Source organism: Dipteris shenzhenensis, chromosome 27 (assembly GCF_047967505.1).
Source record: "Dipteris shenzhenensis isolate YYH24624 ecotype China chromosome 27, Dip_SZ_1.0, whole genome shotgun sequence".
Taxonomy (NCBI): domain Eukaryota; kingdom Viridiplantae; phylum Streptophyta; class Polypodiopsida; order Gleicheniales; family Dipteridaceae; genus Dipteris; species Dipteris shenzhenensis.
Window position 1 is genome coordinate 14,958,167 of NC_141622.1, and position 144,179 is coordinate 15,102,345.

A 144,179-nucleotide genomic window follows, 5' to 3' on the forward strand; every position below is an offset into this window, starting at 1 on the left:
TTTTGTGTCAAAACTCTTGCTGTCGCTGGAGTGCAAGAGACCTCTCCTCCCTTTCCTCTCCTCTCTCTTCCCCTTGGCCTCCCCCCCCCTCTCTCTCTCTCTCTCTCTCTCCCTTCCTTTTGCAAGAGCTACCCTACACTCCCTTCATTGTCCTCTGCCTCTCCCCTTCCCCCCCTCCTCTCTCTCTCTCTCTCTCTCTCTCTCTCTCTCTCTCTCTCCTCCCCTCCCCTCGATCTTCCCCTTTTGTCATTTCCTTCCCCATGGCAATGCAAGGGGCTCGCCAAAAAAAAAAAACAAGAGGGCCGCCGCAGTAGTGAGAGAGCCACCCTACCCTCCCTTCCCTCTCCCTCTCCCCTACCCTCCCCTCTCCTCTTTGCCCCCCCCCCCCTTTCTCTCTCTCTCTCTCTCTCTCTCTCTCTCTCTCTCTCTTCCCTTACCTTCTTTCCTTCTCTGATGTTTCCCCCTCTCTTTTTCTCTCTTTCCCTCTCCATTCCATGCCTCTCCCCCTTCCTTTCCCTTTTCCTTCTTTCCCTCTGTTTCACCCTCCATCAAGATGGGTCATTTGAAGATGTGTGCTGCACTTATTGCAAACATATCTTAAAACCCTTTGTAACTATTGCAAGGTGCTTATAAAGTTCTTAGAGATTATAGACTAATAATGCAAATACTAGGAAACATAACTCATACCTTACTCTGTATCGCAAAAATCCTAGTATAAATATTTATTTTAAAGAAAATTCAATCCTCTTTTAAGAACTAAAATTTTCTTAACTTATTAATAATTTAAATATACAAAAAACCATGAAAATATTATATATATATTTATATTTATCTAGTTAAGGTCCATGCATGAGATTAATTTACCATTAGAATTAAAATCTCCAAGACTTAATAACGGTGTTAATAAACACCTTTTAGAGTTCTGGAACTCTAAAATCACCATGACTTAATAATGGTGCCAATAAACACTTTTCAAAGTTTCAAGAAGCAACATAGAAAATAATAGTGTGAGTACATATAATTTCTATTGAGAAAGGATAGAGTAAGTGTCAAAAAGTAAACTTTTGATTTGGGAGGGGTAATCAAAACTCGCCCAAGATGGCCCACCTCCTCTTGAATACCATTTGAGGCTAATGTGGGGTTAAGCATGGGTTAGGGGAGGGAGGGGGTTGTATGGTTTGGGTGGTCCCTATTGTAAGGGGAAAAACCAAAAAGAGCTCTTTCTAGGCCTTCCCACCCTCTACCTCAACATACCATCCTCTGAAACCTTGGAGCAGTCTCATTGGTACACCTCAAATCCCTCCCTACTATCGTTGGAATTAGGAAACACTAATTGAAGGCCCTTTTGGGACCCCATTTCTCCCCTAATGATTATAGAGAGATATTGGGGAAGTAGCAAGCTAAGGGTGTCCACTTTTTGTTCACTCCCCAATCCTTAGAAGGTGGAAAAGCAAGCTTTTTAGCACACAAAAATGCAAATCTCACCTACTTCCCTATGGATCTAGTCTTTGAAGTCTTTTGACACAACATCACACTTGCTATTGTGCACACAATCGTATAGTCTGATAGAAAATTCGATGCACACACAAAAATTTCTTTGTGTCACACGGCATGGTTTCAGGGTGGTCACACATTTGTCACAAATAGAGAGTGTCATATTAAATTCTAAATTTCTCATTCATTTTAGATTAAATGTTATTGAAACTTTGTAAGTGGTCTCTTTACATTATGTAGAGCTTAACTTGATTTATTGGTAATTTTTTGAATGATTTATCTAATTATAAATAATTATTTATAATAAATAGTCATAAAATACATGCATTTTAGTAGCACACTACATTTTTTTAGTATTTTGAATAATTAAGCAAATCCAATCCGGTGGAAGGTTAGTAGGGATGTGCATGCTACCCATGCGGAAGGCTGAGTCATCTATTTTTGCCTTGTAACCATGCCACGTTGTTAGACCGAGTGGTGCCATGTCATCAAGGAGATGTGACATCACTCCTTGCCATGTCACCTTACATTGCCACACGTGCTGCCACATCAGCCACATGTGACATCACTCCTTGCCATGTCACCTTACATTGCCACACATGCTGCCACATCAACCACATGTGCCACCTCATCATTCCATATCATAGGAACTCCTGGAGCCATGTCATCACACCTTGCCACCTTGGCATACCTCGTCAACCTTGCCACATCACCAATCCCTCCACCTCAATTTGCCATGTCAATCTACCACCTCATGAATGCCAACTCATCATGCCACATCACATTTCCACGTCATGGAAGAGACTCATATATTCCACACCATATTGCCACATCATGACCATGCATGGTGCCACATCAGCCACATGTATACACATCACGATGTGCGCAAGGCATAGAATACCTCGATCGAGGTTTATGACAACGATGTGCGAGGCATAGAATACCTCGATCGAGGTATATGACCTGCGTGAGGCATAGAGTGACCTCGATCAAGGTATATGACCGAGGGGTATGTACTATGACCATGGTACCTCGATTGAGGGTTATACCTACGTGAGGCATTGAATATCTCGATCGAGGTATATGACTTGGGCATAGCATACCTCGATCGAGGTATTTGTAGGTACAAAACTAGAATAAAATCAAAGATGAAAATATTCGAAATTAACGTTGGATTCCAGCCAATTAGTTTCAATCTTAGCACCTTCTTCACCAATAATAATGAAGAGCAATCTAAGAGCAATCTAGTGGATGAGTTGAGGCTCTCTATAAGACACCACGTTTTGGTTCATTTCACCCATTCTTAGCCATTCTTGCCTCCTCATCACTTTGTCACACCTTCCATCCTACTTTCATTGAGAATGGGTTCTCAAAGCTGTAGAGCTAGTAGATGTGAAAGATGTAGGAACCCCCCCCCAAATCTCATTGACGAGGAGCGCAAGCGGAAGGCTTGTGAGTGCAAGAGAGCCTCTAGATCTGGAGCTCGCGCTACCACCACCGATCCACCTCTACCTCTACATCCCACCTCCACCTCTATCTCCACCCCCACCCCCACCCCCACCTCCATTGTCCCCCCATCCTCATCTGCTCCCCTACCTCTAGCCTCCGCCCTTCCCCTAGCCACCTACATTTTGGCCTCCACCTCTACCTCTTCCCCCTCCACCCTCCCCCCTCCCCTTCCCCCTCCCCCCATTCCCCTTGGTGCCTCCCTTCCCCCCTCCACCCTACCATCTCCCATCGATCCCCTTGCCCCACCTTGCAGCAGTAGTGTTGCTTCATGACGTGACTTGCCAAAGTCCACTATCCGTCGTCGTATTAGCAAGATTGTGCAGTCTTTTTTTTGTGACCTCACGCCAGCTTCGCAGTCTTCTCTTCTCACATCCCTGATTGATCACCCTGACTTGGTAGAGTGTAGGAGGCTTGCTGGTCTTGGTGCACGTAGAGATAGGGTTGTATGTAGCGAGGTCCTTAGCAGTGTTCGTAGTCAGCAAGTCCCTTGCCCTCTCCTACTCTACCACTACCATGAGCCCTCCTTACCCAGTCCAAGACCTACTGTCCTATCAAGTCATGGCTGCTCGAGACATAATAGAAGATAAAAAGGGCAAAGCAGTGATGGCCACCATGAGGCGGTTGATTAGCTATCACTTCAAGAGCAACATTGCTACTAATTGGTGGTATCAAGATGACCAAAAGAAGCAAGCGGTCATCGATGAATTAAAAGAAAAATACCCTAACCCCCAAATTGGGAGTTCAATGAGAATTACATGCGAGAGTGCATGGGTTTGGTCTTGAAGCATCATAGATCAACCTTGCGTACTTCCATCGCAAAGGGGAGGGCTAAACCCAGCTGGGCAGACAAAGGTGATTGGAAAATTTTCAAGAAGCACCATCCCGAAATGTTTGAGGGTCAGAGGAGGGTTGCGAGGAGACGGCTGGACGCCAAAGGTACTTTGCACTTTGGTGTAGGTGGACGGTTGGCATTTGAGGCAACCATGGTAAGTTTACTTCTTCTCATTTAATATATTGTTCTATTTGTTTTACTACATATTACATGCACTTTAATCGAACCATCTATGGTTGCCTGTGCAGATGGTACAAAGTTCTTTTGTGATGGAGTTGTTCTTCTTCATAATGATGACCACAGTTGTGGGTGGAGAGTTGGATATAACTGCTTCTTGCTCCTTGCTCAAATTTTTAATTTGAGAGGCGGTGAAACCTCATTGTCCACATATACAGACTTGCATCTATATGCATTTATGTCATCTATCATTAAGGCATTTATTGATAACGTGGTGGAGCATCCAGAGGAAATATTGGTTGCTACGCCCATAAGTTGTCCTGATGTAACCGCTGTATTGGACGAAATGGGGAGCTTTTCTGAGGTTAAGGTCATCATTAGCAAGCAACCTCGTGTTTTGACGTTTGGTAGCGAGGAAGTTACAATCCTCTCCGACCCTTTGAAAGAGGCTAATGACAAAGTCATGATGGCCATCCTGAGGTTTGATATGAACATCTCTTGACTTGATACTTCAATCATTTGATTCAATCTGGTTCTAACATTTGTTTATTTATTGCTGCAGTATCTCATTTTCCTAGATCAGTACAGAATCGCGTCTGTATGCTCGATTCTCTTCTTTCAGCTGTACTTAGTGATACCAAGAAGACAATAGATGATGTTTGTTCAATTCTACAACCTTTAGACTTGGATGGCATACTACTTGTCTTTATGCCATACTATGAGAAGTACGTATGGTCTCAATCTTTCTTTTACTCTCTTATTTATAATATTGTGTCAATTAATACTTAATATTGTGATAAATCTTATCGCTCTTTATTGGTGATGTAGTTCACATTGGAGCCTGATAGTATGGGACCTTGATGACAACCATTGTTGGTTTGTCAACTCAATTACAGGCTTTCACGGGGTGTTCAAGTAAGTGTTCTTTTATCATATCATTATGAACATGCATCTTACTATTTACTACACAAATTCACTTTGTCATATGTCATGATGGACAGGTCTGCAAACAAGTTAGTTTCTGCGATTATGAAAATCAGGGAGCATCAAGACCAACCAAATTTCCAGACACGCCTCGCAGTGGACCAAAAAGACATGTTTAGTAGTGGGTGGAGAATTGCCTACAACTTCATGTTGTATCTCAATGAAATTTTTGAACATGTCTCCATAGAAGCATATACCAAGCTCGAGCTACAAGATTTTGTGGCTAAGACTATTCACTATCTAACTGCTATCATTGGGAAACAACATGATGGATTCAATGAACAACCTGAGGGAGCCAAAGAAAAAGAAGAGACAATTCAGTCTCCTTCTGTATCACAGCCTCAAGTAGAAGCATTACAGTCTACACTTGAATTAGAGACTCAATGCATTCTTCCTACACAAGAAGTGGAGACTCAATGTGCATCTACAACATCACATCTTGTAAAGGAGGAAGAGATTAAGTCTATCCCGATTGCACCAGAAGTAGAATCTCAATGTACACCATCCACACAAGTAGAGACTCAATGTACTCTTAGAGAATCACAGCCTCAAGAGGACTCATCAGACTCTATTCAGTTGTAAAACATGTAGAAAGAAACATGAGTCCTTGAAGATTTTTATCTTGTTTGTATTGATTAATGATAGTGTTTTTAAAACTTATGTTAAATGTTGCAATACATTAGGATATTTTATGATATTTATTCATTACAATACATTAGGTTTTACTTTTTTGAAAGTCTAATTTATTATGTACAATAAATATCTTATGATGAGAATCTAATAATTATATCATTCTTATGTTTCATCACTTTATTTTATAGATTTCAATGTACTCAAAATCTATCATTTATTATGTACAGCAAGTCTAACTTATATTATATTAAAAGAATATCTCATGATGAGATTCTAATAATTACTAACTTATTATATTAAAAGAATATCTCATGATGAGATTCTATTAATTATATCATTCTTGTGTTCCATCATTTTACTTTATAGATTTCAATGTACTATCACTATCTTATATGTCTCAAATGTCTCCCATTACGGTCTTGCATCCCATCATTTTATTTTATAATGTCTCGCATTACGATCTTGCATCTAGTCATCTCGCATTACAGTCTTGCAGCTGTAGTTCTATAAATTCCCTAGTAGTCGTTCATCTTCTATATCTCACCTGCAGTAGACACTTCTTCCACTTTGCTCTTCTTACCTTACTCCTCTCCTCAAGCTTGCTCCTTCCTCTCCTCAAGCTTGCTCCTTCCATCTTGCCCGCAGCCTTGCCTCCTCTTCTCAAGCATACTCCTTTCATCTTGCCTTATCTCCTCTAGTTACCTTCCTCACTCTCGTTACCTTCCTCACGTCGTTCGTCTTCTATATCTTTCCTCACTCTCGTTACCTTCCTCACCTCGTTCGTCTTCTATATCTCACCCGCAGCAAAAACTTCTTCCACTTTACTCTTCTTACCTTACTCCTCTCCACACTTCTTCCACTTTACTCTTCTTACCTTACTCCTCTCCTCAAGCTTGCTCCTTCCATCTTGCCCGCAACCTTACCTCCTCTTCTCAAGCATACTCCTTTCATCTTGCAGCCATTATGGATCTTTTTAAGGTAATCGATTCTGTCGAGCAAGCCATTAGCAGCCTCAAAGAATGGATTGCCGAGAACCAAGGAAAGAGAGAGGAGAGAAAGCAAAATCCAGCTCCATTAACCCAGTACGAGAAGGATGACTTTGCTTGTCAGAAGGGCTTAGAGAAGGAAGAGGAAAGAAAAATAAGTATGGCTACTACTGAAATAGATAAATTGCAGTCATATAGGAGAGAGTTGATAGACTTTCAAAGTGAGATATCTTCGCGTGTGGCTCGTTATGGAAGATTTTCCCCCGAGGAAGCGCAAGCCATTCGGAACAAACAAAGTGTTATGCAGGAGAAAATTCATCAATCCTTACTTCTCTTCTATAATTTTAACTACATCGATGAGGAAGAGATGAGCTCAGCTCTTGAATGGGTTGAATTTAGGCTAAGGACTTGAAAATAGAAAATTCATCAAATTGAATGGCTGTAGTCTTGAAAATCTCAGGCTTAACTTTTGAAGGTGTTTATTAACACCATTAAATATTAAGAGAGTTTACAACAACCGAACCTTATTTTTTCATGTAACTTATGTAGTCTTGAAAATCTCAGGCTTAACTTTTGAAGGTGTTTATTAACACCATTAAATATTAAGAGAGTTTACAACAACTGAATCTTATTTTTTCATGTAACTTATGTAGGCTGCGTTAAATTTTATAATTTTAGTTTCATGTCCTTAAAAAATATATAAAAAAATGCTTGTTTTTATGTTTTTATATGTGCTTTGAAGATTGGGTTTTTCTTAAATTTTATCTGAAAACTAGTCCAAAAGTATATGTAAAAATGAATTTGTACATTGACAAGTCCAAAATTAATGAAATAAGTGTTGATAGTAAATTTCTTTTTGTAACTTGGTTTTGTAAATACTTGAATGGACTATGCATTATATATTTTGTGTGATATGCGTGCATATGGAAATCATAACTTTATTGTTGGTGCTTCATTTAGATTGTGTAGAGAGGTAGTAAATTGCTTTTTATAACCTGATTTTGTATAGCTTATTGAAATTGAAGGGGTTTCGGGAAAATCGCCACTTATGTCGATTAAAAGGAGGTTGCTGGGACAATCTTACCCTCTTCGGGGAGAGGGAAGTTCAAGCAAGAAAGAGAGAAATGATAAAATCGAGCTATCAAGTGTTCTAGGCATGTCATTTGTAAAAACAACAGTCCCGTTGAAGGGAAAGACATTGAAAGAAACCCAAAGTACAGATTTGTTACTGTTTTATTTCCTTGAGAAGTGTGATGCTCAGTAGGATTACCACCATTTGTTTTATGACATGTGGAATAAAGAGCTTGATTATGCTACAATCTTGGAGAGTCACACAAATTTTTTAGCAGACGAGCTAGCAGAGTTTCAAAAAATTTCAGAGAAGCAAAAAGTCACCATATCTGGGAGGTTGTATGACCATGCCAAGGATTTGATTACAAACAAAAAGCTTCGGATTTCCATGAATAGGAGGTTTCATAGATTTCTAGAAAAGTACAAAGTCATTGTACTATTCATGATGAAGGATGTAGGCTATTGGAGGTAAGCCTTGCTTTTGCTGTGTTTTTAAATCTTTATCATGAAGGTACGGAAGACATGCCAGAAGAGGCCATGGAAGATACTGGGGAAGAACCTAATATTGAAGAAAAAGGCAAATATATGTCCCCGACTTCTTTACATGTGAGGAATCAATTGATGTGTGGAAGGACTCAATGTAGTCATAACATTAAAAATAAAGTCCCATTTTGGACCATGTGACTTATGTTTTTCCCCCTGTGCACATGAAATACCTCTTTGAGAGGATTGTGACACCCGCATAAATCCTCTCCCCGTATCTTGAATAACAACCTCACAAGGTGGATCAAGCATTGATGTAGTGCCCATTTTGGCATTGAGATCCTCTTCTACAACTCCTTCTTCAACCCTGAGAACATTATCGAGCATATGAATACAGGCATGGGCATGACTCGATGCATCCATAGTTTGCCTAGTCACAACTGGTCTTGAAGATTGTGGATGAGCAATTCTAGTTTTGGGCATTTTTGATTGTGCATTCATAGTCACAACATGTGCCCTTTTTTTGCTCAAATCATTGACATCTCGTCTCCCCCTTCTCTCCATGCGTTAGCTTAAGACTCCTCACTAACAACAATCTCATTCATTGGCATTCATTATCGTGGTCCACAATTTCCCAAAATGCAAGGAGTTGGAGTATAGACCACCCTCAAGAATACACAACCAACACTCCCATCCACTAGACCTCATGTTCGTGGTCTGCAATTTCCCCAAAATGCAAGGAAGTAGAGTAGTCAACCACACCCACAAGTATAGTGAATGCTGATTTACCCTCCCCCACAGTAGTCATAAGAGTATAGTTGGTCGTTTCAACTTGAATTGCTTTGCCTTTCTAAGCATATGTTAATCTGGCTGGAGGTCTGCTTTCCCTAGTAGACCTTCTGGGTTGCTGTGGTTCTTCCCAGGGTGCTTCTAGTAATTCTTGCCCTTCTTCATCAACCTTTTCTGTAGATGACTGTGAAATTGGTGTGTCTATCTCCTGTGTATTTGAGGTATTCCATTATGATTTCTCATCAAATATTACATCTCTAGAGATAATGCTTGCGTTGATGGGATCATACAACTTGTATGCTTTGCTTTCTTCACTGTAGCCAACCATGATGCATTTGGGTGACTTCGCATCCAATTTCCTGAATGATCCTCGTGTATGTGGGCATATGCTATGCAACCAAATATGCGGAGATGCCCAATGTGTGGCTTGTGTCCAGTGAATGCTTCATAAGGTGTCATACCCTGTATCGGTTCTATAGGAAGTCAATTAAGCAAGTAGTTTGCAGTGGCTATTGCTTTTGCCCAATACTAATTCGGAAGATACTTCTCACTAAGCATTCCAATAGTAATGTCTTCCCCTTGAACTTTGTAGTAGAGAGTATGATCTGCATTGGACTTCATGTATCCCAGATTAGCAAAATACTTGTCGATTTAACTATACCAACTTTTGGGTGCTTGCTTTAAGCCATAGAGTCTTTTCTTGAGATGGCAAACTTGAGTTCTCTTTTCCTGGTTCAACATAACCTGCTGGTTGTTGCATGTAGACTCCCTCGTCTAGGTAGCCATTGAGAAAAGCATTCTTGCCATCTAGCTGGTACACATTCCATCTACTGAGTGTTGCTAGGGATATCAAGATTCATATGGAATCCATCTTTGCTACTAGAGCATAAGTCTCATCATAGTCTTGACCATATTGTTGTGCAAATCCTTTGGCAACTAGTCTAGCTTTGTATCTTTCGATGCTTCCATCCGAATTGTACTTCATTTTGTATACCCATTTGTTTGCTATGGCCTTACTTCCTGGTGGAAGGTCACATAATTCCCAAGTATTATACTTGTTCAAAGCATCCATTTCTTCATTCATAGCAGTTTGCCATTTTGGCTTGTCAACTACGTCTTCAAAGTACATTGGCTCTTCTGTAGCCATGATGGTAGTCATAATAGCACAATTGGTGATTTCAACCTGAATTGCTTTGCCTTTCTGAGCATATGTCAATCTGGCTAGAGGTGTACTTTCCCTAGTAGACTGTTAGAGTTGCTGTGACTCTTTTTGGGGTGCTTTTGGCAATTCTTTCTCTTATTCTCATCAACCTTTTCTATAGATGATTGTGTAATCGTTGTGTCTATCTCTTGTGCATTTGAGGTTTTGCATTCTGATTCTTCATCAAAGATTACATCTTTGGACTTTTTGGTTGATAGGATCATACAACTTGTATGCTTTGTTTTCTTCACTACTGTAGGCAACCATGATGCATTTACGTGACTTTGCATCCAATTTCTTACGATGATCGTCATGTATGTGGGCATATGCTATGCAACCAAATATGCAAAGATGACCAATGCGTTGCTTGTGTCCAGTGAATGCTTCATAAGGTGTCAGCAAGTGGTTTGCAGTGGCTATTGCATCTTCCCAATACTGATTCAGAAGATGCTTCTCACTGAGCATTGCTCTAGCACTATCTGCTAAAGTACCATTGTTCCTTTTAGCTCTGGTATTTTGACGAGGAGTATTTGCACAAGTGAATCAACTTCGAATGCCATAACTTATGCAAAAGTTCATGAATGCTGAAGAAATGTATTCACCTCCTCTATCTGATCTGATGACTTTGATCTTTCGTATGAATCAAATCAATAATACCTCTAGCTCAAGATGTGCTTTTGCCAAAATTGGTTCACTTTTGTTTACTGAAGCAGCATGCTTTGTAAACTTTTCCAAGAAAATGAAGCTTAGGAATTCCAATTGCCATATTCTGATTTTGAGTTCTATCAAGCTTGTGACATGTCCATATCTCTTATGCCATTTTGCAAAAACTAGCATCTGTTCCCATTGAGCTGACATGGCATGCAAATCTGGTACTGAAGCTAGCATTCTGAACAAGCGTCCTTTCTTGACTGATTTTCCTACTAGCTGATATCCTCTAGATTTGTCTCTGATAGTGCATTCATCTCCATCAAAGATGACTCGATAGTTGTGTTCCGTCATTTGACCAACTGATAAGAGGTACTTGCTGAGTGGAACATAGAGTACATCTTTCACCAATCCTTTTATACCAGTGAAATTGTTCATAGGGACCTTGCCTTTTCCTTGTCGATGTATTATCTACCGACGTTTAGATGACCATTTTCTATCCTTCTAATGGTTTCATCTCTATGAGCCATTCCTGATGGTTTGTCATATGAGATGATGTGTCGCTGTTGTTGATGTACCAAGGATCTTGATCTGGTTGATCGACTTGACAACTGAATTCCTCTATTGAATTGCAATCAATGTCAAGACTTATTGTTTTAGTCTTCTACATATCCTCGCTTGCAAGGAACATATTCTCAGGCTCATTGGCATAATGATTGTGACTGGAATGTCCACCATGATGATTTCCTCTTCCGTGGAAATTCCCTCAATTGTTGTTGGATTGATCACCTTGGTCGTATTGCTTCTTGCGCCAATCTCTTTCATAGTGTCCAAACTTATGATAGTAGTTGCACTGAATGTTTGACACATTGGTGGATGCACTCCCTCACCCTTGGAATCTTCCTCACTTTGTTGATGATGATGTTGCTGAGGATGATGCTAATGGTAATTCTAACTTTCATGCTAATTTTGTTGTTGATGATGACCACTACGTTGGAATGATCTACCTCTACCTCTACCTTTGCCTCTTCCTCTACTTCTATCTGAAGCTGTGAATGCTTGATCATTGGAATGGCCTTTGTATGCATGAATGGCTTACATCCTGAGTTCTTCACCAAGTAAAACTGACTGAAGATCTTCTAATGCCGGAATCTGCCGTTGAATAGCAATACTCTCGACTAGATTCTCGTATCCCTCTCCTAGTCCATTCAGGATGACTTGAACCATTTTCGCTGGATTCATGGTCTCTTCTACTGCTGCTGCGTGTTGATTGTTGTAATCCTTGATACTGAGTACGTAAGCATGACCATTTTCACTGCTATTGTAAAAACTTTGGTTGATTTGGTTTCTCAATGTGAGAATCTTGGATGTGTTCTTGGACTCATAGAGAGCTGCAAACATATCCCATGCTTCTTTTGATGTCTGGACTATGTTGAGTTGTCCTAGAATGACATCTTGCACATTCTCCTTGATCAAATGATATGCATACTTGTCTTTCTTGTCCCATTCTACCTGTGCTCGAGCAATGGCAAGATTTGCTATAGGTGCGGACACTGTTGGTGTAGTTGTGGTGGCCGGGGTTTCCATTTTTCGAGCAAAAACCCCCGAGCGACGAGCGAACAAAAGGCAGGAGGGGTCAAAATATATAGGCTCAAGTCATTTTTGGGGAGCAAAAAAATCGAAATTATTTCAAGGAATATGTAAGTAAATATGAAATACTGATAAATAGATATAGATATAAATATACCTTTATATAATATACATATATAATGTCCAAGTGGTGACTTATTTTATCACTTTTAAAAAAATTCTTTCTTTTCCTTTCACCATTGGTTGGATCATGAAATTTTGAGCAAATATCCTCTTTATAGTTCCGTAGGATGACCTAAGAAGATAATATAATACTTTTTTAATAGACCCTCTAAGTGTATTTTTCCAGAGGAATATGGTTTGAAGAGCTTGCCTCAACCCTATTCCGCCGGCGGAATACCCTTGGAGAGCCTACGCAGAAGGGGTCATAACTTTTGCTCCTTACCTCAGATTGAGGAGCTATAAAAAGGAAAAATGTTCAAAATTTCATGATCTATGCAATGGTAGGCTTAAAATTATACTTTTTATAGTTATAAAAGAGAAAAAGTGAAAATTTCAAGATGTATATGAGAGTTACAACTTCTCCCTAATTCATATTATGGTAGGAAGGAGTTTAGTAGAGACCACATTTCCTTAAAAGTACTTAGGTTTGGAGAATTGGGAATATTTTGAAAATCCGTTCCTTGCCTTTCCATATTTGATAATGTATTAGAGATTAATTTATGATCGATTATAATGGCCTCAAGTATGAGGTTTCCAATATCTTTTTCCTACTCATCCAAGGAATATGGTATACATTGTTATATGAGAGCTTCAAATATGGGATTGCTAAAGATTAGGGAAACTCTTTTAAATTGATTTAATTACTATAATCCTCAAAAGAGAGTATGGTAGGGAGGTATTTATAGGAGTTTCCAAAGTATTCACTATTTGTTCATATATAGATGATGTCCTCTAAAATGAGGGTTATAATGAAAAATAAGTAAGTATATGGTTCCATAAATGAGAAATTAAGAAAGAATTGTATATTCCTTCGAGAAATATACAAGCATGGTTGGTGTAAAAAATTATAGCTCGGACTTTTCTACTCGTGGTTTTTGCTCGCACATCCCTATGGTGGCAACAGGTGGAGTAGAGCTATCATCCAATGGTTTAGGTGTAGACCCATCAACATACTCCCATTTGTCCTGAAGTACAAGAATGGTCTCCATTCGGTATTCCCATGTGCCGTAATTGGAGTTGTCTAACTTAATAGATGCCTCCAAATTGAGGTTGCTAGTCGTAGACATGGTGCAAGAAATGTACTCAAAGTGTCGTGAAAATTAATGTCTGAATCAACTACAAAACACTAACTATGTCAAGTGAAATCTAAACTATCAATGAAGATAGAACTATAATATATAATCAAATCTATTATAAGGCTTGTGGCAAATGATGTCGGGAATAGCCAAGAGGCTTTACAAGGCTTGAATAAAGTGCACAATGCAAAAAAATAGCCATATAGGCTTTACAATGATGGTACGTGTGTGTGAAATCAAATCATGTGCAATCTCCCCACTGAACAGTTGGTCAATGTCTCTGAACTCTCTAAAGTCTACTCACTGAACTATGGAACGTCAAGTTTCAGGTAATGTGATGATGTGAAACCGCATCTTTTGGAGCACCCTCAAATTCTTCCTGGATCAAGAGATACGGCTTGATCTAGGTGGAGGGGCAAAAGGAGTGCAAGTGATGATGTGGCACTGATAGTCACATGCAAGGATTGTGCCTAGTAAGGGGTGTGCCTGTGAAGCACAGTGATGAGATGGCAGCTATGTGCATATGCAAGGACTGTGTGTGCCTGGCAAGAGGTATTAGTGCTTAGCTGGGGGCTGTGCCACATGTCACTAATGATGACATTGCATCTGACTGTTGACTGCACTGTTGGGGTGTCATTGGTGACATGGTAGTCCACGTGGACATGATTTTACTGGGCACTGCTTACTAGGCAAGTGACATGGCAGTGCTGATCAGTCACCGATGATGAGGCACATGTGTCTGTTGACCTGGCATGCAAGGTGATGGCTTGGCAAAGGACAATCAATGATGACATGGACCTATGGGTGTTGACATGGCACTTGCTGACGTGGAGTGCTTCTCGAGCTTGATGATGTGGTAGTTGTAGATAGCTGATGACAAGGCAACATGGACCTTGATGGTAATGTGTCAAGATAAGCTGACGTGGCAAAGGCTGCCACATGTCGAGTCTTGGTGGTCGCTCGTGTCACAAGCATGTCCACCCGTGGACATAAGGTGAACCAGAATCTCATGAGATTCCATCGAAATCTCAAGATTCTATCATCGACTGTGTGGAGGGTTGCCACGGTCATCTGATTCAGTCGTTTGCTTGAGTATGGCGGTGTCTGGAGGCGTTGTGAAGGCATTGAGGCACAGCTGGAATCGTTGGAGGCCCGTATGGCGCTAGAGGTTGCTGTGTGAGTCAGACTATCGCCAGTCGAGAAGAGCCCCGTGAGCGTGATGTTGAGGACGTTCTTCAAGGTACTGCAGGCGTGATGGCGGTGAAGGCGTCTGCGTTGTGGAGTGGGTTGATCGCTGGAGTTGATTGCTTCTTGTCCGTCGTTGTTGGGTCCATACAGGAGTCGGCGGAGGCTTGCCATGTAGAGGTTGTCTATGGCAGAAGTCTTTGGGAGTCGCCGTGGGCTCGTAGGAGAAGACGCAATTGAAGGGGCGGCTGGCTATGGAGAGGAGCAGTAGCTTTCGAACAGAGTTGCATGCGGTGCAGAGTGGAGGTTGCTAGAGCATGGGTGTCACTCCAATCGAGGTCGCTGGCGAGTCGTGGGATGTGCGGCTGCAGTTCGTTGATAACGTCTCTGCTAAAGCGTGGATCGTTGCCGTCGTTGTGCATGCACCCATGTATGGAGAGGCAGCTCATTGGTCGATGGAAGAGAATCTAGTCCGCGGAAGGAGGAGCGTGGCGCCGAGTGCCTTAGGCAATTTAGGTAGAAGCAAGGTCATTGTAGAACGCTTGAAAGTCTGAAAGTCTCAGACTAGTTGAGGCTGGATGGCTGGAGGTCTGTTTGTTGGATATGCTTGCTGTAGATCCAAGGTCGTAGATAGCCTTTGAAATTCTGCCTTTGCTGTAGGAAGCAAGTAGTCTCCCTAGTGTCTCTCTCTCTCTCTCTCTCTCTCTCTGCCTCTCCTATGGTAGAGAAAGAGATTTTCTCTCAATGAAGACGTCACTCCCTCATGAATTCTCTCTCACACACATAATCTTTCAAAGAACTCTTGAAGGAGATGAACATAACTCTCACTCAATAGACGGAAATTTTCTTTCAAGAAAGTGGAAGTTCTCTCAACGGAAGAGAACACTCAATCTCTCAATGTCTCAATCACTCTTGATCTATCACACTCTCTCTCACATGGATCGCAATGCCTTACCAGAAGGCAAGGGAGCTGTGATACCATGACAAAATATGAAGAGGGGAGAGGAGAAGAGTGGAGATGAGGAGAGAGGGCACAGCTAGAGAGCACATCACAAATGGCTAACTGTACACTAGATTTAGTTGAAATTGTAGAATATATACAAACCCTTTTAGGGTTAGGGTTAGGGCTTCAACCCTTTCCTTTATAGCGCTCTATATGTGTTAGTGCTCTGCACATATGATCACATGATATTGAGCATGGTTTCTCAACAAGGAGAATAGAAATAAGGAGAAGAAAGAAAGAAGTAGGAGTTGGTCTATAAACTTGTCTCTTAGTATATTAATGCTCACTCAAGTCTCAAAATATTTCACAGGTTTCAAAATAAATAAACAAGTCTTACTCTCAACCTTTGTACCACACTATCATCACATGAGCATAAGCATTATGACCAAATGGACATTGATCTCTAATGTTCCCTTTTAATGGATTAAGTCTACAAGACGCCAGTCATCCAATACATGGCAAAAGACACCTAATACTCCATAGCTCTAGAAACAATATACTTCCCCTTAAGGAACATTTCAAAAGATGAATACATGACACTTCACAAGAGCTGCATTAAATTAGCATATTAAATAATGCAATATGTTTGTGAAATTTGTCAACATTTTGTAGCAATGCCTTAGCTTTAAAATAATCATTTTTTGCAGCATGAGTCATATATCCAATGGTATTCCTGATCTTGAAAAAGACATTAGGAAGAAAAAATTACAAAATAAAAGGGAAAAATAATACCACACTAAATTCTATGTACTAATTAGATCTAATGGCACATGTGACATGTTATATAAACTTCTAAAATAAATTTATAAAACTAAAGTATTTTGATAAAAGTGCGCAACAGCATTTAAAAAAATAGCAATGTAAATATGGTGCATGTTAACACGTAGTAGTTTAATGCTATACTAAAGCAAGTATTTCCTTTGACATCCTTGTAATTTGTTATGGCCCCGAGTTTTGAGCTAACTTGAGACCCTTTAATTACACACATTGGTTGCCAATGTAGATATTCACATGAAATCTATTGCATGTTAACATGCTATAATTTAGAGCTATCATTGAATACCTATGCCCTTCACTACCTTGAATTAGGATCTAGAAATAATATGTTTTGAAATTCATTCCTACGAGCTTTTAATGGCAATGTCTTATCTTTATAATAATGAATTTTAGTAAGAGGAGTCACAAGTACAATGGCATACCTATCCCTTCTGAAATTCATTTGGAAACAAAAAGCCTTGCAAAATAAAAAAGGCAAAATAATGCCTTAGTAAAAAAGCTAAGCAATTTTAAAATTTAATGGCATAAGCACTCATAGAAACTTCCAAAATGCAAGTATTAAAATTAAGGTCTCTCAAATACCTTCACATCCTTGTAAATGTTTTTATGGGCCCATCTATTGAATAGACATAAGACCTTTTAAAGTATACACATTAAATGCCAAGATATGTACATATTTACTTGAATTCTCATGCATGTTAACATGATATAGTTTCATTCTCTCCTTGTATGCGTATTCCCCTTCACGAGTTTGAACTAGGATGTGAAAAATGATACCGCCATATAATTTATGGACTTGTTAAATTTAATGGCATGATTCATAGAAACTATATAAGAACAATAGCCAAAACTGATGTCTCTAAAATCAAGTATGCAACGACATGGCCAAAAAATGGCTATGTACCTGAAAATGTAGTGCATTTTAACAGACACTAGTTTGATGTTGTACTAGAGCAAGTATAGTCCCTCACATCCTTGTAATTTTTGTTATCATCCCATGTTTTGAGCTGACTAGAGAGCCTTTAATTTACTCATTGCCTTGCTAAAATATGGAGATATTCACATGAAATCTAATGCATGTTAACATGATATACTTTCATGTTGTCTTGAATACCTAATTCCCATCATGCCTCAAATTAGGAGGTGAAAATGCATTCCTATGTTTGAACTTTTAATTGCAATGCCTTGCGCTAATTTAAATAATGAAATTGAGCAAGATGACTCACATGTCCAATGGCATGCTTGTCCTTGGTAAAATTCATGTAGGCAAAAAGGGCCTTGCAAAAGTAAAAAAAGAAAACAATTCCTTAATAAAAGCTAAGGACTTTTAAACTTACTGGCATGAGGAGTCGTAGACACTTCTAAATTGAAAGTATTTAAATTAAGGTCTCTAGACTACCTTCACGTCCTTGTAATTTTTGTTATGGGCCTCTATTTTGAATAAACTTGAGATCCTTGGAGTCATACGCACTGGATGCAAGATATGCACATATTTACATGAAATCTAATGTGTGTTAACATGTGATTTCATGCTTCCTTATTAATAAGGGAGAATAATGCCACAATAACAAACTATGGAGTTACTAAAATTAGTGGCATGATGAGTCATAGAAACTTATTAAAAAGGGAGGATAATGTTACAATAATAAATTATGGACTTATTAATATTAATGGTATGATGAGTCATAGAAACTCATAAATGCAATAATCAGGATTCAAGGTTTCTAGATTCGATAGTGCAATGGCATGGCAAAAATGGCTATCTACCTAAAAATGTAGTGTTGTTAACACAAACTAGTTTAATGCTATACTAGAGCCAGTATTATCAATCACATCCTTGTAATTTGTTATGGGCCCATGTTTTGACCAAATTGGAACATGAAGATGTTCACATGAAGTCTATGATGTGTCAACATGCTATGATTTCATGTATCCATGAATACCTACTACTCTTCTTTTTGCCTTGAAACTGCACATGAAAATAATGCAATTTGTTTGTAGAATGTATTCCTATGTTCGAACTCTATTCCTATGTACAAGATGTTTGTGAAATTTATTCCTACATTTTAGCTTGTTATGGATGGCATGCATGCGTTGGAAAATTGATTTTGTAAAAGACGACTTGCTAAATACTAAAGAATTTCATGCCACAATAAAATCTATGTAGTGAGATTAGTTTTAATGCCACAATTAAGCTATGCATCAATTAACTTTAAATTGTAAAAAGAAATCATTGCGTTCATTATTAATCTAGTTGCTATTTGGCCAAGAATAGGCATGATAATGAAATAGCGAAAAAACATAAAATGCAAGTATCTTGATTCAAGGGTGCAATGGCATAGAAAAAATGTGTATGTACCTAAAAATGTAGTGCATGTTAATGTGCACTAGTTTGCTTCTGCTATGGAGCAAGTATTCTATGGTGGCTGCATTTTTTGAGACCCTTTAAAGTATACACATTGGCATGCCTACTACCATTCATTGTCATTGAAATTCATGACATCAAAATTCGAATATCCTACTAAAATTTAGGACTTTCATTTTTTTGGAATTTTCAAATTAAGATTCTTTAGAGAAGGTGCTACGATCGTCGGGGGGAAGTACCAACACACTCATGCATTAAGCATAGTTTTTGCATGAACACATAGTTTTTGCATTAACGCATAGTATTTTACTTTTGAAGGGTGCTTTAGAGCGTGCTCACACAATTTGTCGAATGATATCCTCTGTGAATGCATCTTGAAGAGGAAGTACATTCCAATCATCTAAGAAGTGTACAGTATGATCACATCTAGGAGGAAGACACTACTTGCATTTGGAAGATGACCGCTAATGGCACTAATGGCATGTGAATACATCTTTAAGAATATCACTATAATGTCAATATGGCATCAGTATTCTTCAATGTAAGCTTTCCGAATCCTACATGGAAAAAAGAAGATGATTTGTGGGGGGAATACCACATTGCACTACATGTTAATAGTCAGTGCTATTTGTAGTGGTAAGACCATAGGTGCACAATTTGAAATTTGCTCTAATATCGCTAATATCTATAATATAACCTTTCCAAATTCTATGTAGAAACAAGAGGACCTATTAGAGGAATACTAGATTTCACATTGTGTTAACGTGCAGTGCTTTTTAGGGTGATATGGCCACTGGTGCATTGATTTGAGGGAGGGTGTACATACAAGCCATTCGTGGTAATATGGTTTTCAATGACTAAAATTGCTACTTGTAGAGATTAATGTCAAGTTGAGGTAACAAACAAGGGTGGCATGTGATCATATTGTGGCACCAATTCCTGGCAAATGTAGTGTCCAAGCAAGTCTAAAAGGGCAACATCTAAATGAGTTTTCAAGAATGGTGTCTAAGCAAGAAACATCTAAAAGGGCGACATCCAAATGAGTTTCCAAGGGTGGTGTCTAAGCAAGTCTAAAAGGGGGACATCTAAATGAGTTTCCAAGGGCGACATATAAATGAGTGTCCAAGGGTATCATTTCCAAGGGTGACATATAAATGAATTTCCAAGGGTGGTACTTGCAAAGATTGATGTTGAGTTGAGGTAAGAAACAAGGGTGACAGGTGATCATATTGTGGAACCAATACCTGGAAAACGTAGTGTCCAAAAGGGCGACATCTAAATGAGTTTCCAAGGGTGGTGTCTAAGCAAGTTTCCAACAATGTGTCTGATTAAATTTCCACGGGTAGCATTTTAGTGTTTTGTGTGAGAGATATGCGAGAGGTGGTTGGACTTGATTAGGGTAAATGGTACAGTAAATGGGTGAGTGCCTTGCAACTATCAACAACCCCCCTTCTTTGTCCATGGAAAGACCTAGTTAAAGAGGCATGAAAAAAGGGGGGATGCTTACATGTCATGCTCCTATAAAAATTTAAGATAGTCAACATGTGGCATAATATTGGACCACCAATGCCTTTCTTAAAAGTTAAGATAGTCAACACGTGGCATATTACTCACCCACCAATGTCTTTGGTATTGGATATTTACGTTTTCACTAAGGCTTTTTTTAATCTTTTTTGGAAAAATTATATCCCCCCTCTACAGTTATCCATGCAATGCATTTTCTTTTGGAAAAACTTCATAAAAACAATATGTGCAACCCCTTGCACTAGCAAAAAGTTAGGGGTTCATAGTACTAGCCCCTTCGCCCTATGTGTACGGGATGAAACAAGGAGAATGGAATGGAGTGGAGAGAAGTAGCAATGAATAGAAATTTAGTGGAGTAGGAGAGGTAGATGAGGAGTGAAGCAAGGAACTATGGGTCATTGGATGCACATAGTTCATAGGATAGTTGTTCAGTGTCACATGCACATCCAAGTTGTGTGGCAACTCATATATGCAAAGATCATAGAGATCCAAAGTTCCCTAGGTACTTCTAGCTAGAAGTGTTTAAACGTTAAGAGCCACTTTGAGTATAAGTTTCCTTGATTATTTTGAATCTCCAAGAGCTAGTCAACAAGAATAAGGTCAACAAAGTGGATATGTCTCAATTTTACGTATATTTCACTCATATTCAATCACGTCAACTAGTTGAAAGTTGAAAAAAAGTGTACATAATGGTATCTCTACTGCCCTTATTTTAAGTGAAACACAAATTAAGAGCTTGAAGAATAGGTGCTTTAAGGATTATTTTCCCTTTAGTGTTGCCAAATAAATAATCTTATCAAACGTTGTTCTATTATTTTCAAGTTGCATATAACACGAAATAATTACATGTTGGATTCTTTCCAAACTCTGTATAAGATGAAATTGGACGTGGTCACTTATTGTGTGTCACATGTCAAGAGCCACGTATTGAGGGCACTTTTTGCGTGCCATGTGTCACGTGTCAAGAGCCCCATCTTGAGGGAGCCCCATCCCTCAATTTAATGTTCTGATAATTTTTTTGAAATTTCGAATGCATATTGTTTGGCAACTCAAATCAATTGTGCTCTAAAGCACCACGAAGAGCAAGCTCTATAATGCTCTAAGTCAACAAAGCATGCACAAAACACCAGTATTAGAATAAATATTTGTGAAAATGTATTAATGACAGGGAATCAAAGTACCACACTTTATGAGAGATCCAAAACATGTGGAGGAGCATTTGTGCAAATGCATCATGCGAGATGCCTTGCATATCATTGAAAGTTCAATCAAAAGTATTTTTCAATTATCCAAATAACAACAAAACGAGATCACAAAATTCATTGGATTATGACATCAATCTTTTGTTTGGCCAACTACTTCTCTTCTTTAGGACAACCAATTCAACGTTTTACAAGCTTTGATCAATAAATTTACAACACAGACATAACTAGATACACACAGTGGAACTCACTCAGAGGCAGGCTCCTACAAAGTTTCAAGGTGATAGGTAGAATTGTGACGCTCACAATCCATTTTGCTCTGCAAACCTATTGAAATCTATGACCTAAACGAAGGGCAAGTCATGTCCATTATTGTTCAATGGTATAGAACTATCGATGCATGCATTGAAAGAAACATGATTCTATTAAATAATAGTCATTCACTTGTGCATTGATATGGTACTGCCCCTCAATGTCACGCTGATGGAATGATGATCAAGTTAGCTTCCTATCACATCCATCACATTGGGATTCCTCTATGCTATAATGTCCACAGTGCCAAGTTGAACAAAGGCTTCCGAGGCTTTGTTATCCAGTTTTGTTAAGTATCTCACCTCGCTCAATGTCCATGATTTGATCGACGGTCTTCCCCTTTTGCCTTCCTCCTACAAGTCATGGAGCTTGTCACAAACCTTCACCACAACATCAATGAGGTTCCCTTCACCCACCACCTCCATAATCAATAGTCACTTTAGCCTAGTTATCAACCGACTCCAGAGCAAGAGCCTTCACAATGGTATAGGTAATTTTAGCCATGACTTTTTTTTAAACTCTCCCACACAAAGCCTACAAACTCACCCCATCAATTAGTAATTTGCTTCCAAAGACAAAGGAAGTGTAGAGACAAACCTAAAATGTCAATATGCACTAGCCTTGCAATTGCCATTACCATTGCCCTACACAATCATACAAGTCCAAAGCTTTATACCCTAGCAATTGGGAACTTGACTAAAGGCAACCTCCTCTCAATTGCACCAAGATAGTCCTCCAAATGTACCAAATTGTAGCTTCCCTTCAAATTTGGAGGAATAACCCCCTAACCACACCATACAAGGATTCCTCATTCCCAACATGGCAACCGAGCAATTTTTGGAGCTAGTCTAAACCCCAATAGCAAGGCCACCCTTCCACAAGCTCTGCGCTGGCATATCCTCATGAGGATCATGTGTTTGACAAATGACTCAACGCAATCGGAACATATTCGCGCGCAACTTGTTTGCAATTGTGTCCTTGACAAGAACCAAAGGAAATTATTTTTCGTTTCGCCCCCCGAGGGGCACGCCCTGGACCGATGGGCACAAGGTCGACATCCATGGTCAACTCACACAAACACACCCGTCCACAAACTAGGACTCCACGCCCGGCCTCCAAGATTTGATCCTGTCACGTGAGGATTGGAAGCCCAATGCTCAAACCACTAAGCAAAAGGAAACAATTAATCTTTGATATATAAATTACTCAAAGACAACTCTTGGCCATCACACTCCAGTTGATCCCTAGAGAGCCAAAAATAGTTTTCAAATCCGCCAACCCACCATGCCTATGCTTGATAAAGAAAGGATCATGAATCCAAAGCAATCCTCCCAAGTACAACCTTTAGAGTGGGTCGGCATGACATTCCCAAGTACAACCTATAGAGTGGGTTGGCATGACATTCCCCAACTAAGACTCCAGCCACAAAATAGGATACGACTAAAGAGATGAAGTCTCTCTTATCATGGGCACACTTATCGTCAAAATGAGCATTGGCAATTGTCACTCACTAGTGTCACTCATTTTGCATGGTGAATAATGTGATGGTGCCAATGTTTACCAAGCACAAGTTTGCTTAGGGGGTTCCTGTCCTAGAGCATGCTTGAATATCACTACATTAAGTCCTCTCCCTCTTACCCATCTTGAAGTGGAAGGAAGAAAGGCTTCCCATGCATTGAACACACCTAGCCAAATCAAATTGGTATCTCCACATTGACTATGAAGGAGCCACCACTAGAGATTGTTCCCCAATCACGTTCCACACCAGCTTCGCATCACCCAATCTATGATGAGCCACAAACCTTCAAGCCTAGTCACCTTCCAACGAGGCTTTGAAAAAGAGAGAGCTTGAGTGCATGTAGAGAAGACCCCCTTCTACTAATTGGTATCTCCACATTGACTATGAAGGAGCCACCACTAGAGATTGTTCCCATATCACGTTCCACACCGGCTTCGCATCACCCAATCTATGATGAGCCACAACCTTCCAAGCTTAGTCACCTTCCAACGAGGCTTTGAAAAAGAGAGAGCTTGAGTGCATGTAGAGAAGACCCCCTTCTACTTGAGTTCAACTTAAACCAAAAACCTTCGCTTGGTGCTTACTAAGCTTCTTACCGTCCCACACAAAGCTGAAAATGTGCCTTCAGATGTAAGCCTCGTTACCCCACAAGCTGCTAATGAGAGGGAGGGTAACTAGCTAAAACCTACACAACGAAACTATTTGACCAATGATCAATCTCCTTGAGCCTCTCATCTCTAATTATGGCCACCCCATTCACATCAGCCCCTAAGGAAATATCCATAAAATCTTCATTGAGGCATGAGGAAAGCGTCATCTGGCAATTGCCACAAAGAGCACCCAATGCTTTGGGAAGCCCAAGTGTCCTTTCGCTAAAGGAGCTCCAAGCCTCCGATTCCTCCCGTCAATTTCTGCACACCCCTACCGGACTGAAATTAGGCAAAAGGAGCTGTAATTCCATCAATCCAACAAAATAATCTTTAAAAAGATCATGGAAATTTGCATTGCACACATCTGCAACATCTCATAAGTTGGCTAAAATCATTTGTAGAGAGTCTTAAGTACTTTGTTCATATAGAATCATAAATTTCTCATCAATAGCATTTAGATCCCGTGGAGGATAAGTGCCTCTCAAGAAATATTGTCTTGCCCTGGATTACAGATATGAAAAAGTATGCAGAGATTATAAAAACCCTGGTCACTGCATCTTTGATGTGACGTAAGATGGACACCTACCTAGCACCCAACCATACAGTAAGACAATACTTATTATCATACCACCTCAAAATTCATCCCCACCTGCAGGTGCTACTAAGAAAGGCACTCACACAAAAATAAATGCTCAAACAACAAAAAGAAAGGAGCTCTCATCAAACTTGCAGACAATAAATAAGCACCTGAGACATCAGCCTACCGAACAAAACTTATGTAACATGTGGGGGTCCTGTGGGACACTTGGATTGCATGTTCAAACAACCTGCGCCCCTTGCCCTACATGTCCTGAGTCGTCTAGATACTTTCACTTTGACTCCAAAGCTTGCCCTCTCACTCCAACACCAGGTTCTCTCAGCTCTAAGTAGAGTGGAATCCTCTACTATAGAAGGAGAGGCCTAGAGAGCTCTTTCCCTCCCTTCCTACTCTAAGCTGCTCCAGCCTCCCCTCTGTTTCTGCAAGCTGTTCCAGATTTCCCTTCGCTGCTGCAAGCTACTCCAGCCTTCACTTTCGCTGCTACTAGCTGTCTCGCCCTTCCCTTGCTGATCCCAGCATGTAAATGCTGCTCTAGACTACTCTGGAGCTGCACCACAGGTACCCTCCATTGTCTTGCTCACTCGCCAATCATTCCACCACTCAATCAGCCTCTCCTTCCTCTTCATCACAGACTACACTTCAGCCTTTTCCCTGCTGCCTACTATTGGAGTCCTTGTTGGGGTAAAGGCACATTGCCACCCTTTTATTAAAGATATGACACCTATGACTGTCTTAAGACAGTCATAGGGTGAAAAACCTAATCCTAATAAAACCTATGAGTTTGTGGTGTGGCTTCAACACTTCACACCCACATCTTTTGTGCCACCCCTCTCTCTCACTCTCTCCCCGTTGTTCTTCTCACTCTCTCTTTCCCTCTCAACTGGTATCAGAGCCTTCACCTCTCCCTCTCCCTCTCCACTCCTGTCTACCTCTCCCTTTACCCCTCCCTATCCCCTCGGGCCTCGTGCCCTCAGCAGCGAGCTCAGCAGCGGGGCAGCGCGCAGGCAGCGCGCGGGTGGAGCTGGGCATTGCGCAGGCAGCGCGGGCAGAGAGGCAGCGCGCAGGCGCGCGCGCAGGCAGAGCATGGCAGCGCGGGGCAGCCTTAGCCGCAGCAGCAGCTAGCTGCTGCTAGCTGCGTGTGCGCAACAACTTCGCACACCGTACAGCCTCTGTACGGTCGGGTACGGACGTCCGTACCGCCGTACGGACACCGTACAGGCGGCCGTACTGTACGGACGCCGCCGTACGGACTGCGTCAGGGAGGTGCATTCGAATTTCTTTTTTGGGATTTGTACCCTGCACAGGTACAGCAAGTACAGCAAGTATAGCCGGTACAGCAGGTACAGCAAGTACAGCAGGTACAGCAGTTTTTTTTTTGGGGGAAGAAGAAAAATAGAGAGCACTCTGCTCTACATTCCCGCTTGTTCAGTTCTCACAACTGTGTTTTGAAGGTACAGCAAGTACCCTCGTGTCCCTCGTGCTTGAGGTGACTAGTACCACAGTGTGTGGTGGTTGCACAGTTATCTTGTTTCGGGAAGGTCAAATGCCTTGATTTTGCAGAGGGCTTTTATGCTTTTGCTGAGTGCAAATCTCAGCTTTTGGGTGACATTTTCAAAGGGCTTTTGCCTGGAAGTTTATGCAGTGTAAGCCTTGAGGCAGTGTGGAGCCAGGGAGCCCACATTGGTCTTGTTTCCGCAGTGTATTCAGTGACATTTCTGCAGGTCACATTTTGTGTACGACACCTTGAAAAATCTCAGTTGAGCCACGCTTGGCCAGGGCGCAACGAGTTTACTCAGTCCCTAACTGTCCATCGTTGACAGTGCTCAAAAGATTTTCTCTTCAGTGTTTGTATGTTGGGATCTGTGTTGTTATTGTGTACACAGGGCCGTTTATGCATTGCATTGTCAGGTGAAAGTGCCAGGAGAGCGCTGTATTTTGTATGCTACCTCAGTGTTGAGGTGTTTTTCACTTGGTACAGGTGTCAAATCAAGGGGCTTTTGCCCAGATTTTGCTTGAGAGCACTTGAGTTACTGTTTGAGACCTTCAGATGCCTTTTATCCCCTTGGCAGAAGGGTGATTGCTTGGGATTTGTCCCATTTTCTGTTGCAGGTTTGTGACAGGCTGAAGTGTCTGGAGCCTCTTTTCAGTGAACAAAACAGTGTATGACAAGTGGTTTATGCATATAAAATCAGTGCAATACCTCATCTGAGGTGGGAGAAGTGTCCAGGACAGCAGTGTTTTGTGCTTCGTCAGTTGATGATGCACTGATAAAGCACTTGTGGAACAGCTGCAGCATTCTGAAATCACTGTTTTATGCCTATTTGAGCACGGTACAGTGTGTCAGAAGGTATAGTAACTGGAGGGAAATTTTCTGTTTCGCTGTAGATTTTTTGACAGTAAAAACAGCACTATTGTGAGTGCTCCTGGCTTCTGAGAAATCAGAATTTTATTCAGTCATTTTTTGACTTACAGGGAGTCAGGTACTTTCCTTATCTGATATGGCATCAGGGGGAAGTGAATCATCAATTCTGAACATAAAGAAATTGGAAGGGGCACACAATTATGCATTATGGGCAGAACAGTGTTTGAATGTACTTCTGCTAAAGAAGATTTCTAAGCCCATAAGGGTGAAGGGTGTCAAGCCATCTGGGATGTCAGATGATGAGTGGGAGGAGCTAGATTTGTCCGCGAGGGCTGCTATCATGCTTACTCTCAGTGATTCTCTTGTGTTCAATGTTCAAGCTGAAAAGACCTCTTATGGCCTATGGCAGAGGCTAGCAAAGTTGTATGCCCAAAAGAGTTCAGGCAGTAAGGTTTATTGGTTGAAGAGATTATACGCAGCAATGATGTCATCTTTAAAGAGGATAGTGTACACAAAGAACCCGTGCAACCTATGGAATACAGGAGGGTTGTTTATGATGATGTCGGACAGCAAAGAATGCCCATCAATATGCAGCAGCAGGCTGCTGTAGATAACCCTGTTCAAGAGGGTATACAGGCTGAAAATCAGCCAGATAATTTTGCCAATAATGCACCACTGGATATGCCAGCAAATGGGGCTGTAGAACAGGCAAATATGGTGGTACAGCCACCCGTCATGCATGACGAACAGGCTAGACAGCAGCCTAATCCGGAACATTTTGTTAGGAGGAGCACCCGTGTACAACGGCCTCCTGACAGGTTTGTTCCAGGAGCCAATAATGTGGCTGATTTTATCATGCTGACAGATTGTGGTGAGCCTTCCAGCTTCAAGGAAGCTATGGGAAGAACAGAGAAAAGGAAGTGGGAGAAAGCCATGCAGTCCGAAATGGACTCCCTACTTCAAAATGATACATGGGACTTGGTGCAGCTACCTGCAGGCAGAAAGGTTTTGCCATGCAAGTGGGTTTACAAAGTCAAAGTGGATTCAAATGCTTTATCGAGGTATAAGGCCAGATTGGTTGCCAAGGGATTTAAGCAGGAGAAGGGCATTGACTTTGATGAGATCTTTTCCCCTGTAGTCAAGATGACTACTTTGAGAGCAGTGTTAGCTCTTGTTGCTCATGAGGACATGGATTTATGTCAGATGGATGTGAAGACTGCTTTTCTTCACGGAGATCTCCATGATGAGATCTATATGAGTCAGCCAGAGGGATATGCTGTTAAAGGGAAAGAGCAGCTTGTGTGTAAGCTCAAGAGGAGCTTGTATGGACTCAAGCAGGCGCCAAGAGAATGGTACAAGAAGTTTGATGCCTTCATGCAGTCCCAAGGGTATCATAGGTGTGAGACCGATCATTGCTTGTACACCAAACGGGCAAAGGATGGCAGTTTGATGCTACTCATTCTATATGTGGATGACATGCTGATTGCCAGTAAATCTCAGCAGGAGATTAGTGCTTTGAAGACACAACTGCATAAGTCTTTTGACATGAAAGACTTGGGTGATGCAAACCATATTCTTGGCATGCGGATTACTCGTGACAGGTCCAAGGGACTTTTGTTTCTGTCACAGAAGGAGTACATTGACAAAGTACTGCAGAGGTTTAAAATGGAGGGGGGGAAGTCTATTAGTACCCTGTTACCTCCACATTTAAAACTCAGCAGTAAGGACAGCCCCAGATCAGATGATGATAAGGCTGAAATGGCCAAGGTTCCGTATGCATCTGCAGTTGGTTCTTTGATGTATGCCATGGTTGCCACTCGTCCGGATATTGCTTTTGCGGTGGGAGTCATCAGCAGGTATATGGCAAATCCAGGCAAGCGGCACTGGGAAGCAGTGAAAGGTGTCTTGAGGTATCTCAAGGGTACCAAAGACTTGTGCATATGCTATGGTAGGCAGGATGCATTGGTGCATGGTTTTACAGATTCAGACTATGCAGGGAATGCAGATAACCGGAAGTCCACTACCGGTTATATTTTCACATTTGCAGGAGGTGCTATATCATGGGTGTCTCGGTTGCAGAAATGAGTTGCACTGTCAACCACTGAAGCTGTATATGTTGCAGCCACTGAGGCTTGCAAGGAAGCAATATGGCTTACTCGACTGGTGGGAGATTTGGGCATTACAGGAGATATGCCAGTTTTGCATTGTGATAGTCAGAGTGCTATCATGTTGGCAAAGAACCCCATCAAAAGACCAAGCACATAGATGTGAAATACCATTTCATCAGGGAGGTACTGGAAGACAAGCGACTTGAGCTTGTGAAGGTGCATACTGATGATAATCCTGCAGATTTGCTCACTAAGAGCTTGCCTACAGAGCGGTTTGCACATTGCCGCCACATCATGGGATTAGGATGAGACCATTCTTATTTTATGGTCTTGTATACATTAACTAATTTTTATTCTTTTCTCCCCTTTAGGCACATTGGCCTTTAGGTGGGAGGTTGTCGGGGTAAAGGCACATTGCCACCCTTTTATTAAAGATATGACACCTATGACTGTCTTAAGACAGTCATAGGGTGAAAAACCTAATCCTAATAAAACCTATGAGTTTGTGGTGTGGCTTCAACACTTCACACCCACATCTTTTGTGTCACCCCTCTCTCTCACTCTCTCCCCGTTGTTCTTCTCACTCTCTCTTTCCCTCTCAGTCCTGACCTGTCATGTGCACAGATTGATATCCGACGTGTACTCAATACACAAGACTAGCTCAGGTAGCCTGGGAAGGCTTAGAGCTAGGCAGGCTTGATTCTCGATTTGAGTGGCAAGGGTACGAACCAGTTAGAGGTCTTCACTATTTTTGGCGCTTGGGGCCCGAGTCTATATAAGGGGCCCAGAGGTTCAGTTCTCGGAGTGCTGATGGGAGCAAGTTTCATTCCCAGGTGCTAGCTCTCATCTTGGATTGAGTCGCGGACGTGCGCCTGCCTCATAGTGTAACCCAAGGCCCAGCAGCAGATCCCAGGCTTCACAGCGCCACCTGGTGATATGGGACACCACGCTGGTTAGGATTTGGTTGGGAGTTCGTGCCAGTAGCTCAAGTCATGGCTCAGAGGGGACATCTCCTGATTCGGGATCACATCCTATGGATGTCATGGTTGGGTGGTGAGCAGCCTGCTCAGTTTCCTCACGTTGGTGTGTTCTTGTCTTTGCCTGCAGATCAGAGGTTTCAGGAGTGCTAGGGACGTGTTAGTTGGTATCAGAGCCAACTCCTGAGGTAGGATTTCTGTTGCGAAAATTTTGGACGATTCTTTCTCCAGGTATGCCCTAATTTTGAAATTCGTGCTCAAACCTTGCAAGTGTCTGCTGGTTCATCGCTTAAGGGAAGTGGTATTAGATTGGGATAGAAGGAAGGGGAGAGAGAGAGTGCAGGGTGATTTCGTTGCAAGAAGTGACAGGTTGAGAGAGAGGGAGAGAGGTGCAGTTAGGAGGAAGTAGTGGGGTCCAGGTAGAGGCGTCAGAAGGGAGTCAAGAGAGAGCGTAGAGTCGGGGCGAACCAAAGGGGATCCCGCATGTCAGCTGGCTGCTCAGGGGTTGTGATGGTAGGTAGAAGGGGAGCGTAGGAAGGTGCGCAACAGGATTGGGCTAGATCGCAATCTAGGCCAGTTGCTTTTCGGGGGGGCCTGGGGGCTTAAAAAAGCGCCACCCCTCCATTTTTGGAGGGTAAGCTTTTGGAAAAGCAGGGCTTTACTAAAAGCCTGCTCTCCCGCTATTAGTACGGCCAAATTGTCTTCTCACATAGCCTGTAGATTGCGCAGAATTCCAGCCCCTCTACACCTTCACGCCCGGGAGCCAGAACACTTGTACGGCCTACTACAGCACTTCATACGGACAGCCAAGAGCGGAGTCCCAGGTTCAAGAATCTGAGCTGAATCGTCAGCTCAGCTCAGCCAGCTTACCTTCTTCATCCACCAGCTTTCCCTTCTTCCATCGCCTCCTTCTTGGCCAGCTTCCAGTTCGTTTCTACATCCTAGCTCCGAGGCCACCTGCTTGTTTCTCTTCTCTAGCCTATCTTCTTTCCAAATCAGATTTCAGTCATGGCTGATTCTGTAGACCCTGAGCTTGCAATGGGAGACCAGGATTTGAACTACCATGCGGAGGATGACCAAGGTCTCTACGATGATCTGATTACCAAAAAAGCCTTAAGTGAATTCACCACTGCTCTTGATGGAAAGTTTGAGCAAGTTAACACGAATCAAACGGGGTTGACACAGCAACTCCAAGGGATTCAGACTACACTCACACTTTTGACTAGCACTGTTCAGGCGCTCACCAATGTGGATGCCATGGCTTCAGTGTTAGGTCCGAACATCACTCCAGATCCTTTTCCCAAAGACCAGAAGTCTTGTACCAAGGAGGTTGTTGACACTTGGTTGCACAAGTGGCAAGTACATTTCCAGTTTCACCCTTATCCAGATGACAAGAAAATACAGCTTACAGCCGGGTTTATGTCAGGAAAGGCTTTATTGTGGTGAAAGGAACTGTAGAATCCCGTAGGATAGAATAGATGCATCTTGAAAGAAGTGTGAGAGCACAATGAAACCAAAATGTAGTTCTCTATTATGGATTGTGAGAGAGAGGACTCTCTCTTATAGAAAGGGGGAGAAGGTAATACCTTCCCTACATAAGTGGCAATCAGCCCCTACATCACTGGGAATCAGCCCCTACATCAGTGTGACTGGCCTAAATCAAAGGAACCTCCCATGTGGGGGCCTTTGGCTTACATCATCACTTAGGTCACACACTAGACACATCATAGCACTTGATGTGCCTTTACAACACACACAAACACACATGTGACTCCCCTAGATGCACACATGCACCATAGAGCAAGCCCTTGATCATACTTATCTCAACATACCCTCCCTCAAGGGTTTGCCTCTTGCAGTGTCAAGGATACATCTAGTCTCATAGTTTCTCATGCCATCTCATGGTGGTCAAGGATAAATCTATGGCTAGGATCTCATGCTAGCAAGGGTTCACAAGGGTGTGAGGTTCACAGAAATGGGATAGACAAAACACATATCACATGGTCTACATCATATGGTGACCAGAGGAGGTGATTTACAAAAGACATAACATATGATATTCTTTTTGGAGTACTACTCCAGGCAGAGAACCTCAAAATTTGACCAAGTGATGATAAACAAAAATTCAAAAGACAAAGTGCTTAAAAAGCATAGTCTTTATTTTCTTCATTTGCTGATGGAGTTCTTCCTTCAGCCAGATTTGCTTTGTTGTTGAAGTAGTCCTTCTTCACAAGAAATGCTTGATTCTCTTTGTTCTTCATGGAATAACACATTTCCTTTTCCAATTGTAGGCAAAGGAACTTAATAAGCAAGATATTTTTAAAGCATTTCCCTTGTGCACCAAATACTGTGTGAAGATGATCCCAAACTTCATGTGAAGTTTTAAAGCCGTCAATGTGGTGAATGTATGAGTCACTTAATCCCAAAGCAATGATAGCAAGAGCCTTCTTGTCTTTGATCAATCAATTAGCTTTTTCTCTTGTAGACTTCTTTCCATTCACAACATTCCATATCTTCTTTTTCATAAGCATAAACTCAGCTTTTGTTTGCCAAGTATGGAAACTAGTTCCATCCAACTTCTCTACTTGCTTGGGCTTAGTCATCTTTATAATTCAAGTACTCATCAAGAGAGAATCACATAGTCATCATTCTAAATGCAGAGTATAAGGCCACTTATGAGCTCCATGACTGAGTTCTACTACTCAAGTAGAATCAAAGCAATGAAAGTCTGCAGTAACTAATGAAAGCCCCAAACTTATAGTGATTGCTCAACACCCTTTGACCAAAATATGCAGAATTCTGTCAACAGAGACCAGAGTAGATTGGAGGGTGCAATTCTCATAGCTCATAGCTCTATTCAAGGGGATTTTTATGCAGAAAGAACACTAGTATACCAGACCAAGGCTACCAGCAAGAAGAGGCACAACGTTGCGCCAGGTCGCCATGTAGATGCTTGAGAAAATCGACTGGTTTTTTCGCTGTTGCGCCTCCAATTCTTGACCAAACGGGCTCAGATTTCATCAGCAGCTTGCCTGTAGTGTCGTCCATATCGGGCTCAAAGGGATTTGCAGATAGGTAAACACAGAGGCGGCATTACACGAAAGATCAGCGAGCAGTCTTCGTGTTGGCGTTGCACGTACAGAGGAAATCTCCCTAATTGCTTGCAGCTGGAAGGTCGCCCGTACACAAGGAGTCTACAGCTCAAAAGGTTTCAACAATGGTTGCTTGTAGGTAGAGAACAGGCTCTCACAAAATTTGGGGAAGAAAGAGGAAAATGGAGATGATGAAGAAGCTTTGAGAAAACTAGTAGTTTATGCTAGAGAAAGCATCTAATGCTAGGCTAGGCTAGATCTAGAACCTAAAGCTCTGATACCAAGTGTAGAATCCCGTAGGATAGAATAGATGCATCTTGAAAGAAGTGTGAGAGCACAATGAAACCAAAATGTAGTTCTCTATTATGGATTGTGAGAGAGAGGACTCTCTCTTATAGAAAGGGGGAGAAGCTAATACCTTCCCTACATAAGTGGCAATCAGCCCCTACATCAATGGGAATCAGCCCCTACATCAGTGGGACTCGCCTAAATCAAAGGAACCTCCCATGTGGGGGCCTTTGGCTTACATCATCACTTCGGTCACACACTAGACACATCATAGCACTTGATGTGCCTTTACAACACGCAAAAACACACATGTGACTTCCCTAGATGCACACATGCACCATAGAGCAAGCCCTTGATCATACTTATCCCAACAAGAACTCCAACCCAAGCCTGCAACATGGATCCAATTCGAAGGGGTCTTCAGGAAAGAGTTTCTGAAGGAGGAGGAAGATTATGATATCGTAGGCAAGCTCAAAGCCCTCGAATGTCCAAGCTGAATTTGACTTATGAGGTTTATCTTCAGAGGTTTCGGGATTTGCAGACCAGAGCTACAAAGATGGATCCAGTGACCTTGTTAGGTTTCTTTGTGGATGGTTTGCCGGACTCCTACAAGTTACAGATTAAGAACAACAAGTGTACCACGTTGCAAGAGGCCATGAATTACGCACGTATTTATGATGATACCATGGCCAGTGCAAAGGGAACCACAGTTGCCAACACAGGTGGAAAGAACAAGAGGAAGTTCTTCCAGTCTACCATTGGTACCGGGGAGACGAAGTCTATAGACAACGCCTCCAAGAAACATTTGACTCAGGCGAAGAATGGTCGTGCTCGTTTTCTTCGTACCTTGAAGCTAAAGAAAGAGGGACGTTGCTTCATCTGCAAGGAGCGGGGCCACACTAAGAATGATTGTCCTAAGCGCAAGAACCAAAAGCAAGCGTCCGGACCGAAGCTCCAGGCGGGTCTGGGTACCAAAGCTAAGGGAGCTAATCAAGTTTCCATGTCAAGTATTTCTGTAAATGTCATTACCTGCCCACTTTCTTGAAATTAATACTTCGTTATTTGGTTCCCATGATCTTTTCCGAGTTTATGGAGAAGTTAGGGACCAAAGAGTTCACATTCTCTTTGACCCGGGCAGCTCTCATAACTATGTTAATAACAAACTTGTGCAGAAGATGGAGCTGTCCACGATACCTAGCGATCACACCTATGAGGTGCAACTTCCAGCTAGGAAGCAATTTTGGGATCGCAAGATTGAAGCCCTTTCTATCCGGATTCAAGAATACAAAGCGGCCCTTACGTGCTATGTCATGCACTTGGAGCATGTGGACTTGTTAATCGGAATAGAGTGGTTTAAAACCCATGATAATCGGATTCGATGGAAGAAACATACTCTTTCTTTTTTGGATAAGGACACCCAATTTTGTATTCAGTGTGATAATATTCCCTCTTTTCAGGGACCTATTGTATCTGCGATGCAACGATGCAGCTTCGGAATATATTAAACACTTCTCATTATGATGTCTATCAGTGTGTTTTGATTCCGCTTTCTTCATTTGTTGTCTCTGTTAATAACAAGAATCATTTAAGTGTGTTTGAATACCGTGAATTGAGAACGTTGTTCGATGATTTCATGCATGTATTCCCTACTCAACCGCTGGAAGGTTTACCTCCAGAACGAGCAGTAGACCATCGCATAGATTTAGTCCCTAGGGTTCAACCTATTAGTGTTTCACCTTATAGAATGAGCCAGCTTAAGGAGAATGAGTTAGCTTCACAGCTACATGATTATCTAAATATGGGCTATATTCGCCCAAGTAAATCACCTTGGGGAGCATCAGTCCTCTTAAGAAAGAAAAAAGATACTTCGTGGAGAATGTGTATAGATTATAAACGATTGAATAAAGTGACAATTAAGAATCAATACCCTCTTACTCATTCCGATGATTTGATAGACCGTTTGGCCGGAGCAAAGTATTTCACTAAGATTGATTTGCGTATGGGGTATCACCAAATCCGTATCTATGCTAAACACATAGATAGAACCACATTCCGAACTAGGTATGGCCACTACGAGTTTCTCATATTACCTTTTGGTTTGACCAATGCTCCTGCTACCTTCCAGCAAATGATGAACGATTTGTTCATAGATTTTCCGGGCAAATTCGTTGTCGTGTTCTTAGATGACATCTTGGTATATAGCCGAACACTAGACGATCACATAGGACACCTCCGGATTGTCTTAGTTATTCTAAGACAGCATAAGCTCTATGCCAAGATGAGTAAATTTAGAATGGCCTATCCCTCAGACCGTGAAACAACTTTGTTCTTTCCTCAGATTTACGGTATTTCTACGGAAGTCTATGCGTGATTATTCACACATCACGACACCCCTGACAAACATATTAAAAGGTCGTGGACGCAGGTCTACCCAACCGATCTCTTGAAATGACGCATTAAACAAGGCTTTTGAAACCTTGAAGTTAACTATTAAGGAAGCACCCGTTCTTGCATTACCCGATCCTACCCGGCCTTATGTTTTAGAGGCCGATGCGAGTGATTTTGCGATTGGGGCAGCTTTATTCCAAGAGGGCAGACCTGTAGCTTTTGAGAGTAAGAAGCTAGACAACACCCAATATCGTTGGCCCACACTAGAAAAAAAACTCTATGCAATCGTGTATGCACTAAAGGTTTGGAGACACTACTTGTATGGTTCAAAGTTTCTTGTATTGACCGATCATCAGTCAATCAAATATGTGTGTGATGGGTCCGAATTAAGGGGACAGAAAGCTAAATGGGCAGAATTAATGCAAGATTTTGATTTTGAAATACGTTATCGCAAGGGTTCGTTGAATAGTGTGACGGATGCCTTAAGTGGAGTCAAGTTTGTATATGCTATGTCATTTACGGAAATATCCTCAGACCTATTTCAATCCTTGAAAGGGCTTTGCGCAACTGATAGTCCTTTCAGTTCTTATTGGCAAAAAGTCCAGGATGGGAGTTGCATGATTGACCAGGACTCAGGGATTGTGCCACCTATGGTATAGTCGGCGGGAGGTCAGTGGATGATTAGGAACGGCTTGTTGTTCCAAAATGGAAAGATTTGTGTGCCAGATGTTCTGGAAGTTCGATCCAAGATTCTTTGGGAGTGTCATGATGCTCCTAGTGTTGGACATCCAGGTATACATCGGACTCTGTCTCTTGTGAAGCATACCTTTTATTGGCCTAAAATGCGTGCATTTATTGAAAACTATATGGTAGGTTGCCGGGTTTGTCAAGTTACTAAGGCAGAACGCCTTAGAAGCGCGGGTTTATTACAGCCATTGCAGATTCCACGTAATAAATGAAAAATTTTTCCATGGATTTTATTACTGCTTTGCCACGAACGCGCAAGGGTCATGACTCCATTTGAGTCATAGTCAACCGTCTGACAAAAATGGCTAGATTCTTACCTACTAGAACAACTATTGCAGCTCAGCTGGCTCACGAGTTTGTGGACCACTTGTTTAAGCTATATGGATTGCCCTCTGACATAGTCAGTGACAAGGACTCAAAGTTTACAAGTAACTTTTGGACACTTGTTTTTGAGAAGTTAGAAACTACTCTAAGTATGAGTTCCTCAGATCATGCACAATCCAATGGCAATACAGAGAAGGTCAACCAATTGGTTGAAGATATGCTTCGGGCATATGTTTCTAAGAGACAGTCTTCATGGGAAGATTATCTACCTATGATAGAATTTTCTTATAACAGTGCAAAGCATTCGAGTACTGGTTACAGTCCCTTTACGCTTATGTACGGGTTTCAACCTAAGTCACCAATTATGGTTGGGTTAAAAGGAATCCAAAATGATGCTGCAAAGACCTTCTTGCTAGACATGCAGGAAATGTTGCAGTTTGCCAAGGAGTCTATTAGAAGTGCCCAAGATCGGGACAGATTTTATGCTAAAAGACATCGTTCACCTAGAGAGTTCTCTGAAGGAACGATGGTATATTTGCAAATTCCCAAGGAATCCAAGAGCCTAAGTACTGGTTTGGTTCCGAAGTTATCCCCCAGATACTGTGGTCCGTTCAAGGTTATTAAAAGAATTAGACCAGTTGCATATAGACTAGAATTGCCTCCTGATGTTAAAGTACATCCAGTATTTCATGTCAGTAGACTGAAATAATTACTGGGTGCGGATGATCAAATTGTTTCTCCTCCAGAAATAATGGAAGTTACAGATTTGACTTTTATTCCACACGAACCTGAGAGTATTCTTGAATTTCGGGATAGACAGAGTCGTAATAGAACTATCACGGAATACAAGATCAAGTGGAAGGATTGTGTTGAGGAGGATGCAACATGGGAGACATTATAGAACCTCCAAAGGATGTTCCCGAGTTTTTTAGCGAACTCAGGAGTGAGTTCTTAGAGGAGGGGAAGTATGTCATGTGCACGGATTGATATTTGACGTGTACTGGGTACACAAGACTAGCTCAGGTAGCCTGGGGAGGCTTAGAGCTAGGCAGGCTTGATTCTCGGGTTGAGTGGCAAGGGTATGAACCAGTTAGAGGTCTTCGTTGTTTTTGGTGCTTGGGGCCCCAGTCTATATAAGGGGCCTAGAGGTTCAGTTCTCGAAGAGCCGATGGGAGCAAGTTTCGTTCCCAGGTGCTAGGTCTAATCTTGGATTGAGTCACGGACGCGCGCCTGCCTCATAGCGTAGCCCAAGGCCCAGCAGCAGATCCGAGGCTTCACAGCGCCACCTGGTGGTATGGGACACCAGGCTGGTTAGGATCTAGTTGGGAGTTCGTGCCAGTAGCTCAGCTCGTTGCTCGGAGGGGAAATCTCCTGATTCGGGATCACATCCCGTACATGTCATGGTTGGGTGGTGAGCAGCCTGCTCAGTTTCCTCACGTTGGTGTGTTCTTGTGTTTGCCTGCAGATGAGAGGTTTCAGGAGTGCAGGGGACGTGTCATGACCTTTACCCAAAAGCCCTCGAATTTAGCTCCAGCTTGAGCCCAGAAGACAAACCACTCGGTTCCCACCATCTCTGTTTATTAGAATGTCCTTGAGGATCCTACATGAGTTCATTCTAACTTCTTAAATACTCCTAAGTTTTCCTGCCACCGTAGATCGTTTGATGCACAAGATCGGAGACATCCAGGAGGCCACAATTACTAAAGAGTAAACTTGTTGTGGACTCCGTATATATCAGCTTTGGAGCTCAGTCAAGTTTCAACTTTGCACATATAACCACTAGTTTGGCCCTAGAGTCTGGAACAATTATTTGGTGGGAAGTCCACCCCATCTCATTTAGCTTCTATTTTTCAAGGGGGGTTCCTGTCTCGGCCCCTCGCCTTGTGCACTTTGTTCTGGCTACTGTTTGTGACTTGCTACTATTCTGATTTATTTAATTCAGTAGATCATTTGGCACCCCAACATTTCTCCAATCCCTAACAATTTTAAAGCCCATGTTTCACTTCTGCTTCGTTGAGCGAGCATTGAGAGGATCGCCAGCTCTCTCTCTCTCTCCCAAGACCCACCTTGTGCATCATATGCTCCAAGAATCCACCTCGACATGATCTTATGCCTTCTCCGAGTCCAGTAAAAACATTGTTACAGGTTTCTCTCTTGCTGCTGTGCCAAATCAATTGCCTCCCAAAACGTAAAGATATTATCAACAACATTGTGATCTGAAACAAGCACATCAAGTGCTATGAGTGGGTCTACGAGTGACCCAAGAAATAAAGATTTTCGCTAAGATGTTGTAACCTCTGTTGAGGAAGGCAATGCGATGGCATGAAGGGTATCAAGATGATGTCCAAGAAGTAAGCTCATCTTCTCTCCACTTGTTTGGCCTAGAAGGACCCACTAGGCTGCAAATCTCTCCTCGCTGATAAGGTACAAGATGTGCATCACAGCTAGAGTGGGACTATTGATGGCACATGTGCCCACACCGCTGCACCTCCTTCCACAGTAAGAGGGGAGGCTGGACACTAAGCTCACCACATAAAGCTATCGTCATCTCCGAGACCACGGGTGTGTACAAATCCGTGGCCAGTATGGTCCCTTAGCACTGATGCTGGCCCCCTACAGGGATGGAAAGAAACAGTGGGTCATCTAGTCCCCTTGTTGTGTCCAGATGCCTTTCCTCTAATGTAACGAGCACTCTGCGTGATCAGCCTCAAATGGAGTGGGGCTCTACGCATGTACACACATGCTCCGTGCTCATCTGCCAGTCAAACAGAAACAGACTGCTACTCTCACAAAAAAGGAGACCAAGTCATGTCTGAGTGCTCACTCGGGAAACGGATGTTGGAAAATTAAAGTCAACATTGCTTGGATGACACAAGCACCCTTTCAGTTCAACTGAAGCAGTTTAATAAGTCAGGACAATATGAAATACAAGCATAGCACTAAAATGAGCCAGAAACAGAGATAGAAGTGTAGATCTCAGTAATACAGAAATGGTGCTTCTCGCAACAACAATGAAACATACAAACAAAGCTTCTCCACAGAAATAGAACTCCACTTATGGGCCAATGACAGATGGCCATGGACAAGTTCTTCCCCCAAACACCCACATAGCGCGTTATTACCGTTCTCCTTGGATTGAATTATTAGATTGCAAAACCTAGGATATGGAAGCTTGTGTTACAAATAAAATGCATGGCAGAACAAATGATCTGAGCCTGTCGTATACAGATCAACTGTATGGATCATCTAAAGGAAACCCAATAGCTAGCCTGTTCCTGAAATACGAAAGGCCAATTTCTCTATTTAGTCACGAAATACAAGAAGACTGCCTTCGTCTTTATATTCAGAAATTGTCAACTGCACTGGACAGATAGCTGGCAATAAATGGAGATGACCTCACATCAGTGGTCTCAAGATGATGTGACATTAAATGTAAGAATGAACTCCCTGATTCAATTTTATCAAATATCAGAAGTAACCAACAAAATTCCAGGCTTCTGCTAAAAAGAAAGAACACTTGGAGTGCCTGGCGTTTTGAGAAACCCACCACCACTCTTGCTTGCCATACTCCAACTCACAGCTTTTAATTCAGACCTGCAGACGACACCATCATCATCATCATCATCATCATCATCATCATCTCTCTCTCTCTCTCTCTCCCCCCCCTTTTCAGTTTGAGCTCTTAAGCTCTTTAGCTTAGCTTAGCACTCAGCAAGGGCTTCCCCCAGGCCTCTTCACAGGTGGCCAACCACTCTCGGACCTGCAAACAATAGCCTTGGACCACCTCCAGCACACTCCGGACCTGCACACAAGAACACGGGCCAAAACATCGACCCACATTGTAGCAAGCAGATCCAAAAAAACCCAGTCAAGTCCACTCTGGACATCAAGGAGTTAGAGGCCCAAATTGCTAGTCTCAAAGTGGAGAATGAGGCATTGAGAACATGCACACAGCAGGAAGAGGGGGAATTTCGGCCACCCCTAAATGAAGAATTGAGGACAACAGGTCAAATCCCTTCAAGCACAAGAGGAAAAGTAGACAAGCAAGGCACTAGAAGACTCAAATCAGAAAATGAGACATTTAGGAAGGAGATAGCTGCCATTCAAGCCAATATGCAGGGAAAACATGCACAGTTACTCAACAAATAACCGAAGGTAAGGAGAAGATTCTAGAGTGGAAAGGAGTGGTAAAGAAGGGTGCATCATCCCCGAAGAAGGCATTCATATCCAATACCCTAGAGGAGGAGAAAAGGCGTAGTAGCAAGGCCCTAGATTTCTCAGTAATAGGCCTAGCGATGGGTGACACGCCCAATGGCGGACGCGGAAGCACTCATTCCCAAGATTGGTGTCAACCTCACCTTTGAGGCTGCATGGAGAGTGGAAAAAGACGACGCACATACGAGGCCGATGGTAATAAAATTCAGGACTGATGTGGATAGATCCACCTTTATGAGGATGAGGGCCACACTAAAGGGAACCTAGACATATCTAGATAATGACTTCATGCTCTTGCAACAACAAGAGCATCAAAGAGAGGGAAGGGTGCGATTAATGGCAGCCAAAGAAGAAGGGAAATGGAAAGTCGTTATCCGAGAGAGGGCAGAGAGAGGAGGATGGACAGCACATGATGTTGTTGAGGCCATGGGGTAGGGGGATAGCACGGATTGAGATGGCAGTACGGAACTGCAATGGCACCCTATGGTCTGGGGGATAGCACGAATCGAAGATGGCGGTATGGAACTGCAATGGCACCCTGTTCTAATACAAGGGGTTTTTCGAAGACCACCATCGGCAGAGAGATGATATTCCCCGAGACATGATAGCCCAAAGAGAGGACTACCCATAGTCAGCCTACAGACAGGAGATGAGGAGAGAGTGCAATGTGTGAGGTTCTAGAGAGGTGGTAGTTCTTTTCAAATCACACCTGAGACCGTTCATCTCTGTGATGCGGAAGGAGGAGAACACACAACATGTGGGTGCGGTTTCAACCACCTGATACACCACCGCTCTTTATTGCAGTATGTTACTTCCCTCGGATACATCAGCATACACGCATGAGGTCTCCATAGAGGGTCATAGCCCGTATGAGATGACATACATTCTCCACGCTGAGAGAGGTACTTTTCTTGGGTGACTTCAATACACACATAGGGAACAAACAAGTGGACTTGCTTGACTTTGAGTCAGAGCCACTCAGAGTGCCGAAATCGACCCAGTAGAGCTCGGTATAGTGAGACACTCTAAGGATGCACCGCATGTGACATGATGACACCTGCTGAAGATGGGAGTAGTACATATCTGATCATATATATCGGTCTTCAATGATGGCCGCTGTCTAGAGGGCTTATGTACTTCCCACATGGAGGCGCCACTAACATTGTGGACTACTTATTAGGCTCCCCGGCTTTTGTGACACATTTGCAAGATTTTATAGTCCCCCCCCCCCCTCCCTCTCCTCTTGGCGCCGACCACTCATACCTGTCATTTAGCATCTCGATTGCCCTACCAAGCACAGGGCTTGAGCCCCTTGCCCCCACACAAGTCCAGATACACTTCGATCATGCTATTGATGCTATATACATGAGCCACTTGTCCCGTGGGCTAGCGACCCCCCTTGGAGATGATGGAAACCTCACCCATACCTCAGATACACTTGTAACAATGATCCATGATGCTGCCACTGGATCATTCCCTACAACATGATCTATAGTGTACACTTCAGGTGGAAAGATGCCTCAAAATCCATGGTTTAATGATGTGAACCAAGAGATGAGATCACACCTCATACGGGAGAGGCATTGGGACATTTGACGAGGTCTGAGGCACAACAGATCTCACAACGTCTAACACGACGTAAGAGTCAGGCACTCCTCTCACATGGATAGATGAGTGATTCGATCTTTTCAAGGAGGTGACCCCACCTTTATTGGGACTTCTATATGAAAGGAAGCCAGATGCGTGACATACCTATGCGGCATCCCTCTATGACGTCCTAGTTCAAACACCACCTTATGTCCGCCCTCCCCAAACCCACCACATGCAAGTTGTTCACCGCTGCATTATGCCGGCTCCACAACTGGAGAGCCCAAGGCCATAAGGAACTACAGTCTACAGACTGAGCAATTCACACATGGACAAGAGGTCTTGGCCTCGATCCTAGCACAGATGTTCAGCCATGAGCCCCCAATGGCCCTAAGTGGAGTCCCATTAACTAGCTTTACGAGGTAAAGCAGAAGGAGACAAAGTCCTTAAGATACTTTCTCGCGAGAGCCACAGCTTCCCCCCAACTTGGAGTACCACCACCATTGTGCTGATACACAAAGCACGGGATCCCATGGAAAATGGGAGCTACCGCACTCTCATGATTGGTCCTACACTGGCCAAGATTTATGGGTCAGTACTAGAGAGAGAAATCAGCTCCTACACAAACACACGGACAGTAGGTTGGGTTCCAAAGACAACATTCCACTTTTGATCATATCTTCACTCTATGGACAGTCATCAAGGAGGTGAGATCGAGATCCAAGGAATTCTATGCTTACTTTGTAGACTTTCGAGAGTCCTTTGACACAATCTTATGATCTCGCAAAATTAGACAACTTTAGGAGATGCAAATCCTTGGAGATGTGATTTAAGGGGTGATGAGTCTATATAAGTTAGTCAGAGGGATAGTACAATCCCCTAGAGACCTGACAGATTGGGTTGACACACGATAGGAGTAAAGCAGAGATGCCCCCTCTCATTGGCCCTATTTGGGTGCTATCGATGAGATTACAACTTTCATTGATCGCATAGAAGGAGAGGAATCGTTGCTAGCCGATTTGATAATACACATACTGATGTATGCAGATGATATAGTCCTACTATCCTCTTCGGTAGCCGGCTTACATAGACACCTAGAGGACCTAAAGGTGTTTTGCAAAGGGAGAGACCTACACGGCAAAACCAAGGTTATCATCTTCAACACCTCACGGGCAGTACTTTATCGTCACAGCTTCACTTACCGAGGGCAGCCAGTGGAGATTGTACAGTCATACCCCTAACTAAGGGAAGTCTTTGCGGGACCAGCCTTCACAATTATCCATGTAGCCAAGGCACTACCTAACGATGACAGGAAGACCTAGCTCAGCTAGAGCGGCAGTGCTTTCAAATACACTTCCACGACTCCCCGACAAAGGGATCGCTATTTGACACACTTGAGACCGCGACAATGATATACGCCGCACCCTTCTAGAAAGTGACCTATCAACGCCTGAGTGGCATCGTTTGGAGAGGCTACAGGTAATTATGGGATCAAGGATGATTCAGAGTAAGCCCTCAATCCCCCACCAGATCGTACAGGTAGAGTTCGCCATGACACCACTGTAGATTGATGCCATCTTCTAGATGGTCACTTATCTTCACAAGGTCTGGGACTTACCTAGGTGGAGACTACCGAGATTGGCACTGAAGTCATCTATACGACTAGCAGAGTGCGGGGTTCGCACGACCTGGTACACACACATATTAAGATGGTTTGACAATGAGGATATTCAAATGGACCATTGCTGAGTATAGAGCAGCTTTTACAACTATGGAGTGTGTTTGGCTCTGGAAGTTACTTGAACGTCTTCATGCATGTCAGATTGCTCCTACCGTCATCTTCATTGATAATCAAAGTGCTTTGGTTGTTGCACGGAATCCAGTTTTCCATTCCCGCACAAAGCATATTGAGGTTCACTACCACTATGTCAGAAAGATTATCAGCAGGTGATATTCACTTGTCTTACGTTCCCACAGAAGACAACTCGGCAAATCTTTTTACAAAGGCTCTTCCTTGACCTAAGTTTGAAGCTTTCCGGCAAGCTTTAAACTTAGTACCTTTTGTGACATTCTGTTGTACTCTATACAATTATAGGTTGCTATATCCCCACAAGATGAACATGTGCAACCATGGCACTAGATATTCAGGTATTCTGAGATGTGTCCAAGATACTTCAGCCCATCCATGGAGAGGGGTTTGTAGGCCATTCTATGGGCTATCCATAGGTGCCACTCATTCCTTGGTATGTGCCTTGTGGGCCTAGTTATAGTCACTTAGGTCAGTTGGTACAGTTAGTACATGTACCACTTAGGACAATTAGGACACTTAGTCCAATTAGAACACTTTGCCCTAGGGATTTGTTATATTGGCTCTCTCTTCAGCCTACACTCAGTTTTGCAGCAATTCATTACAGAACTCGTTTTTTGTCTTCTCTCCTTCATTTTTGAGCTTCCATTACTTGCCCTAGCCTACTCTTTAAGTGCAAAACATAAGATTCCCTTTTTTAGCAGCCACGTTTTCTTGATAAAGTGAAGCTGCACTTTAATGTATTTTGTCCTCGCATGAAACACAAAGTTATTTGCAAGGCATATGCAACTTTTGTTATCACAAAACATGTATGTGCTGGTATTCTATGGAAACAAAATTTCCCTGAGTAGAAGCTTCAACCATTTGGTCTCACATTCTGCCATGCTAGCTGCCTTGTACTTTGCTTCAATGGATGGCATGCAACTCTTTGTTTCTTTTTGGTATTCATGGTAATGTATCTAACCGAATGAAAACATATAACCTTTGTGGATCTCTCAAATACTGATCCTCCCAAATATGCATCAATAAAGCCACGAAGCTCAATGTATGCACATCTCTTATATACTACAACTTTAAATTCATGGTACCCTAGAGAGACTCCAAACCCTTTTGGCATACTCTCCCTTCTCCTTCCTGCTACCTTCTCTCTCTCTCTCTCTCTCTCTCTCTCTCTCTCTCTCTCTCTCTCTCCTACCCCTTCACTACATTGGTATCAAAGCTCCGCTCTCTGGCACCTCTCCTTTCACCCTTCATTCCACATTGAAGGAACACGCAGCACTAATGCCAGACACGACACATTTTTTAGCTAACTTGTTGAGGCAGGCGCAAGTCATTGTATGGTCTCCACAAGAAGAAATCACCAACTTGCTATTTGACTGGAACAACTTGAAAGGCTGTAAGCTTCCACGACCACCACTGACGAATCAAGCTATCAAACAACAAAGCCTTCATTAAAGAATCGGTTTAGCGAGCCTGACAACCAACCAACGCCGCCGTCAATAACAACCCAAGCCACACAGCCCAAAAATTGGCTAACGTCTACCTTCAGAGAGGCCGCTTAGCCTCTGTCGAGCCATTCACACCAACTTGCTGTCCATCGTAGAGCAACTGACGACCATTTCGAATCTTCATTGCAACGGCATCAGCTCCAGGAATCAACGTCAACCCCTAGTCGTGAATTTTTGAATTAAAATAACAAGAAGTAGCCTCTGCTAGTCATTGCCTACTCCATGTACACGACCAGCTCCCTTCCATCCACCGAACCGGTACCCGCACCAGCTCTATTGAGTCGACGGCTAGCTCTATTTCAAGCTGTGAGACAATATTTACTGACAGCAATCCAACACACCTGTATGCATTTGACAGAGTGCGACAACAGCTGTATGCATTTGACAGAGTGCGACAACAGCAAAGGTTTATTACACACCATGGGATAGTCAAGTGCCTACAAAGGGAGCATGGGGCAACATGCCTCTAGCTTTGCACAGCTTATGCAGGGCTTTGAGAAGCTTGCAAAAGGCTAAGGACACCTTCAATGTGAGGATGATTCACAACCGAATGGAATCCTTTTGATTACCATCCACAATATGTTGTACCCCATTACATTGTATGTGTTGCATCACGTATTTTCGCCTTTTGGGCTTATGATTGTTATGCATCAAGTTTCCGGTGGACTCCAAGTTGAAATGCATTTTGCCTCACAGGCTAGTGCACTGCAAGCACGAAACACCTTGCATGGTCGAGATTATATGATGGTGGTTGTAACTTACATATTCAGCTATTAGATTTGACAGTGATGCCGTAAGCTAAATGTTGAGATACAAATGCCATAGAGCAACCAATTGTTGGAGCTATGATGCCGAGGGGAGTGATGCCAAAGGCTATGCAAGCCTACAACAGTAGACACCCAACATCTGGGGAGAATGTAGTCATGCCAATGCTTGTAATGCAGTCCAGCCATGTTATTCCATGCTTTTCGAGCCATGGGTTATGCCTTTGGATGCAGGACTAAATTATGGTCGTTGTGAAGTGATTCCAGCTGCAAATACTAAAGGATGTTGTGAAGAGAAGTGTTCTAATGAAAATAGCAGCTTCAATGGCTATGAACAGCAAGAACCAAAAGCTGCCATTTCGGGAGCACCCAAGGGTATACCTCTTAGCTTTGCAATGCACACGCTTGATGGCACAAGGGCTAAATTCATGGATGCTTCACAGGTGATACTTCAAAGAACGAACCAAGATGAGGTAGAGAAGCAAATAGGCCAGCAAATCAGCAAACAAATTGTGAGAAGGTCGGAGAGGTTGTGCACATTGCAATCCAGTCGATGGGAAAGCAGCCCATGCTTCCTCCTATGCACCAACTTCTTCTGTTTATACACCTCACCCCTTGGTGAAGTGAGCTTCACACCCACACCAGCAGCCTTGGTCGAAGGTTTGTATGCGCCGTCAACAGATGGCAAATGATGTACCTCAAACTCACACAGTTTCCAAACATGTGTGTGAGGGTTGTCTTTTGATTTCCTTTTCAAAAGAATGATTTCACAAGATATTGCTGGGTATATCCTTTAAAAGCCAAATCTGAAGTTTTCTTATGCTTTCAGAGATGGCTGAATATTGTTGAAAATGAGTCAGGATGCAAGCTTGTCACCCTCAACACAGATAGGGGGGGAGAGTATATGTCAAAGGAGTTTGATGCATTTCTGTCTTCACGAGGCATTATTCACTCATGCACTACTCCTTACACTCCTCAGCAGAATCCTGTTTCTGAAAGGAAAAACAGGGACAATGAAGATGGCCAGATGCATGCTTAAGGCTAAGTCTTTGCCCAATAAATTTTGGCTTGATGCATTGATGTGTGACAACTATGTGCTGAATAGATCACCTACACGAGCATTGAAGACTGTTACACCTTATGAAGCATGGAAAGGCAGGAAGCCTTCACTTTCACACATGAGAGTTTTTGGGTCTCTTGCATATGTTCATGTACCATCTCAGCTGAGACATAAGCTTGATGACCAAGCAATCAAATGCATATTTATTGGTTACAGCCAGGAGGGCAGAGCGTATCGGTTATATCAACCAAATACTGGGAAGATTATTGTCAGTAGAGATGTAATCTTTGCTGAACATTCAGCTTCTCCTCTAGTGGACTGCAATGCAAAGCCAGATGTTGACATGTTTGATGCCTTTGAATCTTGGTTACCTCTGCCATCATCAGAAGAGGATTTTGACCAGCAACATAAGCCTCCTGCAGGCCCTCCACTAAGCAATAATCAGCCACAACCTCATGCTGATTTGCAGGTTTCTCTTCCAGCACAAAATGATCCCACTATTCATGATGCAGTCATTGAAGAAAGAGCTGTCAATAGACAACAAAGGCAAGTTCCCGGATGGCTTCTTGATACATTGAGGGACAGAAAACAAAATCAGCCTTTTGCTGCCCGGACAAGATCAAGGAACAGACAGCATGGTCACTTTCTTGATTTTGCACTCCTTGCTACAGCTTGCAATGAAGAGCCTTTGTGCCATAAAGATGCTTTTGACAGCAAAGAGTGGATGGATGCAATGAGAGCTGAGTTACATTCCATTGCTAAAAAATGACACCTGGGAATTAGTAGATCTGCCTCCCGGCAAGCATGCCATTGGAAAGCGGGTCTACAAATTAAAAAGGAAATCTGATGGCAGCATAGATCGATACAAAGCCCGTCTTGTTGCAAAAGGATATGCCCAACAATAAGGCATTGACTTTGAGGAGACATTTGCTCCCACATCCAAGATTACTACCATTAGATGTGTCATTGCCATTGCTGCTTGCAGCCCATCATCATTGGCAAGTGCACCACCTTGACATCAAAACTGCTTTTCTTCATGGGGATCTGCAGAAAGAAGTCTATGTCACACAACCTCCTAGCTTTGAGGTTGTTAATTCTGAAAATAAGGTATGCCCGCTTAGAAAAGCCCTTTATGGTTTGAAGCAGGCACCCAGGGCATGGTATGCCGAAATTCATGCACACTTACTATCCCTTGGTTTTCAGAATAGTCCCACAGAACCCACTCTTTATGTCCGTGGGAGTGGATCTGATTTTTTAGTGCTGATTTTATATGTGGATGATATGCTCATCACGGGCCCAGATACTCAGCAAATTGCAGCTTTCAAGGCTAATTTGTAGCAGATTTTTGACATATCAGACATGGGACGGCTCCATTATTATTTGGGCATTCAGTTTGCTCATGTTGAGGGGGGTATCATGATGTCTCAGTCCAAGTATATTGGACAGCTCCTTGATCGTTTTCAGTTTGAGGATTGCAAGCCAATCTCTACTCGAGTGGACCCTGGCTTCAAATTCTGAACTCATGATGGGAGCCCACCATGCGATATCACTCTTTATCAGCAGGCTGTTGGATGCCTTATTTATTTATGTCACACCAGACCTAACTTGCAGTATGCAGTATCTCAGCTCAGCAGATTCATGCACATGCCCAGTTCACAACATTGGCAGGCAGTGAAGAGAGTCTTCAGATATCTCAGAGGCACTCAAGATTTAGCCCTCTTCTATGGTGATCAGGGTTCACTTACCATGCATGCTTACACGGATAGTGACTGGGCAGGATGTTTCGACACCAGAGTGTAACATACTCGCAATTGTTTTTTGCTTGGCAATTCGTGTATCTCTTGGCTCAGCAAGAAGCAACCAACGGTTGCCACATCTAGCTGTGATGCTGAGTACAAGGCAGCTTTCACCGCTACAGTAGAGTGTGTTTGGCTTCGACAATTACTTAAAGATCTTAGTATTCGCCAGACATCCTCCACTATTGTCTACACTGACAGCCAGAGTGCTTTGGCCATTGCGTGTAACCCAATGTTTCATGCGCATACCAAGCATATTGAAGTTCACTACCATTATGTTCGGGAGCGGTTGTCAGCAGGAGACATAGAGTTGTCCTATCTTCCCACAGAGGACAACATAGCAAATATGTTTACAAAAGCATTTCCTCGTCCCAAGTTCAAAGTCTTTCGACAGGCTTTACACTTGGTTCCCTTTGTTACATGATCTGACATCCCTTGTACATTCATAGGTGGCTATATCCTTTTGGATGAACATGTGCCACCATGACTAGAAAATACCAGGTATTCTGAGACGTTTCCAGAGTACTTCAGCCCATCCCATGGAGGGGGGTTTGTAGGCCATCCTCTGGTGGTTCTAGTGATGCTCTATAGGCCATGGTATGTGCCTTGTAGACATAAATAAAGACACTTATCGTGTTAGTGTCTTTTAGGCCACATAGGACACTTAGTCCTATGTGACACCTAGGACACTTAGTCCTAGGTCTAGGTACTTGTACCTTGTACTCATTTGTTTTTGGTTTTATCCAAGATTTGACGTGACGGCTTGTGAGAGTTTGGGGAGAGAGAGAGAGAGCAAGAGAGAGTGAGCTTGAGAGCTGAAAGCTTGAGAGCTGAGTTGCAATAGAAAAGTGTAAAGAGTACAACTGAAAGAGTGAGAGATAAGGTTTTGTCCTAGTGACAAAACCTTAGTAGTCACTAACCATAGTGAACTAACTGCGGTTAGGGGGAAAAACCTCTTAAAGAGGGAAAAGTTCCCCTAACTAGCTTATTAAATTACATTGGTCACTGCTGAATTATATCTATAATTCTAACACCCCCCTGCAGTGCCAATGTCATGTACAAGGCTGATCAATCACCAAACGGATATAAGTTCAAGGCACTGCGAAATGCCTCAAACTTTTCACGTGGTAGTGCTTTGGTGAAAATATCTGCAACGTTGTCATGTGTGGACACAAAGATCATACTGATCTCTCCTGCATGCAACTTCTCTCTGACGTAGTGATAGTGAACCTCAATGTGCTTCGTGCGAGCATGAAACACTGGATTCTTTGCCACTGCAATGGCACTCTGACTATCAGTGAGAATTGGAGAAGGACCCTCCAAAGACAGATGAAGATCAGCAAATAAGTGTCGCAGCCAGACACATTCAACTGTTGCTGTGAAAGCTGCCTTGTACTCAGCTTCACATGATGAGGTAGCCACTGTAGATTGTTTCTTGCTCAACCATGAAATGCAAGATTTACCCAAAAAGAAACAATTGCCACTAGTGGACTGCCTAGTGTCATAATCACCAGCCCAATCTGAATCACTGTAGGCATACATCTGCAAGTCACCCCCCCTGGTGAAATAACAAGCCAAAAGACTTCGTGCCCTGCAAATAACAGAAGATGCGCTTAACTGCCCGCCAATGCATAGTTTTTGGGCTATGCATCTACCTGCTCACCTGAGATACTACAAACTGAATATCAGGTCTAGTGTTGCAGAGATATATGAGGCATCCAACAGCCTGACTGTAAGATGTGGCATCAACTGATTCTCATGCATCATGCATTGTGAGTTTCAGCCCCGGCTCCATGGGAGTGGCTATGGGCTTACAATCATGCATGTTAAATCTGTCCAAGAGTTTCTGCACATACTTGGACTGAGACATAACAGTGCCACGTCTCTCTTGAGAGAACTGGATCCCCAAATAAAAGTGAAGCAGCCCCAAATCTGACATGTCAAAGGTGGTCTGCAAATCAGCTTTGAAATCTGCAATTTTATCTTTATTGGACCCTGTGAGCAGTAAGTCATCAACATAAAGGAGGATGACTAAAATTTCCCCCCCATCCATCTTGATGTAGAGGGTGCTCTCAGTAGGACTATTGTGCAACCCCTTGCTGGTCAAAAAGGCATGAATCTTGGCATACCATGCACGAGGGGCCTGTTTCAGCCCATACAAAGCTTTGATTAGCTTGCATACTTGAAGTGCATTTGCTGTAACTGGAGGTTGTTTGACATACACCTCTTCCAGCAAGTCTCCATTTAAGAAGGCTATTTTTATGTCCAACTGATGAACATTCCACTCAAAATGTGCAGCCATTGCAATAACAGATCGGATGGTGGTCATCCGGGATGTAGGAGCAAATGTCTCCTCATAATCTATGCCCTTTTTCTGAGCATAGCCTTTAGCAACCAGCCTTGCCTTGTATCTGTCAATGGAGCCATCTGGCTTCCGTTTGACCTTGAAAACCCATCGTGTGCCAATGGCATGTTTACCTAGTGGCAAGTCTACAACATCCCAAGTCTAATTTTTTTCAATGGACTGCAACTCATCGTGCATGGCATTCATCCAATGCACATTGTCCTTTGCTTCTTCAAATGTGGTAGGCTCCTCCTCATCAAGAAGAGTACCTGCATATGCTGATTCCACTGAATTAGCACCTTCCATGTGCCTTGCTGCACTGCGAGTCCTGCCAGGTAATGGAGCATCAATTTTACTCTCCCTGAGAGTCTGTAACAGCCAGCTTGGGACTGTTTTTGCTGCATGTATGTCTGCAATTTCTTGCTGCACTACCTGTTCCACTGCCTGTGGAGGTGGCAAGACATCCTGTGGCTGAACTGAAGCATCGGGAGGTGGCTGTAAACTCTGATTTGCATCAGAAATATCAGCAAGGGAACCCAGGGCAATGGGTAGCAACCCCTCAAAGACATCCTCTGAAGAAGAAGGCATATTAAATTCAGCCTGAGTGTGAGCTGAATTTTCTGCAAATATCACATCTCTACTGACAATGATCTTGCGTATAGCAGGATTGTAGAGACGGTACCCCTTGCTTTCTGCACTGTACCCAACAAATATGCACTTAATTGCCTTATCTGACAACTTGTGCCTAAATTCAACTGGCACATGAGCATAAGCAAGGCATCCAAAGACTCAGAAATGATCCACTGAGGGCTTTCTCCCATTCCAAACCTCATAGGGAGTTTTTGCTTTTAAAGTCTTAGTGGGAGCCCGATTTAAAATGTAATTGGCACACATCAGACCTTCAAGCCAGAATTTGTGAGGCATGTGTTTGCTTTTCAACATACATCTGTCCATCTCCATAAGAGTTCTATTTTTCCTCTCAGCTTTGCCATTTTGCTGAGGGGTCAGCCTCACTGTGAGCTGATGCACAATACCCTTGCCTTTCAGAAAAGCATCAAAATCTACACACAAGTATTCCCCACCTCTATCTGTGCGCAATGTCCGTATCTTGAGTCCGGTTTCATTTTCAACCATGGCTGAAAAGTGTTTAAACACCATGAACACTTCTGATTTGCGCTTCAGCCCAAAGACCCAAGTGAAATTGGAGTAATCATCAATAAAGGTAACAAAGTAGAGATGACCACCCAATGATGGAGTCCTCATGGGACCACAGACATCACTGTGTATAAGCTGTAATTTGCATACAGCTTTAACTGAACCATCCTTTTTGAAGGGGAATCTATGCATCTTGCCTAAAATGCACCCTTCACAGGCATGTGGAGGAGGTATCTCAAGAGGTGGCAATGCATCAACCATAGAGTGCTTCTGAAGTGTCATCAAGCTGTTGTAATGCATGTGGCCATATCGGACATGCCATAATTATGCATTCTGCATGGCAGCAGTAGGGGTAGAAACTGCAAGAGCATGGGCTGCTCTTTTCTCAAAAAGATAAAGCTGAAAAAGCCCATGCACCCTTCACAGGCATGTGGAGGAGGTATCTCAAGAGGTGGCAATGCATCAACCATAGAGTGCTTCTGAAGTGTCATCAAGCTGTTGTAATGCATGTGGCCATATCGGGCATGCCATAATTATGCATTCTGCATGGCTGCTCTTTTCTCAAAAAGATCAAGCTGAAAAAGCCCACGCAGCAGAGTACCAGATAATCTTAAGGCATAATCATTTTCCCTGTCTCGGACAGCACATTTGTCATCCTCAAAGATGACCTGAAATCCAGCTCTGTTAAGAGTGGACACTGAAAGAAGATTCTTGGTGATACCAGGCACATATAAGACATCTGAAAGTCTGAAAACTGAGCCATCAATGGCAGTAAGCTCAACTTCTCCTGTGCCACGTACTGAATATGACGAGTTATTGGCACAAGTGACTTTCTTACCAACGGGAGGTGGATGCAAGGAAGTAAAAAGACACTTCCTAGAAGTGATATGCTTGGATGCACCGCTGTCAAAATACCAAGTGTTCAGTGTTTCATTGACACTGAAAGCAGATGCATCCGTAGAAGAGTCATAACTGCAAGTCAAAAATGCATATGTATCATCATTACAAGTGGCTGTACTATCCCGAGCATTTGGAGCAGTCAGCCTAAAATCTGAAATGCAAGATAAAAAGGCAGAATCCTGTCCAACAAAGTTGGCTGCAGCATCCCCACTGTCAGATGCATGACGAGCTGAATCTGAAACAGCCATACCAGAGCTGTTTTTCTTCTCTTTTGCAAGCCTTTTCCTGCATTCTGCAATGTGATGACCTGGCTTTTTGCAGTAATGACAAAAACCCTTCTTCTTGGGCTTACTTGCATCATTTTTAGCCTTTTGTGAAGGCTGTCCTGACCCACTGGAAGGCTGATTTACTGATGTCTTTGCCTGTCCCTTTGTTTTTGACTTAAACTTTGAGAGCATAGCTTGTACTGCACGTGAAGCCAAGTTTTTCCTGGTCTGCTCTTCTTGAAGCAGAAGTCCTATCAACTCATGAAAAGTGAGAGGATTTGCACCCCCCCTCAATGATAAGTTCAGCGAGGTATGAAAGCTGAGATAAGACTCAGGAAGAGAATTCAGAATGGTAGTAATCATCTCTCAATCAGGAATAATCTCATCTACGTTCAATAATTGCTCTCTGAGATCCTGTAGCTTTGTGAGGTGGACTGGCATGGAGTCACCCACTTCCATATGTGTATTACTTAACTCTCTTTTCAAGAAAGATACCCTTGCAAAATTCTGGGCTGCATACATGCTTTCTAAGATATCCCACGCTACCTTTGAGGTCTTACACGACCGGATATGCGGAATGATAAATCTTTTCACTGAAAGAGAGATGCATGACAAAGCTAAGGCATCCCGTGAATCCCATCTCTTCTGCTCTGGAGTAGTGGCTATAGCTGCACCAACAACTTGTTCTGCAGCTGCACCCTATGCACGACCTCTTCCACCTCCTTGCTGAGGAGGGGTATTAGGTGCCATACCTACTGGTCGGATCTCACCCCCATTCACATAATCCCATAAATTGCGAGAAATCAGAATATTGCGTACCATAAAACTCCAGAGGGAGTAGTTGGTACCATCCAACTTGTCTTCCTGTGAAAGACCACCGAACTGGAAGCCATTCTGATTTTGCTGGGCCATATCTGAGAAAGAGATTTAAGCAGATACAAAACTGAATTCCCTTATTGGGAATGAAATGCACAACTCCCAAAAAACACAGCCAAGCATTGGCTGTAAATGCAACTCAGATTTCTGCACTTGCACTGTCAGAAATCTGTCCAAGCATCAAAAACTCTCCAGAATCTGCCAAAAGTGCTACAAAACACTTCAAGAAAGGCAGTATGAACTGAAATCTCCAAAAATTGCTCTCCCGACACAAAAGCCCCAAAATAGGCCTGAAATTGCAACCGAAAAGGGGCAAATTGATCAAAAGCCCCAAATGTTGCAAGAATTGCGCTCTGTCTGCAAAAGCCCCAAATTTCACTGCAAAATTGCAGTGTAATTACAAAATCCCCAAATTTCTTCAAGAAATTGTACTGCAGAATCAAAAGCCCCAAATTTCGAGCTTGAAATTGCAATGTTTGCTCCAAGTGCAGCCCCAAATTTCTTCAACAGCTGCAAATTGATTGCAATGTCTGCAACAAACAGGATGCCCCAAATTCTTCCAAAAAACTGAGCCAAACAATGGCTGTCTGCAAGATGGGCCTGCCTAAGATCACCTGCAAGGTACAGCTTGTGCGCAGGTACAACCTGTACGGCCAGGTACAATCAATGTACGGATTGCACGTACAAAACCTGTACGGATGGGCTGCACGCAGGTTGTACGGAACAATACGGCAGGTTGTACGGAACAGTGCGGACGCCTGATGGACTGACGACACAGGTGTACATCCGGATGGCGACAACGAACCGTACGGAACTGTACGACGAACCATACAGTCAAGCGATGGGCTGTACGGCTGAAGATCGACTGTACGGAATGGAGCTGCAGACTGTTGTCGCTAGTACGAATGTACGACGTAGTTGTACGGCGCTGTACTATCGCTGATGCAGGACGGTACGACAGGTACGAATTCCATACGGTCGTACGGACTGTACGGACAGTTGTTTGATTGCTTTGAGTAGGTACGGACAGGATGTAGCAGCAGGAGTGGCAGCAGGAGCGTGGGCTGTAGGCTGGAGCTGAACGAGGAAGGAGCAGGGAGCAGGATCAAACTGCTTTGATACCAAATGTGAGAGTTTGGGGAGAGAGAGAGAGCAAGAGAGAGTGAGCTTGAGAGCTGAAAGCTTGAGAGCTGAGTTGCAATAGAAGAGTGTAAAGAGTACAACTGAAAGAGTGAAAGATAAGGTTTTGTCCTAGTGACAAAACCTTAGTAGTCACTAACCATAGTTAGTGAACTAACTGCAGTTAGGGGGGGAAAACCTCTTAAAGAGGGAAAAGTGCCCCTAACTAGCTTATTAAATTACATTGATCACTGCTGAATTATATCTATAATTCTAACACGGCTAACTCATCGCTTCTTTAGCTACCTGCACTCTCTCTCTCCTATCCGATCCTACAGTATAATTGATAGGGCAAGGCAAAACACACAACTTAAGACAGAAGGAATACATCGCAATATCAACAAGTTGCAACATGGACAAAAAGTAGTCCACATTTTCTTCATCGAGCTCCAACGGCTTATGAGGACGACTAAAGTATTTCATCTTATGCTCCCAAACGAGCATTCCTAAGCAAAAAATGCTTAGAAAAGATATTCGATAGGGCAACACACCACTTAACTTCACAAGGTGAAATTTTGCAAATCCGTAATACAGGGAGAACATATATCTAGACAAATACAAAAGCATGCCCAAAGTCAACTCTAAAAACAATACGAATAGTGCTGTTCCAATATCATGACAATCTAGTATAAACATACATACATATCCACGCACTTACATATACTTTGACCATCTATTTGTACAAAGGTTTTCATGTTGATTTTCTGACAACACTCCAAAGCCAAAAGAGGGTTCTTAAGGCAATGAAATCCAATAAGTAAAGCAAAATGAGCATAAAATATACCTTTGTAAGACTAGAATATATCCAATCATACAAATTTAGAATTTTTGTTGTTCTAAAGCCCAAAGATCTACACAAAGAAAACGAAAGAGAAGAAAAAAGAGGTAACAAAAACTTTTTTGAAACACAAAAGGAAGACATACTTAGCAAGCAAAGCAACATGTATGCTGTCATCAATGCCCAAGCATAAGCACCTATGCTAGGTTTCTATAGACCTGCAAAGTCTCTTGGGAAAACCCATTGCTTACTAAAATAAGTCAAATAAACAAAAGAGAAAGAAAACAAGAAATAAAGAAGCAAGGAAGAAGGTGACTAAGCAAATCAAGAAACAAAATCTTCCAAAAAACAGAAAGAAAATCTCTCTCTCTCTCTCTCTCTCTCTCTCTCTCTCTCTCTCTCTCTCTCTCTCTCTCAACAGAGTCCTGGCCGAGCTCCATGGCTTAGCCTTGGGCGTTAGCTTGGCTATGGAGCACCCTAATCTAGTCTTCCACCCTCGAAAGCTATATCGCCACGACTGTAACCCTAGCCGCCACCAACAGAGGTCACACAACGAACGCCACTCGCTACTCACACATGACGAACATTACTCACTGCTCACAAAGGGCTGCTCCAACGGAAGAATACCATGGTTCTCTCTACGCTTCTGGTTTTCTTGTTGCCATTCTAGCTCAACGAATGTCTGCCGTCAGTTCGCAGACAACATAACAGCACTAGCTACCTCCGCTCAACAAGACATTGTCCACGAAGAGCATTTGCTGCGAGTTCTACAGGCGTGCCATTTGGGTAGGGCTGCTACTCACCTCAACAAAGTGACTTACAAGCTAGACAAAGTCAATGCCGTAACGGGCTGCTTTGACAAAAGAACACTGACGGAACACAACGGAAATGTGACAGAAGCTGACGTTGATCTTTTGATGAAAACATAGAGTTGATAGATTTGTTCAATATGACCAAACCAAAGGTGAAGTCATTCACACAAGCACTCAGTTCCTCCATAGGGGCCTTCTAGTGCAACTCGAACAAGGATGGGTGAGCTCAAGCACACTGAAACCCGCCTTAACAACGTAAAGGGTGGTAGGATCCACTTAATTACAGCATACACAATAAATTGACAAGTAAATATGCACCACAAAACAAATCACAGGGAAGCTAGAGCACTCTTGCTCAGAAACAAGGACACTGATTGGCCCCAAACGGTGGCACCCCTTGCGGTATTTATTGAACATTCATTTGAAGCCAAGTGGCTGATTACAAAGGTCTCTGGGAAGCTGCACCACAGGCAAACCAATGCCCGCAGACTCCTCGTGCAGCCCACCACGTAATTCCCGACTCAACTTCAAATGGTGAATGGCATACAGTCACTAGACAATCCTATATCCTCAACCAACCAAAGCATGCAACAGAGACCCCAATGGCATCCACTGTCTGAGCCACACTCACAATCGCACAACCAAGTGCCCAACCAGCCAAACTCGGCTGAACAACTGCAAGACAAAGCGCTCAACAGCTAAACTCTGGTGTAATCAAACAACCAAACTCTTCTCAACGGGTTGCCTCACTCTCTAGCCTCCCTGGCCACTGCCGAACAGCATAAATCAACCCTTCTTCGCAAGGAAAGAAACCCAAACGCTATAACTAGCCGGCAACCAATCAAGGAACGGCAAAAGCACGCAAAGACAAGCCTTCTTCTACCTGGAATCCACAGAAGAAAGGTCACCTCGCCTGGAAAACCCTAGATCCTGCGGAGATCAGCTGATTTTGCCCTGGCACAGTACCAAGAGCAACTTAGAAGTGAACACCCACACCTGGAAAGTTAACCAAAACCAGCCACAACACCCAGAAATCAAGTCGAAATCTCTTGCAAAGCCTGAAAACCTGAAAAAGCAAGTCGTAGTTCACCCCGAGCAGCTTGGTCAAGTCCAGAACTCCTAGAACAGCCCTAGAATCAATCACAAGCACCTGGAACAGCCTGGAAGAGCCCAAAAGCAAATCACAAACTGGTATGGACACCCTGGCAGAAATCGCCACCTGCAACAGACCCCTGGATCAATTGCGATTTGCTCTGGCAGGCTCTAGATCACCTGGAATTGGCCCCTGGGTAAAAAAGAATTTCCCTGGCAAGCCCTGGATCACCTAAAACTGGCCCCTAGGTAAAAACGAATTTCCCTGGCAGGTTCTGGATCACCTAAAACTGGCCCCTGGGTAAAAATGAATTTCCCTGGCAGGCTCTGGCAGCTCTAAACTAATGATCTAGCTCCTTTTGGAACTAATTTGGCCAACTGAACCCAAAATAAGAGCTCTAGGCCCTTTTTGTAGTCAACCCAAAATAAGAGCTCTAGGCCCTTTTTGTAGTCTTGTGCTAAAAATAGCAGTTTTTAATTGCACCACTCTTTGGGCCCCCCTATTGCACACTTTGGCCCTAGGAATTAATTGCCTAGTAACTAAGCGCACATTCACTATTTCCAAGGACCCACTAGGAATTTTAATTCCCCAAGTCCCGCCCCATGGCCGGACCCTGGTGCCCCAGAGGCTCAAGGCAGTCACGCGCCGATTACGGGAGTCGCAAATCAAAAGTCCCATAATTTCACGTCCTCGTGACACACACCTTCACTCCACAAGAGCATATCGAGAAGCTCTAAAGGGAGAATCATGAGTTGAAAATGCAGATGGATAGTGTACTCAAGCGCCTAGCTACACTAGAGACTCAGTTAGAAAAGCAATCTAGCCAAGAACGCATTCAAGAAGCTGTATACCAATGTGTGAGTGATCCTCCTTCAGATGTTATTTCCAAGCTTGATAATTTGATTTCCCATGAGGTCAAATCAAAACTCAATAAACATGCGTATTTAGCATTTAAGGAAGAGAAAGCTAGGGAGAAGCTTGCACTTAATGCGCAGATTGGGGATTTGCCAGAGAATTGTCGAGGCGAGGATTTAAAAGTTCTTTTACCATTTGAGCAATGCCTTGATAACATAGTGAAAGCCATGCCCATGATCACTTGGGACAATCAAGTAGTCGAGGAATTCCAACGCACACCACAAAATCATGCCATCATCACATTTAAGACTCGAGAGGATAGGTTGGCAATCCTTCGGCAAACCAAAGCCTTAAAAGGCACCAGATCTAGATAGCAGAAGATCTTACCTCTCAACAACTCAAGATGAAGGCTAGTGAACTCCAAAAGGTACGAGAAGCTCGAAAGAATGGCAAGTGGACAATATATAGTGAAGGCATTGCTCTAATTAAAGATTTTAAATCGGCTAAGATACCAATGTAGATGTGGAGACGCTCAGTCCATGACTGATGTAATAAATAAGTCTCAAGACATTAGGATGGACTCTCAGACCCTAACAGGTATCTTGGTTTGGATGGACTCTCAGTCCTTAACTGATTCTAGTTTTGTTTAGTCTCATAGACCTTTCGGCCTTTCATAGACTATAATATTCTCTCTCTCTCTCTCTCTCTCTCTCTCTCTCTCTCTCTCTCTCTCTCTCTCTCTCTCCTCAGAGAGTACTTACTCAAGCGATGGGGCTTGGCCACATCATCAAACACCTCTCAGAGCAAGATCAAAGAGTTCTTCCCATCGAGTGACATTGCTCGCCCAATCTCTAGCCACAGACGTGGCATAGACCCCGACCCGACGACCGCAGCATCACACACGAGACATCAAGGGGACACATCGATCACTCACGCGACCTCCCGTCATTGTTTAGACCCGGGATACGTCCCATGAGAGTCACGGTGGCTCTGGTCTTGCCTTGACGGGCGCCAGCGTCCCATCACCGGCTATGCACCAGCCAGGGCCACATGACATACGGAGGATCCCGCTCCGCTCCAGTCCTTTTCTTTTCATTGTTACATCCAGATGTATTTGATTATGTATTATCAGACTTAGGATTCAGCACGGGTGATGATGCTCGTTTCAGTAGCTCCACCCTTACTCTGATTTGTATTAGGTTTTCTTTCAGTCTCATAGACCCATCGGTCTTCCGAAGACTCTACTAAAGTTTCTCTCTCTCTCTCTCTCTCTCTCTCTCTCTCTCTCTCTCTCTCTCCTAGACCCATCGGTCTTCCGAAGACTCTAATAAAGTTCTCTCTCTCTCTCTCTCTCTCTCTCTCTCTCTCTCTCTCTCTCTCTCTCTCTCTCTCTCTCTCTCTCTCTCAGCCTCTCCCTCCCGCTAGCCTCTCCCCGCTCAGCCTCTCCTCTCCCGTTAGCCTCTCCTCTCCCGTTAGCCTCTCTCTCTCTCTCTCTCTCTCTCTCTCTCTCTCTCTCTCTCTCTCTCTCTCTCTCTCTCTCCACCCCGTCCGTACCTCCGTACCTTCGTCGTCCGTACCCAAGTCCGTAAAACCCGTGAGCATTCAACCAGTACCGTACAGTCATGTCGTCAATACCTCTCCCCCCGTCCGTACAGCAAGTCAACATGCAGTCAATACTGTACCACCCATCAACAGAAGCCGTACATCTCCATTCGTACCTCTCCCTCCGTACCCGTTAGAAGCAACTCACTATTCCTAACCCCGAGTTGGGCTAAACCCCCAACTCAACCCGGGGGTTAGGTTAAGCTAGGGGGTTCAAACAGACAGCCAACTATGGACTATTGGCCTACCCTTTCCTCCAAGTCCCCCTCAACTCCTTCAACATCCATCAAGACTCGATACTCTACAGTTGCAGCCATGACACCCTCTCCATATGCACAGAATTACCAACAAGAAGGCTCAAACCGACCCATCCTTGGGCAGCAGGATCAGATCTTTTATCTGCAGCAGGCAGTGAGAGAGCTACGGTTGGAACTGGCAGAAGTAAAGGCTCGACTTCACATTCTGGAAGGGCCTGGTAAGCAGGCAGTAATTGATGAGGCTGTAAAATCTTGTAAGGATTCCCCACCTACCCCGCAGCTAGTCTCTACAGTCAAAGATCTTGTTCACACTGAAGTACAAACTACTAAGAAGGAAGTGATTGTGGAAGTAAACACCAAAGCATGTAAGTCAGATATTCAAGCAGAGATTAAAGAACACGAAGCTAGATGTGATAATGTGTTGAAGATTAGAATAGGGGGACTCCCAGAAGATTGGTAGAAAGAGGAGGACACATATAGTGAAATATTGACAAAGATCAAAGCAAGCTTGCCCAACATTGAATGGGTAGATGATGATGAGCAACATGACGACGACTCCAGGCCAATCAAGCTCTGGGACTCCTTAAACAATTTCAAACTTGGACGGAATTGGCCCTAAAGGTTGATTGAAGTCTTTCCCAATGGGACAATACAACTTGAGCATTTGCAAGGGAATGTGTTCCCCGAGTTGTATAATGTGAGAAAAGGGAATGTGTTCCTGGGTCACATAGGCTCAAATCCATGTCACACAGTTGACAAGGCCTTGGTTGTGCCATGTGTGTCAGCCAGTTTGTTGTCTAGTGACAATAGAAGGGAATGCGCTGCATGTAGCCACCTGGCAGTCTAAAGGTTAGGAAGGCATTGATTTTAGTTTGCTAATATCCAAGAAGGGGGTGCTCTACTGAATCAACGAAGCTCTGGCAAAGGAGATCCTAGATTCTTATGATGATGAGGATCATAGTGTTGTCATCCAAGATGTGCGCATTTGTTTGACCTTTGGATTGTTAGAAGAGGGATTCCGGATGAAGACTCCAACAAACGATGTGATCCTTATTTCGACCATGGCACTCATCTTCTCAAGGGTATCTGATTCGCAAGGCATTCGACAAAGGTCTCCGAGTAGTCTACAAGTTTCTATCAGAATTCATCGGGTTGAAAAAGAGTGCAGGGTATGTGCCAAGGCAGTATGTGGCTCCGATGATCACGGCTGTGGATGACTCTAGGGAGGTAGAATGATTCTCTACCTTCGACAAGACTTTTGGGTCGCAATTCAAAGATGTCAGCAAAGGCCAGGCATATTGCAAGATCGGGCCACGTTTTGTGTATGTTGCACCCATATCAGGTGAGGTACATTGGCCTGAAACATTTCACTAAAAAGGTCATGCTATCCTTACATTGAACTCAAAAGATAATCTTACAAGTTGAAGGGCACCAAAGTATGGATAGCAGAGGAGCTTACACAAGCTCCACTTAAGATTAAGGCAACTGAATTAGCTAAAGTCAAGGCTGCCAAAAAGGATGGAAAATGGGCAGTTTACCGTGAAGGGGTAGCACTAATCAGAGAGTTCAAATCAAAACCAAAAGACTCTCAGTCTTAAACTGATGTATGGCTATTTACTCTTCCAGACTATCATGTAGCGTTAATAGACTCTCTCTCTCTCTCTCTCTCTCTCTCTCTCTCTCTCGTGTAGGAATGAATAGATTAATTAAAAAATTAAAAACTAAATGGACCCCTTACATTTATGTACCGCTTCCTACAAAGATGCAAAATTACATTTGTAACTTAGAAAGCACATGCATACTCAATCAAACTCTCTTTCGAAACTAAAAGAAAAATGGGCTATTCAACTCCCCGCTTGCCTAAGGCCGATACACCATAGATAAAAGACTTCATATCTAAGATTGTGTGTAATTTTTTCATTATTTTTCTTGGATTGTACCTCTTGTGTATTAGTAAAGTGATCAAATTACTACATCGAGTGATAAAAGACTCCTTAGTTGTACGAAGGCAGAAAAATCTATGGAATCGGGAAGAAATGACTCCATATTTTGCAGAATCAGAAATATTTGAGTCAATGTGTGGCATTTTTATAATGTGTAAACCACTATATTCAGGTGGTTCACGTTTATCACATGTATCAACCTCTAATCCTACAGTAGATTGAAAAATTCTAAGATCTAAGAAAACACAAGAATCCCTCTTGAACTGCGGTTCAGTTCACAAGAGTCACGAGGATAGATTCCTTCTCCAAAAGCACAAGCGTCTTTCTACACCAAGTCTTGGAAGTCACGAACATCCGGTACAAATAAATCATCTATAAAACACCTAACTTGGCTAAGCTTATGTAAAATAATAGGGCAGGTATTGTAGAAATAAGACGTTGCATAAACTCAAATTAATAAGTGAAAAGATAAAAGTTCGCTAAAAAGGAAGCACAATTAGTGCCCATAGGGATTCCTATAATTTGTTGAAACAAAGAATCAACTGTTGTGATGTAAAGATTATCTAAAAGCAAATCTATCCAAGAGCAAACATCTTCAACACTTAAAAACTTCAGCCACTAGCTTTTTGATTCTGAAATTCAGAATTTCCAAGTCGATCTTTGTGTAAAGCGTAGTAAAATGAGCATAAAATATTGAAAAGAAGCATGCCTGTTGTGTGTCTTTATTAACTGTGCATGTGCATGCGTGTGTGTGTGTGTGTGTGTCTGTGTGTGTGTGTGTGTGTTTGAGAGAGTTTTGTATGTGTGTGCGTGCGCGCACACGCTAAGCATGTGCTGGTGTGTGTGTGGAGCGTGAGAGAGAGGAGGTCGAGAGAGAGAGGGTCTCTGCTGTCAGCCTCGCCAAGATCCCGTACAGACTCCCCTCCTGTCCATACACCTGTACGGTAGCCGTACGTCTACCGTACGGCCGTACGAACAGGCCTGCCTCTTCCCTGCATTTTCGTTCCTGTTTGCATCGCCATCGCCGTACCTTTTCTGAAGCCCCTTCTGTACATCCGTACACCCCTGTCCTTTTCCGTACAGCCTAGTCACCCCGTGTCCCGTCAGCATCTCTGTCCAGTTTTCTTCTTCCGTACAGTTTCTGCGTGCCCTATCAGCATCCCCGTACGGTTCAGTCTCTTCCGTACAACCTCCTCCGTACAGCCCGTACTTTTTCCGTACTCTTTGCCCTGTACAAACCCTGCCATACCGTTGTGGTTTTTTCTGCAACTTCTTCAATTCTGCCCTGCTTACCTCCATGGAGGACCAGCTTAAAAGTTATTCCCGGAAGGACTTATCCCGGCACTCCAAAGACAGCAGGTCGATTTCTCTACCGCAGCCTCTGTAGATGCTCACTATGTTTTCGACATGCTCAAGGATGAATTTCACCACAGCCGAAAGAAGTGGGCCAAACCTCCCCCGGCCCTTAAGTATAAGCTGAAGCTGCCCTCATTGGTCGCTCCTCTCCGAAAGTTCTCTCTGCAAGCACTTATCATTTTCTCCCCAGGGAAGTTACCTTCAGCAAATGATGTGGCTCAGTGGATTCAGGCTTTGTTGGGAGGTTGCTTTATTGAAGGAGTATACTTTGCTTCTCGAGGTTTTTATGAAGTGCACTTTGTGGATGCCTCATATCGTCAGCAGATATTGGAGATGTCACCTCTATTCTATGGCAGACAAATGGTGCATGTGATCAGATAGCAAGAGGGAATGATCAACCCATAGTGCACATGTGAAACTAGCATACTGTTGAGCATGCAACAAATACCATCTGTCAAGTCGAGCCCAGTAATGAGTAAAGGCATTGTGACGGTATGTATAACCCATATCTCTATCCCTTGTTGAGAGCCATAAATCTTCTGCATGCAAGAAAGAAAGCATATCCTCCCAATGTCGAAGCTCAGTGGGGATCATGTGAGAACGATGAGTGGTGTTGTCTTGGATGGCAGGCAAGTTATTAAAGTCTCCACACAAAAAGGCATTGGACAGCCATGGATATTATTTGAGGGAGGCCCACATTCGAGCTCTTGTCGCAGAAGTTTGAGAGGCATAAACAGATGCTATTTCATAAAGATCAGCATGACAGATGCATCTGATCACCATCCATCGACCCTGGGGGTCATTGTAAGCAACCGTGGGCCGCATATCATGTTTCACCAGCATGCAGACCCCCGAAAAGTGCATTGTACCAGCATAAAAAATATCATAACCAGCAAAGTGGCCTTGCTGGCCAGCCAAGAAGTGTTGGTTGTGTTCCTGTAAATTATGGCATATGTGCAATTTTATTTGCCTCTTCTTCCTTGGTCTTTTAAGCATTTGGCTTCCTATATGTCCCAGGCTATGGAGATATTTTGGAAAAGCAAATCTCACAAAAAGGCTTTGCGACTACTTCCCATGCAGTCTGTTTGTTCTCCTAAGACTCATGGGGGACTGAATATTCTCAATCTTCAGTTTCATATGTTGGCAAGAAAGAGCACGATGATTGCTGATTTTTTTCAGCAAAAACAGCCATGGGCTATTATGTTAGCAGCTATGTGTGGAAACATGACGTCCCATGCATATGGGCATTGGATTACAGATCACTGGGAAGCAGTCATGACCACATTTCAGGGAAAAATTCCTGGTTGTCATGTTTCTACTGCTTTTATTCATGATTGGAAGAGAATTCTCTCTTATGCTAAATGGTCAGGTGCTTCTTCCCATCATGGTAATTCTCTTCGCTTGGAAAGCATCCATTGAAGCAAGGTGTTTGAATCGCCTCTTGCTTTACAGGCACCTATTAAAGCATACAATTTTATGAAATTGGGCATAAGATTTGTCGGAGATGTTGTGGATCAACATGGTTATGTGCTTTCATTTCCGCAAGCTTGCAGGACATTCCCCTTGGGTCTGCATTATAGGCCCATTTGGAGAATACTTACGATTATGTTGCAGCCATTTGTTCCTGTTCTGCCACTGTATGTACAGGACAGATTACTGGACTGGAATCTGACATCCTTATCTCCTGCTACCTGTTCACTTTCAATGCATGATCTGGCCTCCTTGATGGTCTACACATTTCTTCTTCCACCGCCATGGATTGATAAGCATGCCAACACTTTTTGGAATTTGGATAGGCCTTTATCTTGGTGGCAATCACAACTCAAGAAATTTTGGAAAGCTAAATTGCCATTGAAACAGAGGCTTTTCTTTTGGAGATGTATAGTGGGAGCTTTTTCCATTGGGGTGACATTGGCAGCACGTCGTATTGCTTCCTCTTTTTGCCCCCGTTGCTCTCATCACCGTGAGACAGTTCCCCATTTGTTATGGTCTTGCCCGCACTCTCGGATATTGATCACTCATGTCTCTCATTTGCTGCGGCTTCGGTTTCCCTCTATTAGATTCGGGAAACTCTTCTGGATGTTTGGATGCTTCTCATCTCAGATGTCTCCATTCCTCCTCCTCTTTCACTGGGCTCGTTTCTGGGTAAGTTTTTTGACTGTTTTTGAGTTCTTCCATTAGGCTCCTTTTTGGAGTCTAATGTCATGTACATTGATTTCATGTTAATAATATAGCTACTGGTTTCACAAAAAAAAGTGTGTGTTTGAGAGAGAGAGTACATTGTACGTGAGAGAGAGGGAGAGAGGGCATGAAAAAATTCAAGGTCATTGCTTGTGCGACACAATCATGAAGAATATAGTGAAGAACTACTTACATCCTTGCAAGGCGCTCCTTGTACTCAATGATTTGACCACGAAGAATATGATTTGGGCGCAATGTCTTATCTACACCAATACCGTTAGGGGGAGGTGGCAGCACTTCCCCTGTCTTTGGACTGGTATCATGTAGCCTAAAATCTCAAACAACAAGATACAATACACCACATCAGTAGTCAACTAAATATTGACCATTAAGGTTGTAAATTGAAAATACATTTCAAAACAATAAGTGTTCATAGGAAGTATCCCTAAACCTCAAGATGCTCAGCAACAATTTCAATGAGTGCTCAAGATTCAAATACATTTTTCAAATCCCTACTAGCTAAAAAATGTATCATGGTGTCACATGCATTCTTTACTTACAGCTGCAGTCCATAACAAAACAGTTGACAAAATTTCACATCTACATCCAAGCTGGAATACATGGTCTGAAGAGCATACAAAAGATTTAAGACATTACTAGATGTCAATTATAGAGGAATGTTTGTCTAATCTACCACTTGAGAAGGAAACCAAAGGATTTTTCACAGATGAGTAGCATTTTAGAAGAGTGTTTGTTATGATGACCACAGCAGTTCTGCTACTAAAGAGAGTAGTAGCTTATCTCTAACTCCTCGCAGAGAACACAAGGAAGACCAAGAAGGCTATATGCAAAGCCACAGAAAAGAACAGATTCTCTGCAGAACAAGTAGATACTTGCTTGTTAGGGCATTGATATGCTATGTTGTATAATCTACTAGGTTGCTTTGTCTACCATTCCAATAGGTGTGAGACTGAAGGAGATTTAAGTTTTTTCAGGTTCTTTATTTTATTGCCATGGCCACTGAGCAGAGAGTTGTACAGCCCAATGATGAGATTATCCTTGAGTCATGTGCAAAATGTTGATAAAAGCAAGGTAATCATGAGCATATGCCGTACAGCATGAGCTAGAGATCGTATTGCACTATAATCTCAAAATCCAAAGTAGCATGATTTGTAAGTAATGATGGCTGGTTGCAGAACTTTGGCCTGATATACAGGCCATCATGTTTTTGCCCCCTACCTAAAGCAGTAGATGAAAAGCTCGGCATTGAAATCAATCTAAAGAAGATGCCCATGACATCATGGCTATTCACAAGTGAAGCCATACCTTTCACCACTCTGTAAAGCCATATGTCACACTATCATCCTTGCATTATAGTCTCTTGATAATATTTTACAACCATATACAAGTGCAAATGACCACACTAGCCAGTAAAGACACAAAGCAATAAGACACTTCCTAGCTGTAGAGAAGTAGCAAACTGCTATGTTGTATATTTTATATATGTGTGTGTGTGTGTGCACGCGCGCTTTTTCACCAATGAAAGTTCCCCTCTACGCTACTTGCAAGAGAAACATGACACTTATTTAAGTCTTGGGAGGCCTCTAGTGGTCTAATCATTGGCTCAATCAAAATAACTAGTGATTGAAGCCTTGCCATGGCCACAAAAACACTTTTTGCAACAACATATTGTCATTGAAAGTGCAATGGGCCCCCTCATCTCATAGACCGGAAAGTCCCAATTTATTCATGACAACATCCCAGTTATCATCCTACCTTGCCTAATAAAGTTCTACTCAAATGCAGCCCTTTAGAAGTTTTTCATCCATAGATATCTAAATCCCTTTCAATGTCACAAGCATACTTGTGCAAACACGATTTCATATGGATGAGCTTAATAAAACTTGAATTTAAAATAATTTCATATGTGAAATTAAATCTGAAACAAATTCATTCTCTGATCGGCCGTCTTCTTCCTACAGTCTCTTGCATTTAGAGTTGTTGTCTCATATAGGTCCTTCAAGATGTCCCATGCTGCTATCCCCCAACTCAATGTGCGAGAACACTACATCTGCTGTTGTTCCAATTATCTGCAAGTTTTACTACATTCATCTTCCCATCCACTGTATCCTGGGGTTTAGCTCCCTTTTTGTTGCCACTTCTACACCTTCCGTGCCACCATAGGGCTCCAAGATCCAGCCCGTCTAGTTTAGAGTCACCACAAAACGTGTTTTGAGCTGTAGAGACATTTTGAAATGTACACGGCCTGCTTTTTTGTGAAACCCTAAATTGGGGTTTCTGTGTGAAAAACATACGGCCACCTTTTTTTTATTTTTGCTCCCATCACACCCCTGCACCTGTTCGATGCTGCTGTTGCGCATCCTTGCCTACCTGCTCAACTACTTTACCATTCCACTATAGCCTTTCCATCCCCCATTCCTCATATCCGGAAGCCGTCACATTCCCTTTGCTTGTGCTCTCTCTTGCAGGCTAATTACTGCAGCCTGGGCTGGCTACTCCAGGTGAGAGCTCTCCTCTCCATCCCATTCCCTCATCCCTCTCCATCCCATTCCGTCATCCCTCTCAATCCCATTCCCTCATTCATTTGCTTCACTCCCTCTTCATCCCTAGCAGCATGGACCTTGGAGTAGGCCCTAGCAGCTAGTTTTGAAACATTTCTTTAAAAAACCTCAAAACGTGTTTCTAGAAACATTTCTGGTGACTCTGGTCTAGTTTGCCCAATCTCCAAAGTTTGGAAATGGCATCTGTGAAGCCATTGGAATGAAGATCCTGGAACGGACCCAACACGAAAGACGCAAATATTACAAACTCTGCGATCCAAGCATGACAAAGGCACACTTATCTGAATCTCTGTCACCTTCTTCTCACAGAGCTACGTGTCCTCCAGATGTTAAAGTCAATCTCAAATTCTGCACTTCTTGGAATGAGGTCACCCGGTCCTCTCTTCCAAGCAGTGTGCACTTGTAAGTCACCCTCCAGGCTCTGGGATGCGTAAATTTTACGAGCGAAAACCTATGAGCAGGTTTATCCGAGCGTGTTTTTCAAGAGATTTTTAAAAATGTTTTTCTTTAGGAAACATGGTTTTTACACTTTTATTTTCACTAGAACTAGATCCCTTTATCATAAAAATATACAGACTAGTCACTCATTCATTTTTACACAACATAATTTTCTTATTTAGAGACATCCCTTTGTACCCCTGTTATTACCTTAAAAAACTGTTGATTCCTTTAAGAAACATTCCTCATAATCACACTCAATGTAATAATACTATGCATATATAATTACTTATTAACACATTTATATCATATGGCAATATCTTTTTAGTATTTTTATAGCATATTTATGGACATGTTTCTAAAGAAGTTTAAATTACTATAAATAAGTATTAACTTGGGCTTATATATCACTCTCATAAAATACATGTAATATTTAATACTATATATGAAATATTTTCCAAAATATAACTCCATAGATGTGCTCAAATGGGGTGTTCCGATTAATTTGAGTGGTTGAATGACTATATTTGGACATTGGATATGAAAGTTATGTCACTTTTAAAAGTGTTGTCCAAGGTAGTTTCGCCAGCGAAACTACCTTGGGAGACTTGCTTCAAAGGGGTTTCGCTGGCGAAACTACCTGGATGGCTTGCTTCAATGAGTTTTCTTTGAAGAAACTCTTTCATGAAGATAGGTTGAGAGAGGGTTTTCAATGTCACCCCCTATTAAGTAAAAGTTGTAAGAAGGATCATAAGGGAATTTTAATAGAGAAGTCTACTCTACATGTGGGTTTCTTCAAAAGCCATCCCATTATGCTCTCACCATTCCGACAGATTCACCTAAAGATTTTTGTATAAAATAGGCATTGCTATAATACTTTGCATATTTCTAAGTGAAACTATGTTTTCTTCTGATCGATTTTTGCCATATTTATGCATAGTTGGAAGCTTTTTTTTTCCTTCGCTCGGACGCTCGGAAGATTTCGCTCAGAAAATGCTCGTCCCCCAGGCTCTGATACCATGTTGGAACAACAAATGAAGGTTGCTTACTGTAACCAACACTCCCACAGCGAAAGAATACACTCAGGAATCACATAATGCGTAGATCGTATCTTACACTTAAGTGCACACACCTATGGCAGAAGTATACGCACAGTACCAGAGAGATGCAGATATAATAGAAGTAATACAAAAATATGCCCTCACTCAAGTACAATGTGGACACCACAAAGCTGCTTCACTTATGACCTTGGAGTAAACAATCTTCTGGATCCTTCTGTTGTACTAGCTCCCCCTGCTGCATTCTTGAAGTCTAGATGCTGATTGCAGATCCAACAGACCTCCCGGCTGAACTTCTTCCAGGTGAAGATCTGATAGCACATACGAGCCACTCCTTGAATTAAATGGGCCTATTTATAGGGCTAGAAGTCTCTAGAACTGGCTGACGCAGATTAGGCTTCAACTGACCAGACCCAGAAACTAGCTGACCAGTCTGTATACTCATCGTACTGACCAGGGCGAGACTGCCATGCAGCTGTGTGCAACTGGCCTGACTATACTGCCGACCTACCTATACCTTGCCGACAGGGCCTGACCTGATCCAGCAGACTGCTGGCCCAGTCTGCTTCCTGTCCCATTTGCTGATCTGTTACTGGGCGTATAAATGGCACTATGCTCTGCCAAGTACAGGGCTTTCGCTGCCCTTGTAACTGTTCCATCTGTGTGTCTTTCTGCCCACCATCTCAGGCACAGCAACAGCCTAGGCTGCCCTCTCACGGCAGCCACTTTTCTCTGTTCTTGTCTCTCAAATCTGGCCCCATGGCAGCTTTCTTCTCTACCTACATGGCATCTCTCAGACCCCGCTGCTATAAGTCATCCTCCTGCCCTTCCTCCTTATTTGGGGGCTCAAAGGTAGGGAGTGGCTGCTATATCCCAACATGATCATACGCAAGTTACTCGACAACCGTACGTGCTGGACATGTGCACAGCTCATGTAGGCCATCTTCTCCCAGTTCTAGTGATGCCCTATGGGCCCTGGTATGTGCCTTGAAGGCATAGGTATAGGCACTTAGTTTATTTTGTGCCTTTTATGCCACGTAGGACACTTAGTCCTATGTGACACCTAGGACACTTCGACTCTTTGTACCTTGCACTCTCTTTCGTTTAACGATCCTACAATGGTATCAGAGCCATGTTTTGACTCGTCTCCTGCTCCTAGACTTGCACCAGCTCCCCTCATCCTACCTGCTCCTCCATCCGTACAGTCCGTACCTATGTTTCTGTACAACCACGTACTTGCATTCCGTACAGCCTCCGTACATTGTACTTGCTGTACATTGCATTCCGTACTGCCCTGCACCTGCATCCGTACAGCCGTACTGTGTTCGTACATCGGGCGCCAAAGTGTTTGGAGCCAATGTGGTGTCTCGTGTTTGGTTCCATTGAGCAGAGGCACTCTAGCCTGTCCTTTAGTGTTTTCAAGATTGTTTTTCAGTGGCATTTAACTAATGGAAGTGAGTGGAAATGATGCAATGTGGCTGTAAATGGTGAGAATGCTAAGTTAGTTACATTTTACTACCCTTTAGTTAACCGAAGCCCGGTTTCAGTGGTTTCATTGCTGGGATAGATCTTCGTACAGAGGTGAGCCCTACTAGTGTTGGGTGAAGAAAGCCCCCGTTGCATTCTAGTTACAGCCATAAAACCAGCAAGCATGTCACACTGTGAGAGGTCATTGACTATCTCAAAGCGGGAAGAAGACAGCTTTGAGGGGGAGCACAAGACCAGTGAGGGTAAAGAAGAACAGAATGATAAGGGACAGCATGTTCTTTCGGGGCATGGCACTAAGGTATCCCAAGATGAAGCTGATGAGGCGGAAGAACTAGATGCAGAAGCCCTCTTCAAGATGAAATTGGCAAGTGCAGTGAGCACTTTGACACAATTGACCCAGAATCTAGCTGAGATACTAGATGCCCCTCCCAAGAGCAAAAAGGCAGCCAAGAAGAAGCACAAGAAGCAAAGGCTTATGCACAATGATGCACCTTCCAGTGGACAACTACCCGTGACTCCACCTGTAAACAGTTGCTCCTCTGGCATGGGGAATGCCCCACAAGGCAACAATTTTCAGTCAGTAAATTATGGACAGCAACCTTTTTCCCCTCCGATGATGCGCCTCGGATATTTCGGAGGAGGGTCGGTCTACCAAGCAATGGTGGGACAGCCCACAGAAGGGCTCGGTATGCCTGGCACATACTTGGGAAGTCTTCAACCAGAAATGCAAAATTTTCAGCAACAAATGATGGGCCGTATGCCGGCTGCAAATGCCAACACAATGTATGCAAACATAGGGATGCAGCCCTGAATGCAAATGGGGATGCCAGGGTTTATCAATGGTTCCAATAATATGCCGCAAATGCAAGGAATGGGAATCGGGATATACCTTTGTAAGACTAGAATATATCCAATCATACGAATTTAGATTTTTTGTTGTTCTAAAGTCCAAAAACCTACACGGAAAACGAAAGAGAAGAAAAAAGAGGACAAAAACTTTTGAAAAACAAAAGGAAGACATACTTAGCAAGGAAAGCAAAATACGTCAAATAACCAAAAGAGAAAGAAAACAAGAAATAAACAACAAAGGAAGAAGGTGACTGAGCAAAAATAAACAAGCAAATCAAGAAACAAAATCTTCCAAAAAACAGAAATAAAAACTCTCTCTCTGTCTCTCTCTCTCTCTCTCTCTCTCTCTCTCTCTCATTTAAATATAAAGCAGGGAATGGGACCTGGAATGATCAATCCAGCTATTGGAGTTGGCAATAATGCACAGAGTTTGGACCAGATGATGCCACCACCTTATTTGCAGCCACATGTGTATGACAACATTGCACCCAACGGCAAATTGAAAGACTACAAAGAGAGTTGGGCTGCTGTTAAATTTGAGACATTCAATGGGACACAGGACAAGCTGAGAGCATTGACTTTTGTGCAACAATTTGATGCTGCCTATGCTCGTGGGAACTTCACGGAGTCATCAACGGTCAAGAAGGCAGCCACATTTCTCAAGGGCAATGCACTACAATGGGGGACCAATTTGCTTTTGCAGGGTGAAGCCCCTACCACTTGGGTTGAGTTCAAGGAAGTCTTCTCATCTGCTTGGCCCACCAACACTTTTGAAGTGGATATAATGACAGCATGGCATAAGCTGGATGCCGTGAACTGTAAGAACCTGGAAGAGTACAATAAAAGGTTTTGGGAAGCCTTGCTGCCCGTAAGTTCTTAGAGGCGTGAGGAGATGTCCGAATAGATTGAGAAGTATTCTTGTGGGCTGCCAAAGGAAATTCGGGACTACTACACCAAAACCAAAGTCTCCAATATGTCTCAACTGATAGAAAATGCCACGACGGCTTAGGCCCTCTTGCAAGGGAACAAGGGCAGCAACCAAGAAGCACAAAAGTTTAGGGGTAGCAAGCAGGGAGGCCATAAACATTTCAGAAAATTTGAGCAGCCCATCAAATCTAGATTTGTTGCAGGACAGAGGCGAGGATCGCCTCAAAAGAAGTTGTCAGAGGAAGAGAAGAAGGCCCTCTATGATGCCAACAAATGTTTCATATGCAAGGAAGAGGGCCACCAAGCACACGAATGCCCACACAAGAAGAGGAAGTTTCCCTCGTTTGATCAGAGTGAGAACAAGTGAGAAAAGAAGGATGACCACACGGGTAAGAAGTCAAAACCCACTCTTGGTCTTATGCCAGAGGTCACTGGATCCATACAGGATGTGGATGCCACGGAGTTATGCAGAGCGTGGGGCGAGAGCCAATTTTATAACGCCAGAGCTGGCTAGAAAATTGTGCATAAAGGCAGAAGAGATGGGCCACTATGTAACACAAATATGGCTTGCCCAAGGCATAGTGAGTCAATTACACCGATCATTGGGAAGCTCCGCATGCACATTCAGAGCTACGTAGACACTGAGGAGGTCTACATTATGCTACAGAATGGGTCTGATGTTTTGCTGGGTATACCTTGGCACCACAGGAACGAAGCACTTTTGGATGCCAGAAACAAAACTTTGACTTTGACTCACCGAGGGAAGACTTATGTTTTGGATGCTAAACTGAAGGGAGAATCTATTCCAACTGTATCGGCTTCAGCCATTTCAAATGTAATAAAAAAGCATCTTTCTGCGTACTTGGTTTTAGCTACTGAAAAACAGCCAGCAGAAGAAAACTCTAATTTTTCTAAGCCAACCTTTTTCTAGCGGGTGATGGATGCAAAGAATCAAAGAAACACTTCCTGGAAGTGATATGTTTGGTGGCATCACTATCAAAATACCAATTATTCAATGTCTCATTGACATTTAAAGTGCATGCATCCTTAGAATGGTCATAACTGCAAGTCAAAAAGGCATAAGAGTCATCCTCAGATGTGGCTGTAGTATCTGGACCAGCCACCTGAAAATCAGAAATGCAAGTCAAAAAGGCATAGTCTTCTTCCTCTAAGTTGGCTGAAGCATCACCACCATCATGTGCATGAAGAGTTGAATCTCTAACAGCCATGCTTGTATCCTTTTTCTTTTCCTTTTTCTTTTCCTTGGCAATTCTTTTCTTGCATTCTCCTATGTAGTCACCCGGCTTCTTGCAATAATGACAAACTCCCTTTTTCTTGGGCTTCTCTGCATCGCTCTTAGCCTTGTGAGGAGGCTGTCCAGAATCAGTTTTATGCTGATGTGTAGGCTGATTTGCATGCTGCTTATGCTACCCCTTCCCTTTCGGCTTGAATTTCGAAAGCATGGCATGCTCACGAGTCACCAGCACGTGTGGCCATATTTTTTCGTGTCTGCTCTTCCTGCAACAAAAGCCCTATCAACTCATGAAAGGTGAGAAAATTGCGACCCCCCTCAAAGGCAAGTTCAATGAGGTGTGAAAACCAAGATAAGAGTCCGGAAGAGAATTCAAAGTGGTAGTAACCATCTCTGAATCTGAAATGATCTCATCAATATTCAACAATTGCTCTCGCAAATCGTGAAGTTTGGTGAGGTGCTCAGACATAGAGTCACCCTCATCCATATGAGTATGAGTCAACTCTCTCTTCAGGAAAGAGACCCTGGAATCATTGTGGGCTGCAAACATACACTCCAAAATATCCCAAGCTGCCTTTGAGGCCTTTGCATGACTGAATGTGCGGAATAATAAACCTTTTGACAGAAAGAAAGATTTCTAAAAGTGCTTGTGCATCACATGAATCCCACCTTTTATGTTTCTCTGTGGGAGGCACAACTGCAGCAACCACTGCACCTAGCACTTGTCCTGCACCTTGAGCTTGTCCTCTACCCTTCCTCCACCTTGTTGAGGAGGAGTGGCAGGTGCAACCACATTCTCTGGCCTTGTCTCATCCCCAGTGACATAATCCCACAAATGTTTGCCAACTAAAGGATTGCGTACCATAAGACTCCATAAAGAGTAATTGGTACCATCCAACTTATCATGTGTGAGGACACCAAACACATCATTGGGATTGTTCTGGGCCATAACTGGCAAAGAAAACAAAATGCAGCAAACGTGACAAGAAATATCCCTTCCTGGGATAATGAGGCAGCCTCAAAATGCTCACTGACTTAGCCAATCAATGGCTTAAAATGCATCAGCCCAAAAGCATAAATTCTTCACCAACTCTGCCAAATGTGCCTGCAAAACACTTGCAAATTGGCCAAAAGCCCCAAATCCTGCAAAATGAGTGTCCAAGACCAAACGCCCCAAATTGCAAGGTGAAATTGACCCGAAATCGTGGCAAATCCAAGAAAGCCCCAAATTGGTTGCAAATGCCCAAATTAGACACAATGTGCTCAAATCTGCCCCAAAATTGACCTGAATCACAGCCAAACAATGGCTTCGAAATGCACCTGTGTAGCTGGAACAAAAATACCCCCAGCCGACTCACTTGCTGGTGCTTTATTTCAGGCTGCTGCCCGCCTTCACGAAACCCTCTTCAATCATAACTTCCTTGTCTTCAAGTTCCCTGCTCGTGGAGAAGTTCGAGGGGGAAGGCTTTCCCACGTGGCAAACCAAGATGCAATTGCTGCTTATGCATGAAGAGGTTTGAGATGTTCTTGAGGATGACCAAGTTGAGTTACTTGATCAACAACACCAAAGGATAGCAGAATGTTAAGGCCATTGCCCTCATTGGTCTTTGCTTAGCCGACTCTCTCATCCATCACGTGGATTTCAAGTCAACAGCAGATTTGGAATCGCCTCGAGACCTTGTTTGGTAATAAAATCGCCAACTCTAAAGTCTTTCTAAAGCTCAAGTTTTATGATTTGAAAATGGAAGAGAGCGATGAGTTGAGTATCATCTACCTCTTCTTCAACAACTTTCAAGTTTGAAGAGCCCACCTAATGATGAAGATAAGATGGCTGTCCTTATGAAGAGTATGCATGGAATTTCTCGCTTTGAGCATACTCTTGAAGTCCTTCGCCTTGCCACTACTGCGTTTGATAATATGGTGGCACTCCTCATTGAGAAGGATTGTCGCAATAGGAAAGCGGCCCTTGCTTCTCCTGGTGATCAAGCATTTGCTTCCACAAGCAAATGGAAGACCAACAAGAACATTATTTGTAGGTTTTTTGCAAGAGGAAAGCACACATTGAAGCCCATTGCTTCAAGAAGAAGGAACAAGAACAAGAGAAGCATCATGCCAATCTCTTGGCTATAGAACAAGCTGAATCTAAAGAGCCCTCGGAGATACATGCAGCTACAGCAGAGGTTCATGGCCTCTCTCTTGAGGATGAGGATCCTTTCGACCAGGAATGGGCTTTCTAGGCCATATGCTATGTGTGTTTGTGTTGAGTCAATAAAGGTTCTCATGCTTGAGTTGTCCCTCTAAACTAGATGTATTTGGAGTTAATAAGAGGTACTCTACCCTAGATTTTTCCCCAAAACTGAATGTATTGTCTTTTACTTTGGTTTAATGATATTGACCACCCAATTCAGAGTAAGGGGGAGTGATGAGTGATGGTCTACCCTTGCCGGTCGCAAGCTCACTAAGAAGTCGCTATCACACGACAGGTGTTGGATAGACTTGCTCTTTGCAGTACTAGTGACACGACCCCAGCACTCCTGAAACCTCTGATCTGCAAGCAAACACAAGAACACACCAATGTGAGAAATCTGGATTCTAAGCAGGCTGCTCACCACCCAACCATGACATCTACGGGATGCGATCCCGAATCAAGAGATGTCCCCTCCGAGCCACGAGCTGAGCTACTGGCACGAACTCCCAACCAAATCCTAACCAGCCTGGTGTCCCATACCACCAGGTGGCGCTATGAAGCTTGGGATCTACTGCTGGGCCTTCGGCTACGCTATGATGCAAGCGCGCATCCGCAACTCAATCCAAGATCCGACCTGGCACCTAGGAACGAGACTTGCTCCCATTGGCTCCCAGAGAACTGAACCTCTAGGCCCCTTATATAGACTCGGGCCCCAAGCGCCAAAAATAGCGAAGACCTCTAACTGGTTCATACCCTTGCCACTCAACCCGAGAATCAAGCCTGCCTAGCTCTAAGCCTCCCCAGGCTACCTGAGCTAGTCTTGTGTACCCAGTACACGTCAAATATCAATCCGTGCACATGACATACTTCCCCTCCTCTAAGAACTCACTCCTGATTCCGCTAAAAAACTCGGGAACATCCTCTGGAGGTTCTATAATGTCTCCCATGTTGCATCCTCCTCAACACAATCCTTCCACTTGATCTTGTATTCCGTGATAGTTCTATTACGACTCTGTCTATCCCGAAATTCAAGAATACTCTCAGGTTCATGTGGAATAAAAGTCAAATCTGTAACTTCCATTATTTCTGGAGGAGAAACAATTTGATCATCCGCACCCAGTAATTATTTCAGTCTACTGACATGAAATACTGGATGTACTTTAACATCAGGAGGCGCAATTCTAGTCTATATGCAACTGGTCTAATTCTTTTAATAACCTTGAACGGACCACAGTATCTGGGGGATAACTTCGGAACCAAACCAGTACTTAGGCTCTTGGATTCCTTGGGAATTCGCAAGTATACCATCGTTCCTTCAGAGAACTCTCTAGGTAAACAATGTCTTTTAGCATAAAATCTATCCCGATCTTGGACACTTCTAATACACTCTTTCGCAAACTGCAACATTTCTTGCATGTCTTGCAAGAAGGTCTTTGCAGCATCATTTTGGATTTCCTTTAACCAAACCATAACTGGTGACTTAGGTTCAAACCCGTACATAAGCATAAAAGTACTGTAACCAGTACACTCGAATGCTTCGTACTGTTATAAGCAAATTCTATCATAGATAGATAATCTTCCCATGAAGACTGTCTCTTAGAAACATATGCCCGAAGCATATCTTCAACCAATTTGTTGACCTTCTCTGTACTGCCATCAGATTGTGCATGATCTGAGGAACTCATACTTAGAGTAGTTTCTAACTTCTCAAAAACAAGTGTCCAAAAGTTACTTGTCGACTTCGAGTCCCTGCCGCTGACTATTTCAGAGGGCAAACCATACAGCTTAAACAAGTGGTCCACAAACTCGTGAGCCAACTGAACAGCTGAAATAGTTGTTCTAGTAGGTAAGAATCTAGCCATTTTTGTTAGACGGTTCACTATAACCCAAATAGAGTCATGACCCTTGCGTGTTCTTGGCAAACGGGTAATAAAATCCATGGAAATACTTTCCCAATTATTACTAGGGATTTGCAATGGTTGTAATAATCCCGCGCTTCTAAGGCGTTCTGCCTTAGTAACGTGACAAACCTGGCAACCTACCACATAGTGTTCAATAAATGCACGCATCTTAGGCCAATAAAAGATATGCTTCACAAGAGACAAAGTACGATGTATACCTGGATGTCCAGCACTAGGAGCATCATGACACTCCCAAAGAATCTTGGATCGAAGATCCAAAACATGTGGCACACATATCTTTCCATTCCGGAACAGCAAGCCGTTTCTAATCATCCACTAACCTCCCGCCGCCTGTACCGTAGGTGGCACAATCCCTGAGTCCTGGTCAACCATGGAGCTCCCATCCTGGACTCTCTGCCAATAAGAACTGAAATGACTATCAGTTGCACAAAGCCCTCTCAAGGATTGAAATAGGTCTGCGGATATTTTCGTAAATGACATAGCATTTACAAACTTGACTCGACTTAAGGCATCCGCCACACTATTCAACGAACCCTTCCGATAACGTATTTCAAAATCAAAATCTTGCATTAACTCTGCCCATCGAGCCTTTCGTCCCCTCAATTTAGACCCATCACACACATACTTGATTGACTGATGATCGGTCAATACAAGAAACTTCGAACCATACAAGTAGTGTCTCCAAACTTTTAGAGCATACACAACTGCATAGAGTTCTTTTTTTGGTATGGGCCAACGACATTGGGTGTCATCTAGCTTCTTACTCTCAAAAGCTACAGGTCTTCCCTCTTGGAATAAAGCTGCCCCAATTGCAAAATCACTCGCATCGGCCTCTAAAACATAAGCCGGGTAGGATCGGGTAATGCAAGAACGGGTGCTTCCTTGATAGTTAACTTCAAAGTTTCAAAAGCCTTGTTCAATGCATCCTTCCAAGAGATCGGCTGAGTAGACCTGCGTCCACGACCTTTCAATATGTTTATCAAGGGTGCTGTGATGTGGGAATAATCACGCACAGACTTTTGTAGAAATACCGTGAATCCTAGGAAAGAACGAAGTTGTTTCACAGTCTGAGAGATAGGCCATTCTAAAACCTTCTAGATACGATCCAGATCAATGCTAATACCTTCAGAAGAAATCTTGTGTTCTAAGTAAATGATCTCCTTCATAAAGAAGTCACATTTACTCATCTTGGCATAGAGCTTATGCTGTCTTAGAATAACTAAGACAATCCAGAGGTGTCCTATGTGATCCTCGAGCGTTCGGCTATATACCAAGATACCCTCATGTCTGTTTAGGGTTCCTCTTTGGCCGGCTCATTGCCGCGTAGCAGCCCCCCTGCTGTTGCGCATTGTGCTGGGCAGTGCTGGGCACCCCTTTGGAGGCCTCTTATAGGCTGAAATGGAACAACCTACTGGTCGTCCTCCTAGCCTTGATGGTCAGCCTGTAGGCAGGGGGGTCAGCCCCCTTATATGGCTCCGTGGCAGTCCTTGCTAGGGTAGGAGGGGGTCGGCCCTGTGGAGCCCTTAGCCGGGCTGTTTGGGGCAAGGGGTCAGCCCCTTTATAGGGCTGTGTGCCAGCCCTCATGTGCTGGACGGGGTCGTCCTATATGACCAGCTGACTAGGGGGTGGCTGCCTATACATAGGCCCCCCTTCCCTCACACTTGTTGCATCGCAGTGTGGAGCAGTTTGGTGCCTATATGAGCAGAGGTTTTCCCCAGCAGTGTGGGGTTGTCCTGAGATCCCTTGCACTCTCTCTCTCTCTCTCCCCCCTTTCAAGTTCAGTTTGTGAGTGGTTTGCTCTCTCTCTCTCTCCATTTCTGTCCAGATCTGCTGCACTTCTCACAGAATGTACCTTCATTGGATACAGGGTGGAGTCAAGCTCTACAACCCAACCATCAAGAAGATTCAAATCTGTAGGGACATGGTGTTTCAAGAGCACAACAGTCAAGCATGTTGAAGCCCCAAGAAAAGCACCCTGCAATCAAGGATGCATGTCACGACGAGAACCAATAGAAACAACTGAGATTCTCAGAGTTCCAAAGCCACCACGACCAGCACCTCTACAAATAAAAGATACACTTCCCAAATGGTACCTATAAACTCTAGAAGAGTCGAGCGCGCTCCTATCGAAGATCCAAAACCCAAGGTAGATGCATCATGCTCTATGGACATCTCATCGGTTGAGGATTCAAGGGAACCAAGTACAGCTGGTTACTAAATCAAAGAAGCTTTTCAGCATCAAAACAAGGCAATAGTCAAGAGTGTGGACAAGGTGCATTAATGCATGTGTGTGTGTGTGTTGGAGTCAATGCTCCATCCTGTATTATCTTTCATTGGACCTTAGTTACTCACCTGTAAGGCACCCAAATGAGGAGAAGCCATGGGCATGCTAGGATAGGCGAACTAAGCATCAGTGTGCAGCCATCCATCATCTTGATGAGATGGACGGCATGTTCACGAAAGAGATGACATGGCAGTTATAGATGACATGGCAAATTCAGTCACCCAAAGAGAAGACATAGCAGATCATAGATGTATGTTGCTGGCGTGGCACTGTATGGATGTGGCAGATAGCCACACAGGACTGTACAGTTACTAACAGCAGACTGCTGGCATGGCAAAAATGCCACGTGGACCTGCCGACTGCTGATGTGGCAAGAATGTCATGTGGACTTGTCAACTGCTGCCATGGACAGGTAGCCTGATGACAAGGTTGGTCGGCAGCAGGGTGGCCAAGGTCAGTCAGGATTTATCTTCCTTTGCCCAATGGGTGGGCTATATGAGTGGGAGTTCCCACTCTCCAACACTTAGGGCTCTTCCCTCTTCATACTTGAAGCGAGTACTAGAGTCCAAGGCATATGCTTCCCTGCACCTGTTCCTTCACCTCCTATCTCAGGAGTTATGCAGGGAAAGCTACTGAAATCCAGTAGACGAGAGTGCAGGCCTCATCAGTCTTGGACATGTGCACATGTACACAAAGTGCAGGGCTGAGTCTTAGACTTCTGCCATGCTTGTTATCTCAGATTTCACATACTCATGTTTACCTCATTACAATTTCGAGTTCTATATTGACATTATTCCTCTATGATACGCCATACTCCGAGCAAACAAGTTAACTCTATGGCCTTACAACCTAATCCCAAGCAGATAGCAAAAACAGGTACCACGCATTGGACTGGCTGCACATTACGTGAGTAATCAAAGCACTCATTCCAAAATGACTCTTGTGAAGCAATCAAGTGCTAGCTGCAACCGTTGGTTATATCATACAAATGCAGCAATGTTCCGTAGAAAAAAGGCCTCAGCTGGTGGTCGATCAGGATGAACAACATTATGAAGTTATTTCCAGCCTGCCCATCAGAGAGGCCTTATGCTCGAAATGTATGTAATTGAGATTTTTCCCTAGTTCGAAAATGTAAGTAATTGAGATTTTCTGCTAGTTCTGCAGACTCTCGCCCCTATTTCTTCTTAGCTTTATTTGTAGCAAAGAAACAACTCTTGTAAATAGAGCAGCTTAAACACTTACAGGTGCACCAAAACATCAACTGGTAAGGAGCCAAGAATTTACGATAAAAGTAATGCAAGTCACATAAAAAGGAAGTTAACTTTTATTTGATTGTGCCTCAAAAATCCTGATTAACATTTGACTTCAAGCAGGACCACATCATCATTTTGTACATATAGACACTCCAAGCTGATCCTATATTCCTATTTTGCCTGATGTTAATGAAAGTCTCTCAAGGAATGCACCACCATGCCACACATCCAAAAATGTCGTGGCATGAGGTTATTGCCTCATATATACGATGACACCTTAACTCTAGAAGAAATAAATCATATCTATCTAGATGAATCCAGGAACTTGCCCAAACTCATCCTCTGAAAACACAACAACAGTTTCAATTTCATGATAGTCGCTCACAGGCATCCCCACCCTCACCGATGACCAATATCCATATCAAACAAAGAGTTCTAACAAGCAAAAATAACTCTTTGATTTTATTTGGAAGGGTTAACAACCACAGGAAGGGACATGTTATTGCTATGGTAAACCCTAGCTATGTATGAAGCCTTAAAATTGGGCTACACCCTAAGAGCTGGCAGTGACTCAAGTCATCTACAAATAGAACTTTGAAACTTTCCCTACATGAGTAAGCCTAAGTCTATAGAATGTCAATCTATAGCAAGAAGATATTGGGTTAGATCGTGGATGCTAACAATGCAAAAAAAAAAACAGGTTTTATAAACATGATGATTAGGGAGGACAGAATCACCATCTGAGCCCAAACATCCCTCCTTCATTAAAAGTGCCTATGTCCCCAAAACAAGAAAGAATATCCATGCATAAGCAAACCTTGTGCTACAAAATGGCACCAGCAGACGGAAAGAGCAACAAGGAGGAAACATACAAGCCCAAAAAAAAAAGCTAATAGCAAAACAACAATATTTCCTTCACCCTAGAACAAACAAAATTGAAGAATCTCGTTAAAGTTTTGCAATCCTCTTACTTGAGCCATTTTTCGATGGCAATCCGCTCATATGAGTGACCATCAGCTGTGATTACGGGATCTTCCATGATCTCTTGAGTAATGCAGTCAACAAACTCTGGCGGCATTTTTTGATGGATATCTGAATCATCCCAAATCCGCATAGCTGTATTGAATGCCGAAATATCAGACCAGAAACTCTGCCTATTAGAAACCTGTGCCATACCTTGAAGTCCATCACTGCTCAGCTTGGGGATTTCCTCTTTCTGTAGTGAAACCAACGGTCCTTGTAAACCGAGGGCCTCTGGATCAAATGGTGGCATCCAGGTGGATGCCTCTGAGACTTTCACTTCATAAAGTTGTGGAGCATCACACATCTGCCACCTTCCTCCACCCATGGTTTCATTCCGATCTTCTAACGAAACAGAAGACAGGTCCCAGTTCAGACCATTGTCCTTGTCAGAATACACATCACTGCCATCATCTTTTGTTGGCTTCAATATTGGCGATGTTATTAAGCTATCTATTATTGCAGAATCAGGGACAGACACAGAGCCATGGGAGACATGATTACACACAATGCCTCCAGCTCTAACAGTCCCCAAGTCTGACGCAGGTTCCCGTGGTAGTAAAGGCTGAGGTACATCCATGTAAGCCAGTTCATTTCCACTTTGTGAGCTACTAAGAGTTGGCTGCAAAGGGGACAATGAAGAAGCTTGACCAAGTACAGGTGTTTGCGGGGAACGGGAAATGGAAAGCGGTGCAAAAGATTCAGAAGGCTGAAAAGACACACATGCAGGTGTTTCAAAAAATGTATGCTCAGAGAGGAAGGAGCTCTTTATATCAGTTTGTGGATTTTGTTCATGCTGATTCTGAAAGTCCACAGGAAGATCCATGGGTGAAAAAATCGATGGGCTTGAAAAAAGTTGATGCAGAGACTGTATATGAGTTAAGGGAGGAGCTATCGGAGGCTGAATACCTGTGGCACCCACCTACAAATCCAATGGCAAGTCAGCAACTCTCTCTCTCTCTCTCTCTCTCTCTCTCTCTCTCTCTCTCTCATATCCTTACCAACACCTTCTTAGATGGACAAACAGAAATCACCTAACCACCTTACGAAATGCTTACCTCTTCAACATAAACATAAAACCATAATTATGGTTTCTAGTCTTACAATAGCCACGCATAAGACTAGAAGCCATCAACTTCATTAAGCATATAGCATAACATTGGATTATATACAATGATATCTACACTAACTTTCATGCTGAAAACTGGGGACTATTGATACTGAAATTTGTTCACATAATCTTCTCCACACATCTTGACCTCAATGAGCTTTTAAAAAATTCTCTCTCTCTCTCTCTCTCTCTCTCTCTCTCTCTCTCTCTATTAGGCGTGTGCTATTTGATGCGTATGTCATTCAAACAGTGCTTTACGGTGTGGAGGTATGGGGAGGCAGCATTTCAGCATCAAAATGGAATGACATTGAGAAATTGCAGAAGTCATTTCTCAAAGGGCATTTAGGAATTAAGTCCACCACACCATACTCAATCATGCTTCTTGAAACTGGTTGCAGACCCATTGAGCTGAGAGCACTGGAAAGAGTCTTCAAATATATAAAGAGGATTCAAGATATGCAAGCACATAGGCTACCAAAGAGAGCATGGGAGGCAAGCAAGAGACCTCAAAAAACAAACAAGAGCAAGATGCTATCATCTGGATGGGGGTATGGCATTAAAGGCTGGTTCCAAAGATGGGAAGTTGCTTCTTACCTAGATGCAATGCCAAGGGAAGAGGAGAAAAGGACATTTTCTACTGCACTTTTAGAAGCACTACACAGTAAATGGCAATCAGCAAAGAAAAGGACCAAATATGAATATTATTGTGAGAATATCAACCCCAACTATTGGACCACATACTCTCAGAAAGAGAACAAAGCACACAAATATATATGCACACCTATCTCTCTCAGGGCAAGAAGAAGCATCGCAATCATCCAAACTCGATCACACTCCCTAGAAGTGGAGAAAAAAGCATGGGAAGGAGTATCAAGGGGACAAAGACTCTGCCAGCTATGCAGCTTAGATGAAGTGGAAAATGAGGCACATGTTCTTTTGACATGTCCGCGATATGAGCATCTAAGAGAAGATTTCAGCAATGTCACGCAGCATCACAACAGTTTGGAGAGCTTGCTTTCCCATCCTCACCTCGCAGCCTTGGGCAATTACATTACCAAGGTCCTTGCATACCGTGACCAATGTATTACACAGGTAGCAACATGCTAGCTGTCCACTCCACCCTTCTTCAAAGAAGGAGACTTTTTGTAACATTCCATTGGGTCCCATGGGTCGATTTCAGGCCCCCAGAGGACGATAATAATAGTTTCTTTCTTTCTTTTCTCTCTCTCTCTCTCTCTCTCTCTCTCTCTCTCATGCGGTGATGAAGCTTCATAACGGCTGAGCGAAAGATCAAGAGGGTCTATGCATTGAGTTCATTGCATATGAGATTAGCATCCTCGCCCCAATCCTAGCAAAGCTACTTAATGAAGCTGTTTGCCTTGGCTTTCCACGCTCTTGGACTCTTAACACTATCTCACCTATCCACAAGGCAGGGGATCCCATGAACCCGAGGAACTACACGACCATCATGATTGGGTATGTCATGTCCAAGATTTATGCATCCGTGCTTGATTCTGAGGTCGGTCGATTCGCACAGATGCGAGGGCTTAGAAAGAAAGAAAGAAAGAAAGAAAGTTTATTAAAGTCTTCGGAAGACCAATGGCTCTATGAGACTGTGAAAAACCTAGTACAAATGAGCTGTGGTGGTGGAGCTACTAAACGAGCATCCACACCAATGCAAATGCAAAAAATCAAAATATCAGTACTAAATCCTAAGTACAACATAGTCATGTCATGTCGGTAGTCGACTATCTCATCATCATCACCATCAAGACATCATGGTGGATGAGGCGATGGGGTCATGAAATCGGCGATAGAGTGTTGTCGGCCACTCAAAGGTGCAGCCCTGGCATGCCTCCTGGTCATAGCTCTGCGTCTAACCAAGGCTACTGTAATCCCCGTCGGGCGGGACCTCACTCTAAACATGGAGGGGATGTCCCCAAGTGTGATCTGTGTGTCAACCCTCTGTCTGAGCTATCGGGTCATAGACTATGTGTCACGGTCATGTCGAGGCCTCATCCTGTGGGTGTCCATGTGATCTGGCTCGTGATAGAGCTCAAAGAGGGATCAACCAAGGAAAAAGTCTTCTCCTATCTCCGTGCTCAAACCATCCTCTCGCGGTGTCTGAGTGCCTCATGAACGAAACCTGCCAAACATCACCGGTCTAGGTAGGAGATGAATCGGGCCAAAACCCCATAGCTATCTCTGAAGAGGCAGTAGAAGCGTCCTCAATCTCATAGTAAACAAGACACCTAAAGATGAAGTGTTCCTCTATCTCAACCTCCTACATGTCACACAAAGTGCCTCTCCCTGGGTAGTCTCTCTACTCTGCCGCTCTCGATACGAAGTTTATGTGAAGAGACCCGAAACTGCCCAACCAAGAGAGATCCTCAGTGAGTGAGGTAAGTAAATCTGAGTGTACCCTGGTGGATCAATGAAACCCTCCGCTGTGATAAGTAAGAAGTGATCTCTGTAGAAGCCTAACTTCACTAGAAGATCACTCGGGCCCAGCCAGGTCCGAAATGTGTGTAGCTGTAATAGATCCTCACGGATAACCTGGTTGACCTCGTGATAGGAGGGGAGAAAACGGAGCATCCATGCTATACTGGAATGGAGGTAGTCTATCCGTCTAGAGCCCCAGTCCCTCAAACCATCTCTCTGTGCGTGCATACCAACACCTTTGGTCTCCTCCAACTACAAGTGTCATAGAAGAGGACAGTGCTAGCCATGGTAGCCTGCTACGCCCAGAGGTGTAATCCCCATACTCTCTGACTCGATACAGATACATGATAACCTGAAATGCAGCATCTAGTTGTAATGGGGGTGATCCAAACTCCGCCCGAATGATCTGGTGAGGAATGGATGGCTTACCACGGATCATCCGTGATAACATGAGAGCATGTAGCCGCTCCACCTTGGCCCACTCTGTATCCGACAAGTCTGGTCCCCAACATGGACTACCATACATCCCCGCTGAACGGACCAAGGAGTCAAAAAGCAACCCTTTGGTCCATGGATCCTGAAAGTGAGAGCGAAAGCACTACCTCTCTAGTCTAGCCAATGAAGCATATCCTCTGCTCAAGCGTGCCTACTTTGCGAGTCTCATAGTGAAGATGGGTCCAGAAAAGATGACCTCAAGATAAGTGTATGATGAAACTACCTCGACAAGTGACCCATCAAATGCGAATTGCTCTTGGCGCATGACGGCTTGAGATGTATTGAAGACCATAACCTTGGTTTTACCCAAGTTGACCTTCAAATCATGAGACTCATAAAAGAACTGTAGTGCGTCAAGGTGTCTCTGGAGGCCCTCTGCTGAGGAAGACAAGAGAGCCACGTCATCTACGTAAAGCAATATCCGGATCAGTGTGCCCGCTAGAGCGCAACCTACCCCCCCATGTGTCTACATCACTGTCTCAAGCTCGTCAATGTAGAGGCTAAACAAGGTAGGTGTTAGTGGACACCCTTGTTTGACCACGATAGTCCTCATGATCTCGTCTGTCCACTCAACTCCTACCCGAATTATGCCTAAAACTCTCATAAAGTGCCATGACAGCCCAAATGATCTCCTGGTCGTAACCTAAATCCTGTAGGCGCCGTATGAGACAGGCTCTCGAAACCATATCAAATGCCTTGTGGAAATCCACAAAGCAACAGTAAACTCTCTGCTTCCGTGCCCTCGCCTCCTCGATGATACATCTGAGCGTGAGAATGTGATCCATGGTCCCATGATCACGCCGGAATCCGGCCTGTCCTTCGGCTCTAATTTCTCGACACTCCGTAAATCTGTTGACCTCGAAATCAAGTACTGATGCATAAATCTTGGACATGGCATGTCTAATCATAATGGTCATGTAGTTCTCCGGGCTCATGGGATCCCCTGCCTTGTGAATGGGTGAGATAGTGTTAATGGTCCAGGTACGTGAAAACCCCAAACAAACAGCTTCATTAAATAGCTTTGCTAAGATCGGGGCTAGGAGGTTAATCCCATATGCAATTAACTCAATGCATAGTCCCTCACGATCCTTCGCTCGGCCATTATGAAGCTTCATTACAGCATCCTTTACCCCTCCCTAGTGAAGAGGGTACATGATGTGGGGCGTGGCATATGTGAGGTGTTAGGGACTGGCTCATTTGGGATATCATAGAGTGTGCGTGCATAATCAAACCACACTTGCGTGTCAATGAGTGGTGAGGGGGACCGTCCCTCTAGAAATCTCCGCTAAAAGTCCTTAGAGTTATTATTGAACAGAATGTTCAGTAGCTCCTCCTCGTTCCGGCGGACCAAGTCTAGTTTCTTTCTGCGTACCAATCGACGGTACACGCGTTGCATCTTTGGTTCGCTCGGAAGACTTTTTGGTTTCGAATCTGAGCTGACCGCGTAAGCCTTACACTCATCATCGTACCAGGGGATGGTGGGCCGTACCAGTCGACAGTACACGCGTAGCATCTCTGGTTCGCTCGGAAGACTTTTTGGTTTCGAATTTGAGCTGACTGCATAAGCCTTACACTCATAATCGTACCAGCTATTACAACGTACAGTCCCAGGGGATGGTGGGCAAGTGGAGCGGGTGATGTGCGGGAAAGCGTGAAGAGCAGCCTCGTGTAGTGAGCGGGTGATGTGCGGGAAAGCGTGAAGAGCAGCCTCGTGTAGTGAGCGGGTGACTAGGGCAGCACGATCCTCTAATAGGGGTATGAAGTCAATGTAGGCGAGAAGTATGTACAGACGGCCAGCGTAAGTAGGTGAGTGATCACGATCAAAGCGTATATCATGGTAGGTGGAGTAAGAACTCAGCGGAGTGGAAAGTGCTGCGCAACGGGGAGTGGAAATGCTAAAGAAAAGATAGGTATGATCAGCCCTTGGAGGGAGAGGTGCTACGGTGAAGTCAGTGATGCGAGATGTGAAGGCAAGGGATCCCATGATGTAGTCAACAACACTGGAGCCTCCCCCATGTGGAAATCACGTGAAACCACCTGAGGTGGGCCATCTGTCAAGACCATTGGAAATAATGAGATCATGCATCCTACCGAGGTCTAATAGAGCCTGCTCATAAGATGTGAACGGTCCTTGTTTGTCAGCCGAAACCCGCAGCATACCTGCCTCCTCAAGGTCAATGTCTGGCAGTAGAGTGGAATCATCCTTAAAGTCGAGGAGTGGTGCTTGACGAGCGCACGTCCTCGCGTTGAAGTCTCCAACTAGTCCACGGCTAGAGAAGTAAACAATGGACTGATAAAGAGCAGCAAATGGAGATAACTCATCCTCACCTCGAATATCTCTTGCAAAGTGGGAGGTCTCAGGGGGGAAGTAGCAAACTGCAATAAACAAATCCTGGCTGTCCATGTGCCGAATCCAGATCCAAAGAAACCTGGAATGCGCATCTCACTGCTCCACTGAGATGGCCCCTAAAAGTGTGGATCTGTAAAGGACTGCAACTCCTCCTGACCCTCGAACCCCTCTTGTATCCCTCGTCTCATCTCTGTAGGCAGACTCCCATGTATAGCCGCTGACGGCTGACTGAGAGGTAGAGGGGAGAGAAAGGTCGATGCGTAGTGCAAAACAATGTATGACCCCTCCAAAGTAGGTGTCATAATCGGTGAGAAAACTATAGCGGGAGAAGGGAGAGATGGAAGAGATGATGTCAGTGACAACCCCTCTACCCCAGGGGAGGGTGGAGCAATCGATGTCATGGGTAGGGGTATATCAGTGCCAGTAGCTGTAGCTGCGCATATAGAGGCTGTGGATGGAAGTGGAGCTGAAACTGAAACTGAGGCTGACACTGAAGCTGAAGTTGAGGCTAGCGCTGAAGCTGAGGATGAGGATGTAGCTGAGACGGAAGCTGAGACTGAAGCTGGAACTGAAGCTGATGTTGAGACTGAGGTGGACCCCGCCCTTGCAGAGCATAAGGACAGGCACGGTTCAAACATGATCATGGGACCATGGACAACCTCCTCACGCTGAGATGTATCATTGAGGAGGGGAGGGCACAAAGACAGAGGGTTTATTGTTGCTTTGTGGATTTCCGCAAAGCCTTTGACACCGTTCCTAGGGCCCGCCTCATCAGGCACTTGCAAGACTTGGGTTATGACCAAGAGGTTATCTGGGCAGTTATGACACTTTACGAGAGTCTCAAGCAGAGTCCGAACAAGAGCTGGGTGGACTGAAGAGATTCCAAGTACGATTGGGGTCAAACAAGGATGTCCTTTATCACCCACCTTGTTTAGACTTTACATCGATGAGCTTGAGGCAGCCATGCAAACATTAGGGGGGGCTGGATGATCTCTTGTTGGCACTCTGATTCAGATATTGCTTTACGCAGATGACGTGGTATTCCTATCATCCTTAGCAGAGGGGCTCCAGAGACAACTCGATGCACTACACTCTTTCAGTGAGTCGCATGATTTGAAGCAAGGTCATGATCTTCAATACATCTCGTGTCACAATACATCAGGAGAGATTTACTTTTGACGGATCGTCGGTAGAGATTGTTTCATCACGTACCTATCTAGGGGCTATCTTTTTCGGACCCATTTTCACCATGAGACCGGTGATGCAGGCTTCGCCTGAACAGAGGGTATGCCTCGTTAGCCAGATTGGAGAGGCAATGCTTCCGTTCACATTTTCAGGTCCCTCGGACCAAATGTCTACTATTTGACTCCTTGGTTCGATTGGCAAGGATGTATGGAAGCCCTTGTTGGGGGCCGCACTTGTCAGATACGGAGTGGGCCCGAATGGAGCAACTACAGGTTCTTATGCTATCACGGCTGATTCGCAGTAAGCCGTCAATCCCTCACCAAATCATTTAAGCTGAGTTTGGATCTTCACCATTGCAGCTTGATACAGCTTTTCAGGTCACTACCTACTTGTATCAAGAGAAGGCATACGGAGATCGCACTTTTGGACACAATAGTATGGTTAGCATTATCATCCTCCATGGCGCTATTAACGAGAGGTGACCAGAGATGCTGGTATGCGCACGCAGTGGGGTAGTTTGAGTGACTGGGGTTACATATGGATAGGCTTCCTCCTCTCCAGTACAGCATTGATGCACCATTCTCCCCACTCCAATATCATGAGGTCAACCATGTCATATGTGAGGATCTTGTACAGCTACACACCTTCTGGACCTGGTTGGCATTGGCTGAGCTCCTAGTAAAGCTTAGCTTCTACAGAGAGCATTGCCTACATCTCTCAGATGAGGGATTTATTTGACCCACCAGGGTATACACGAGTTAACTTACCCCATTCATTGAGGATCTCCATTGGGCAGTTTCGGGTCAGAATCCGCATTGAGAGTGGCCGAGCAAAGGGTCTAACTAGGGAGAGGCACATATGTACCTTATGTAGCCTACAGGAGGTTGAGTCAGAGGAACATTTCATCTTCGAATGCCCTGTTTACTATGAGATCAGGGGACGTTTTTATTGTCTATTCAGAGATAGCTCCAAGCTGTTATCTCGATTTCTCTCTTTTCTAGATCAGAGATGCTTGACCGCGTTCATTCATGGGGCAGTTAGGCATTGTGAGCACCTACTCCGTTCTTAGAGACATGAGAGACAAACCCCGGTGGACTCTTCTCAGAGCATGATCACGGAGTTATTTCAGCCGGACCACATGGATGCCTGCTCTATAGGTCTCAGACATGATCGTGACCCAGAGCCAGACACGGCAGCACAAGCAGAGGGTTGATGCACAGAGTACACTTGGGGACATTCCCTCCATGTTCAGAGTGGGACCCAAATTGACAGGTGTGACTGTCGCCCTTGTCAGACGTAGAGCCGTGACCAAGAAACAACGTAGGACTGCATCTGCAGAGGACCAACAACACTCCATATCTGATTTCATGCTATCGCTCCCTCACATCTGACGAGGAGAGGGGCCACATTGTAATTTGAGCACACTTCATTTTGTATTATGACAGCAGTTGAAGATGGTGATGCTGTAAATGATCATTATTATTGTTAATGATGTGACTATGTAGGATCCAGCTTTTCTGCTTTCATATGGGTGTGGATGCTCGGTTAGTAGCTCCACCCCTCCAAGTGGATTTGTATCAGGTTTTTTTCACAGTCTCATAGACCCATCGATCTTCCCAACTCTCTCTCTCTCTCTCTCTCTCTCTCTCTCTCTCTCTCTCTCTCTCCCCCCCCCCAAAAGGTTCGAACAAATGTGGAGTGGACATGGAGATTATGAGCACTGTTGGGGTCAAACAAGGTTGTCTATCATCACCAACCTTGTTTGGCCTATATATAGAAGAGCTCAAGACTTTCATTGGGACCCTAGCGGGGGCAGGCTGCTTTCTTGCCAGCTCCTTGATCCAAATCCTCCTATATGCAGATGATGCTCTCTCTCTCTCTCTCTCTCTCTCTCTCTCTCTCTCTCTCTCCTCCCCCCCCCCCCCAAAAGGTTCTAACAGGTGTGGAGTGGACATGGAGATTATGAGAACTGTTGGGGTCAATCAAGATTGTCTATCATCACCAACCTTGTTTGGCCTATATATAGACGAGCTCGAGACTTTCATTGGGACCCTAGCGGGGCCAGATTGCTTTCTTGCCAGCTCCTTGATCCAAATCCTCCTATATGCAAATGATGTGGTCTTACTCTCATCCTCAACAAAAGACCTCTAGTGACACTTGGATGCACTTCATACCTTCTGCGAGACACATGGGTTGAAGGTCAAACTTGGTAAAACCAAGGTCATGATCTTCAATACATCCCGAGCAGCCATGCACAGATAGCATTTCACGTTGGATGAATTACCGGTGGAGGTTGTTGCATAATTTACATACTCGGGGTTCTTTTCTCTAGGCCAATTTTCGTGATGCGACTAGCGATGTAGGACCAACTGAGCAAGGGGATATGCCACACTTGCTAGACTTGAGCGACAGTGCTTTCACTCTCATTCCAGGATCTCTGGACCAAGTCTCTTCTCTTTTGACTCCTTGATCTGCCCAGTAGGCATGTATGGCAACGCTTGTTGGAGGGCCGACCTATTGGAGACAGGTCGGTCTTGAGTGGAGAGGCTTCAAGTCCTCTTGCTTTCACGAGTGATCCGCAATCATTTTAGATAGTCTTCGGAGCATCCCCACTACAGCTTGACGCAACATTCCAGGTTATCACATACCTAGAATGTTGGCTCTTATATGGTGTCAGGAAGTAAAGCTCTTATACCTTAGGTCACATAAGTTAGCTGGCCCTATTTTCACCCATGGTTTTGACAGCTAAGGGCAATCCCAGGTCTTGGCATGCATGGAAACGCTGATGGTTTGAGTTACAACTTACCCCAATGTCAGCATAGCATTGAGGCCCCTTGTCCCACTCACATATGACAAGGTCAACCACAACTACACACATTCACGACCTGGTTGGCACCCAGCGAGCTTCTACAAGGACAATTGCTTGTGGATTTCAGAGGAGGACTTCGTTGGCCCACCAAGATATACACGAATCACTCCTTGAGGATATCAATAAGGCCGTTCCATGTCTCATCACACTAACTTCTCGTTGTGAGTGGGCCGGTTAAGGGCATATCCAGAGAGGGTTGCATCTATACTTAAAGTGATTGGCAAGAGATTGAGTTAGACGAGCACTTCACTTTCAAATGCCATGTATACTATGAGATCTGAGGTCATATCAATGTCTCTTCAGGGATGGTTTCGGACCCCTATCTAGTTTCTTGTCCTACCAGATCAGAGAAGCCTGGCAACTTCTCAAAGCATGATTGCTGGGTCTTTTTAGGAGACAGCATGTACCGATAGGCCCCAAGGAAACAAGATCCGAGGACCAGAACGAGAGACGTCAAACTCGCCAATGGGTCGAGGCACATGTGGACCAGGCTTGGGGAACCTCCCTCCATGCTCACCAGATTAGCGGCACAATCACCCCAAGTGACAGTGGCTATTATCCGGCGCAGGGCCACAACTAGGAGACCATGCAGACCGCACGTACTAACCGTCGCCGACACTCATCACAAGTTTTATGCCACCATAGCCTCGTACACCGCCAGGCTCCTTCTTGGGCTTGACCGATCATTGCAATGATGCCACGCCACAGCTTCCATCCTCTCCATGATCTCAGAGAGTCTATCCACTTTCTCATCGCCCCCTTCTCCTGCTCCCCCCTACCATTGCTCTGGGCTCCCAACCCCCTCTCATCCCTTCCAGCTCTTGCCCTCTCTCTCTCTCTCTCTCTCTCTCTCTCTCTCTCTCTCTCTAACACACACACACAGAGCCCGTCTAGCCCTTCTGCTCCCGCTCAGCCCATCTAGCCCTTCCGCTCCTGCTCAGCCCATCTAGCCCTTCCGCTTCCGCTTGGCCCGTCCAGCCTTCTTGCTTCAGCCAGAGGCTCCCAGCCACCTTTCACCTCAGTGCTTCAAGTACCACAATACCTTCGCCTCAGCGCCTCAACAAGCAATGGGTCCCTTTCAGCCGCCTCAGCCGCCTTCAACTCCAGTTCACTGCACAGCACAGCAGTTCAACTCAGGGGGCAGTCGCACGCAGTAACCTCCAGCAAAGGTCGCAGGACAGACAGGTCGGGGGGTTTCTCCATTAGTTCGCGCGCAGGGGGGGGGGGGGGTCCCTTCTTTTCTTCCACCTGGAGTTAGGGCTGATATATATATCTAGATGAATTCAGGAGTATGCCCAAACTCATCCTCTAAAAATACAACACAGGTGACAGTGTGCAGTTTCAATCTCATAATTTAGTCACTCATAAGATTGAAAACCATCAACTCCGTGACGCATAGCAGGTGCCAGGGAGTAGCTACTATGACATCCCCATCAGTCATCATTAGGGCTGACCCCCAGCCCTGCTCAGGGGGTCAGGAAACAGCCTGGGGGGGTACTGTTTGCAGCCCAGCCAATATGGATCAGAAGAAGCAACAAAGCCCTGTTCCTGCCACCCTGACTTATCACTGCCTTCGCTCCGACTCCCTCCCCCTATGCTTTAAATCACAACAAGCAAAGAAGCAAACTAATGGGTTAGGCCCACAATAACAAGTCTACTATTTACAGCAAGAGCTCAGAAAGGTTAAGGCTAGACTTGCCTCTATGGAAATGAAAGTTTTTTTTTGGGGGGCAGAAAAGATATTTTCTATTATATAAAGAAAGATTTATACATTGAGCTTCACATAGTTCCACAGGGGTGGGATATCAGCAAAAAAACCCAGAAGGGGTTACATCAGTAGACTTCAGCATGGTATCATCAGAGAACTTCAGGGTGGGGATATCGGAGAACTGAAAGTTTTCAACATGGAAAACAAGGGGAAACAGGAAATAATACAGAAGTATTGCAGATACACAGTGAAACAGCTCCTACACCAGTCTGTGACCACATGGTTACCACTAAACTCAACTTAGTGAAGCATGAAATTACAGCAACAATGGACAATAAAAACAACAAAAGCCATGTGTATGAAGAAGGGCAAGAACAGGAGAAAAGGGCGCTGTCTACGCATAGAAGGATTACCTGAGGATTGGCATGATGGGAGTATGACCAAAAGGGTTGATCATATAATAGCAGCAACCCCCCAGATTGAGTGGGACTCAGAAGATATAAGTTGTTGACCAACTGGGGCCACAAGCCAAAGTAATTCTCAATGACAAGATGGCAAGATGCAAGGTTCTCGAAGCTGAGAGGCACCAAGATATGGATCGCGGAGGAGCTCACCCCAACTCAGCTCAAGATGAAAACCACCAAAGTGAAGGTGGGCTGTTTACAGAGATTCAAATCCAAAACCAAAGATTCTCAATCTTATACTGATGCAATTCAGGCTGATTATCTCTCATAGTAGACCATAGCTAACCTATAATAAGTTTGGGGATGCTATATCGCTCCCAAGAGAATCTCAGTCTATAACTGATGGTGTTTATCACTTTTTGTTTTGTACTTTCTCATAGGCCTGTGAGGCCTCCTGCAGACATTAATACAACTCTCTCTCTCTCTCTCTCTCTCTCTCTCTCTCTCTCTCTCCCACCCCGCTCTTCTCTACTTGGCTCCGCTACACACAATGGCTCTCTGAACAGCTCCAAACTCCAACCCTTGAACCAGGCAGAGGGGACACAGCCCTTTTCTTTCAATCACCCTGAATTAGTTCCAACCAAGGGGTACCTAAGAAGGGCAAAGATGGAGCAGATGGAACTTCCAAAACAAAGGTCTGCTTGGACTCCAACAGGCAAATATTCATATTCCGCCATTGCTTGAGTTCCTACACCATTCCCTTTTGAGAATCCATACTAGAGATATTACAACAGACCTACAAGCATTTCAAGACCGCAGGAGCAGATATTTCAGCTACAATAAGAGATTAGAGAACTCAATCTTTTACTTGCAGCACTGGAGATCGAAAGTTCAAGCAAGCAAGAAGTTGTCCAAGAGATAATACTAAAACGCAATACATCTCCTATTGCACCACAGCTTGTTTCTACTGTCCAAGAAATTATCAAAACTTAGGATAAGTCTATGAAAAAAGAGATGATAGCAGAAGCAGACAACGAGGTTAACAAAGTTGACCTTTATGAGGAGATCACGGAACATGAAGCAAGATTCAACATGGATGATAGAATAATGGAAAGCCATAAATATGGTAATAACAACACTTACAGATAGTAAAGATGGTTTCACTACTGGTGCCTTGTTCCTTAAAAGGTTCACTCCATCCTCTTCATTCTTATCCAGCCTTTGAGCACTGCCACCAAAAATTTCTGCTTGGGTGCTGGTGCTTTCTCCTGTGGATGTTTCAACGCCTTTGGCCCAAACATTAGTCCAGGGTATTCTTTTCCAGGAAAAACCAGACGACTGTGGCACTTGCTCAGGGTTCGAACTGATATTCAAGCTTCCAGGAGGCGTAAGCGTAGCTGATTTTTGAGCTTTTCCTTTAACATGTGCATCTTCTGTCATGCTCCTCCCCCAACCACCCTTGGTGTGGATTGTTCCCTGTGAGAAAGGTCCCCTTTTGGCATTTCCACCGTGCCTTGGATAGCCCCACCTCGTTAAATTATCTGTTGCACCCCTAATTCTCAATCCTTGGTCGCGTACAAGGCCTCTAAAGAACTTTTCATTCTTACCAAATTCTACAGTGTTCACCTGAGTGCACATTGGATTAGCTCTTCTGCCATCCAACTCCATGCTAGTCTTACTTTTCACCACAGCATCCTTTGGCTCTTGTTCTGTTGGTCCATTTTTCACTGGTTCTGTGACTCTTTCCTTGGCCTTGTCTTTTCGCCGTCTCTCTGTTTCTTTGACCCTTCTCATCTCCCTCTCCCTCTCTGCAGCTGCTTCCCTTTCACTCTCCTTTTCTAATTCCAATTTTTCCTCTCTCTGTCTTCTCCTTTCTTCCACTAAACGAGCCACTTCTTCCCTCTGTTTCCTTTCCTCTGCCTCTAAAAGCTCCTTCTCCACTCTTGCTTGCCTCTTCTCCTTGGCTTTCCTGCGAGCCTTCTCGCCTCTGATTCCATAAAAGCTGTCCGACTCATCAATTCTCCCTTGAGAACTCTTACACCCCTCAGCAGAGAGATCTTTTGCTGGCTGCCCTACACCTACTAGTTTTCTCCATATGAAAGAGAAGATCCTCAAAACAAATGAAAGGGCTCCTGGAAAAGACTGCCCAGCTCTACAATTATCCTTTCCATGTGTGCTTTCCCCTAGCGAGGACCTTGATCCATGCAGCCCAACCTCCCCACTATAAAGGCATCCTCCTCCAACAGGCCATGTACTCCCAAACCAGGCACATCCACCTCTGTCGGCTGCCTGCGGCCAACTTCCAACCTTAGCCCTGCAGCCTCGCCAGGGACCTCGAAAATATGGAACTCCTGCTCCATTTACCAGTTGTCCACCAGGATATGCAGACGTCCCTGCCTTTCCTGTGCAGGATGAATGAGGAAATGAACCTGGCACTTCTAAAACTGGCCTTTTTGAGATATGACCGCAATATGTGCACATGAATTTGCCACCCCCCGGATTCTGAACCTTATAAGCTGTTAAACAGTTCCGACATCTTCGTGTGGCTTCCTTTCGCCATTTAGCAGCTTCTTGTGCCTCTATGCGCTTCCTCTCTCTCAATAATGCACTTCTTCGTGCTCGCCAGGATGATAGCCAGGGCAAGAGTAGTTCATACCACCCCAAGCTGCTCAAAAGTACAGCAAGACAAGCCAACCGAGGAGAAGTGACTTCTAACCGGAAACCTGATGGTAGAAGCTGAGAAAGTGCCCATATTATAATGAAAGGAACGATAAGCCACGGTAACATGGTCACAATGCGCCGTGACCACCTTGATATCACACAAAGTATGCACATTATTTTTCCCCTCTTCCGTCTATGTTGCTTCTAAGTCCTTTCCCAGAAAGTCAATTTTGTGTTGACTAATGGCCCAACTCCAATGCAATCTAAGATCAAAACCAAAACCTCTTGCTTGCCCCTAGATAACCATAAAGGGTACGTCTGTGTGTCTCTGACTCCAGAGGTCACGTTTGTCTTCGTCCGGCGATAGAGGGCACGTTTGTCTTCTTCCGCACGCGAGAGAGAAGTCAAAAGAGAACCAGCCGTGGTCTACAAAGAAGTTGAGAAACGAGCGTTTTCTGCCCAACAAAGCCCAGAAGAGTGAGAGAAGACTTCAATGCCAATCCATGAGCAACAAAACATGAATATACTGCCGTGAACCCATGAAAGCGTCCGAATTTAAATTTCCTGTTTGAAATCTCCATCGTAGACTGCAGGTATGCAAGTGAGGACCGAATGCAGTCCGGCAGGAGCCCAGAAATGCGCCATGGGGGCACACAAAACGTCTCACCGCGAGTCTGGAGCGACTGAGCTACAGATCACAATGCTGGTGGGCGCTTGGGACAAGCAAGCAGCTGGAGCAGGTTCGAAAGGAGGGCAAAAAGGCGAGAAGGAAAATGGAACAAAAAGCAGGAAGAAGGTACCTGGGCGGCGTTGGAAAGGCAGTAGCGAGGTGTACAAAGAGGGCGATGGAGCTATGGCGAAAGATGATCTTATCAGAGGAAGTAAACTCGAAGATGGAGATGGAGATGAAGATGAAGATGAAGATTATGAAAATGAAGATGAAAATTGAAGGATTACTTTGCAAAACTTCTCCTCTCTTCTCTTTTCTTTTAATAGAAAAATACACTCTTTTGCCAAAATTTCTTTACATTTCATTTCTTTCACTACACATTTCCACATTTTTGCTTCAGCCTTTCGAGATCCTTCTCCCCTTACCTCACCCTCCCTCTCAGCCTCCCGCCTAATCACCACACCGGGGTGGAGTGGTTTGCGACCACCCTCTCACCCTATCATAGCTTACCAACATCCAGGTTTCCCTCGGCTCGCCCCTACTCCACTGCACAAGCCCAAGCAGCAGCAACCAGGTTTTCCCTCCCACATCAAGACGCGTGAACCCAATTTGAAATCTTAACTCCAACGGGTTTGCAAACCTCCCCCTCCCACGTGAACTGGCTCTTAGGGGCTTTCTTTTTGGCCTACCCTTACAGGGTAGCCTTAGCAATGGTTCTACTTTGGCAAAGCTAAAATAGGGGAGTTTTTAAATTTCATAAATTCTAGATTTTTCTCATTGGCCTTTCTTAAAGCTGTGAGCCCAATAATGCACAACTAACTATTTTGGGTCTCACTCTCTCTCTCTCTCTCTCTCTCTCTCTCTCTCCCACTAGTCCCTAGCCTACCCACCCTTAGCCTCCCCATTCTCTCTCTTAGCTTCCCTCACTCCACCACTAGTCTCTCCCTTTCTCTCTCTCTTAGCTTCCCTCACTCCACCAATCGTCCCTAGCCCCCCCCCTTCGCCTCCCCATTTATTTTGGGCAGGTCTATTGAATGACATGTGTTATTCATCTTTTTTCACTTGTTAAAACACCTCCCGCCACCACGCTCTCACTCACGTCCCTTCATGGCTCTATCTAGGGGCATGTTGCCTTAGACAAGCGCATAGCAAGCTAGGGTCCACGACAGTGGTGGTCATACACTTGCACACGTCCAACACACGCACCCGCTCTGACCATCAAGCCAAGATGTTCAAGGCAATCTCTTAAGGCCTTATGTCATGGAGGGGGAAAAGAAAGGAAATCTATATTTCCCTTATGAATTGTAAAACGTACCCTCATAAAATAAGGGAAATAGCACTCCATGGTCCTTTGCGCTATTTTCCTTACCATCGAGAGCCTGTTTTCCCTACCCATTGATGTGACTTCTCTATTGATGTGACATTTTGTTATAGTCCTCTCTCATTTTTCCTTTGACATTATGGCATGCACCAGGGGAAAAACTTAAAGGTTATGCTCCTTCAAAGGAAAGACATCCAAAGTAAAAACTTCAATGTTATGTTTTTCCAAAGGAAAGACATCCAAGTAAAATCATCCTTATTTCCCTTCTCGTTTCCCTCCATGACAAGCCAAATTTCTTTTTACTCTTCCAAGTCATTGTGCCCCTTACGCGATGGTACCCTCCAAGCATTTCTCTTACACATTGGTTTGTTTCTCGCCGTGTGCGTCTGACAGACCAAGGTGTGGGTAGGGGCATTGTAGGCTTCTTATACTTTCCCAAAATAGTAGACTTGAAAATTTTGAAAACAAATGTGTAAGCTTCACGACTTACACCGACAGTATCACAAGCTGCAAGCATCTCCTTTGCATCCACAATATCCTTGAAGTCCTTCATCACCTCTTTAGCAACTTGCATATGTAGGCGCTTGTGTCTTGGGTCCCTTAGTATCCCATACCTTGGGCAATCCTTGAAGAGTTCCCTCACAAACTTCTCACAAGGCAACCCTATACAATTAGATGGTATGACTTTATTTTGTTTCCCTTTATTTGTTTTTTTAGTGAAACGAAGGTGATGCTTTTAGTTCTTTTATTTCACAAGGAGGAGTTAAGGGGGAAGGGATGGCAAGGCAGGCTAGTAGACAGGGGGATGTTTCCCTCAAAAAAACCTTGTACTCAAAAGAATTTCTCTTTCACACGCCATGTATACCAATTACCCAACAAAATTACATAGCATTATGAATACCACAAAAAGATAATGTTCTAACTACTCTTCCTCTTAACCTTCACTCAAGAGGAAGAGATTTATTTTGCAAGACTTATAAAAGGGAGTTGGTTCCAGGTAGAGAAAAAACCCCAAGCAAGGAAAGAAGGAGTGTTGACTGAAGCAAGCAACCAAAAGGAAGTATAAGCCAATTCAATAAAAATTAAGGTACTCGAAGGCCTTAATATAATGTGACGAAGCACTTGCAATAGAGGTGATTGCCCTAAATATCATCACAAGCAATAATAGAGGTGACAAGAAATGGGGAGCTAAGAGTAAAAAGCTTGAAGCTTGTAGATAAGGTATTGGCCAATACATTAGTTGGGATGATTGTTCGCTCAACGGAGACCGGCCCAGTATTCAAAGAACACACCAATTTTAATTGTTGTGCAAGGCCTTAAACACACTATCATATGGTAGCCAATGTACAAAACAAAAGCTATCACACAACTCATGGCTCATGTGGCTTGCTTGTGGTTGCTATTCAACCAAGGAAAGTAGTTGGGAAATACGCAACCCTCATAAGACACAATGATTGCAACGAATAGCCTACATGTAGAAGTACTTCACATGGTGATAAATCACCACATAATAGTCTCTATAATCCTACCCTTGCATGTGGAGCCTCTTCATCATTCTACAAACATGGCACCTTATTTGATCTTGTCTTTTTTTTTAAGCGTACTTTAGCCCAAAGGTGATTTTGATCCACTTGCTATTTCATTTTCAGAAAACGCAAAGCGTCATTATGCTTAAAATTATTCCCCCCCCCAATTTTCTTACCTTGAATTTTGCTTCGAATCTCCAATCTTCCAAGGGACTTGAAAATACCTTGCTCTGCAAGACATCCAAAGTCTCACCTCATCATATGTAAAGAATTCTCATGTTTCGAAATTAAAGTTGGATTGATGTCAAAAGCTCCAACAAAACTCTAGCCTCTTCAGATTGAATTTGGATCAATTTAAACAAGTCTTTCTAAGCCTTGATTGAGAGAGTCTCAAGAATCATATGAATTCAAAATAAAATTTTGTCAATTTAATTCACCATTAAGTCCTTGGAAGAACACAAGGTGGCTTATTAAGTTTTCAACGTTGGGCCAATGGGACATTAAAGTGTTCAAGCACTCAAGTTGCCAAAAGTCCAAGTACTCATTTTCATTCTAGAAACATTTTGTGAAACATTCTTTTTAAGTTTCAAATCAAATTTGGATCTATTTTAATCCTCAATCAAAATTGAAGAATCACATCCACGACGGATTTGAGAATTTAAGAGACCATGGCAACAATTAACACATATGGAAGTGCTAAGTGAACAAATTTTTGGATGGTAGATCATCATGGAGCCTTGAAATAAGTCCACTTATGATAAGCAAAATTCAAAGGCACTAAAAATTTTCACCATATGACTAAAAGATACACTCTTTGCATAAGGCATGAACCTAGTAAAAACGTCTAGAGAAAGCTCACAACATTCTCTACAAGGAGAAGTCATTAGTGAAGATATTTAACCTTATGGTAGAAGGAATATATTTAAACTTCACGATGGAAGAAGTTGCCACAATCATGGAGCCTTGAACAAATATGAGCATGCTTTGAGATAAGATTATAAAACTTGATGAAGAGTATTTGGAACAGAACTTCAAGAGTTTAACCCCATCATATGATAAAATCAAGGTTGTAGAAATTGCCAAAGAAAAATAGACACATCAAATGCACTTGTGACATGTTTGGTTTTAGAATAAGTTGGAACGGACTAGATAGGAGTAACGTTCCAAGAGCAGTAATCTTAAGAAGTTTTTTAGAGCTAGTGTCAATGCATCTAAGAGTCTACCATTTTTTCCCGCCACTGAATCCAAAATATTAGAATTATTAAAACCCAGCACCCTCTTGTCGTGGGCTTGCAGTCCACATACTATGGCTAAAGGTCTTGGGTGGCTATGAGAATGCGATTGAGACGAAGCTGTACGAACTAGACAATATCTCCTATGACATAATGTCACATAGTCCCACCCCTCAGGCATCTTCACACTATATAATAAAGTGTTGGAAGGTATGTAACGAATGCTCAAGGACGGCTTTAGCCATTTTGAAACCAAGCAGTTGCATACCCAACACACCTCAACGAGGAAGAATCTAATATGGCCATAGCCATATTTAACTCCACTCCACATCCCTACACTACCACATCCTCCTCCAACCCTCACTGCCCACTTGCTTCTCCACTAAAAACCTACCTTAATTTTCCCACTCCATCCATTCACTCCACCCCATCCACTTCTTCCACCTCCACATAGCCTTCCATTTCACAAGCCTGCATGAGCACTTACTTAGGGTCAATGGAGACACCCGCATGACAAGGTGCCGATCAACTCAATGAGTACACTCCTGAAGAGGCCCACAACATTTTTTGACTACCTTGATTTATGAGGATCCTCTTCCATAGTATCTACATCTCAATAAACTAGACCACTTTTCAATAGAGGGGGATCATCAGATTGCAAAAGATATCCCAATCATAGACCCCAAGTGGTACTGCTTCTCCACAATCTGAGCCCTAACCACCTTCATTGACAATACATTTTGACTGTGACAGGCCTCCAATCCAAAAGAAACCTGAGGTGGCTATGTAGATCCCAATCCCAAAGTTGTGCTTGAAGTAGCCAAAATATTGGAGAATGTAGTGCAATGCTAGTCAAGACCACTAAATCCATCCTACATACATGCCCCTACCTCAAAGGTGGAAGTTGAGCTTCTTTCAACAACTACACACGATTGGCCCTAACATCATCTACAATTTTCCTTGCTTTGACTTCTCGAAGGTTGCTACTTCCTATGCACTTACATATCATATGCATCAGTTTATGGATACATATGCCAAAGTACCAAATCTTGCAGCCGTAGCCTCAATTCACCTTCTTTGGCTACTCATTATTATGCTATGTGACATCCCCGAGTGAGATCCCACAGTCAAAGATGCCAATTAAATATACGGCTTTCATTCATTCAAGCTACACAATCTTTATCAACGATAGGAAGAGGTGCATGTTAACCGTCTAAACATTGTACGCCTTCCCTTGTAATCTTGTAAATATGCCCAGTGCACCTAAGGATTTTGTTAGCAATTGCATTGGAGCTGTATGGGCCCAAGAAGATTGTAAAAGCTAGGAACAATAGAATAGAAGAGGTAGGAAGAGAATGAGAGCATAGGGCTCGCCCCCCCTTCATAAAAGGCCAAGAGTTTGACTTTGGTCTTCAGTTGTTGTATGCAAGTTTTGAGGGATACAAGTCTCTCTTCTTTTCAAGAGTTGTGTCTTTTGTTCTTCTTGCCTCTTGCCTCTAGTGAATGCCACTCATCCCCCTTCCGGGTCTCTTATCTCTTGACTCCCTCCCCATCTCCCTCTTCCTCTCCCCTCTCCCATCCCTTCTCCCCCTTAGTCTCTCATGGATTCACTCTCGCAACAACTCTGGGAGCCATTGGGTAACACATTTGAACTGTTCATGCTTACATAGCTCCCACAAGGAGTAGCTTGGAGTAAGAGGCTTGATCGGCACACCTTCAAGATCCCCATGACACATGAGCCACCACCAAATACTACACAATGACATCTAAGCATTCAATTTGTAAGACCGATGAACTGACACCTTGTATGCACTTTTCTCCTTTGAAGATATGAAAAAATATAGCCTTAAATTTGTACAATTTCTTTGTCAAAGCCTAAATCAAGTATTAGGTAAGAGATGGCTGCAACAATTACCATTTGCTAATGGACATAATGGATTGATATTGTCTCACTTGGGAAACTCTTTGGTTTTTTTGACTTTCCAACTTGAAGGGAAATATTTATCTCTACTTTAGGGCTATTCATAGTTTACTTGAATTCTGGTTCCTCTCTCCTTTCTTGCATTTTAGACATCAAGCTGCTAGAGACTTCTTTAGATTTTTATGTTGGTATACAGGCCTACCAAATCCTTGGGGTTAACTAGCATGCAATTATGGAAAGGCACTAATTCATCTTGAGGGGAGTTGACATAGTTGAGTCAATTTTTACACCCCCAGATCTCTTTCACTTCATGGTAGCCCTTACATGTTGTTAATCTCTCTCTCTCTCTCTCTCTCTCTCTCTCTCTCTCTCTCTCTCTCTTTCTCTCTTACTCTCATAAATAGTGGGCAAATATGATACTCCTCTTTGCCAACTCTCCATAGTTTTCTTCTCGAGTTGGCAATCTACAATTTTTTTTGCTAGATTACTCTGAAGGCTAGCAAGCATGAACATGAATGATGAAGCTCTTTGAAGAGTTTCGGAATAAATGAGAGCTTCAGCCAGGTAACTTTTGAAGTGAGAAGGTGTTCATGGAGAGGCGATAAGGTCATATTGCAAGCCATGGGTACTAGTGGTGAATATGATTACTGATTAGTCAATGATAGGTTGTCGATCAACCTAAGGTGTAAGCCCAGTTACTCAAGGTGCAAGTCATAAGGAACTAAAGCTTTAATAATGGATGGTCAAAGTATTTTACTTGGAGTTGTGAAGTTTTTTAGAATGCTGAAATGGCTATGTTTGATGGCTATCAAATGAGATCAAGTGCCAAAGGGATAACTTGTTGTGAGTTGAAATCATCAAGTGTTGTCGATGATGGATCAATATGTTAGAACGTCTTGCCTTTGATTGAGAGGAATTGAGTTGTCACTTGTTTGATGATTGAGAGATTCAAAAGAGGTATCCAAGGTCCAATTGGGAACATCTTTAAGAGTGAATTGATTAACAAGCTTGATGTTCTTTTCTAGTAATTTCCTATCTATTACTACATACCAAAAATTTCAAAGTGAATATGAATCCTCGTGTAGGATTTGCTAATGAAGGAAAAATTAGATGGTGGAACTACTTTGTATCCCCTTCTAGATGAGATTTTGGCTAGTGTTCTACAACGTGTGATAGTCTATAAGAAGATGGAGCAATGGGATAGATTGATGGTCCCTTCTTCATCGAAGGTTAATTCTTTATATAAGCAAATTGTGAAATATCTAGTGAGTGTCTAAGGAAACCTAGAAGTAAAGATGGAGTAGAGTCCCCCTAGAACCCTTTCAACTAGAACAATACTTGAACAACTAATCATACAAATGATGAGCCTAGAGGTAAGCAATCATTCTACATTGGCTCAAATAGCCCTTGAACACTTAGCCACAATTCTAATGAGCCGGAGGATTCGGCCTTATGGAAACTTCTACTATTAAATTGGTGAACTACTCATGCAACAAAAATTTGCTCACAAACTCTTGCATATTAGTTGAGGATTAGTTGTGATGGAAATAACAACAATAACAACAAAATGGTAGTAGTTTGGTTGTGAGTGATCTTTAGGTCAGTGTCCTAACAGTTCTAGGTGACTTAGGGGGTAGGGAAAAGGAAAAAAAAGAAGAGCGAGACTCCTCACGAGGGATCACAATCTCTAAATGGTACTGCTTCACATACCTACAAACAAAGAAAGAGTTTAAAATCACTGTCAAAGCATGGGAAAAGGACAGTGCAAGAATGAAAAAGACAAAGGGAGAAACTAGAAAGAGGACCAGATTTTAAAGCAATTGATTATAGAGGACGTGAATACACATGTCAACAGGAGGGGTTAGGAGTGGACAGCAAAGCAATAATGAAGAATACTCCATCATCCACCTAGATGGTATAATCATTGTCATCATCCTTATCAACATCCACCTTAAGCTCTTCTACTTCAACTTCAATTTTGACATCCACATCAATCACTACATCGACTACAGTTGTTACACTAGGTTCACCACCTACTTCACTATCTCCGGATACCCATGCTGGCCTACAATACTCTTTCTCTTCCATCTCACCTCTCCCTCTTATCCTGACCTCCTTTTTGTATTCTATGGACTCACCTCATCATTGGTATCTGAGAGTGCTCTCAACGAAAGGAAGAACGGAAGAGGGAGAGAGAGAGAAACAGAGAGCCACACAAGTTTTGGTGGGTGCAGAACCAGCCTAATCTTCTTTTTCATTCATTTATATATGTGTTTGAGTATTGTACATAACTGGGGTAAAGGCACAGTGACCTTTAACCCCCACAACCTCCCACTTAAAGGACAATGTGCCTTTAAGGGAGAACAACCAGTGAGCATACTATCCAATGCCCATCAATACATGACAATACTCAAACCACTGACTAGGTAGACTCTTCGTCAGCATATCTGCAGGGTTATCATCTGTATGAACCTTGACAAGCTCTATGCGCTTGTCCTCAAGTACCTCCTTGATGAAATGGTACCTGACCTCAATGTGTTTGGTCTATGCATGAAAGACCGGATTCCGTGCTAGCTGAATAGCACTCATGGAATCACTATGCAATGTTGGTACACCTGTATGAAACCCTAAATCTCCCACTAGCCGATCAAGCCATATAGCCTCCTTGCAACCCTCTGTGGCTGCAACATACTCAACCTTTGTGGTAGACAAAGCAACGCACTTCTGTGTGCGAGACATCCATGATGCTGCACTACCTGCAAAGATGAACACATAACCAGAAGTGGATCTCCTACTATCCACATGCCCTACATAGTCTGAATCTGTGTACCCAAGTACATGCATGTCTCCTCTACCAAAGCAGATGCACATCTCCTTGGTACCCTTCATGTACCTCATGATGCACTTAACTGCCTCCCAATGCCTCTTTCCTAGATTAGCCATATACCGGCTAACAACTCCCACTGCGAATGCAATGTCTAGTCTAGTAGCTATCATAGCATACATAAGACTCCCAACTGCTGATGCATAAGGGACCTTGGCCATCACGGCCCTTTCCTCATCTGATTTGGGACTATCTGTATGACTCAGTTTCACATATGGAGGCAATGGAGTACTCACTGCCTTCCCCCCCTCCATATTGAAACGCTGCAATACTTTTGTAACATACTCTTTTTGTGAAAGCCAAAGGAGTTTCCTACTCTAATCACGCGTGATGCACATACCAAGAATATGACCTGCAAGTCCCAAATCCTTCATATGAAAGGCCTCATGCAACTTGGCCTTTAAATAATCTAGCTCATAAGTATTCTTGCTAGCCAATAGCATATCATCCACATATAGTGCCAGGATTATCAGGCTATTATCCTTAGCCCTTTTAGTGTAGAGGCAGTAATCAATTTCACTACTCCTAAAACCCTGGGACCGAATGAAAGCATCAAACTTCTGATACCATTCTCTAGGCGCTTGCTTAAGACCATAGAGACTCTTCTTTAGCTTGCAAACTAAATGCTCTTTGCCCTTTTCTTCAAAGCCTTCCGGCTGCACCATGTAAATTTCCTCATGCAAATCCCCATGCAAGAAAGCTGTCTTGACATCCATCTGCATAAGCTCCATATCCTGTGCTGCCACTAGTCCAAGCATGCATCTAAGTGTGGTCATCTTCACAACCAGAGAGAATATCTCATCAAAGTCCACACCCTTCTCTTGCTTGAACCCTTTAGCAACCAAACGGGCCTTGTACCTAGGCACATCATCACCTGTGACCTTCATTTTGTAGACCCATTTACATGGCAATGCTTTCTTTCCATGTGGCAAAGAAACCAAGTCCCAAGTCTTATTCTTCATAAGTGAACTCCTCTCTGATTGCATTAGCATACTCCCACTTGCGTTGATCCTCGCGCATCATAGCCTCTCTATAGCAAGAAGGCTCCCTGCAATCAGTAAGCATCACATGGTCTACCCCTGGAACCTCCCTGGAATAAACCTATCAGGCGGTCTAGACACTCTAGATGATCTTCTCAAGGGCATTTCAGCTTGCTGTCCCACCTGCATATCAGCCACATTTGGCTCATCATTTCCACCAATAGATTATCCATCATCTACCCTTGATTGTATACCTGTGGGAGTACTTGGTGGTACCATTTCTTGTGCATTTGGTGCATGGACAGCTTGCTGTCTATCAACATATGTAGGTGGATTCACATCCTGGAAAGTGATTCTCCTCATTTCCAGATCCCTCATGGGTGCCTTATGCATCTTCTTCTCATTGAAGACTACATCATGGCTGCATATGATCTTCTTTGCTTCTGGATCCGAGAGACGATAGCCCATCTCTCCACTTTCACCATAACCCAAAAAGATGCATTTCCTAGACTTAGGATCTAGATTCTTTCGAAGCTCTTTTGGCATATGTGCATATGCCTCACACCTAGATATATGCAAATGAGAGTAAGAGGGCTTCTTGCCACTCCATGCCTCTTCAGGAACACCACCATCCAAACTCTTACTAGGTGATCTATTGATCACATGCACTGTAGTCTTTATTGCCTCAGCCCAAAAACCACCAAAAAGACTTGCATTGGAAAGCATGCATTGCAACCTTTCTTGAATGGTACGGTTCATCTTTTCTGCAACTGAATTTTGCTCTGGAGTATGAGGGGATGTGAGCTCCCTCTTAATCCCACGTGTATCACAAAAATGCTGAAAGTCATGAGAGAGATACTCTCCGCCATTGTCAGTCCGTAGGCATTTAAGCGTTCTACCTGACTGATTCTCAACCAAGGCCAGCCATTTCTGAAATACCTGGAACACATCACTCTTCCAAGCTATAGCATAAGCCTACACTTTCCTAGTTGCATCATCAATGAATGTCACATAGTATTCAGCCCCGCCTAATGACCGTGTAGGCATGGGACCACATACGTCTGAATGCATCATCTAGCTGGCCCACTGAAATAAGACTCTTGGTCAAATTAAGCACATGTCTCACATGTTTCAAAATAAATGCAAACCCATTTGCAAAAGAAAACTTTATGTCACCTACTCCCACTATGTCACATGCATAGTCATTTCCAAGATGCACACAACCTGTCTTTCCACTGTCATAAGTGGAGAACCATTCCCTATGGGGAGTAACATGGAATGAAGCACCAGAATTCAAAATCCAATCCTGGGAAGATGCACCATCTGAAGTGGTAAGCAACTTTGCAAATAAACTAGACATGAAGAGAACGTCATTGTCACTATCATGTGTGACTGCATTGATCTCCTCGATCTTCACTTTTCCTTTGTCCTCCCTTGGACTCTCTTCCTTTTGATTTGCACCCCAATTTGCATTCTTTTTCTTATCCTTTTGCTCTCTTTTCAGCTTGTAGCAATCCTTTTTCATATGGCCCTTCTTGCCACAGTGGTAACACTCAATGTTTTGTGCCCTAGATTTGCTACGAGACTTCCCTCTTTCTTGGGACTTCCCCTTGAACTGTGATCTACCCCTTTCCACATTTAAGGCTGCATCTTGCTTGTTGCCGTCCATAGACTTCCGTCTAATCTCCGATCATTTCATTGGATTTTTGACTCACTGTGTTAGTTTTTGCGTTTTTTTGCCCGGGTGTTGGAACTCAAGTTTAGAGCAACCATTTACAGATCTGCCAATTCCGATGGACTCAGGAGGTCCTAAAACTTCTATGTTGCTCATCATTTGCACTCCGGTGGAGTTTACAAACAGCTCTATTTCCAAAAACGTTTTTCAGCCCGTGTGTTGGACCTAGTGATTGAGACCACGGTTTCCAAAACCGTCTATCCCATTGCATTTCGAACGCCCAAAAACCCCTACTTGTCAGTTGTTACACGATTCGGTGGAGGATTTTCAGAGTTATAGATCTCTATGTATTCGATTTCGTCTCTCTGTTATGCATTTTTCATTCTAAGGTTTTTAAACCTTAGATTTATGCCACATGGCAATGGATAAGTGTTGACTCCCATTTCTCACTCATCGGTTGGGATTTTGAAGTTTCGGTAAAAGAGAGACATTTGCAGGTTTTCTTGCTAAGTCTGATTATGCAATGGCACCCATGTTTTGAGGCATCTTAGGTTCTATTTTTAGTAGCGGTCATTACCGTGGGACTATGATTTCTTGAGCATACCTTATGCAGATCACTCTGGTTGCAGTTTGAGCAGTGTGCGCTCATTTGTGGTGTGCATTAGGTTGCAATGGATGATTTATAGGCCATTTGGATGCATTATGGTCCTTATTGGCTGCTCTGATAGGCCCAAATTGCCTTGTGGGATGCTATTTTTTCTGGACGCTTTGCACATAGATGCTATTTTATGTTGAGGGACAGCTTTGACACATTGCAGGTGATGCACTGATAATGCTATGCTCTCTTGGATGAGATATTATTAATGCATATGCCAGTGGATGGTGTTTATGCTTGAGTCATTTGGCACTTATTGGCATTTTGGATTGCCATTGCAGTTGGCATTTTCTTTTGGGCCAGATTTGCTCATATGGATGCATAGTATATGCACATGACTCAGATGCTTTGAGACATGAGTTTTGGTGATATTTCACTCTATTGTGGCATACACATTTGGGTGCACTTGGTATTTGGTGTGATTCTCTTTTGTAGGCACTAGCATTTGGGATTTTGCTTTATTTGCATTATGGCATCCTCTTCCATGTCTGAAAAGAAGTTTTTCAACATTAAAAAGTTTGATGGGACAAACTTTTCTTTGTGGAAAGAATAGATAAGGGATGTGCTTATTCAAAAGGAGCAGGTTAAACCCTTGGCAGGGATTGAAGCTAAGCTTGCAAATATGTCTAAGGATGATTGGAATGAGTTGGATGCATTAGCAAAGTCTACTATTAGACTTCATCTTGCAGAGGCAGTTTATTTCACAGTAGTAAATGAGCAAACTATGGAAGATTTGTGGAAGAAACTGTGTGCCACTTATGAGAAGGAAACTGCCTCTAATAAAGTTTACCTCATGAAGAGGTTGTTTGAGCTGCAGATGAAGGAAGGGGTCTCCATTGCTTCTCACTTGAATGAATTCAATATTATTTTCAGCCAGCTTCAGGCTTAAAAGATGAATTTTGATGCGGAGACTAAGGCAATATTTCTCTTATGTTCATTGCCATCCTCATGGGATACCTTCCGTACAATTGTCAGTAACTCTGCACCTGCTGGAGTACTGAAATTCGATGATGTTGTGGGTAGCTTGAGTATTGTACATAACCGGGGTAAAGGCACAACGACCTTTAACCCCCATAGTATCCCCTTCCTCTCCTCAATTCACACGATCACCACCTACCTTCTAGCCCTACCCCTTTGCTTTTGTATAAGCTCCCTTTTGGTTCAACCTCTCAAGAGGATCAGACTTCCCATTGGCTAACCCACCACATGCTTAGGAGTCTCTTCTCATAGAGTTATGCACCATTCGTGCACATGAGGTGGAGTTGACTCAATTTGCATAGGAGCAGGCCTCTTTCACTCAGGAACAGGCACTGATTATAAACTAGCAAGCCGATATCATCTAGGAGCTCAGGTAGGACATTGTAGAGCTCAAGAAGAAGGTTTCTTCTTTGAGCACACCTTTAGAGGGCACACCATCAGTTGCAGCAACAGTAGCGGAGGCCCAGATAGACAGCATGCAATTAGCCATAGCAGAGACATCCAAATGGGTAGATGTGGTGAAGCAGGAACTTGCAACCAAAAGCAACCATTTTGGCCACCCTTTTGGAGTAGCAGCAACAGCAGAGGGCCATTAAGGCTCTCAACATAAGAGTCTGCAGGATCCCATGGATAGAGGTCACACCAATGGATGACGTGACCACGTTTGTTATGACCACACTAGGGGTTCCTGATCATGCTATTGTGAGAGCATGGTGAGTGGGGAGGGACCCCAATAGAGAGCAGCCTCTCATTATACTATTCAGAGACACTTAGGCATGCTTGGCAACTTTACGCCATAGATCATCCTTATGGGATCACCCCTTGCTATCCATGGATGAGGACCTAACACCATTACAGATAGAAGAGGCATGACTTCTCTTACAGCAATGGGATGCAGCCCGCAAGGAGGGGAAATGGGTAGTAGTGCGGGATAGACATCTCATCACACTAGGCCTTGTCCTCGATGCTCTCCCAAATAGGGGAGAGGGTCTATGAGATGCAAAATATCGAGACCCTCGCTTGCACCATTTGGAACTATAATGGTACCCTATGGTTAGAGCCTAGGAATTTCTTAGAGTCATACACAAGATGCGAGACATAGTTTTCTACACAGAGACACATCAGAGCCCAACATCCCTTACCCGATAGTCAAAGGATACACTTGGAGTCAGCCTATAGGGAGGAGATGAGGAAGATAGGTGGAATACAAGGCTCAAGAGGAGTGGTTGTACTATATAGATCATCTCTCATTCGGGCGATCTTAGTCTAGAGGAGGGACTTGCACTCTAGGTTCCTTTGGATTTGACTATGATGCGAGACTAATTGAGACCTCCTCATAGCGATCTATTACTTTCTGCTAGAGACATCACACCTCACTAGGGAAGTGCAGAGGAGGTTGAGACATCACATACACACCTCTCCCTTAGGATATTATTGATTTCTTAAGCCATGGAGATGTTCTCCTAGTTGGAGACTTCAATACGAGGATGGGAGCATGCCAGCTACCACTGTTAGATTTATGAGAGGATGCAATTCTACTTTCCCATATAGATCTCGCTGGCATTGGCATATCACGTGTGCTTGTTGACAAGTGGGCACCTATTACATCCTATGGACATGCACTTCTTGATCTAGGTACGGCACATGATCTCATTCTTTATGATGGTCTTGAGTGATGGCCCTCCTTTGCTGGCTTCATCGGCATTCTGCATGGAGGGTCTAGCGTGGTTGATTACATCATCTTGGGATCCCCTACCTTCACATCACATACCTTGGACTTCTATGTTTCACCACCTCCACCTGGAGCAGATCATATATATCTTTTTTTTTGCATCACGACTCCTCACCTTGCCACACCACCTGCCACGCCACCTACTTACACGACCTATCATGATATATTTTGATCATAAGCTCTCACCAAGATATTCCACATGACTCTACATGTTACTCAGCACTTGATATGGAGGTTAGCTACTATAAGGAAATGCAGGGACTTAGAGCAGAGGGGCATGCAAGTTTCTGATGTGATCATGGGACCATGGACCACATACTTACACTCAGAAGTGTCATAGAGGGGGACAGGGCAAGTAGGCAGAGGGTTTATTACTGCTTTGTGAGAGCATGGTGAGAGGGGAGAGGCCCCAATAGAGAGCAACGTCTCATTATACTATTCAAAGACACTAAGGCATGCTTGGCAACTTACGCCATAGATCATCCTTATAAGATCACCCCTCACTATCCATGGATGAGGATCTAGCACCTTTACATATAGAAGAGGCATGAGTTCTCTTGCAGCAATGGAATGTAGCCTGCAAGGAAGGGAAATGGGTAGTAGTGTGGGACGGGATGTCTCATCACACTAGGCCATGTCCTTGATGCTCTCCCACATAGGGGGCAGGGTCCATGAGATGCAGTTAATCGAGACCCTCGCTTGTACCATTAGGAACTATAATGGTACCCTATGGTCAGAGCCTGGGAATTTCTTAGAGTCATACACAGGATGAGACATAGTTTTCTACATAGAGACACATCAAAGCCCAACATCCCTTACCGATAGTCAAAGGATACACTTGGAGTCACCCTATCGGGAGGAGATGAGGAAGACAGGTGGAGTACAAGGCTCCAGAGGAGTGGTTGTCCTATATAGATCATCTCTCATTGGGGCGATCTTAGTCTAGAGGAGGGACTCGCACTCTAGGTGCTTTTTGATTTGATTATGATGCATGACTAGTTGAGACCTCTTCATAGCGATCTTTTACTTCCCACTAGAGACATCACACTTAACTAGGGAAGTGCAGAGGAGGTTGAGACATCACACACACACCTCTACCTTAGGATATTATTGATTTCTTGAGCCATGGAGATGTTCTCCTAGTTGGAGACTTCAATCCAAGGATGGGAGCATGCCAGGTGCCACTATTAGATTTTTGAGAGGATGTAGTTCTACTTTCCCATATAAATCTCACTCTGGCACTAGCATATCATGTGTGCCTGCTGACAGGTGGGCCCCTGTTACATCCTATGGACATGCACTTCTTGATCTAGGTATGGCACATGATCTCATTCTTTATGATGGTCTTGAGTGATGGCCCTCCTCTGGTGGCTTCATCGGCATTCCACATGGAGGAGGGTCTAGCGTGGTTGCTTACATCATCTTGAGATCCCGTGCCTTCACATCACATAGATTGGACTTCCATGTTTCACCACCTGCACCTGGAGCAGATCATATATATCTTTTTTTTTGCATCACCCTCCTCACCTTGCCACACCACCTGCCACACCACCTACTTACACCACCTATCATGACATATTTTAACCATAATCTCTCACCAAGATATTCCACACGACCACATGTTACTTAGCACTTGATATAGAGGTTAGCTACTATGAAGAAATGAAGGGACTCAGAGCAGGGGGGCATGCAACTTTCTGATGTGATCATGGGACCATGGACCACATACTTAACACTCAGGATTGTCATAGAGTAGGATAGGGCAAGTAGGTAGAGGGTTTATTACTGCTTTGTGAGAGCATGGGGAGTGGGGAAAGACCCCAATAGAGAGCAGCCTCTCATTATATTGTTCAGAGACACTCAGGCATGCTTGGCAGCTTTATGTCATAGATCATCCTTACGGGATCACCCCTCGCTATCCATGGATGAGGACCTAACACCTTTTTAGATAGAAGCGGCATGAGTCCTCTTGTAGCAATGGGATGTAGCCTGCAAGGAGGGGAAATGGGTAGTAGTGCGGGATAGACATCTCATCACACTAGGCCCTGTCTTGGATGCTCTCCCACATAGGGGGTAGGGTCTATGAGATGCAGGATATCGAGACCCTTGCTTGTACCATTTGGAACTATAATGGTACCCTATGGTCAGAGCCTGGGAATTTCTTAGAGTCATACACAGAATGAGACATAGTTTTCTACACAGAGACACATCACAGCCCAACATCCCTTACCGATAGTCAGAGGATACACTTGGAGTCAGCCTATAGGGAGGAGATGAGGAAGACAGGGTGAGTACAAGGCTCAAAAGGAGTGGTTGTCCTATATAGATCATCTCTCATTAGGGCGATCTTAGTCTAGAGGAGGGACTCGCATTTTAGGTTCCTTTGGATTTAACTATGATGCACGACTAGTTGGGACCTCTTCATAGCAATGTATTACTTCCCACTAGAGATATCACACTTCACTAGAGAAGTTTAGAGGAGGTTGAGACATCACATACACACCTCTCCCTTAGGATATTATTGATTTCTTGAGCCATGGAGATGTTCTCCTAGTTGGAGACTTCAATTCAAGGATGGGAGCATGCTAGGTGCCACTACTAGATTTATGAAAGGATGCAGTTATACTTTCCCATGTAGATCTCGCTAGCACTAGCATATCACGTGATAGGTGGGCCCCTGTTACATCCTATGGACATGCAGTTCTTGATCTAGGTACGGCACATGATCTCATTCTTTATGATGGTCTTTACTGATGGCCCTCCTCTGGTGTCTTCATCGGCATTTTGCATGGAGGAGGGTCTAGCAAGATTGATTACATCATCTTGGGATCCCGTGCCTTCACATCACATATCTTGGACTTCTATGTTTCACCACCTCCACTTGGGGCAGATCATATATATCCTTTTATTTGCATCACCACTCCTCACCTTGCCACACCACCCGCCATGCCACCTACTTACACCACCTATCATGACATATTTTGATCATAACCTCTCACCAAGATATTCCACATGACTCTACATGTTACTCAGCACTTCATATGGAGGTTAGCTACTATGAAGAAATGCAGGGACTCAAAACAGAGGGGCATGCAACTTTCTGATGTGATCATGGGACCATGGACCACATACGTACAGTCAGGAGTGGCATAGATGAGGATAGGGCAAGTAGGTAGAGGGTTTATTACTACTTTGTGAGAGCATGGCGAGTGGGGAGAAACCCCAATAAAGAGTAACCTCTCATTATATTGTTCAGAGACACTCAAGCATGCTTGGTAACTTTATGCCATAGATCATCCTTACGAGATCACCCCTCGCTATCCATGGATGAGGGACTAACACCTTTTTCGATAAAAGAGGCATGAGTTCTCTTGTAGCAATGGGATGCAGCCCGCAAGGAGGGGAAATGGGTAGTAGTGCAAGATGGACATCTCATTACACTAGGCCCTGTCCTGGATGCTCTCCCACATAGGGGGCAGGGTCTATGAGATGTAGGATATCAAGACCATTGCTTGTACCATTTGGAACTATAATGGTACCCTATGGTTACAGCTTGGGAATTTCTTAGAGTCATACATAGGATGAGGCATAGTTTTCTACATAGAGACACATCAGAGCCCAACATCCCTTACCGATAGGCAAAGGATACACTTAGAGTCAGCCTATAGGGAGGAGATGAGGAAGACAAGTGGAGTACAAGGCTCAGGAGGAGTGGTTGTCCTATATAAATCATCTCTCATTGGGGCGATCTTAGTCCAAAGGAGGGACTCGCACTCTAGGTTCCTTTGGATTTGACTATGATGCATGACTAGTTGAGACCTCTTCATAGCGATCTGTTACTTCTCACTAGAGACATCACACTTCACTAGAGAAGTGTAGAGGAGGTTGAGACATCACATACACATGTCTCCCTTAGGATATTATTGATTTCTTGAGCCATGGAGATTTTCTCCTAGTTGGAGACTTCAATTTGAGGATGGGAGCATGCCAGGTGCCACTGCTAGATTTATGAGAGGATGCAGTTCTACTTTCCCATATAGATCTCGTTGGCATTAGCATCATGTGAGCCTGCTGACAAGTGGGCCCCTGTTACATCCTATGGACATGCACTTCTTGATCTAGGTATGGCACATGATCTCATTCTTTATGATGGTCTTGAGTGATGGCCCTCCTCTGGTGGCTTCATCGGCATTTTGCATGGAGGAGGGTCTAGCATGGTTGATTACATCATCTTGGGATCCCATGCCTTCACATCACATATCTTGGACTTCTATGTTTCACCACCTCCACCTCGAGTAGGTCATATATATCTTTTTTTTTGCATCACCACTCCTCACCTTGCCATGCCACCTGCCACGCCACCTATTGACACCACCTATCATGACATATTTTGATCATAACCTCTCACCAAGATACTCCACACAACTCTACATGTTACTCAAGACTTGATATGGAGGTTAGCTACTATGAAGAAATGCAGGGACTCAGAGCAGAGGGGCATGCAAGTTTCTGATGTGATCATGGGACTATGGACCACATACTTACACTCAAGAGTGTCATAGACAAGGACACGGCAAGTAGGCAAAGGGTTTATTACTGCTTTGTGGATTTTTGCAAAGCTTTTGAAATAGTACCATGAGCATGTCTTATCATGCGGTTGCAAGTGCTAGGCTATGGCTATGAGGAGATAGTCATGGCACTATATGAGAGGGTATCCATAGCAGAGTTTGAATGGGGGTGGATGGACAGATGAGATCATTAGCACAATCGGGGTTAAACAAGGCTACCCCATTTTGTCGACCTTGTTTGGCCTTGATGAGCTAGAGTCTTTTATGAGGAGCCTAGAAGGACCTGGTTGTTGTCTTGCTAGTTATATGCTCCAGCTTTTATTATATGCAGATGATGTGGTGCTCTAATCTTCGTCCATTGAGGGGTTCTAGAGACACCTAGATGCTCTACTGGCCTTTTGTGAGTCCCATGAATTGAAGGTCAACCTAGGTAAAACTAAGGTTATGATCTTTAACACCTCCAGAGCAACTACACACAGAGAGCAGTTTACTTTTGATGGGTCACCACTTTAGATTGTCTCATCATACACATATTGGGGGGTTCTATTTTTAGACCCTATCTTCACGAGGAAACTAGTGATGCAGGCCCACCTGAAAAGAGGATACGCCTCCCTTCCCTAACTAGAGAGACCATGCTTCCATTCACACTTCCAAGCTCCACAAAACAAGGTTCTCCTTTTTGACTCCTTGGTTCAACATACGGCCATGTATGGCAGCCCTTGTTGGGGGCTAGACCTATCTCATATAGAGTGGACTCGAGTGGAGAGATTATAGGTTCTCTTGCTATCACAGATGATTTGTAGTAAGCCATCTATTTCCCATCAGATCATTCAGGTTGAGTTCGGTGCATCTCCATTGTAGTTAGATGTGGCATTCCATAGTATAACTTATCTATACCGTGCACGAGATTATGGCTCTTGTAGGCTAGGGCAATGCAGAGTACCATGGTTGGTGCTAGACTCTTCCATGGCATTAGCAACTCAGGGTGATTAGAGATGCTAGTACACACAAACATGCAGATGGTTTGGGAGACTAGGTTTCCATATAGATAGGCTGTCACCCTGTCATCAGTACAACATTGACGCTCTGTTTGTCCCATTTTAGGGTAATGAGCTCAACACAATCATCTGAGAGGATCTTTTATAGCTACACACATTCTAGACCTGGTTGGCATAGATAGAGCTTCTTGTGAAGCTCAGCCTCTATCGAGACCACTACTTATGCATCTTCGAGGAGGGTTTCATTATCCCACTAGGGTACACTTGGATTCACCTACCAAACTCACTCAGGATTGCCATTGGACAGTTCCATGTGTCATCACATCGACTCCATATTGAGAGTGGATGAGCAGAGGGGACTCCCAGAGAGAGTTGTATGTGCACATTATGTGAGTGACATGAGGTTGAGTCTAAGGAGCACTTTGCTTTCTGTTGCCCAATCTAATATGAGATTCATGGACAATACCATTGCCTTTCATAGATGGATTCAAGCACCTTCCTAGGCTTCTCTCATACCCAGATCAGAGGTGCCTTGCCGCTTTCATTCATGAGGCAGCTCAACATAGAGAGCGCCTCATTAGATCATAGAGACAGGGGTGGGAGGCCTTATCTAACCCATCTCCATGTGTGATCATAGGGTTCTTTCAGCCAGAGCATGATGCCTCTAGGCTACAGTGATGACTTCCTCAGTTAGGCTCTCTCCCTTTTTTTGCTTTATGTCGAGCCCAACACAAGGTCCTCACATCAAGCTGCATTGCCTCTACTCGATAAAAAATCATTGTAACACATTGGCCTTGATGAAGAACATCTTTGATGTTATGCATCCGAGACGTTCTGTAGTCTCTCTGTAGTTGTTTTAGAGGAAAATAACATAGCTAATGTCACCCTCTTTATAGGTAGATAATCTAAGATATGCACCCCTTTCACATTGTCAAGGCCATCTCTCAAGGCAGTATGTGCAACTCGGAGATGATGGAAGATTTGATACCCATGAATCCTCAGGTGCAAGGTAGTCCCTCACATGACTTAATGTTGCTACCTTGAATGCTCCGACCAGTATTGAGACCATATCTTGTGTTCTTCATTTTGATGGCACTACTTGAATGGGTGAATCTAGTGCCTCTAAGGGTAGCTATTTTGCACAAGGAGGCATTTATCTTGGCATTGTTTCTCCCTTGACATATGTTGCAAAGTGTCTTCTATTGCCATATTGATATTGCATCATTGATTCCATGGCTTCCTTCTCCTCCTTGTACTTTGTCCAATTTAACTATCTTGAAAGATCTATCTAACTCTATTGCAACCCATGACAAATGGCATTGCACCATGTGGTATCTTACTTCAAATAAAGAAAATGAACCAAGAAATGAGGAATTATTTAAGCTAGACTAGCTAGCTTGTGAATAGAGACAAGGACTTGCTTGAGCCTTCATGATAGGAGCAAGTCCAAAGCAAAACTTGTGCATGTTCCAAGAGAGTCGGAGCATAGAGTGAGGAGAATGGAGAGCATGGTTCGGAATGAGCATGAAAGGGACAAGTACATATCTGTCTACCTTGATCAACATAATTGTGTCCATTCTATATTTTCATATGCCATAGTTGGCACCATCCAAGGTTCTAGTTGGATATTTCTTGATGACATGATTCAAGTGCCAATTGATCACCTTGTAAGATAAAAGCTGATACACTTTAAAAAAAGTGCTAGAAATTCTCAAAAGAACTCTAGAAAAGTTTCTTTTAGTGTGTGGACCCCATTTATTGAGGACCACTCTTTCTTATACAATATGAGCTCAAATAGATTGAAGAATGTTTGAACATTTATTTGATACCATCATGTCTAATAAAATGCTAAATGTGTGCAAAAAATGATGCAAGTATCTGGTTCTTTCAAGGCTAGTTTAAAATTTGTTTCAAATTTGTTAAAGATGATCAAGATATGACCCATCTCAAAGAGGGGTCCTTGGGTTCAACTTGACCTAATTTGAGTAACTCATATGATTATCTTGAGTAAATTGGTTAAGGGCAATTTCTAGCTATTGTTAGTGACACCTAACTCTAAATTATGGCACTAATGATAGCAAAACTAGAGGCCTAGTAGATCGTATTCCAAGGTTGTAGGAGGGTTATGATTATTGTATGACCAACATTTGATGCTACTTGGGTCCTTGATGCCTTGAAGTAATTCAACAATTTCTCGAAAAATTTGCAATCTAGAACATATCCAAAGGAATCTTTTTCATAATAACCTATCAAATGAGCATATGGAATGACATGATTTAGAAATACGCTGAGTAAGAGACTTGATGTAGTATGCCATGCAATGGGGTAGTTGTAAGCTAGAACCTGCCACTATTTTGCAAATTTATCAAACATGCATGAGGATGGAGTTAAGAATGTGTTGTCACATGGTATTTATTCTTCTAGAAGTTGGTACTTAGATTTATGATTTGTAGTATATTGAAAATTTTGTAGTGTAAGACAAGGACCTTATTTTTGTGAATGATTTATTGAGGCCATCTTAGTCTCAGGGTCCATAATGTAGGATTTGAAGCTTTGGTGAGTTCAAATAATTAATTGATTTGGTTGTTCCTCAATGACAATCACATGTGATATGATGAACACTAGAAGTTCTTGATTGGGACCTGATATTGAGGAATTTCTTGCAAAATAATATTTCCTCTATGTCTCTCTGTCTCTGTCTCTATCTCCCTCATTTTCTTAGATGTAAATGAAAAGTAACCAGCATATGATTTGGGAGGAAAAAAGATAGCAGCACACATAACCAACTTGGTGGTTGTTGTTTCAACCACCACACTCAATTATCTCTCCCCCCCCCCTCTCTCTCTCTCTCTCTCTCTCTCTCTCTCTCTCTCTCTCTCTCTCTACCTCCCTCTCTCTCTTTGAATTTCATGAGATGCAAATGAATATCCTAGGATAATGATTTGGAAGGAAGAAAGATAGGAGCAAACAACATCTCACCTTTTTTAACTTTATGTTGATGCCCACACAAGGTCCTCATTGGGTTACATCACCTCCACTTGACAACAAATCATTGGAAGAATCACATTGGTCTTGATGGACTGTTAACATCTTTGATGTTATGCATCCAAGACATTTTGTATTTGTTTTAAAGGAAAATAACATAGCTAATGTTGCAGCTAGCTAATTTAAGTTATGTGCCCCTTTCACATTACCAAGGCCATCTCTCAAGGTAGTATGGTCACTTAGGTGTGCAGCTTTGAAATATTGAAAGAGTTGACATGCAATGAATCCTCAGGTCAAAGATAGAATTTTTGAGAGCATGATCTTGGTATTCCCTCAAATGACTTGGTGTTGCTACCTCAAATGCTCCGACTAGTTTTGAGACCATAGCTAGTGTTCTTTGTTTTGATGGCACTACTTGAATGGGTGCATATAGTGCCTCTAAGGCTAGTTGTTTTGCAAGGAAGCATTTATCTTGGCATTGTTTTTTCCTCGACATATGTTGCAAATTGTCTTCTATTGGAAATTTGATATTGCATCATTGGTTCCATGGCCTTCCTTCTCCTCCTTGTATCTTGACCAATTTTACTATCTCACAAGATTTCTCTAACTCTGCTGCAACCCATGACAAATGACATTGCACCATGTGGTATCTTATTTCAAATAAAAAAAGTGAACCTAGAAATGAGAAATTATTTAGGTTAGACTAGCTAGCTTGTGAATATAAAGGACTTGCATGAAGTATCATGATAGGAGAAAATCCAAAGCAAATCTTTTGCATGTTCCCAGAGAGTCAGAGTACATAGTGAGGAGAATGGAGGGCATGGTTGGGAATGAACTTAAAAGGGAAAAGTGCATATATGGGAAGAAGTAAAGGTACATATGGCAAGGCAAATAATTTTCTAAAAGAAGAAAATCCCCTAAAAGGATAGGTCACATATGGGAAGAAGCCAAGAGAATTGGAGCATAGCTAAGGAACACGAAGAGCATAGTAGGGAATACACTTGAAGGGGGCATGTGTAGAAATGGAGAAGAAGCCAAGATAGATGCAACATGGAAAACCATTTCTCTCTCTCTCTCTCTCTCTCACTATGTGTGTGTGTGTAACCCCACCCCCCAAATTTCATAATATGCAAATGCAAATAAACCAAAATAATGATCTAGAAGAAAATAATAGAGTAGTAGACACAACCATGCACAATGGTTCTTATTTCAAGCTCCTTGCTCATCGGTTCCAAAAAAGTTCTCTCTCTCTCTCTCTCTCTCTCCCCCCCACCCCGTTTCATTAGATGAAAATGAAAATTAACTAGCATAATGACCTGGGAGGAAGAAAGATAGCTATAGATTGCATTAGAAGTATGACTTCTGACTTACATTGTGTCAAGCATGCATATGGTGTGCTTGTCATACTGCTTACATCCCCTCCACACCCCATAGATGTCCTTTTTGTTCGGAAAAACTCTCATGTTATTGTGACAAAATAATGTCACTATAGTGAATGATGAATTCCTCACCTCTCATTTCTAGCTTGGTATTGATGCCCACCTCACATTGGGCTGCATCACTTCCACTCGATAGCTAATCATTGGATTGACGTTGGTCCCTCTAGTGAACAACTTCTTGAAGGTTGTGTGTCCAAGACATTTTGTGTTTATTTAAGAGAAAAATAACATAGCTAATGTCGACCTCTTTGTAGCTAAGTATGGTCTCTCACGTGTGCAACTCTATGATGTTAGAAGAGTTAATACTAGATGAGTTGTTTGGTGTAGTGTAACATTTTCTTGAACATGATCATAATAGTCTCTTGAATGACCTGATGTTGCTACCTCAAATGGTACCACTACATTTGAAACCACAACTCGTGTTCTTTGTTCTAATGACACTGCTCAAATCAATGCATCGGCTGTCTCCAAGGCTAGCTACTCTATAAGGAGATATTTTCTCGGGGTTATTTCTCCCTTGATTTACATTGCAAAAGTGTCATCCATATGTTATATCATCGGTTTCCATGGACTTCAACCTCCTTCTAGTACCTTGCTTTCTTATCTCATAGCTTGTGTCTAGTTCTCTTACAAACCATGAAAAACTACATTGCACCATGTGGTACTTATTTTAAATAAAGAAAGAAAACCAAGAAATGAGACATAATCTATGTTATACTAGATAGCTTGTGAATTTTTGACAAGTGCAAATCCAAATCAGACTAGGTTCACATCTTAAGACAATCAAAGCATAGCATGAGGAGCATAGAGAGGACATTGGGAAACGAACTTGAAAGGGATAGCGCTCAAATGAGAAGAAGCCAATATATATATAGTGAGGAAAATCATCTTCCAAAAGAAGCAAAAATTCCAAAAAGGGATAGGCAATAGATGGGAAGAAGTCAAGAAATCAGAGCAAAACCTCTTGAGGAACATGGAGAGTGCAGTAGGAATGAATAGGTGCATGGATGAGAAAGAACCCAGGATATATGATTTATTCAAAGAGAATTGCACATGTATGATTTGAGTTTTTTCTAGTGCATCCATTTATGGGTGAATTAAGGTACAAATATCACTAAAGATCAATGTTTTAAGACCATGTAGTAGCTCCATGTGGAGTGCATTTTTTTAGAAGATTATCATTTCTAGCCAAATAATAAAAAGTTATCAAGAAGGCTCTCAAATGTATGTGTACAATTGCAGTGCAAGATTGTACACCCCCTAAACCATAGCAAAGCTTCTAAATTGCTTTGCCTCATTTGGTCTATGTCAAGTAGTGCACTTTCACATGAACAATTGCTTCCATATGTGGGAATAATTATTTGATGTTTGTAAAATAATTTGTCTACCCTAAATAGTCTAAGATACAATGTTCATGTGCATAATATCATTTGCAATAGTTTAATAATCTCATTTAAGATGCCAATTGTGTAATGTTTTGATCTCACATTCAATTTCAAAATATGTAGATCAGCTTAGACACAAAGTTTGGCAAATTCCATTAGGCAATGCATAGGTTACAAATTGAGCAAGTCATCCATATGCACTATATTCCTAGACTTCACAAAATGGCTATAACCGGTCATGATTTTGCCCTTAAGATACCATACCAATCATGAGAATCACAAATAGTACATCTATAAATGAAGTTTGACGGGCATGTTTGGTCAGACTTGGTCACATGTAGCTTTTTTGGATTTCATGGAATTGTTAAATTATGAAAGGGTGCTGGCCATTGATATATGTGTGAATAAATTATCTCTTACCTATTGAGGATAGGGGACAAAAACAAAAATAATGGCAAGGATGATTATAAAAGTTTGTCCTCAAGGTTGTGCATTTGAAGAGGCTTGGTACAATGCATTGTGGGCATTGTGGATTACCTCCATTTTGTTGTATAGTTTGCATATGTAAGATGTATATATGTCTCTGCTATGAACATGATGATTATAAATAAATTGTATTATCCACAATGGATACCATGTGTGTTTGATCGAAGATGGTTGGAAAGGTATGATAATCAATCAATGATGTAAAATCAAAGGTTTTTGATGATGTAAGAGTGAGATTAGTGCTCAACCAAAATCTATGACATGATTAATTGCAAAGTAGGTAATAATGGAAGCATTATTTTCAAAGAAAGTTTCCACTGAGAGAGAGTTTTCTATGTAGCACGTTTTTCTCCATTAACTGTTGCTCATAATAGATGCTGATTTGATACGTGTTTTGTTGCTTTTTCTTGATGTCCATCAAAAAAGGAAGAATTTAAATTCATTTTCATTCCCACCAACAATCGATCATACCTTACGGAAATGAAGGGATTCTTCATTTCAAACAATAGTGCTTATGTTATTGCTTTTAAAGTATGGTACTTCTTGGCCAAGTTTGTTCCTTATGATTTAGTAGATGCCATGTTTTTTAGATGTCAACCCAAGAGGAAAGCCAGAATGTTCTTGGTTTTTCTTTCAATTTTGTTTAGTGTGTGAAAGAGTGGACAACCATGGTTGTAGGTATATAATCCTTTTGCTGGACCTCTTTGGGGTTTAGTGTTCAAGCTCACTATTGTGTTCATCTGATTGATTTCCATTGCATCCGTGCTCTCTTACACTATAGCATGCACTTACCCTTGCACTTGCTACCCTTGTACTCCCTCCTCCTCCATCTCCTCCTCCCTCCTCCTCCCTCCTCCTCCCTCTTCCTCCACCCTCCTCCTCCATCCTCCTCCCTCCTCCTCCACCCTCCTCCTCCCTCCTCCTCCTCCCTCCTGTGTGCTTGCTTTAAGCCATAGAGACTTTTCTTGAGATGGAAAACCTTATTCTCCTTTCCTGGTTCAACATAACCTGCTGATTGTTGCATGTAGACTTCCTCGTCTAGGTAACCATTGAGAAATGCATTCTTGACATCGAGCTGATACACATTCCATTTACTGAGTGTTGCTAGTGATATCAAGAACCATATGGAATCCATCTTTGCTACAGGAGCATAAGTCTCATCATAGTCTTGACCATATTGTTGTGCAAATCCTTTTGCAACTAGTCTAGCTTTGTATCTCTGAATACTTCCATCTAGATTGTACTTCACTTTGTATACCCATTTGTTTGCTATGGCCTTTTGTCCTAGTGGAAGGTCGCATAATTCCCAAGTATTATTCTTATACAAAGCATCCATTTCTTCATTCATAGCAGTTTGCCATTCTAGCTTGTCTACTGTGTCTTTGAAGTACATTGGCTCTTCTGTAGCCATGATGGTAGTCAAAAGAGCATGTTGGCATTTTTAACTTGAATTGCTTTGCCTTTCTGAGCATATGTCAATCTGGCTAGAGGTTTGCTTTCCCTAGTAGACCATCTGAGTTGTTGTGGCTCTGCTTGGGGTGCTTCTAGCAATTTTTGCTCCTCTTCATCAACCTTTTCTATAGATGACTGTGAAATTGGTGCGACTATCTCTTGTGTTTTTGAGGTTTTCCATTCTAATTCCTCATCAAAGATTACATCTTTGGAGATAATGACCTTGCAGTTGATGCGATCATAAAACTTGTATGCTTTGCTTTCTTCACCGTAGCCAACCATGATGCATTTACGTGACTTCGCATTCAATTTTCTACAATTATCATCATGTATGTGGGCATATGGTATGTAACCAAATATGCAGAGATGCCCAATGTGTGGCTTGTGTCCAATGAATGCTTCATAAGGTGTCATACCCTGAATCAGTTTGGTCGGAAGCCAATTAAGCAAGTAGTTTGTAGTGGCTATTGCTTCTGCCCAATACTGATTTGGAAGATGCTTCTCACTAACCATTGCTTTGGCACTGTCTGCTAAAGTACCATTCTTCCTTTCAGCTCTTGCATTCTGCTGAGGAGTATCTACACAAGTGAATTGTCTTCAAATGTTGTGACTTCTACAAAAGTTTATGAATGCTGAAGACATGTATTCACCTCCTCTATTTGATCTCATGACTTTGATCTTTTTGCTTGTCTAGTTTTCTACCATGGCTTTGACTTCTTGAAAATTAGAAAACACTTTAGATATCTCTTTCAGAAAGTAGACCCAACAATATCTACTTGAATTGCTTTGCCTTTCTGAGCATATGTCAATCTGGCTGGAGGTCTGCTTTCCCTAATAGACCATCTGAGCTACTGTGGATTTGCTTGGGGTGTTGCTGGCAATTCTTGCTCTTCTTCATCAACCTGTTCTGTAGATGACTGTGAAGTCGATCCTTCTATCTCCTATGTAGATAAGGTTTTCCATTCTGATTCCTCATCAAAGATTACATCTCTAGAGATAATGACTTTGCAGTTGATGGGATCATACAATTTGTATGCTTTGCTTTCTTTACTATAGCCAACCATGATGCATTTACATGACTTTGAATCCAATTTCCTACGATGATCATCATGTATGTGGCCATATGCTATGCAACCAAATATGCAGAGATGCCCAATGTGTGGCTTGTGTCCAGTGAATGCTTCATAAGGAGTCATACCTTGTATCGGTTTGGTAGGAAGCCGATTAAGCAAGTAGTTTGTTGTAGCTATTGCTTCTGCCCAATACTGATTCGGACGATGCTTTTCACTAAGCATTGCTCTAGCATTGTCTACTAAAGTCCCATTCTTGCTGAAGACATGTATTCACCTCCTCTATTTGATCTCATGACCTTGATCTTTCTGCCTGTTTGGTTTTCTACTATGGCTTTGAATTCTTGAAATCTGGAAAACACTTCAGATTTCTCTTTCAGAAAGTAGACCCAACAATATTTGCTATAGTCATTGATGAAGGTCAAGTAGTAAAGTGAACCATTGATGCTGTGGGTCTGGGCATAACCCCATACATTTGTATGTATCAAATCAAGAATACCTCGTGCACGAGAGGTACTTCTGACAAAGTTGGTGCGCTTTTGTTTGCTGAAGCATCATGCTTCATAAACTTTTCCAAGAAACTGTAGCTTCGGAATCCTAATTGCCATATTCTGATTCCTGATATCTAACAAGTACTTGAAATTGACATGACCATATCTCTTGTGCCATTTTGCAGATAGTGGCATCTGTTGCGGTTGAGCTGACATGGCATGCTTATATGGTACTATAGCTAGCATTTTGTATAAGCGTCCTTCCTTGACACCTTTTGCTACTAGCTGACATCTTTTGGATTTGTCTCTGATAGTGCATTCATCACCATCGAAGATGACTTTGTAATTGTGTTCCATCATTTGACCTACTGACAAAAGGTTCTTGTTGAGCTTCGGAACATATAGCACATCTTTCACTAATCCTTTCATACCAGTGAAATTGTTCATAGGGATAACACCCGTCCTTGAACTGGATTCGGTGTATTATCTGCTGTGTAGATGACATTTTTTTGTCCTTCTAATGGTTTCATCTCTATGAACCATTCTTGATGATTTGTCATATGAGATGATGTTCCACTGTCGATATACCAAGGATCCTATTCCACTTGGTCAACTTGATAGCTGTAATCCTCTTTGGGATTGAAATCAGTGTCTAGGTACACTGTATCAGTCTGCTGATGCAATTCCTCCCTTGCAAGAAACATATTTCCATGTTCATTTGCAAAATGACTGTGACTAGAATGTCCACCATGATGATTTCCTCTACCTCGGGAATTCCCTTGATTACTGCTGGATTGACCACCTAGGTCGTACTGCTTCTTGCGGCAATCTTTTTCATAGTATCCAAACTTGTGACAGTAGTTGCACTGGATGTTTGACACATTCGTGGATTCATTCCCTCATCCTTAAAATCTTCCTTGGTTGGAATGATTTCCTCTTTGCTGATTCTGATTTTGCTGAGGATGATGCTGATGCTGATGTTGATGTTGACTTTGATTTTGTTGCTGATGATGATGACCACTTTTTTGATATGTTCTACCTTTGCCTTTGCCTCTGCCTTTGCTTCTGTCTGAAGCTCTGAATGCCTGATCATTAGAATGACCTTTATGTGCTTGAATAGCTTGAGTTCTGAGTTCTTCACCAAGTTGAACTGGCTAAGTTCTTCCAGTGTCGGAATTTCTGTTGAATGGCAATACTCTCGTATCCCTCTCCTAGTCCATTCAAAATGACTTGAACCATTTCTGCGGGGTTCATAGTCTCTCTTGCTGCTGCAAGTTGATTATTGTAGTCTTTTATGCAGAGTACATAAGCATGACTAGTTTCACTACTGTTGCGGAAACTCTGGTTGATCTGGTTTCTCAGGGTGAGAATCTTGGATGTGTTCTTGGACTCGTAGAGAGCTGCAAACATATCCCATGCTTCTTTTGATGTCTTGACTGTGTTGAGTTGTCCTAGCATGACATCTTGCACATTCTGCTTGATCAGGCGATAGGCATACTTGTCTTTCTTATCCCATTCTACCTGAGCTCAACAATGGCAAGATTTGCTACTGGTGCGGAAATTGTTTGTGTAGATGTAGATCCTGTTGCTGGTGTTGTGACAATAGATGGAGTAGAGCTATTGGTAGGCCAATGGTCTAGGTGTAGACCCATCGACATACTCCCATTTGTCCTGAAGTACAAGAATGGTCTACATTCGGTATTTCCATGTACCGTAATTGGAGTTGTCTAACTTAGCAGATGCCTCCAGATTGAGGTTGCTAGTCGACATGGTGCAAGAAATATACTCAAAAGTGTTGTGAAAATCTCTGTATGAATCAACTGCATATACACTGTCTATGCCAAGTGAAATCTCTGTACCGTCGGTGAAGATAGAACTACAGTATATTAAATTTGATATGTATTACAAGGCTTGTGGCAATAATGTCGGGAATAGCCAAGAGGCTTTACAAGGCTGAAATGATGTGCACGATGCCGTGAGATAGCCAAATAGGCTTTACAATGGTGGCATGTGTGTGTGAAACAAGTGCTATTTGCCCACTGAAACAATCTGCAATGCCTCTGAACTCTAAAGTCTGCTCACTGAACTGATGAACGTAAGGTCTCAGGTAATGTAATGATGTGAAACCGTATGTGAGCGTATGGACTGACTCCAAGTAGGTACTATTCGGGAACTTTGGGCATGGCTTAGATTGGCAACTTGGGGAAATTCAAAGCATCCCCTCTATGGCGATCTAGTCGACTCTAATCTAGATCTAAACCAACCATCGATCGATGAAAGAACAACAAATAATTCCTTTTCTTTTGTTCTTTTTAAGTGCTGGGTCAGATGCGTCAAGGTAGAGGCAAATGTGTGTGAAGGAAGTCGTTTTGTCGACGAGGCTCAAATGTGAGTGTAACTTGCGCCGAAATGTGCACATGATGTGACGAGCGTGTAGAGCATAAAAAACGAGTGACTTTCAATTTTGGAGCACCCTCAAATTCTTCCTAGATCAAGAGATACGACTTGATCGAGGTGGAGGGGCAAAAGGAGTGCAAATGGTGCTCGATGATGATGTGTCACTGTGGGTCACATGCAGTGATAATGTGGCACTGTGCCTAGCAAGAGGTGTGCCAGTGGAGTCTCGTGCTCAGGTGGTAGGAGTGGTCACATGCAATGATTGTGGAGCATTGTGTGTGCCTGTAGAGGTCAGTGCTGACTGGATAGCTGAGGTGGTACTGCTGAGGTGGCACAGATGATGATGTTAGCAAGGTGACATGGCAATGATGATGTGGCACTGATGACATGGTAGATGATGTGGACTACTGACATGGCACATGTGATGTGGACTATTGATGTGTGTGGCCAGATGATGTGGCAGATGACTTGTTTGTGCTGATGTGGTTAATGATGTGGCCTGCTGAGCTGGCAGGGTGACGTGCCTGCTTACATGGCTACCATCATGGCAGATGACATGGCAGATAAGATAAGGGTTGATGATGTGGCAATTGGAGATAAGGTTGCCACGTGGCAAAGATCTAACCAATCGACTTAACTTGGGTTATCTAACTTAACCGCAGCTACCTAACTAGAGTTAGGGGACCCAACCTTATCTGCCATGTGGCAGATGGTGGGTTAGAGAGAGACTTTTAGAGAGAGATAGAGCTCTCTCTGTGTGGGGAGATGGCCGATTGAAAAAGGTGCTGGAGAGCATCACTGAGTTTGATTGGAGCGAATTAGAGGAGCCGTTTGGTGCTTACAAGCATGGGAGCTACATGTGAGCTCGAGTTGACCACGGCTGGAGTAGATGATGGCAACTATGGAGCTGCTTATAGAGAAGGCGGGAGCATTCTGGAGCAGTTGGTTGAGTTAGAGCCACGATGCTGCTATTTGGTCATTATGGTTGGAGTAGAAGGTCATAGGCACATTGGGCTATTGCGCTAGAGCCTGCTGGCTGCTTGGTTGATGTTGGAGAGGCTGCTACAAACGAATGCATAAGCCTGTTGAGGGAGCGTTGATCATGACTGTGTTGGAGCTGTCGAAAATTCTGTTGTTGGCATCACCTGAGACAAGGAGCTGGAGCTATGAGTAGATCTGCAGAGATGTCTGGACAAGAAGACTCCAGCGCCTGGAGATGGTTGCTGATCATCACGGGAGCCCTAAGAGTTGCGCTTGGGAAGCCTTGTGGAAGGCGATGGAATTAGCCGCGTTGTTATAGTAACAGGCTTAGGAGCCCAGTGAGCAACTTGGTCGTGAGTCGGTGGAGCAACACGGCTAGCTTTGGAGCTATGCTTGTTGCAGAAGGAGGGAGTTGTGCCTTAAGAGCCATGGGTGTGTGTTGAGGCTTAAGTTGTTTGCAGGTGGTCGTTACGAGAAGATGGTCATTGGCACTAAGGCTGAGCTGCAGCTGGTCGTAGAGGTCACGGGGTATGGCAGAGCCTTTAAGAGTTTATTGTTGTGAGCAGCTGCTATCTTGGTGGCTGGCTTTCCTGGAGAAGACACAGAGAACGCTAGAGGGATGAGACAGGTCACAAGAGGTGCAGCTTCCCGAAAAACCAACTCTATTGAGAAGGCATTGGAAAGGGCCCTTGCTAGCGCTAGCTAATTTTGGCCATGTGCAATGTAGAGGATTTCAGGAGCGTTGACAGTAGATCCAACAAAGTGCTTTGTTGTGGATGAGGCGTTGTGGGATGCTCAGCTTATAGAAGCCGCCAGTAAGGCTCATAGTTTGTAGGCCATTGTGAGCATAAACAGCTTTGTGGGAAAGCAGACACTTGCTACCTAGTCTGGAGAAGCAGTAAAGGGTAGAGTTTTGCAAAAATTCCCGTCTCTCTTTCTCTCAAAACTAGTAGATCTTCAGGCTCTCTCTCTCAAATAATAGGGTCTCTCTCACAACTCAAAAAACACTCAAATGAACTCTCCCTCAAATGATGGAAATCTCTCAAGAACAATGATTGAAATTTCTTTCAAGAACAATGAAATGAATGTAAGGAGATTAACAGAAATCTCTCAAACTCTCATGGATAGAATTCTCTCATCAACGGAATGAAAGAATGAAAACATTCAATCTCTTAATCACTTTCTCACACTCTCATAAGCGGATCACAATGCCTCAGCGGAAGGCAAGGGAGCTTTGATACCATGACAAAATATGAAGAGGGGAGAGGAGAAGAGTGGAGATGAGGAGAGAGGGCATAGCTAGAGAGCACACCACAAATGACTAACTGTACACTATAGAATATATACAAACCCTTTTAGGGTTAGGGTTAGGGGATCCAACTCTTTCCTTTATCACTCTATAAGGTTAGTGCTATGCACATATGATCATGTGATGGTGCTATGCACACATGATCACATGATATTGAACCCATGCGCATGAGATTTGCTTTCCATGCTTTAGCCTATACTTCTCATCGGAACATGACCCCAGGACCTATGCTACACTTGTGAACATCTATGCTACAATGAGCAATGACACAACTATAGGTGATCAACACCCTCGGAACCTACACTTGGAAGAAACAGTGACAACATTTTGGCATCATTGTCAGGGAGGTTAGAGCCTGAAGCGCAAGCCGAGCACGTGTTCGCATGTGTGAAAAAGAACCCCCTTCGAAAATCCATTCAAGATACATCCCTCAAGGCAAAGGAGTGAAAAAATGCTTCCAAATGGTTTAAAGGATAATGGTGACTTACATAATCACATTAGTACACAACACCCAAAATTAACCCTTAATCCCCCCACATCCTATAAAAGCAACATCAACTCCTCTCACTTCTTTCCCCACACTTTTCCAAGCCACTTCCATCTCCAAATTCTATCAAGCCTCCATATTTTCCGTCTATCTCGACTTTTCGTCCTCCAACTTCCATCTACCATTTGCACCACCACCACCACCACCACTTTTTCCGTCACCCCCCCCCTTCCACCACCACTTTTTCCCATTAGCCCCCCTTCCATATCCATCTCCACCTCCACCACCTCCACTTTTTTCATCCATCCCCCATGTCCCCCACTCAAGATAATCATCCTTTCCCCCTCCACCTTCACTCCACCATCTCTCTAGAGTCTCTCTACACCCCCTCCACTCCACCATGTCTCTACCTCTCTCTACACTCCTATCACCCTCTAGTTCACCATCTCTCTACCTCTCTCTACACCCTCATTTCCTTAGACTCCCCTTCCCCCCTCCACCTCCTCCACCCCCCCCCTCCACCACCTTCTCCTCCCCCCCCCCTTTCCCTCCACCACCACCACCTCCCACCCTTTCCGTCCACCACCAACTCCCCCCCCCCAAACCCCCCTCCACCACCCTGTCTTCCACCTCCAACCCCCTTTTCCATGGCCCCCCCTCCCTCCTCCCCCTCCCCCTTCCTCTTCCTCCACCCTCCTCCCTCCTCCTCCACCATATTCCTCCTCCCTCCTTCTCCCTCACCTCCTCCTTCCTCCTCCTCCCTCCTCCTTCTCCTTCCTTATCCCTCCTCCTCAACCCTTACCCCTCAAATCTACGAAGGAGACTAGCTCTCCACTCCTCAACCTTGGATTCCTCCTACACCCTGCAACTCCTTTGGATCTAGGAACTCCTAGATAGCTCTCTCAACCCTGTCCCCTTTTCGAACCCTGAAATCTTCTTCTAAACCCTTGAGCTCCCGTGGAGACAAGAGCCTCCATCAATTGTTATGATCGAACCATTTTTCTCACCCACGCGCGCATGAGATTTGCTTTCCACACTTTAGCCTACACCTCTCACTGGAACATGACCCCAGGGCCTATGCTACACTTGTGAACATCTATGCTACAACGAGCAACGACATGATTGTAGGTGACCAACACCCTCAGAACCTGCACTTGGGAGAATCAGTGACAACATTTTAGCACCATTGCCAGGGAGGTTAGAGCCTGAAGCGAAAGTGGAGCACATGTTCGCATGTGTGAAAAAGAACCCCTGTCGAGGCAAAGGAGTGAAAAAATGGTTTAAAAGGATAATGGTGACTTACATAATCACATTAATACACTAAACACCCAAAATTAACCCACATCCTATAAAAGCAACATCGACCCCCCTTACTTCTTTCCCCACACTTTCCAAGCCACTTCCATCTCCAAATTCTATCAAGCCTCCATATTTTCCATCTATCTCGATTTTTCGTCCTCCAACTTTCGTCTACCATTTCCACCACCACCACTTTTTCCGTCACCTGCCCCCCCTTCCACCACCACTTTTTCCATCAGCCCCCCTTCCATATCCATCTCCACCTCCCATCATCTTCCTCCCCACCACCTCCACTTTTTTTGTCCATCCCCCATCTCCCCCACTCAAGGTAATCATCCTTTTCCCCTCCACCTCCACTCCACCATCTCTCTACCTCTCTCTACACCCCCTCCACTCCACCATGTCTCTACCTCTCTCTACACTCCCATCACCCTCCACTCCACCATCTCTCTACCCCTCATCTCCTTAGACTCCCCTTTTCCCCCTCCACCTCCTCCACCCCACCACCACCTCCTCCCCCCACCCCCCCCTTTCCCTCCACCATCACCACCTCCCACCCCTTTCCCTCCACCACCACCTCCCCCCCCCCAAACCCCCCTCCACCACCCTCTCTTCGACCTCCAACCCCCTCCTCCACCCCCCCCCCCTCCCTCCTCCCCCTGCCCTGCAACCCATCTCCCCCCCCTTCACCTCCTCCCCTCAACCCCCCGTTCTCCTCCCCCCCACCCCCCCCCCCCCCCCCCAACCCCACCCCCTCCACCTTCTTCCCCCCCTCCTCCCTCCCTCCACCCCCCCTCCCTCCCTCCCTCCCTCCCTCCCCCCACCCCATCCCACCCCCCTCCCCCTCCCCCTCCCCCTCCCCCTCCTCCCCCCTCCCCCCGTGCCCCCCCCTCTCTCCCTCCCCCCCCTTCCTCCCTCCTCCCTTTCCCCCCCTCCACCTCCCCCCCTGCTCCCTCCTCCCTTTCCCCCCCTCCACCTCCTCCCCCCCTCCACCTCCCCCCCCCCTCCTCTCTCCTTCCCCCCCCCCTCCTCCCTCCCTCCCCCCCCCCATACATTTTTACCCCTTCTTCGGGGGCCCGTATCTTGGTCGTTTGAAGACCAAACGGCACCCAGTCTGATGTCACGATTCACACATGCAAAGTGCAATATCAAATGATAATTTTCAAGTCTTTTTACCATCGTTTTCAGTCTCAGTAATCACCATTACCTAGGCACTGATTTTGACCCGTCGATTGCATATTTTTTGCCATTATCGGGCTATGAAGGTCGAAATCAATAGCGGATTTCAAAGTCAAATGCACTCACTTGAAAGATACAATTAAGCATTATGTATGCACCTCCCATCTGGATGAAGACTAGCACGTGTATACTTTTTCAAGCTTTCTTCGGCCCTCGATGCTCTCCAAGAATTCAACCTCTCACCATTGACAAGTAGCATGGAGGACCTAAGGGTTGAATTAGAAATAGGTAATGATGATATGCATCCTGTAGATTACTTTGGTGAACAACAAAACCACAACCACAACAAAAATGGCAGAGGACATTTTGGTAAAAAGTACAATGGATGAGGAGATGCCACTAGGTTCCTTCGATGTAGCATGTTGTGCTGGAGGCGATTAGTCAAATGAAACCAAAGTCGCTTGGTTCCCGATGGCCCTAACCGATGAGGCTTCGGAATGGTACCTCGACCTTCTCGTAGAGGAAAGAGACACATGGGCACTGCTATCTAAGTAGTTTAGAAGAAGATTCCAAACAAAAAGGCTACAAAATGACCCCACATTACAACTAGGCAATATAGCAATGCACAAGAAAGAAAAGGTTAGAGCAGACTTAGGAAGATAGAAAAGATTAATAGCAAATTCCCTGTCTAGACAACAAGTACCTCATAGCATGGTTTATCTCTGGCCTGAAAAAATCCATTCACAATGACATGAAAAAAGTCAGTAGCTATGCACATTTCAGCCACGCTCATGAAGCTACAATTGACATTGAGGATGGCATGATCGATTCTGATAGCAACAGTGATGGCCATATATCAATTCATCGTGACAAGAAATCTTCGAAGAAGGAAGCACAGGGAAACACTTCCAACAAAGATTGCACATCGAGGACAGAGTCGAATGACAAAATATGAAGAGGGGAGAGGAGAAGAGTGGAGATGAGGAGAGAGCGCACAGCTAGAGAGCACACCACAAATGACTAGCTGTACACTAGATTTAGTTGAAAATGTAGAATATATACAAACCCATTTAGGGTTAGGGTTAGGGCATCTAACCCTTTTCTTTAGAGCACTCTATATGTGTTAATGCTATGCACATGTAATAACATGATGTTGAGTGTGGTCTCTCAACACCTTCCCTCAAGATCAACATCATGAAGTAGGCCTTCCCTCAAGATGATGATTCTGGGGAATTGAAGAAGGACTGAGTATTACATTCCATCACACCCAATTAATGGGAATGCCCTTCCTCTGCATCAAACCAAGAGCTTGTCGGTGTTTCTCAAAAAGCTATTTACCAAGTGGTTTGGTAAAGATGTCTGCAACATTCTCCTTGCTATCACAATGCTGTAGCATGATGTCACCAACAAGTAACACTATTTCTCTGATGAAGTGCTCTCTGATATCAATGTGTTTTGTCCTGGAGTGATACACTGGATTCTTGGCCAATGCTTGAGCTAATTGATTATCACAAAATATTGTTTTGGCTTTGATTCATCAAAGTAATCTATTTCTAATAATAGTCTTCTGAGTCATATTGCCTCACATGCACCTGTAGCGAGTGCCCTATATTGTGCTTCAATTAAAGACAAAGAAACAATTGGCTATTTGTTTAACAACCATGATATAGCACCTTGACCAAGGAAAAATGCATATCCTTGTGTCAATCTCCTAACTTCTCATGATCTCTAGCATAGTCTCATTGTCAAGTATCCGTGCAACCGTGGATGACTTCCTCTGTATTCTATCCCAAACTGTCTTGTACCTCTCATGTATCTCAAGACTCTTTTGGTTGCATTCCAGTGAGATCGTTTTGGATTTTCCATAAACTGTGCAAGTGAACTTACTGCATAGCAAATATATGGCCGTGTGATAGTCAGATATATAAGAGATCTAATGAGCTACCTACAATACCTATCATTGACTGTAGGATTTTCTAAATCTTTTGTAAGATTCAAACTCTGTTCGATGGGAGTGGTTGCAACCTTGTAATCTGCCATATGAAACTTCTTCAGGGGACTGTCAACATATTTGAGCTGACTCATGAAGGTGTTGTCTGAATCTCTCCAAAACTCAATTCCAAGACAATAGTGTAGAAGTCCAAGATCTTTCATGTCAAACTCTGCAGATAAGTCTTGTTTCAATTTTTTGATGAAGCTATCCTTGCTTCCAGTCACAATCAGATCATCAATGTACAAAAGTGCAATAATAATGTCTTCCCCTTGAACTTTGTAGTAGAGAGTATGATCTGCATTGGATTCATGTATCCCAGATCAGCAAAATACTTGTTAATTCTACTGTACAAACTTCTGGGTGCTTGCTTTAGGCCATAGAAACTTTTCTTGAGATGGCAAAACTTGATTCTCCTTTCCTGGTTCAACATAACGTGCTGGTTGTTGCATGTAGACTTCCTTGTCTAAGTAACCATTGAGAAATGCATTCTTGACATCGAGGTGGTACACATTCCGTCTGCTGAGTGTCATTAGTGATATCAAGAACCTTATGGAATCCATCTTTGCTATTGGAGCATAAGTCTCATCATAATCTTGACCATATTGTTGTGCAAATCCTTTTGCAACTAGTCTGGCTTTGTATCTCTGAATACTTCCGTCTAGATTGTACTTCACTTTGTATACCCATTTGTTTGCTATGGCCTTTTTTCCTAGTGGAAGGTCGCATAATTCCCAAGTATTATTCTTATACAAAGCATCCATTTCTTCATTCATAGCAGTTTGCCATTCTGGCTTGTCTACTGTGTCTTCGGTCGAAGTACACTGGCTCTTCTGTAGCCATGATGGTAGTCAAAAGAGCATGTTGGTAGTTTTAACTTGAATTGCTTTGCCTTTCTGAGCATATGTCAATCTGGCTAGAGGTTTGCTTTCCCTAGTAGACCGTCTAAGTTGTTGTGGCTTTGCTTGGGGTGCTTCTAGCAATTCTTGCTCCTCTTCATCAACCTTTTCTATAGATGACTGTGAAATTGGTGCGACTATCTCCTGTGTTTTTGAGGTTTTCCATTCTAATTCCTCATCAAAGATTACATCTTTGGAGATAATGTGCTTTGCTTTCTTCACCGTAGCCAACCATGATGCATTTACGTGACTTCGCATTCAATTTTCTACGATTATCATCATGTATGTGGGCATATGGTATGTAACCAAATATGCAAAGATGCCCAATGTGTGGCTTGTGTCCAGTGAATGCTTCATAAGGTGTCATACCCTGAATCGGTTTGGTTGGAAGCCAATTAAGCAAGTAGTTTGTAGTGGCTATTGCTTCTGCCCAATACTGATTTGGAAGATGCTTCTCACTAACCATTGCTTTAGCACTGTCTGCTAAAGTACCATTCTTCCTTTCAACTCTTGCATTCTGCTGAGGAGTATCTACACAAGTGAATTGTCTTCAAATGTTGTGACTTCTACAAAAGTTTATGAATGCTGAAGACATGTATTCACCTCCTCTATTTGATCTCATGACTTTGATCTTTTTGCTTGTCTAGTTTTCTACCATGGCTTTGACTTCTTGAAAATTAGAAAACTTTAGATATCTCTTTTAGAAAGTAGACCCAACAATATCTATTGTAGTCATTGATGAAAGTCAAGTAGTAAAGTGAACCTTGCAACAAGTAGTCTAGACCATTTCTTCATGATGTAGAAAATAATATTTCTTGTATAGTAATCAATAAATGTGACAAAATATTTGCTACCACCAAGTGATGGCATATTCAGCATACACCTGCAATATTAGTATGAACCAACTCTAATGGTATCTTGGCTCTTCTAGCCTGACCCTTGGGAAAAGGTTCCCTATGTTGTTTCCCATAAAGGCATCCTTTACACAATTCACCCTCCTTGATTGAGGGGAGCCCTTTCACCACGTTCTTGCGAGCAGCTACATGGATCTGAAATTAACATGCTCATACATTGGTGCCATAACATGGATGTAAAATTAATATGCTCGTACCTTGGTGCCATAATTCAAAATTTGTATGAGAAACCTCTTTGACTAGGGTTTGTGGCTGCTAATTTATAAAAAATGCTACTCTCAACCAATGTCCAATTAGCTCTTTTTGAGTGACAAGAGCACCATCTCGTCATAAAAAAGAGTTCTAATATTTTGATCAGCACATTGTATTACTAATAGTAGATTGATGGCAAGTCTTAGGACATAAATAACATGATAAATGAACTTTATCTCCCCATTTGGATGCTAAACTGCTATGTCACCAATTCCTTTGGCTGTAAGTGGATGATTGTCTCTTAGACTAATTAAGTGGATGACTGTCTCCTAGATGAACATCTGAAGATTGGATAAAGTGTCTTGCAATCACATCTACAACACATACAGTCTAATGCACACAAATCCACTATCCATACATCTTGGTCAGATTTCTTTGATGCACTCAATGCTGTTCATAATGTGATGTCCTTGATGTATGCACCATTGCATGATCTACCTGTGACAATTGGAATACTTGACATTGTACAACATATCTTTCATGAGGCATCACCCCTATTTGACCCATCAAAAACATATTCTACTTTTGCTACATGTGCCCTCCATGGTATCTTCTCATTGTTTCCAGGTCTAGCCTTTAGCTTGTGGCATTCTTTGGCAACGTGACCCATCTTGCCATATTCATAGCAATTGATTTTTGTAGATGGATTTTTTAAAGAAAAAGGGCCAATGCATGATTGAGTGTAGCCATTTTTTGTGAAGTTTAGGGAATATATTGCATATGGCTAACTTGCTCCATATGTAACTTATGCATTTTTCAATGGGATTTGACAAACTTGGTGTCTGAACTTATCTACACATTTTGAACTTCAATCTGAGATAAAAAATTTATACAATTGGCATATTGAATGAGATCATTAAGCTATTTTCAAATGCTATAATTTCCATGAAGGCTACATCTTGGACTGTGCCGTCGATGACTTCACACCCTTGACTTCACAATGCTCCACCCTCGTCTCGTACTCAACCCTCATGTTGCACCTCCTATTCCACCCTTGTCTCCATCTGCTAGATCCCCCTATGTCCCGCCTCGAACTTATTCCATTCTTGCTCCTAACTATCTCCAAAGTGGTGGCAATCATTTACCATGACTGAGAGTGGGCGATATGCTGTAAGACCTTAATTAGATGGGCAATATACCCGATTCAATCCATGTGAGGTATGCATTTGAGTCCCACAACGATTCAATTTATTTGTGGATTCTATATGGGCTACATTTATAGGTGGACGAGGCTACATGAAGAATATTGCGGGAGCTTTTGCAACACTAGGCAATGGATCAATCTTCATGAAGGTTGAGTTGAGTAGCTCACTAGTTGAGCAAATCATTTTTGACAACGTGAGCAACTCAAGCACTTGCTCAGTTGAGCATTTGTGTATCAACAAAACACCCTTTTGTAACACCTTTTGTAATTAATATAAGCTTGTTAATACATGCAAACTTTTTAGGAATCTTGGCCTTATGAATACTACATTCTTGTATTGGCAGAACATCTTTTTGTAATATAAGCTTGTTGATATTTCAATTCACATACATGTCATTTAAGTTGGATTTTTAATTCACATTTCAAGCTATTAAGTCAAATTTTGAATTTGTATTTCGAAGGCTATACTTCTTTCTAAGAATGTGGATTTTGAGATCTCTAATAGTGATTCAACATGGCATAACATTAGTTTTCATTATAATGTTTCAATATGGCATTCAATGTACATTACAATTTCATGTAATAGGATTCCAAGATGACAAGTAAAGCTTCAAATGATAGTTTTTCTAGTAGATATAGAAAAATTGTAGTTGTTTTTAGATTCCATCAGTATTCTTCAATAGTAGTTTGCCAAAAAATCTTAATCACTATCATCTAGAAGGTTAAACCCAAAAAGATGAAACTAGTATAAAGAAGAGCTTATGATCAATGAGCTCAAACATAACACACCTATACAAGCCAAAACAATGAGCATGTAAGAAAAGAGACTGAAAAACTTGTAAGATGGGAGGCTAAGCAGAAAAGTGACAAATAGAGACGACTAGAGCAAAAAGTGCATTCACCTTTTCTATAAGAAAAAACAATTTTCTGTCGTGACAAGCTAC

The 144,179-nt window shown here is 43.3% G+C and overlaps 1 protein-coding gene across 3 annotated transcripts; it reads right to left on the reverse strand.

Annotated features, from left to right (window-relative positions):
• Nucleotides 1-40,091: 40,091 nt before the first annotated feature.
• On the reverse strand, nt 40,092-100,916 carry LOC147883912 (uncharacterized). Of its 3 annotated transcripts, XM_087398419.1 has the most exons (7): nt 100,737-100,916; nt 98,419-100,391; nt 84,868-85,633; nt 84,663-84,783; nt 67,644-67,778; nt 40,664-40,710; nt 40,092-40,563 (listed from the first exon to the last, which is right to left on the reverse strand). In XM_087398419.1, the coding sequence occupies exons 2-7, from the start codon at nt 100,108-100,110 to the stop codon at nt 40,460-40,462; spliced, it is 2,865 nt and encodes a 954-aa protein (XP_087254545.1). In that variant the 5' UTR covers nt 100,111-100,391; nt 100,737-100,916; the 3' UTR covers nt 40,092-40,459. The 3 variants fall into 3 exon arrangements, with proteins under 3 accessions (XP_087254545.1, XP_087254546.1, XP_087254544.1); XM_087398420.1 differs by having other exon boundaries at nt 40,092-40,391; nt 84,663-85,633; nt 100,737-100,915; XM_087398418.1 differs by having other exon boundaries at nt 84,663-85,633; nt 100,737-100,915.
• Nucleotides 100,917-144,179: the final 43,263 nt, after the last annotated feature.

Excerpts from the sequence above, each read along its gene's own strand:
- LOC147883912 (XM_087398418.1), bottom strand. The coding sequence starts at position 100,110 with ATGTGCATACTTTGTGTGATATCAAGGTGGTCACGGCGCATTGTGACC. Across the intron at positions 67,779-84,662 it reads GCCATCGAAAAATGGCTCAA|GCTACATGATACCAGTCCAA; the intron begins GTAAGAGGATTG and ends TTGAGATTTTAG. Across the intron at positions 40,564-40,663 it reads TATGGCAAGCAAGAGTGGTG|GGAGTTCATTCTTACATTTA; the intron begins GTGGGTTTCTCA and ends AAATTGAATCAG.